Below are 112456 nucleotides of genomic sequence, written 5' to 3' on the forward strand. Positions count from 1 at the left end.
AATCGTTTGTCTTCCGCCTTTATTGTCGCTTCTTCTGCACATTTGTGGGAGACCTGTTTGAAATTATATTCATTGACAAACCTTTGCCGTTCCCTTCGGTCCCTCTTTTGTTGAGTCATGTCTTGAAGATGCTCTTCTGACTCTTTGAGCAGGCGCTTGGTTTCTTGGTAAGACAACTGCTTACTTCTTTCCCTTTCCTTAGCTTTCCTTTCAATTTCGGAATGATTTATTTTTTTTACTGACCAAACTGCAGCCATTTGTTTTTCCCTGAGGTCATTTTCTAATTTCAGTTGCTTGGCCTCATCCTCCTTAGCCTTTTGAAGAATCCGCTCATTTTCTTTGCGTTCCCTCTCTTGAGCTATTCTCATGTTGCCTGCAACGTATTGACCAACTGATTCGAGGTGACGTATGCGATTTTCCATCCTTTTTTTCTTTTCCCTTTCCATTTGATCAGCCAGTTGCTGTTTTTCTTTGCTGATCTGTTTCGCTTCCAATTCAGTCAACTCGTTCAATCTGAGCCTCATTTCTCTGGCTTCTCTTTTTTCTTGGATGCCATCAAGTTGACTTTTTCGAAGCTCTATTTTGTGGATGGCTTGTCTCTCCCTCTCATCACACAAGTCTTGCTTGTACTGTTCATGGAGGTCGTCTAAGTGTTGCTTAAATCTTATGTCCTCCACTTTAGCTCTTCTTTTCCTTTCCTGTTTTGCTGTGATCATTTCATCATTCACTTGATTCACAGAAAGAGCTTTTTCCCGTTTTCTCCTCACTAGACAAGCCATCTCTTTTTTGTAAAGGCGGAGATTTTGGTCGTCACGTTCCCCCTCCAAAACTTTCTGGTGTCTCTGCAGCTCTTTCTTTTCCGCTTTGGCTTCAATCATTGCATTGATGGATGGCAAAATTTCTTTTTGATGCCATGCTTGCCTAAAGCGGCTTCTTTGAATTAAAGAACTGTCCCAGTCCATCTTTACTGAAAATTTCACTAACACCTCAAGACGCTTGAGCTGAGTTACGAGGGTATATTTATAAACTTTTTCTTTTGCAGTTGAAGATGTCATATGAAGTCATGTGAAAATATTTTCCATCAAATGACAGCTTTTGATGTCATATTGAATCACAATACATTATGCATGACTAAATATGACATCATCCTATGTGGAGAACAGCAGCTTGAGATGATGTCATATTTATTCTAGCAAAATGTGTGCTGACTACACAGTTAATTGCTTTGATGTATTTATTTATTATTTTTTATTTTTGGTTGGTTGTTAGAGATGTGGGGTTGCAAACTTTGCTCAACTCTCCTATCAAGTAAGTCTAAATTATTGGGACAAAGGTTTATGTAATTGCCACCTCTGGACCTGGCAAATTTTCTTTTCTGAAAAGGATTTCCCCTTTTTTAGGTTTTTCAGGTTCTCATCAGTGTGTCTCCAAGCCTGAGCACTTCTCATAGTCCAGGCTCTGCTTTAATGGCTTCAACAACATCTGTCCAGGGCTAAACATCCTCATCACAAAATGTATGTAAAGACAGCTTGCCACTAAAAAGTGACAGCATAAATTCCTGATGGAAGTGGCACTAAATCAAAAGAATTTTAAGCCCATTTGGAGTTTAAAAGCCTTGTTAACTTTTGTTTAGCAGGAAAAAAGCCTATTGCAATTTGTTGGTACATTGTTGACAACTTTTTTTTTTTTTCTGTTTTACACCCAGTCTTTTTTCTATATTCAACAAACACCTGGAATCTTTTCAACCTTAAAGACCCACTCCAATGAAAATCATGTTTTTGATGTTTTTATGTGTTTGTTTGGCATTTTTCTCACAATATAGATCAACATAGATAAAATAATTTGAGATTAAACCTGCATATGAGTATTTGTTTATTCAAATTATTCAAATGAATTCGCTTGTGATGTAGAAACTGCAAAAGGGGGGCCATGAGCTCCATTCTGATGTTGACTTACTGTCAGATAGAGACTTTCATGTCTCTTTATTTTCTTCGTCTGAGCTGGCATCTGGCTCAAGTGTCAGAATCTAAGCCTGGATTCTGACACTCCAAAAATATGGCTGCTCTTCCACACCTTTCCTTTCATTCTTGCAGACACTTTTTATGTCCCACATCACAACTGAAACCTTCCTCCACCCTTTCAAGCTATCCTACATCTTTTCACCACTGATGGAAAGCTGTCAATACGGCACAAGTAGTAGAATAATGACAATCCACTTCAGTCAGTGATTGCATTTGAGTTTGATGTAAATGTTGAGACTCAAAGATCAAACAAAGAACTAAAAGCAAAAGGCCATAAGAAGGATCCATAGAGATGTTGACCATATAGCTTGAAATTACTTTGTTCTTGTCAGACTCATCATTGACCCTCAGAGTCATCATTTCAGCCTGTTGCATTAGTTTTTAAAAACATACTACCTGTATTAGTTCAGGAGAGAACTTCTTAAACCCTGCTTTCACATGGAACTTTTAATTGAGCCAATCAGATTTAAGGTCTAAATTTAACATTAAATGTATTCACCTGTCCTTAAACAGACAACAGAACCATCATTCCATCAGTAAAAGCCATTACACTCTCATGAAATTTAGGTAGCAAAGTATCAAAGTATTTACCAATCCCACAATGTTGCTGAATTATGCCAGGCAGCTACTTAAAGGACTTTAACGGCTTGAAAATCTGTCCCCAGCTCCCATCTGTGTCAACTTAAATTTTCCAACTTTCCCCGCTTTCCATGTAATGCACAAAATATATACATGGAAACTGTGTGCATCTCTGTTTGTGCTCATCAAATAAGGCAGGAATCTCATCAAATGCTTCAGCAGTCTAACAGCAGAAGTTAATGAGATGTGTGAGGGGCTGCATTGGTTTGGGAAGGCGAGTATATGAGAACACGACGAGGTGTAAAGTTTATGACAGTCTGGGGCTCCTGCATTATTCATGCGGCCGAGCGCCAGCATCTGTATTTCAAGAGACTTTTATTATGCACTGCTGAGATGGACAGGTCGTAGATGAAAGGAATCTGCATGATCTCCACAACTTTAAGATGCAGATGAATTAATCGGCCTCATAAGGTTCAAAAGTTCCCTGATGCACAGATCCGTGATGACGTTGATGACATGTGGAGTACACACCACGGTGCACTAAATGATAAACATACATTCCTTTTAAAACTTTGTCTGTTTACCAACTAGAGACACAGCATTGAACACAAAGATTTTCGCTACATTTTCCCAAAACCCAGGAACGAAAAGATTTATAGTTTCATTTTTGAAATTCTAAATCAGATGTTGGGATGCTGAACTTTCTTTTGCAAAAACAAAAACACTCACTAATATTTATTTAATTTGCAGGTTATCAAGTGGCCAATGGTGGCGGTGGGGTCATGGTATGGGCAGGCAAATGAAGGAAGAACACAGGTGAGTTTTATAGATGCCATTTTGAATCCACAGAGATGCAATGATCCTGTGACCCATTAATGTCCCATACATTCAAGAACATTACCTCATGTTGAAGCATGATAATACACAGCTCCATGTTGCATCTGCACACAATTCTTGGAAACTGAAAAAAATTTAGTTCTTGCATGGCCAGCATTATCAGCCAGCATGTTTGGTATGTTCTGGATCTGCGTATACAACAGCATGTTCCAATATCCAGCAACTGTGCACAGCTGTTGATGAGGGGTGGCCCAACATTCCACAGGCCACAATCCACAACCTCATCAACTCTGTGGGCTTTTATTGTCACCAGTCTAAGGCACACCTGTGCTATAATCATGTTGTCTATTCAGCACCTGTGGTATTATCTCAAAGAAGAAGTGCTCACAATCTCAGATTTGTGAACAATATTTGAGAGAAATGGTTATTTAGTGTATGTAGAAAAAGTTTCATATCTTTGAGTTCATCTCATGACAAATGAGAGCAAAACAAAAGTGTTGCGTTTATATTTGTGTTCAGTGTGTGTTTCTTCTACTTTTAGAGAGTTCTTTATCGCTGTAACACAAGGTTTTCTGTGGTTGTCCTGACCGTTTTCTGGACCAAATCATGTGGGCAATGGCTAAATCAGTGAGGCTTAGGATTGAACCAACAACCCACTTCTTGGCATAGAGAGACATTTTGTAACTTAGCACCTGTTGACCCCTTTCTTGTTGCTGATAATATCAACCACTGCCAAGATAGGGGAAGTTGTGTTCCTCCACTTCGTCAGTGCAATCTTGAACATTGTTTGTGTGATTACCTCTTTTTAACCCTTGTGCTATCTTAGATGACCCCACCTTTACATTGATGTGTTCTCCCTACCATGACAAAGGTGGAAAGATGTCATGTAATCCATGGACACCAGTGAAGATCACAAATCATTAATGAAAAAAGGTTCAGCGCACTGTCTAGTGGGTCTAGATGACCCACTCCCAATGTTAAAGTGCCTAGGATAGCACAAGGGTTAAAAAAACAAAAAGTCATATATCATATTATTCTATTTGAGAAATGGCTTTGATCTACAATTGGCCATCAGTCCTAGTTGGAATGTGTCCACACATTCCGCTTTACAGTTAGTTATGTGCAGAGGATTAATCCAATAGAGGGAAAAGCTCAACTAAGACTGTGACTGGAAGAGGTGTGTGTGTGTACACGCATCCTTGTGTGTGTTTGTTTGTGCGAGATGGTATTCTGTTTGAGACAAGTCAAGCATAACTTTGTCAAGACTCTGAATATGAATGAGCAGGCTTCAGTCCCACATCAAACAAATGTTTCTGCTGCTGCTTGAGACACAAACGGCCACACGTATGCAAACATAACTAAAACAAGAGAGAGCACATACAGACCTCCTGAGCATATCAGAGTATAAGAGCCCAAACAAAACTTTAAATTGACTTTTGTCATCAGTGGCCACAGCGCCTCCACTGCTTTCACTTGGCTGCACTGACATGTTAGTTGGTGCCACATGTGATTTGATGTGAAATCAGAAATGCTGCAACCCTGAGGAGACATGCTGCCAGGTCAAACTAATGTACAAGTTGGCTTCACTCCAGTTACTATGCTTGAATTAGACCAGCAAGTGAAGTTACTGTGTTCTTAACCCTTGTGCTATCCTAAGAACCCACCTTTACATTGATGTGTTCTCCCTACCATGACAAAGGTGGAAAAATTTCATGTAAACCCATGGACACCAGTGAAGATCACAAATCATTGAAGAAAAAAGGTTCAGAGCACTGTCTAGTGGGTCTAGATGACCCAACTCCCAATGTTAAAGTGCCTAGGATAGCACCAGGGTTAAATTCAACAATTTTTCCTTGACTGCCAAGTCAAAAAGTCAGATTTCATATCAAAATAATTGTGTCAAAAATGTTCTTCATATTTTTGGCATTTTTTTTTTTTTAGTTGGCCCCTGTCAGTCCCTCCAGGTCCATGTTAATTATCATCCATACATCTTCTACCGTTTTATCCCTTTCGGGGTCACGAAAGGCAGGGGACACCCTGGACAGTTCCTGGGTATAGGGGCGAAAGACTAATCGAACCATCTAGTAGCTGGTTCCCTCCCTCAGGATAGCTGGCGCTCGAAGTCTCACAGTTTTATCTGGTAAAGCAAATGATTAGAGGCCTTGGGGGGAAACGATCTCAACCTATTCTCAAACTTTAAATGGGTATGAAAGTTTGCAATCAGGGTTGCCAATTGAAACCAGAGACTGGATGGGGAGAACATGCAAAGTCCACACAGAAAGGTCCCCCATTGATGTTCTGTTTCAGGTCCCCCAGCTGGAACTTGAACCGGGGTCCTTCTTGCTGTGAGGCAAGAGTGCTAACCACTGCCCCACTGTGCAGCCATCCACAGCTGGCTAACATGTCAGTGCAGCCAAGTTTCACTTCTGCTAATTGTCTTGTGATCAGTTCTTCAATGTCAGGCCATCTGCTCTGTCACGCTTGTTGCTCTCTTGGTTTCATCATGTTTAAGTTTATTTATTCAATCTTTAAGTCTCTGCTACCAAGCCCGGTCTCCCACATATTGGGTCCTACTCCGCCACCAGTTCCTGACAGCTCACTGCTTTATTATTGACAATTCTGGTGGAGGAAGGTGGATTCTTTTTTATTCATTAGTTTATGTTATCCTTCCACTCCCTTTCAAGTAATCTTTGATTTAATGTCTACTTATCCTAAGTTTGATACGTCTTTGTACAAATGTATAACTGATGATTGAATTGTTTTGTGCATTGTCTTTGCTTTGATTGCTTGAAATAAACCATTTCAAATAAAATCAAAATAAAATTAATTTATTTTGACTTCATAAGAGTTCAAATTTGTGCACGTTATGAGCCCAGTTGTTTGATTACCTCCTTCCCACTTTAACCCTTGTGCTATCTTAGATGACCCTACCCTTACATTGACGTGTTCTCCCTACCATGACAAAGGTGGATAAAGGTGGAAAGATTTCATGTAATCCATGGACACCAGTGAAGATCACAAATCATTGGAGAAAAAAGGTTCAGCGCACTGTCTAGTGGGTCTAGATGACCCAACTCCTAATGTTAAAGTGCCTAGGAGAGCACAAGGGTTAAAGTTAACAATCCAACAGCTTCCGTCGGAGATCAGTTGTCCGGTGTAAACATGTCTACCTTCAATACCAACAAAGAAGTAGTACTACTAACAAAAATCCTGCAGAGTGTTATTTGAAATAAGTTATTTATTTTTTTACAAATCTGTTTAAACTATTTTTCAAATATGCACAACCTGTAAAATGAAAGTGATACTTATTCCACTTCTTACAACCCATTGCAAAAAACAAAAGCTAAAAATGACAGGGCCCTGCAACAGTTTGGGGACCTGTCCAGAACGTCCCCTGCCTTTGCCCACAAGTTGCCTGTAACTGTGATGAAAGCGTGCATCAGTTCATCAGCTCATCCAAAATCTGTATCTAGCTAAATCAAATGGAGCTGCTTTTTTAAAATTTGAGTTCTGCTGACCCTGAAGACCATGTGCTTTGTTTTAAAACTGGTAGAAGTTACAGTTTTTAGAAATAGTTCCTGCAATCTGTCATTGTGTTGCCCTCAGCAGTCATCTCAGAGGTTAGTCTGCTGTGGAGAGTTGTAGGAATCTGAACTTTAACATTGGGTTTAGCTTACATGTGCAACAAAAATCTGAAACATGTGTGCCAGTGAAAAAACTTCACAAACTAAAGAACCAACTCGGGATACATGGGATGCAGCTTTTGTTGTTTGATGTTAAAAGATTTGGACCAGTGACTGAGATACTAGCAGTGCAACAACCTTTAGCAGAAAAATCTTAACATAAAGAGCTTTAAAAGGACTTGGTAACACTAAAATGCTGCCTTGGAGAAAAGAATAATAAAACCCAAATTCAAATTATTAGTTGAACTTTTGCTTTATTACCAAAAAAATTAGGACACCTTAGGCCTGATTTCCACTGGTCTGTCTGCTGTGCGTCTCTGTTGCGTTGACAAAAAAAAGAGCGTTCTTTAATCAATCAGAATGTTTAAATCGCCTCCATCACGTCTTTGCTGGAGTTCGTCTCTCTGCAACAAAAGCTTTGTGCAGGCATTCCATTTCCTATTTACACTTCGTCGACAGTTCGTCGATTTTGAGGCTTCAAGCCAGAGAAATGGGAAGCAGGTCCAGGTTTTAAAATGAAAACGTCCGTGGTACTTTCAAAATACTATTTTTTCAATTTTAATACACGTTAACACTGCAATTAACACCAACATCCATTTTTGGCATGGACAAAAGAGGTTTAATTCTAAAGGTGCAAAAGCTAAACATGCGTTTTACAAGCACTCAGTGAGGGAGGATAGGGCATGAGGACCACAAGCAAAGAAAGCGGGACAAACAAAGGGGGGTGAAGAGACAACAGAGACAATGTAAACTAACTGACAGTCGTGAGACAGACTCCCCACACAACACAAGAGAGACGCACTGCAGACAGACCAGGGGAAATCAGCGGTTAGCCCCTCTTTACAGACATTTGTGAGATGGTTGGTGTGGGTATCAGGCAAACTTTAGGCATGTACACAAATTCCAGAGATAAATTAGATTACAGCAGATGATCTAGAAACAGAGAAGAAGGATGGCTCCATCAGCCAGAGGCTCCAAGTGTTTCTTCGTTTTAATAAGCGCCTGAGTCATTTTTGAAATCTGCTCTGATTTTCAAAGTGTGAATAACTTCCCCGATCATTTCTCCAGCTCACGCATTTCTTGCACTCTCTTTATTCTGTATTATTTAAGAGATGACAAAAGGAATACCCTGGCAGAGGATCAGGGAAATCTTTCCTCCAAGCCTTCTCTGTCTCTGCAGTTCTTGCCCACAATGAGAAGAATGTGTTTGGAAGAGTTTAGACTGATTTGAGAAAAAAGTTACAGCACAGAGAATTTAAACTTCCCTCCATCAGCTTTCAGTTATGTTTTCTGTTTATGGATCTAAATTCTATTCCACTAAAAATGTTTCTACACACAATACCTCATGTTTTCATGTATCGGTATACACTAAAGCAGTGTTTTTAACCTTTTTTGAGCCACGGCACACTTTGACCTTGACAAAAATCCCGCGGCACACCAGCATCAAAAAATAAAAAGAGGAGAAACTCATAGTTTGAATTGATCTACAGTCCCTCCACAATCTCACATACGTTTTTATGATAATTGTGGCAGAAAAAGCTGGAAGTTGAAGCTGTTTTCTCTAAAAGATGTAATAATTTTGATGTGTGTTCATTGTGGTTTCAAGACGTTTAACAACGAAGACTTATTGTGCGCTGAGACGCTGTCACTTTAACCCAGTGCATCATGGGAAATGTGCAAACAGCCGCCGAACGTTGACAAATTAGCAAATTAGCATCTCTGAGCTTCATTGTTTTGTTCACTTTTTCCACGGTCTGATACCGGATTTTGTGGAAAGCTACACCGCTAAAGACGAGCTTTAGCTGGTATTTTTCTTAGAACTGAGAGACTTAATGAGCTAAACGGAACAAGGAAGTGAATACTTTAACCACTTCTGATTGGTCAGACTGATGACATGTGATTAAGACTCCAAGAATGATTGGTGGAGACAGTTAAAGGGGCGGCGGGACTTTTGGCTGCAGCTAAATCGCTGTACCGTCGTTCTAATCAAAATGTCTTTAATAGAATCAAATAAACACAAAGAAAAAAGTATTTTACGATCTTTCATATTCCTAACTACTCAGTGTTCTATCAGGGCCTGTTTGGATGAACAAAGAGCTGATATCCTGGAGATGGAAAATGTTTTTAGATCAGTTAATGAGGGCAATTTCCCACGGCACATGACCCTCTCCCACGGCACACGAGTGTGCCGCGGCACACTGGTTGAAAAACACTGCACTAGAGACACCAATATTCTCAATTTAAAATCGAACAATATGTTAAAAATCTTGGGAAAACTGAATTGTTGCATTTCTATTGCAATCCCAGAATGGTTACATTGAAAGTGTCAAACAATTGTGCTAAATTTAAGAAGCATTTAGTATTTATTGTTTTATTACACAACACCAAGTGTAGTATTAGCCAATTAAAAGCTTTTTTCTCCGTTGTTCCTCGCTTATCAGCAAATTAAAAAAAGAAATGAAAAATGTCTAGTTTTTAGTTGTTTTTTAATACACAAATCATCACCCAAAAATTGAGGTTGTAACCAAGTTCTGAGGAAAGTGATTGTTGCATCCCTAGTATAGAATATACATAACTGAAACTGCTTATTGTGTCGATTAAAAAATAAAACCTCAACAAAATAATGACCAGAGTATGTTTTTCCTTCTCCGTGTCCTTCCTCTGCATCATTCCTGTCATGTTTGCATCTTCATTAGTGTATTGGTGAGTCTTGGGTCACTGGGTTCATGTACAATATACCATCAACAAAATGCATTCATCCCAAAGGCACCGAAATACTCTGCAAACACATTTAACTGGATCCTTTTGATCAGAACAGAGAAGTTAATTAAAAGAATCTCAGGACTCACATGTTCGAGATGTCTTTCTTTGAGTCATGATGGCGCTCACGTGGGAATTTCCATACTTTTTGAAGGAAAGGTTGCCCATTTCAAATACATTTGATTGTCTTTTTTTCCATTGATGTGGTTGTCAGTATGTTTTTTGAGAGCGTACATTTTATTTGAATTTATGTTGCCCTGTTGCAATCATGTCAGTGGTGGAGCCTGAAACAAACCATATGGAATAAACAAAAAAAACCCATTCTATTGTGAATAATAAAACACAGTCATATTTCCCAGTTTGCAATCATGAAATTGAAAAACCTTTAGAAAAAATATGATGACGAAGAATATTGTACTTATTCACAAAAGGTAGTTCAAAGCTGTTGTTAAACTGCATAATGATTTCCTTTTGGGGGTGGTATAAATATATAAAAATGTGATTTTCATCGTCATAAGAGTGCCCCAAGCACACCTGCAAAGTGTCTTCTTCTCTAAACTGTATTCATTGGACTTCCCTTTTTTTTCTGTGTATTTTTATGAAGGTTACTGAAATGAAATAATGATGCTCCTCAGCTCTAAACCAGGAAGTCTATAGCTCTCAGTGGGACGTACATATTTCCTGGACCGTTTGAGCTGCAGTAGGCAGGAAGACGGAATTGTGCAGTGCATCTGTGACACAGCTCTGTTCGGACCACAACGAGGACTTGGCGGAGGTAAAGAAACAGGAATTTTAAATAAGTGATAAAAGTCATCATGACACGATTTCCTTTCACTGCTGCTGATCTGTCGTCTCACTTCTCTTTACCTCTGACACACACCTCAGATGAACGTGGGTGTTTGGGCAGAAGTGAAATTGCAGGGACCCAATCACAGTCATCTCTTCATTAACTCTAACAAAACATGTAACATTACGATTTGTCACGGTTTGTTTTTAAAAGGTTTTGAGCAGGATTTATTCCAAAAGTTAGAATAAATATGATGGAAATTTCTGGCATACACTGTGGCGTCCTTGAAGTCATGGGAACATGACTGCTTTGCAAAAGAAAGAGTGCTGTAAGTCCGTGGCTGTGAGCCGCAGAGTTCAGCTCAGTGGGTGTGAAATGATGATGATGAGCACGTGCAAAGGGAGTATCCAAGAAATGCGCACACACATCCACGAAGACTGACACAAATCCATGAGGTTGTGATAGTAAAGCAAATGTAAACCCCCTGGAGCGTTCTGACTTGTTACGGTCCAGATGTCTGTTTGGCTTTGAGATGTTGGCAACCAGACACAGCAGGAGAGGACAGATAGGAACACACACATAAATTCAGCCTTCTAACTTAGCGAGGATGTTTAATGGCAAACAAATACATCACTAAACTTAGCCTTCATCCTAGAACTTAAACAGGAGTTTTTTGAACGCGCTGTGTACCAAGGGCCACAGGTTGACGACTCCCACATCTCCATTATCTTGACTTCATTTAAAATTTACAGCATTGCTTAGTTATCAGAGTTAAATTTTAAAAAATAAAGGTAAAAAAACTCAGGCAAGAGCTGATAGGCGGGCGCCTGTGTTTGGCAGCGGAGCGACCACCAGTGTGTGACTGTGTGTGTGAATGTGTGTGTGACTGGGTGAATGGGTCTGTGACTGTAAAGCGCTTTGTCCTTGTAGGAAGAAAGGCGCTATATAAGTATACGCCATTTACCATTTACCATCCACCCTCATTCCAGTCCAATGTGTGGAAACACTTTGAATTTAGCAAAGTCATGGGACCACACAGTGTGTTAGAAGGTTCTAAGAAGGTTCCCTTAGGATTATTTTGATGTGGAACAACAACAGTGGACTGTACTTCAGGAAACTAAAATGTGAAGAGATTTGCCAAAAAGAAAGGTTTGCCTGTTTGTTTCTACACATTTTTAATCTAAACTTGATTACCTTTTAAGAAACAGAAAGAATCTGTCTCTGAGTCACACTGGTTGGATTTTTGGCTAAAGTTGTCTTGGATCCATTTCAGGTCAGTGAATCGGATCGTTCAAAATGAACCAAAATCGACTATGAATTGTTACAGCAACCACAAATTATAAAATGAATCGAATCAATCTATTGTTTTGATGCTTCTCTCCAACAACAGGACCTGGGAGATTTCCACAGCCTGACCCAGGCCAGCTTTCATCCTGTGAAGACTGTGGCCCTTAATGACGCACATGAAGCCCTTAAAGCGCTGAAAACATGAAACTCAGCCCAAAACCAAATGTGACTCTTCTCATGACAACACAGGTCGGTTTACAACGGGCGTTTATTTGTACTTCTGCAGGTCATCACACTTCTTGTGGGACATTGCGTGCCTTCGCTTTCATTGCGCCTTCATTACGCCTTCATTACGCCGTGAAAACTATAACAAAACATTATACATGTTTGAGGAGAAAATAAACAATACAAAATAACACAAAACAAGCATAACAAATACCTCGTTTCCGCTTGTCAAGTAAAAGAGTCTCTTTGAGTCCAAGGTATTTCTTTTTGCAGCTCTTTCTCCCAGCTTGAACTCCTAATTGTTGCAACCTCGTGAGCAAAAGACGTGCTCACCTGCGGCCAACATAAAAGGCTCAAATTCTCGCGAGAATAATCCTATTCTTCTGAACAAAATCAAACAAAATTCACTGTACACTCCAAAGGAATAAAAATTAAATCACCAACTATTAAACGTTTCACAACCCATGAACTTCAATAAAATATATAAATTTCAGCTGCATTTACACCAAACATTCACAAAATGTTATTTTATTTCAGTGGCTGTTTCATACAGCATGTGTTAGTGTTATTTGTATCCTGTTATAATGTCAGGGCTTCCTTTTCTTACCCAGAAAATATTTAAAATAGTATTGTTTGCTGTCTGTAAATCATTAGTGTTTCATTATTTAGAGAGAAACAAAAACTTTTTTTTTCCATATATTATTGTGACACAATAATTTACTGTGACATCTCTGTTAATATCTCTCACTGTCTCAGACCAATTTCTCACGATGACGCCTTTATGCCCGTGTTTGTGGTATTTAACAAAGAAACACTGATTGGCTCAATGGGACTGTTGCAATTAAAAGGTCAAAATTTTAATTCCTGAATGGTATTAACGGCTACACCACGGGTTCAGTGTTGATGAAAATTGGAGAGATGATGCTTCTTGTTGCTAATTGGCCCAAGGGGGAGGGGGGGCAGCCTGAGGATTAAATGTGTGGCAGCCTCAGATGACGGCGTTGGTGTCTGCCTGATGCTGTGTGCACAGGCACAGAACATGCATGGATGCACTCTCACAAGAGCTCATGGGGTCAGAGAGCCGATGTGGCTGATTATACTGATTGGTTGGAAAATGCGTAATTACTGCATTTATTAGTAAAGCCTGGATTCTTTAGGCGGCACTGACATCTGAAAGGAAAAAAATAAAACAAAAAAATCACTTGAACGCTCAGACCAAGTGAACCTGAACCCCAGAGAACAAAAAGTGCTGCAAACATTGTATCTGCACAGAAACAAAACTGGATGACAGGAATGCTGCTGGTTAGGAAACGTGGCATGTTATGTGCATATTTGAGCCATGATTGTGGTTAGTTACACAGTTTATAAATAAAATCAAGATAAAGTTGAGTGAAACATGGGTGGAAATAGGCTGTGTGTGGGCGAAACAAGGGCAGACTTGTAGGGGACACACAGGTGGCGTGCATGAAAGCCCAAAGAGCGAGATGAAAAATGTCTACGGACACGCTGTGAGCAACATATTGTAGCGAACACTTATGCAACAGGGTAATCAAGGGTGACGTAGGTGAGACTCAAGTGTGTTGTGCAGATTTTTCATTTTTTCGATCCTGCTTACATGCATTTTTGCAGCCCGACTGTTACAAATGACCAATTTTATCGTCAGATTGCACAACAATGGTAGGTCCCATTTTTGACCTCCCTCAAGGTGACGGGATTCAGGGGTACTCCAAGACACACCATTGCACCCTTCTCTAAAACCCTCCACAGGCTCAGGTAAGCCTAAAGCCCACAGCAGCCAGACTGGTATACCCCATGTATTTTTCTTTTTCTGGTATTTCACAGCATCTTCATTTCAAATTTGACTCTCATTGCTTCTTTAAAGAAAAACATTCAGACAACAAAATAGCTTTATTTTCTAAGCTATGGACATTTTTGAAAAGTATGGCATTTCAATAGCTTAGGGCAGGGGTCACCAACCTTTTTGAGACTGAGGGCTATTTTATGGGCCAACATTAAACAATTTTTTTTAAAGCATGAACAAATTACACTTATTTATGAGCTTTGTATTAGGAGAATCGAGAGACATACTATGTTTAAACTGTAGCTTCTTTTTAAACAAAATGAATCCAAGATTGGTGCATTAATAAATCAGAAAGGCCTCCCACTTTTGTACCAGAAACTTCACTTAGTAGGAAATATTATATCTTTTCTGTCTTAATTGACACAAAAATTGAGTTTTTTGGAGGGCACTCCAGCTTTCTCCCACAGTCGAAAAACATACTTCATAAGGTTGTTTTTTTTCAGTTATATTCAACCTTACTTGTCATAAAACTTTATGTGGGTAAAAGTTAAACACCGACAATAAATACAATGCTGCACTTTGACAGATTAGCACTGCTCTTCACTGAAACAATCTCTGCTTTTTTTGCAGAGGTCCGGCTGTCCTCTTTGTTGTTGCTTCTCGGGTTCTTTGGAAAACGCATTTGTTCCCCTTGAAAATGATTTGGTTGCTATGAATGTCTTTCAGCTGCAATCCAAAGCATCATCACATGGTACAGCTTTACAGTTCTTTTAACTTAAGATTCAAAATATTTCATAGTCTTCTCATGTGATTTACTTGTTGGCTTCTTCCCCCTCTGCTTTGTGCTGCAGTAAACAACGCTACCGCTGCGTTGCCGTGGCAACCTTTCAGCAGTTTGAGCTTTGGCCCTGCCTGAGCCTGCTAGTGGATCACAGAGGAGGAAGACCTGCTGCTGACCTGCTACAGAGAAGAAATATCAAAACAACGAGAGCTTCCTCAAATGAATAATACCAGGAGAAACTGCAGATTTTTGTTTTTTCAACAGCTCAAAGATCTGCAGCTGAAGCTGCAACTGGACAGGAAAGACAATCCTCAGTTTTAAAGAGGAGGGCTGCACAGTGATGTAGTGGTCAGCACTCTGTCTTCACAGTGAGAAGGCAGTGGTTCAAATCCTGGCTGGAGTTTGCATCTTCTCTTCGTGCATGACTGGGTTGTTGTTGTTTTTTTTTACATTTTATCATTTGTTTTTTTCTGCATAGCACTTGCTGCTACTTTTTGAACAAAAACCATTTTGTAGATGGTTTGTTGGTGAGAGCTTGGTATAATCAGGACAAATCTATTGACCTCTATTCTTGTCTACACAGACTTTTGCGCAGCGCAGAATTCAGAGTGTGTCCATAGGTCATGGTCCTCTTCTCCTCCTCTGTGCCCTCCAGCAGGAGGAGACGACTGTTGAATGAAAGGAGGAGGTGCTGGCGCTCTTCTCTGAGAAACAGGAGCGTGTGGGTGTCCTCTTGCACCTTTGGAAACACACCAGCTACACGCTGCACACACAGCTGACTGGACACGTCCCACAGACACAGAACCTGGATTAAAAATGACATGAATCCACGAAGGGAGATCCAAATGATAGCTTAACCTAAATCACCAGATAACTTAAACAAAACAGTCAAACACAAATATCTTAACTCCAAAACAAATCATACAAGAAGGTTTTTTTGCAGCTGCTGCTATGCTAAATATTAGTGAAACTTAATTGCAAAAGCCCTGGCATATTGCTTCACTGCAGATAAGACACTGTTTGAGAAACTCCGTCAGAAAATTTTGAGGTAAAGCCTTGAGAGTTTTTTGCTTTGGCAGATGGTGTCTAAGCAGAGGACAGATGGAGCCAAAACCAGCATTCCAATATTTTTTTTTTTTTAAAGAGTCATGGAGAAGCATGCAGAGCATGAAAGCAGGGAGAAGAGTGGCGTTCTCTCTGCGACGAGACGACAAGCCAAGTCTGATAAAACAACAGCTCTTTTGACGGCAACAGAGTGAAACAGGTCACCACTTATCTGTCACCGTCCCTTCATTCATTTGTCAATTACAATCCAAAAAATGAAACATGAAAACCACATTTAGGGGTTCTTAATCTGTACAATGCTCAGGTGCATTACCTTGTCTTTGGAGAAGCTGAGCAGTTGATCCTTGGTCTGCATGAAGCGAACTGCAGTTACCTCATTCAAGTGTCCAGCGAGAGCGCACACCGGCTCAGAGGTCACATAAGGGTTCCACAGTAAGACCTGGTCATCCAAACCTGCTGTAGCTGCAACCAGCAAACAGATCTCAGGTCAACATTCATTTATTGGAAAAAGAGAAAGAGAACCAGGTCATTGGGATCCTTAAGTTGAACTTAAGTGGCACTGAGTTGATCTGGACTTTTAAAGTTAATTTTCTACATACAGTTTCACATGTGTTGAGCTGTTTTTGTTTGTTTTTTTCCATTGCAGTGGTCTCTCACTATATTGCAATACACCTTTTACAGTTTTACTGTTTTTTTTCACAGCAATTATGTTTTTTTCAAGAGCACTCTGTGTTCTGTGGCCTGATTGGCTGTAGACCTTGTCAATCAATCTCCTCTGTGCCTTTACTCTTACACGTGTTCAGTTGGCCAAATCTGCATAATTTTTGCGAACTGATCTTTGTTTTCCATTCTAAAATTCAAAACTTATTTTTTGAAGGTTTGAACTTTAAGGGTTCAAACAAGAGAGAAAAGTGTGAAAATGTCCATGTCTATCTGAGAAAAGTGTAGAAAGTGTGTAGTGAGGAGTTTTACAGGCTTAAAACATCTACCATCCTACCCGCAGATTTCACTTATCACAGGTTATTTTTCAGAACGTAACTCCCTTGATAAACAAGGGGACACTAGAATCTGTAAAGAACGCAGCCATTTGGTCCAGTTTCAACAGTTTTCTGTTCAATCTCTCAGGTATCTTAAGAATAGTCACTATCAAAAGTCCTTCTGAAGTGAAACCTCAGCAAATTTTATAAAAATATGTCCAAATTACAAACTTTTTTTTCTTTTTTTAATGTCTGTATTCAGTAAAATTTGATTGGAGAATTCTGCCCACCTATCAGATTCCATTGACGGTGGTAATCTATGTCCCAAACGCCTTTTCTTGTGACGTATGATGTAATTCGCATCTTTCCAGCGCCCTCGTCTCTCCAGCCAATCACCATGCTGCTCTGCGGCCTGGTGCTGCATGACGCAAAAGCTCTGAGCGATGACAGGTAAAGCACTGTGGGAGGCAGCAGAGTCAAAAAGGAGCTGAGAGAAAAGAGGCATGGGATGGAAAAAGGTAACGCTTGTTGCAAATCATGCAGCATTGATTTTGGGACTCAGCCAATCGTGTACAGTACAGACCAAAGGTTTGGACACACCTTCCCATTCAGTTGAATGGGAAGGTGTGTCAAACTTTTGGTCTGTACTGTATGTTGATGTTCTCATGGTTACCATAAATTCCATACTACATGGTGAACTTAAAAGCCTAGTTTTTTGTTTGTTTTAAAAAAAAAACAACAGTGCAACTTATAATTCAACGTGCCTTCTTCATAGATTATCCTGGTTGTGCTCACTGATGTCAAAGGAATTTTGAGACGAACACAACGCTCTGTCAAAATGTTTGGTTGGGGGTTATTGTGAATATGTTAATTTGGCTCACATGAAGCAGAATCTGACTATTTTTTTGCGTGTTTCTAATACGGTTGGGGGGTAACGTAGTCACAGTAATGTTTATTTTAGCAGTTATCAGGCTATAGGTTGAAAGATACTGGTATTGTGAATGTGGCCAACGCTTGTAATGTGGCTAAAACTTAAATGACAAAATGTAACCAACAAACCCCCTATTGATACACAATAATACACATATCTGGCTACTTTGACGCTTCAAGTAAAAACTATTGATGAAACATTTTAACACAAGAACAATTTTAACAAAAAGAAAAACTCAAAAAGATCTGACATTGACCCATATTTCTTTTTGTTTTTCTTGCATAAACAGAAGAGACTGGTCACTCAAATATGTTAAACTTTCTTTTTATTGAATCACACACAGCAGGAGTCAACTACAAATTAAACATTTTTCTGCCTTAAACTTTTAAGTGTTGGATTGTCCTAGTTTATGAGTCGACATCGAGAGGAACATACCAGACAAACACATAACGTTATAATCCCAAAACAATAAGCAAAAAGCTAAACATGTACATGTTAAAAATTAAATGCTTAAATTAAATGTTCCTGTTGGAGTAATCTGAAAGTTTTCTTTTTTTTCACAGTTATACTTCAAATATCTGGATCATCTGTGTGATGTCAGTCATTTTACGAGATGCTGCTGTTACTGTAGCATCTCTGAATCCTGTCCTTGTACCTCAGTAAAAGAAAATAACATCAATGAAAATACTGGGAAAATGTAAATATTTTTAACATCAAAATTCACAACAAATAATTAAAGATATTAACGTGAAGACATGTTGAAAATAATTGAATCGAATTACTGGAATTAATAAAAAGTATCACCATATTTATATTCATATATTTTATTTTCATTCTTTTAGTACTTACCGGTAAAAAGATAACAGAGGACTCCCAAAGAGCGTGTTAGAACAGTTTAGCAGCGTGCACTGATTTGTTTCCTACAGATTTCATTGAGCTGCATGCCACTTTATGTGGAGAAAAGTATTAAACAAAAACTATTTCAGTTATTATTTGTTATTGGTTTGGACTGAAATGTAACCCCATACTATGATAGTAGCACAAGAAATGAAAAGGGGTGTGATGACACAGTCGTTGAGGAAGGGCGAGCAGATATGCCTCGATCATCTGGAACTTCTTGCAGTCTGTCACAAGAACAGGCAGACGGCTGGATCCAAATGCAGCAGGTTTATTAGCTCAGCTAAAAGTCCACAAAGCTAAATCAGGGTCAGGCAGACAGGCTTCAATGACAGGCATGGGAGCATCAGCGGAGAGACAGGGGTAGTCAGAATCCAGGTGAGAGTCAGGGCAGGCGGTATAGGCGGCAGGAAACAGAAGATCAGGTCCAACTACAACACTCGGTGAGGAAGGCAGAATGGCACAAACAATATTTCTGCTTTAGTGCTTAAGTATGCTGTGGTTGATTGAGGGAATGAGAGTCAGGGGGGTGGCATCCAGGATGTGTGTTCTGGGGATGCCGGGAGCTGCAGTGTGGCTGGAACTCAGGACGAGGGGGTGGTTAGTGGCTCAGGTGGTTGAGCATGTTGCCCAATGATTGAAGGGGTTGGCGGTTTGATCCCCGCTGCCCCCAGTCATCTGTTGTTGTGTCCTTGGGCAAGACACTTCACCCTCCCTGCCTCCAGTGTGCCTCCACTGGTGTGTGAATGTGCATGAATGATCCTGGTGATGGTCAGAGGGGCTGTAGGTGCGTACTGGCAGCTCTATCAGTCTGCCCCAGGGTAGCTGTGGCCACATCAGTAGCTTACCATCACCAAGTATTAAGGAGGAGTGAATGAAGAATGGACACACATTGTAAGCGCTTTGAGGGTCTGGAAAAGTGCAGTTAAATCCAATCCTTTTTTTTATTTATTTTTTTAAAGAACTCAGGACACAGTTCCTGCCAGTGACCACAGGGGGAGACAGAGCTTACTTCTTACTTCTTACTAATTCTGACACAGACAGGTATGGTAGGTCAACCATTTAGTTACAGGTGTTGATTAGTAAGTAAGGTAATGTGGCCAAAAACAGAAAAAAACCTTTACTTTGTATCAATCTGTAATAGCATAATATCCCAAACTACTTTAAAAAATACTTTTAATGTTTTACAAGTTTCATTCAGGGTATATTTGAAATAAGTTCAGTAAGGTACTAACATGCTAAAATGTATTTAATAGTGAGTACATATATACATGTTGATCTTGTACATGTCTTTTGTTATTGTCATCCTAATCAGCGGAAAGCTACTTTGATGAATGAACAGTATAATTTTCCTTATGTATATTTGGTCTTATTTGTAAAGGTGAATTTTTGTGACATTGTTTTGCTACCAAATTAGTAGTAAAATCCAATTCATATGTATAATTAAGCAAAATAAAAATTCAGTGTTATAAACTCAATGTCAAAAGAATTTGGACTCTGATGAGACTACATTTCCTCCATAGTGTCGCCATATTTGTGCTTTACAATGAAGATGGAAGGATGTCAGGTTTGTATGTAACCTAATTGAATATGTAAATGTATTTTATCTTGGAGTTATTCTTACACGGATTACTAAATGTTTCCATGCAGGCATAATAAATATGTTTGTAAAAACAATTCAATTCAATTCAATTTTATTTGTATAGCCCAAAATCACAACAACAGTCGTCTCGATGGGCTTCGAAGTAAAACATGAAATCAAAAGGATCATGAATACAAAGAGTTCAATAGAAAAATACTAAAATGAACTAACAAACTAACTAAGCTATACTGGCATCCCTGCCCTTAGACCCCCCTTCGCGGTAAGGAAAAACTCCCAAAAAAAACGGATTCCGGAAAAAACGAAGAAACCTCAGGGGTGCCCACATGAAGGAGGGATCCTCCCCCAGGACGGACAGGCGATTTACCAGAACTCTTAGAGAAGAATTAACTTATCTAAATCTACAACTACATATATAAAAGTCTAGCAGACGAGCTTCATCCAGCCGTGGTTGTGGGGACAGTCAAAGGCGCGAGTCGAGCCGGAGAAAGGAACCACATCCAGGTGTAGGAGCAGGAGCAGAGACGAGGTACTCGGTCAGGTACAGAGCAGAGACGAGCCAGAGATGAGCCAGAGGCAGGATCCACAGCCAGGCATTTGTGTTTTTCCATCACTAGTTGTTACCTGTTTGAATTTATTCGTCATTTACATGACACCAAAGTGAATAAAATGGGCAACAATTTGCTTCAGTTCATCAAAAGGAGCTTCATGAGAAGAGTTTCTGAAAACAAGCAAAGTCTGTTTTTTTGTTGTGAAAAAGATTGCAACACCTTGCTTTTTTGTTGCTTTGTAGATAATCAGGTGTAGAAGGATGTGGAAAATCTATTTGAAGATCTAAAAACTGGAAAACCTTTTTTACACTCAGTTTATAAAACTTAGTGAAAATGTAGAAATTTAAATGAAATAAAAGCCCACTTTGAAGAAAGTACACAGCAGAAATGACTGGAAACAAACTTGAACTTCTTTCCGATTGAAACATGTCTATCCGTTTTGACACGGCATTGTTTCCACATTCGCTTCTTTTGATTAAAAATCCTTAATCCCTGCCGAGGCTAAAATCAAAGCATTAAAGGAAGGAAGGGTAGTGACTGCAGCGCTGCTGCAGAATGAAGCAGCCATTTCACAGGCGCTCAGCACAGCATAGAATTAGTATGTTTTCATTTGCTCACTGGCATTACAGAAAACGTAATAGATCTTGCATCACCATCTATCTCAATTAACAAGCTGATTGAGGAGAGCTAAGTTGGATGGCACGTGTCTCCATTAGAAGCTGCTTAACCTTCAAAGACTGCACAAATAGGGGCTGCATGTGAGCTGGCATGTGACAGTCACAGGTCAAAGATCAGCCGCAAAGCCAGGGAAAATAATTACATGTGATTACACTTCATACACCCCATTTTTTCCCCCTCTCCTCCAATCAAAAGATGGCGGTTTTTCAGACACAGTCAGTAATGAGATTTTCCTTGTCTCACTCAAGTACACAAATCAGACTGTTTATAATGCAGAGACAGATACAGAACATCTGCTCAAGCCACTTTCAGGCAGTTTTGAGGTTAATCAGGCTTTTAGTTAAAACAGGAGCTGCAGAAGACTCCGGATCTTCTCTGATTCCGCGGCACTTTCTTTTTCTACATATTTAGTTGTCCATTGGTGTCAAAAACATGTTCACAGACACTTTTCCACACGTCCCCGTGCATGTCCTTCCACGCTCTTCCTGATTTCCTCTCAATTTCCTTCAGTTTTTTTCCTCTCTAACCCCTCCCCTCCCCTCTCTGGTGGCCTGAGAGCCCCAAGGTTTGGCGGTCTGCATTACCAGCCATGTCTAATGGCGCGCAGCACATTCATACTACAGGGTAAGAAACTTCAAAGGAGCAGCACCAGCACCCCGGAGGTATGCAAACACACATCCTTTTCCTCCTCACACTAACAAAACCCCGCACAGAAAACCTGAACGATAACATTTTACATCCACACACAGCGTATAGGATTTTATTCACCCCATGTCTCCCGCCGTCTCCTCCCCGGTAACGTATTTTTCTTGTTCCCGCATTTGTTGTGGTTATTTTACAGACTGTGCGCTTTTTGAATTAGTATTGTTTTCCCTTTTGAGCCGAGCCGACTCTGCTGAGTCATTATCAAACAGCCCGATAACTCTTCAGAGACACTGCTTGAATGATGCAATCGAGATAAAACTAAGTGTCCTTTTTGTTACCCTCGCTGAGCTGAAGTGGAAAATCTCGGCGGGCCAGGCATCGGACCTCTGATGTTCCGCCGGCAGTCAAAAATCTGGCTGTAAAGCAAACGACTCAGGACTTGCGCCAGTGACACACCCCCCCACCCCCCCCCCCCAACACATTTACAGCATGTTGCATAAGCAAACTTGGTGCTCATTGCAGGTGTCAAGGTGAAAAGTGTGTGGGTGTCATCTTAGCCGCTCCTTTTGTGTCATTTGCTTTCACTTTGTTCCAGAGATCAAAACCCACTTTGGACCCCAGGCTCTGGGGGAATACATTCATGTGAAGGAAGCTGCACCCATTAGCCAATCAGAAAGTCTGGCGGCTCTTCAGCCTCTGATTACCAGAATGATTACCGATGTTAACTCATCCTGCTGGGTCTCTCAGCTCTACACATCATCATCCTCAGCTGCCATTATAAGATGTATTCAAATGATGACAACAAATATTCCTCCACTGATCTGAGCTATGAACACATTTTCGGTGTGATTTAAATATTCTCAATCATTTTTATCATCAAAATTGCTGAATTTTGCATATTTCCTATTCAAATATAGTGTAGTTGCGATCGACACATCCCGGTTTTGTTCAGTCTACCTAGGGCTGAGTTTAACAAAAAATAAATAAATAATTCTGCCCACTTTTAAACCATGTGGGGCCCACTTGGGCTTGCTGGCTGGGATGTAGCTGCTTTGTGTCTTGAACGGAGGCTAATTGAGATTTAAAGCACAATCGGTAGTTGGAAAACATTGGAAGTATATATTTGCAAAACTAACTCTGTAAAGCCCATGACCCCAAAAGGGACAAAACGGGTTTAGAAGATGAATGAATGAACTCTGAAAGGGTCAGTGCCTCACCAGACACAAACTTCACCGCACATCACTTGAACACATGTGTGAGCATTGAAAATTGCAGAGGGACTTGACCACAAGGAAGGAGTCAGGATATCTAAAAAGTGCATTCAAGCTTATGAGAGCATTATGCAGTCATCGGGGATTCACCAAATGGCAGGTTTGTGGCTGTTGTTGTGTGTGAAGCACCTTTTCTGACCCAGGCGGGGGCGTGGGCTTTGTGAGTCTCCATGCGGCAGCAGGAATGTCTGCCTTTGACAAGCTGATCCCAGGAAACCACTTTTGCTGAGTCAGAGTCCAGCTGCAGACAGCGGCTCTCAAACAAGGAGGTTTGAGCCGAGGTGAAATGCAATGCACTGACCTGATAAAAAGAGGCGAGTAAAGTTGAATTCATTGTTGCATACATAATTTTTTTAAAAGAATGATGTGAATCACCTGTCCTCCAGTGTCCCCTATGGTCAGGACAGCCTGGTCAGCATCACAGGGATCCATCCAGTAGTCCAGACACCAGGGAGCAAACCTCAAACCCTGCACACATTCACAAAGGGATGCAGAAATGTATGAGAGGCCGCCTGAGAGATAATTCAAACTTCATACTCACAGATACCATCATACTCTCACACACATACCACTATAGTCTTACTCACACAACAGTATACTTTCATATGCACAATCATACTCTCATACAAACACTACTATACTCTCATACAGAGGGTAGTGTTTGAGCTGCAAATCAAATTCATGCATGCGCACAACTATTCTTTGTTACAAATACAATTGTTTTTACTTACAAATTATATTATACTCTTGTGCATATTCCATAGTTTTCTAAATAGAGCTAGGGTGTTTAAAAGACTATAATTGTCTCAATAAAATACAATGATTTACAAAAGTTTGGTGTATGTTGTTGGTGTATATGTGAGGGGATAGTACTATATGTGGGAGAGCATGACTGAAAAGGAAGTTGCTTTGATCAAACAGGAAGGAATCTTAAATGCTCATTACCTTATTGGTTAATATGTTTAAAAACAACTTCTCCACTATCTAACTTTACAGCTTTATCCGACCAGTGATAAACAACTATGGCATACTTACTTCTTTTTCTTCTTTTTCTTCTTCACGGGCAGGTTTTTTTGGGGGTAATGAAGCTGACATTACTATATTTTTTACTCATGCACTAAGATGTGTTCAGGAAATTATGAGAGAAACTGACAATGTTGGACATAACAGCATGCTAATGAACAGATTATTCTTCGAGCTTACTGGATATGCACGGACAATTTCTATATTTCTCTCAATTAGTCCGCAACTTGAAGGGGGTAACAATCCAAGTTTATGTGTTCTGGATGAGCTGCTTGAATGTTTTTCTTCCATAATAAATTCCTATGAAAGTTTTATTTCATAGTTTTGTTTTATTGATTTTTTTTATTTAAGTTTTATTTTATTTTGATTTCGAGGTCCATCTCCCGAAATGCTGATACCGTGGTGAGGTCACATGGTTGACGCGGAGTCCAGCTTCGGAGGACATGCTGCTGGCGCTCCCTGATGCACCTGCTCTAAAAATCCGCCGCATTTCTTGCTGAACTGCCTCATTAGAAAAAGCCCCTGTGGATGGCGGCTGCCGACTTTGTTCCAACATTTCAGACATTGTAGAGGCAACAGTTGTGGTGTTTAGGATATTATTTAGCAGTCCTATAGCCTCACTAAGACGTTCCCGATCCGCCATTCTCCAATTTTTCAAAGAAGGGTGTGTCAGGTCCATCATTTCGCGCCGCTTGAAAAATAACCAATAGCAAGCTGAGAATTTAGTTCTATGTCCGTTTTAATCAAAATAACTTCGGTTTCAATCAAACTCTCTTACATGTTCTTCTTGTCATACCATATCATGTTGTTTTGCATTCACATTTATTTTGTCACTTTGTTACACAAGTATGTTTGTATGTGCAAAATGATACTGTGGAACATGTCAAAGTATTGAAGTCTCTGTGAGCATGTATGAATGTAAATACAAGAAGATATGACTGTGCTTATAAGACAGTATATAAATACTTATGAGAGAGTACACCAATATTTATATAAGAGTATGATTAGGCGAGCAAGAGAGTATGGAAGTATATGAGAGAGAGTATACTGTTGTGTGAGTAAGACTGTAGTGGTATGTGTGTGAGAGTATGATGGTATATGTGAGTATGAAGTTTGAATTATCTCTCAGGCGGCCTCTCATAGAAATGAATGCATATGGAAACTCCTCATTGCATGGAGTGCTTTTGATAAATGCTTAAAATACAGAGTAATAATTAAAAACATTCTAATAAACTCAAAATATATATATATATTTTTTAAAAGTACTGTGCAGACTTCAGCAGAGTATTCTGAGGTGCAAACATGTTACCTGAAGTTTATACTTGCATGGAAAGTCTTGTTTGGATCTCAAATCATAGAAGCAAACCTCCTCACATGTGAAAGACACAGCAATCTGAGAATGACAGACAAGTTCAGTGAAAACAGCTCGCTCCATGAAGGGATTTGAAGATTATCTAGTAATTTACAGGCCTTGTAATTAAAGTGTAATGTGTTTGAGTTTCCTGGTGTCTGCTGTTTAAGAGAAAATGAAAAGAGATCACAGAGCTGCAGATCAGAAAGCTTCCAATTAAGGACAATTTATAGTAAAACTGGAAGCAAAACACAACGGCTTCAAGTCTTCAGTGCAATCAAGCAGATCCCATGATCAATAATTAATTAACTAGGGAGGGGGGGCTGTGAGGGTATCCCTCTGAGAATCCCAATATCTGCTCTAAAAACTTTTTTTTTTTTTTTTTTCCAAATTTGATTTTTCAGTAGAAATTCAACATATTATCGAATGACAGCAGGTAAATGGGCATAAATGTGTCAAAACACTCATGCACTGCAGCAATAACAGATATGAAAAGTCAGCTTGGGCAAAATTCCGAAGGAAACCTTTTGCACGTTTTGCAGGAGAACCACATCTGTGACCCATAGGTCCCTGGATGCAACTGTGCTGTTTTGCAGACGACAGGTGGAAAGAACGGACAGGTCCACTTCTTGCCACAGGACCACCTTTCCTCCTTTGCTAACAGTCAGATACTGATCTGAACTCTGCAGGTACAACACCTGAGGAGAATAACACAGAGGAGAAATAAGGATTGAAGTTTTTACAAGCCTGGGACGTTTTTCCAACATGCTTCTTTTAACTTTTTATTTTAAACTGTGTTTTCTATTGTTGCTGGTAACATTGTACTAATAAAACCAAAGTCCATTAAACAAGAGTTTCTCTCTAAATCTTTGGCTTATTGGCTGCAAGTGAGTAAAATGGAGCAGACCGCATTATGTGCTGCAGCCAATAAAACAAGTAGGAATCAATGACTTGCAGAATTTTATTAGCTGAACTGCAGGAACAAAACTGGGATCTGGAAAACAGTGATGCATCTGCATACATGATGAAAGAGAGGCTGTCATTGGCATCAAGGTCAGAATTGAAGCTCCTCCTGCCATGTGTTAAGTCGTCTTCTAAAACATTCAAATTTCCTGATTAAATAAAGCAGCTGAGTCACAGATCCAACATGTTTGCAGGAGGTATTTTAAAGACAAATAAAGCCCACCATGATTTAAAGAACCCTGATACCAAATCGGTGTTCTCAGCAACTTTTCTCTGTTTACAATGAAGCACGATGGACAGTTTCATGCAGCTTAACTTCTAATAGATCCACATGAGCTTTATCAAATGGTCAACTTCTTAAAGCAGACAAAGAAGTGTGCGACCATAAGCCACATGTGGGCTGTTTGTTTCAATGGAGCTAAGACTGCAACTCCATGATTGCCATGATTGATTTGGAATGTCTACGAGTGAAAAATAGGGCAATCTTGTATGGGGCATGCAGGTGGCCCGCACTGAATAGCAAGATTGTAGCCAGTAAAGCAAACATTTCTTCTACAGGCATGCTGCGGGATGTCGCAGCGAAGACTTGAACAACACGGACGGGTAGTGTGAAGTAGGTGCGTTGCAGGCGTCCTGTGGACTGCCCAATAAGCCTTTTAGTGCTGTACATGTGATAAGTATGCGCTTCTTGTAGCCTTTTGTTAAAAATGAGGAAAATGATAGTACAGAAGTTTGTATTGGCATCCTAGGGGTGTCCTTTGGACAGCTACGAATCCCCTGCACATCCCCTGCGTGCGTCATTTGTGGACGGTCAGTAAGGAGCCAGCACTCACCCCTAACTATCGAATAAAATGGGCACAGTACGACAGCATCCCCCATACATCATTAGTGTGTGCAACTTGTAGTAACCTCCTGAATACTTGAAGATTCAACTACCACACACGATAATTGCACATTCCATTGTCATGGCGTCACTTGAAGTGGCCACAAGAGCCAAAAAGACACTAAAAGAAACCTGCGCTTTGCTTAAGATTCGGCCATTCCTGTCAACAATGTGACTAAGGCTTAGCTGCGTTGCATGCGATCACTGTCAGATGCTTTGGCGAATCACAGCTGTTGTAGCAGGTGAAGGCACAGCAGTGGTCACAACATCCTGGTTCTTTAGGGTTTGTGCAATGCCAGAGTGGAAGGAACGGATCGGAAGATGTAAGCTATTGCTTAACCCATTAAAACCCACTGTGACACCAGTGTAAAGATCAGAAATATGTGGTATACCACTTGGTCTGTGGGACGTTTCAAAGAAGCGCTCGGATCTTAAAAAGTTAAAGAAAATTGGGTTCTTATGGGTTAAGGTTTTGACAACATTGCTGGTAGATCATTAACCAGTTAATGGTGTCATCAAAATACAAAAAGTGATCATCTGTATTTTTGTGTGCTATTTCCAATTAAATTTCAATAAATAAAACCTTTTTTTTAAATAAGCGGCGTTGGCTATTGTGTCCCCGATTGAGTTTATCTCCTTTCAAAGGTCAAAACCTTCTAGCCATGAGCAAAACAACTGACAAAACATTCTAACACTTGGACATTCTTTGAGTTGAAAGATTAAAGCGGAGAGTTTTCCATTTATCCGTAGCAGTCGGCACTTTACGGTAACTCCTGCATTTGCATATTAATTGATAGATGTTAAAGCGGTCCAGAGTCATTTATCTGGAAGGAGGTGCGCCATTTTGATGACCGAGACTCTAATACTTTTCAGCGTTTTGCAGTGTGTTTAATAACACCGATTTGCCTTCAGTCAGCAGAGTTTTTGGATCTTCAGTCGGTGAATGTGAGAAAGCTTTCAGATAAAATGCTGCTGTGGGTCACAGGTTTAAAATGAGAAACGTGTCCAGACCACCAAGTCCCTGCAAGGTCACAGATCTTTTACCTTCTGCACAGAGTCTCGGTGTGGACAGGTCAGGGTGCGCCGCGGTTTCCATAGAGGCACGTTAAAGTCTTTGGTTTGGTTAAGTTTCCTCCAAGTCTCCTCCAGCAGAAAAGAGCACAGTGCTCCCCAGTCGACGTGGCCCTCTTTCTTCACCTCATCACTGCTGTGGAGGAGGCTGCTGCTCTTCTGAGTGACCACAACGCTGTCGAACAGGAGGCCATACTCCTGTTTGGATCCACGGTCTGCTGATCTCCAAGCAAGATGGATGAATTCCGTTCTGGACAAGGAGCGGGGTTTTCCTGAACAGTCCTGCATGTGAGATAATCAGGAGTAAGTCAAAGCACAGGCTTTTGTTAAATGCAACTCTTCCCAGCAGGAGTGTTTAATTGCACTATTAGAAGTGCAAATGAAAGCACTTCTATCTAACAGTGTCTCTTTAAAGCAAAGTGTTCAATAAAGATTTAAAACATTGTGGTAAAAATTTGACTTACAACAAAAATGCTCTGCAAATGCATATAATCCTTAGCGTTCATGCGGCTTTCAAGCTGCCCCACCTCCACCGCCGTTCCCATGGTTACAGCTCAGGCCTGCCTGCCAATCAATCATCAACAGACCAGACAAAGTCAGAGACATGAAGTACGCTTGCCGTTTCTTCTGGAAATCCCCGTCATGTAAAAAGTCTCTTACATTTCCTGTTGTTAGATTTCAAAACAGCATGTTCTTGGCTTGAGCGATCCCTTAGTAACCTTTAAAATCTATTTCACGACGGGTTGTCATGGCACAGTGGTCATAAAGCCAGATCACAACGGTAGAGGGTTGTTGTTATTTTTGTTGGCTCTTTCACTCAATCCAAACGGGCTTGTGTGGAACAGCATGCAAAGGTCTTTCATTTGCACCCGGCTCGATGGCTTTTGAAGGTGAGTGAATAGGCCTCTATAAATCAGGCCTCGGGAATGGTTCAAGCACGCCGCGGGTTGCCAAGGCCTCGCCAGTCTCCTCTTTTTGTCAGCCTGCGTCATAGAAAAGCAGTCAGAACGTTGACAAGCAGCGTGAACAAAAGCTGGGATTTGGTAAATTAGGCTGTGCTGCAATTAAGATGACAATTGAAGTCTGTGAGAGAGATGTGCAGCGATGAGATTTCTTTTCAACATTGTTAGACACTTCAAAAAGCAGCAGAGCGAGCCTGATACCCAACGTTTATGAGACAAACTCATCGAGTGAGGCTGGAGATGTAGATGAAAGGCGTGTAATGAAAGCAGAAATCAATGCTTTGCTGCAGTTAATATTGTTTTTTTTACGAGCCTGATTAACCACACTGTGATATTGACATGATACTTTAGGCCACCTCTGATTTGCATCCTGCACAACGATGTGTCTCTGCAGCTCCAGGAAACAGGGGGAATGGTGGGATTTGCTGCACTGTTTGTCCACGTTTTGTTTATGAGTGTGATCACTTTTAATCAACCACATCCTGGCTGTTTCCAAGCAAACTACTGGCACCAGTCTGGGATGTGACGAGACAGATGCAGTCGTAAAGGGGTGCTACGTCCTGTTTGACTAAAAATAAGACCTTTATCATCATGAAGAAAGAAAAAAACATCATAAATTAGCACAAACCTGCATGTTAGTCAGGAATCTCATATATTGAAGCTGATGCAGTTTAAGAAAAGGTGATTTTAGCTCAAGGTTATAAAAAAATTGCTTCTACCCACACAATCTCACACGATTATGCCAACATTTCTAAACATAAAGGTAAGATAGAGTTGAAATAAAGGTTCTTCGCTAATAGGAAATCCAAACCTTCCAAAATGGGTCGTTTCATCTTCTCAGCTCCGAGCAAACTGTCCCTGAGTCGTCGTGCTCTGAGGTGCTGATGCACACGTGTGACATTTCAAATAAATCCTAATCCTCCGGTTGGTCCATCTTTGTCTTGTCAGAAAGAAATTCAGCCGATTACAGCCTGAGCTTTGTGTCCACAAAGACGTTCATGCGAGAGGCAATCAACGGTCGCCCCGTCTGCCGCGCTCACACACCGACAGTGTTAACCAGCTGAAGCCCAGACAGTATCGAGGGCCGCACACACAGTCCTCACTCTGAAAGACTCTGCTGAAGTTTCCAGGCAACCAAGTATTCAGAAAGAGTTGATTTCGCGAGCTATTGTCTGCATGGAGCATTAAGAAGCATGCAGGTTTATTATTGTGGTCTTTCTGCTCCCATTCTGGGCTCAAAAGGGAACACACACTGTTTTACATAAGGCTCAATAGTAGCCAACGGTGTCTTCCTTTCACAAACCTTTCTTTGGAAAACAATAAAGAAAAAAACGACTTCCTAAACTTGAAACAAATAAACCGTCCGCTTGGATGCCCACAAACTATGCATTCAACGTGGATTTTCACGTTTCCTTCCCATCATTCCTGCCTCAGTGACCATATCCAATCCGCGTGAGCCTTAATGGTCTGGAATAACTTGAATGGGACGATTATGGCAGTCGTCAACAGTGACAGGATCAGAAAATTAGGTCTCAGCAATTTCAATAATAAAGCTTTAAAAATTAACACTATCACAATTGGATTACAGCAACATAGGAGCCAGTGCAGAACTCAAAATAGCTCAGCACAAATCCACCATGGAAAATCCACTATTATACAGGGAGAAGAATGAAGTTGCTGGAATGGGGAAAAATTGGTACAGATCGGAGCGCTAGAGGAGGTGCCATCGAAGAAAAAGAAGGCAAGGGCAACTGAGCGGAAATGAAGCACTTTGGCTCAACAATGCAAATCTGACGGGAGACCCACTTTTGGAAATCCCTCTCAGAACTCCTTCATTTATAGTTTAAAAAAAAAAAAGAAAAAAGAAACGGCTTTTCGTCTTTGTGACTCTGGAAGTTTCAAGGAATTCCAACACTTTATTTATTTATCTGTCGTCTTTAGTAAGTATCAGAAAAAGTTGAATGCATTATGGAAACACTAGTACAATAACATATTAATAGGTAGAAATTGCACTTTCGGTTGAAAAGAAGTCTTTATTATAGCTGTTTATTGTTCACATTTTATTGAATTAGTGTATTTCAAACGAGAAAGATAAAAAATACACAAGTATAATGTTGAACAACAACATTCACAGTTCAAAAAGGCCTTTAAATGAAGTTCTTGATCTTTTTTCTTTTTCTATTTTAACTTCATCCAAACTCAAAATTAAATTGAAATAGAATGCAAAAAACCTGGGTTTACTTTATAGCAAAACAATCAGGGGACACATCCACCTACTTTGATTTAGTATCTGGTCTGAACAGAGTGTGCATCATTTTGTATCCAAACATTGATGCTTTTTCTGAGCCAGAAATACTTTGTTGTTATGCTGTTAATATAATAGATGGAGCAATATTTCTAAAAATAAAAAAACAAAAAATGTCCTACATTTCTTAAAAAAAACCTTAAAAACTAAATCATTCCCAATTTTGAATAGACTACAAACAAATAAGCAAACTAAATAATGTGATTTCTTTCTAAAAACATCAGAAAGATTGATCAGAACTCCAAATGTCTTTGGCAGTTTTTGATGCTCATGGTATGACCTTTTAGGGGCTTTTACATCTGTTAGACCAGAGGGTCCCGGCCTACATTTTTTTTTCTCATTTATCATCTAAAATTTAATTTTTTGGAAAACTACTGGATTTTGTCCACCACATCCGACTCATTCTTGACACACGTTTTCTGCTACTTTCTTAAAGCGGCAGCGTCGACCGCTAGATTGAAGCCTCCAAACTAGCAAAGTTAACAAAAAAGAAAGTTTATTTTTGCAGAAAATAGTCAGTGAGGTAACAGAAGAAGAGTCTTTGACTTCAAAATAGAAGAAATCTGCATCTAACAGACAAACAATTATGGATTTATGACAATAGTTCTTCCCACACACCATAATAATAATGCATAATATTCAGCAGCCAGCTGTCTAATGTTACAAGGATGCTGCTAATAAAGCTGTTGTAATGGTGGATACACGTTTATTTAGAAAAGACCAGTTTGTCTGTTTTCATCTGTTGTACCTTATTAGTCGGACGAGGTCGAAGATGGCCTCTGAATTTTTTTGCTTCCAGTTTGACAGTTATGGGTCAAGGGAAAAATCTTTATCACATTTTTAATTGGTGCCTACACGAACCTTTAAAATTTTAAAGCAGCTACAGATATTTTACGGAGAATGAAGCTGAACTTTACCTCCGAAAGTTGAAGGGAAATTTGAAGCTTTAAAAAAAAATTTTTAAATGTATGCGGACGCCCCTCTAAAAACTGCAGCAAAAAAAGAAACTTTAAAATAAAGATTGACTGTCAGCATGACATTTTCTGGATTTTCACCAACTTGATCTTTCCAGAAAATATGCAGCCTCAGAAAATCCTTGTTTTCCGGTTTCTCCTCTTAGAAGGGCTCGCGCTGGTTTCAGGGAGAGACTGCACGATCGCAGGCTGCTGCAGCCTTGACGCCTTGCAGTCTCACGTTGGTCTGTTGGGCGAGCCGAGGTTGGCAAAAACATTTATCACTTTGGAAACAAGCGTGACAGAGAGAAAAGGACACGCGTGTCTATCACACAGCAACCAATCCATGGCAACAATATTAGGATTGATCCAGGAAACACTTTGATCTGGCTGGAATGGAGAATGTCAGGCTTCAGAGAATACAAGCCAGCATGAATTCACAGGAAATGGGTCAAGGGAATTATTCGGCGCTGGTGGATTTGATGGAAGTGGGACTGTGATCAAACAAACGCCATTTACATGGTGCTGACGCTCAGCGTGTGTGTGGGTGTACAACCATTAAGTGTGTGGGTGGATACAGAAAAAGAGAAGGCCGAGACGGAAGAAACAACTAAAATAGGGGAATTGTACAGTTTTCGACTATGAAGTGGGTATTGAGGGCATCCCTGAACTTTTTTGAGTATTTCACAAACTGTTGCAGCCCAGCCAATAAATGCAGACAGATTTTCAGCTCCGTTCATTTCCTTCTTTTTTCCTCCTAATGTATTTGCTCGCGTGTCTGCTCTTATCCTGGAATTTCTTGAAGACTGTGTTAAGTGTGCAGCAGCTCTGTGATGGCTCCAGCAGTGTGTCTGTGGAAACGCAAACTTGTGACAGCGAGAGCAAGATCTCACAGTCTGTCTGTTTGTATCTGCGGTCTTCTGAAACAACGCTCCTTTGATCGCACCAGTTGTCTCCGTTCATTTCAGACTTTTTACAGACTCACCTTCAACTTCCTTCGTCTTCGTGTGAGCTGGAAATCTCTGGTTTTCTAACTTTCATTTCCTTCCGTGGCGCTCGTTTTATTTCTAAGCCCTTTGCTGAGTAAGTAACTCAAGCAGTGGCTCGCCAGAAGTATTGAATTCAATCTAAATAATGGCAAAGTGGGCCAAGTCTCACATTTTTCCGGATGTGCACTCCTGTGCGCATGGACAGGAATTCGCCCAAATGTCTGCTGCCATTCACAAACTATTCAATCATGCAAGTGTGGTTAAGGTGCATATTTTAGTGTTTAAATTCCCTCTTTGGTCATCTTTTGATCTATTGTAAAATAGCTCCTAGTGGTCTTTTAGTTTATAAATATGCAGTTTTTAGCCAAAATGAGAGAGTGTAGTTTTCCAGGACATCATTTCTGCAGAGTAGCAGTAGTTCTGATCTGAACTTCTTCATCCACTAAATCGTCTTCAAATGGACACGCCATGCTGCTTCACCTCTCTGAAAACCAATTAAGCTTCATCTAAACTTGCTCCAGACCAGGTTATGTTCAGAGCATGAGTTGCCATGGCAACTTGACCTACCCTGAAACATACGTCTCTTTCTGGAACCGAAAGCTGAGGCTATCAACTTCCTTAGCCTCAAACTTATCGTGGGAGCTAGCATAACCTGCTTCCTGGAATACCCCCCAGCTCTTACGGTGTGACCATGACTGTGGAGTAAATAAATGGGTTGGAATACCCCATCATAGTCCATCAGTTACTATCATTGAGTCCATCGTCTGAATCAAGTCCAGCTGGAATGCATGCAAACTTTTGGTTGACAGTCAAATAAATTATTATTAAATTATTGTTGTTTCAACAATGTCAGGACCTTTACTACTGCAAACAAATCTCAGCAGCTATGAGGCAAAATCCACAACAAAATGAAATGAACTAATGTTCACAGAGCAGACTGCTTAGATAAAAACATTGTGTTTAAAAAGGGCAATTTTTTGGGCTCAAGAGGAAATGAATCGCTCCTGGGGTAGCTCATGGGGTAGCTAGAAAGGCAACCCCACCCCCACCCCCCTCGGCTTCGATTACAAATGACCTAAAGGAAGAATTGCAGACGCTGAAATGTGATTAATATTAATTAAAAACGTATTACAGTACACTAAATGCTTTATTTTTACCCGAATCCAACTCAAGCAGATTAATATTTTCGTTAATAATGGAATAAAAGCTTTCACGTTTGAAATACGAGCAGGACAAACAATAACAACAAAAGTTTCAACTCTATTTAAGCCCATTTTTGACATAAATTTAAGTGTCTGCTGCAGATTTTAACGTAGCTTGGAAAAGTCATCCTTTCTTTTCAGAACAATTGGAAGACACACACCCTTGGAGATTATAGTTGCGTCCGAAATTGAGTAGTTGGAATCCACAATTCCAAAAGCCAGTGCCCTGGACATTCTCCAAAAGTCTGCACGTGCATCAATGCTCACTAGATCAGCGAATACACACCACATTGCATTGAGGGGTGCATTCAGATATATAGCCTACATGTGAGTTCCTGGAGTTTTGGAAATTAGCCTCCTTTTAGCACAATAGGCAGATGCGGCCATCTTCATGTTTATTCTTTATAAATGAAGAGCCTGGTCTCCAGGCCAAATCAACAACCGGACTCTCCCAGAAAAAGCTAGACTGTTTGCATTATCCTCACAGCAAACATTCTAAACCTCACCAAATGCATGTGTCTGAATATGATTCAAACCTTCTCCGTATATTTAATTAAAGCTGTGATGGGTTTACAGATCATATCTCAAAATAATAATAATAATAATAATGGTAGAAAATACACAGTTTCAATAAGCCCAGAAAATTAGCAGATGAAACTGGAGTATAGAAAAACATTTCTGCCAGCCAAACATTTGGAAAATCCCATTAAATACACAAGGCTTTCCCTGAAACAGACATTATCCAGAGGGGAACATGTACTCTAAAACTATAGTTTTCTGTATTTACAGATCTTTGGAGACAATGCAAGCTGTCTTTCTTTTGCAGCCTCACAGACCTCCATACCATCAAAAATACTTTTGAACTCCATTCTGGCAACACCCCATAAGTTGTCCCTTCTCTGCAGTCTGGACACATTTGAAACAGTTTATTTTCCTGACATTTGCAAGGTCTTTGTGATTTGATGATGAGAGAATGGGTTTCTACAGTTTCACACATTTCTTTTCGCATATTTTACAGGTTGGAGAACCTCTACCCATCTCAAAGCCTGAAAGACATTAATTTTATGGCTAATCATATTACAGACCAGAATGCATCAACTCCAGCAATCATTTCACATTTTTATGGGGTTTTTTTTAGGCATCTTTCCCCTTTTGTCAATTTCTTTGGGTTCTGTAGCTGACATAACATTTTTTACAGAACTTTTGGGCAGTTTAATTTGGAGTATTTTAGTTTTTATACTTCAAAACTGAACAAGTTTCACATCAGAAAGTTGCAGGTAAACAGTTAAATGTGTTTTACTAATTTCATGAAAAATATGTTGTAATAAGTTCTCTATTTGAATCTTTAGATTATTTGAGTTTTTTTTTTTTTTTTTTTTTTAGCTTTTATTTCCGTTTCCAGCCAGTGGCTTTCAGCTATACCTCCTGCAGAGCCGTCCTAAAACCGTACTGACAGCTAAATGGCTTGTAACTGAGCTAATTGACAACAGCATGCGCTGCTGCTGTTGCTGCTAGAAAAGTATGTAACTCCGGAGAAAAATGAAGGCAGTATTTTAGGGAAGAGAGCTTTTTTCAAACTGTTAACCACACTGGTGGATCTCATGTTTCAGGCTCATGCCACAGGCAGCCTTTTTTCACCACGTTGATGATCAATCCTGCAGCTTTTGGAACCAAAACAGTCTCTGTGAATCTCAGTCTCTGTGAAAAGAAAGAAGGCTACATCATCTACTGCAAACTTTCTTCTTTATATTGCTTTAAAGTGGTGGCTGACTAATTTCTCTATAAGTAATCTACAACAGAAAGCATGTTGCTGTCATAAACACCCAGGAGAAATTTTAAACGGGATCCATGGCAGATACAAAACAGTCATACCATTTCTTACTTCTTGGTCTCCAGCAGGCCTGTCTTGTCATTGATCTCATCTGCTATCGGGCTGATGATGAGTTTCAGAGCTGAGGGTAACTCAGCGCCTCATCTGTCAGTCACAAGCGCTGAAAGAACCAAGAGGAAGCCAATAATACTTCTCTGAAACTCCTTGGAGATGAGCTCGTCAGCGCACATGCAAATGGCTCTGTGGGATGCTGAAACAGAAGCAATCAATATCTGTGGCAGAAAAACAAAAGTCCTCATCACAAATGTAAAAACTGCACAAAAGATCAAGGAAAGAAGGAGTGTGTGTGTTTGTGTGTGTGAGCATGCACACTTTAAAGTAGGTGTTGAGTTTGTTAAGGGAAAGTAAGATTAAGGTAAAACTCGGGATTTGCCGCGTTAGAGATATATTTAAAATTCACCCAAACTGTGTGTGTGTGTGTGTGTGTGCGTGCATGTGTGTGAATTCATTACTGCCATCAATCACTGTACTGGCCAAATGGAATTCAATTACTGACAGAAACGGGGGACTGGATGAAAAAAAAATAAAGAAAAAGCACCTAGTTAATTTGTGGAGAAACATCTCCCCCTGGTGGACAATCACGTTTGTGCAACACAAAGCCCTGCAAGACCAGAATGCTGGTCTACACTTCTACAGGTTTCTTTCTGATGTTCATTAATGCCGTTGTTGATGTTTGTTATTCAGACTCTATATTCCTCTCTCTTGCTTTTGAATTCACTCAGCTTCCACCTTATTTGCTGCCTTAAAAAGCACGTTCAGACTTTGGATTTTTCCCCATTCAGAACAACTTTGCTTCTCCCTCCCTTCCTTGCGATAAACAAACACACAGCCTTGTTGAAGGATTGCCGTCAGATTTTGGCATTTTATGGCACCTCGTACCACTGCTGCAACCCACTGAGCTGCTTCTGTCGATAATTCAAGAAAGTAGAAAGGTGAGAGCAGAGTTATTACACCAGAGATGGCAGCTTACACAAAATCGAAACAAACAGACAAAAAGAAATCAGCCCCTCACAAAGGCTGTTCTCCAGGTGTGTGCTACAGATAAATTCAATCTGCCCAGCCGCAAAGCTCTGACACAAAGACACACAAGCATGCGGCAGTAGAGCGAGCAGCACAGCTTACCTTGTCATGCTCTTTAATCTCACTGCAAAAGATCAGAGAAACCAAACTTTGCTCACCAACATACTGGAAAAGTTGTGAAGTGTACATGTGACGTACAAGTTATGAGTTTCTAAGAGTAAATGCTGCAAATGAGGGGTTATAGCAAACATTTATGCAACCGCCCAAGGGTAACTTAAGGCAGTGTTTTTCAACCAGTGTGCCGCGGCACACTAGTGTGCCGTGGGAGATGGTCAAGTGTGCCGTGAGAAATTGCCCTCATTAACTGATCTAAAAGCAATTACCATCTCCAGGAAATCAGCTCTTTGTTCATCCAAACAGGCCCTGATAAAACACTGAGAAGTTAAGAATATGAAATATCATAAAATTATTTTTTCTTTGTGTTTATATGATTCTATTAAAGACATTTTGATAAGAATAACGGGATACCGCGATTTAGCTGCAGCTATAACTGTGCAAGGAAAAGTCCCGCCCCTTTAACCGTCTCCACCAATCATTCTTGAAGGCTTAATCACATGTCATCAGTCTGACCAATCAGAAGTGGTTAAAGTATTCACTTCCTTGTTACGATTTAGCGCAAAAAAGTCTCTCTGTTCTAACAAAAATACCAGCTAAAGCTCGTCTTTAGCGGTGTAGCTTTACACAGAATCTGGAATCAGACTGGAACAAGTGAACAAAACGATGAAGCTCAAAGACGCTGGTCTTTCTGCTGTCGGCGGATTACGGGCACTACATCTCCCATGATGCCGTAAAGTGACTGTCTTAGCGCACAATGAGTCTCTTCTCTTAACGTCTTAAAACTACGAACGCACATCAAACAGTTTTTGAATCTTTTGACTTAATTTTTAATACATCTTTTAGAAAAAACAGCTGCAGCTTCCAGCTTTTTCTGCAACAATTATCACAAAAATGCATGTGAGATTGCAGAGCGGCTGTAGATCAATACAGACTGAGCTTTTTCTTTTTTTTAATTTATCTATTTTTTTGGATGCTGGTGTGCCGCGGGATTTTTGTCAAGGTTAAAGTGTGCCGTGGCTCAAAAAAGGTTGAAAAACACTGACTTAAGGGTGCAGTATGTAAAACACAGGCATGTCACGCAGATTCCCAATTCTTTTAACTCTTCCCTCCAAATCTCGTCATGAGGAAATCAAACAATCAGTGTGTAGTTTTTTGTCAGTATCCTATGGGCATTTATGAATCACGTGCACACTCTGTGCATGCAGTCATTAAGGGGCCACATCGCACCTTACTGTATATTACAGAGGGGCGTAAGGGCAGCGTACCATAGGATCACCCATACGTCAGAAGTGCATGGAACTTACATCATAGTTACTTCAAGATGCAATTACCACATGCACAACAATGGTGTGTTCCATATCCATGGCCATACGAGCCATAACCATTGTGCTATCCTAGGCACTTTACCATTGGGAGTTGGGTCATCTAGACCCACTAGACAGTGCTCTGAACCTTTTTTCTTCAATGATTTGTGATCTTCACTGGTGTCCATGGATGACATGAAATCTTTCCACCTTTATCCACCTTTGTCATGGTAGGGAGAACACGTCAATGTAAGGGTGGGGTCATCTAAGATAACTCAAGGGTTAAGGGAACTGCAAGACACCTGAACTCCCCTTAAGATGTAGCCGCTCCTATCTATGACCCTCCTTGGGCAAAGAAACACAAAAATCTGCAGCATCCGTATGAGAGGTCTACAGGTTTATGTGACTAGGTTTAAGGTAGTACTTCACAAGTACGTTCAAAAGTCTAGAGCAAGACAGGGACAAGATGTGAACAAGAGAGGATCCTGGAGACGCTGACAGCTGAAGACACAGACAGATGCTTCGGCGCTCTTTGAAAGCAAACTCTTCAGCAAGGCCAGTTCCAAAACTGCATAGCTGCATGCCTCAACTAAAGCTGAATAGGATTTAAAGGGAACTAAAAAAGCTGAGAGCTGCACTGCATCAGAAACAGACACGATTCTCAATGGAAATCAGTGGACAGAATATTTCTGAGAACCAATGTCGGTGAAAACAGTTAGCGGCTGCAACCGCAAATGAAAGTTATAACTGGGATATGTAAAAAACATATAAATGAGCTCCCTAAGTGCTGCTGCCGTCTCCAGGTCCAAAAGTAATTTAAAATAGACCGAGGCAAAAACAAAACCGACGTTGGTTCTGATGAATAACAATATGAACTCTTTGTAGAAATGATGAACACTGACCCCCTGTGGGTAAAGAGGTGTGGATCTATCTTTTACGACAACGTGTGGTGTATGAGTCATGCATGACAAGTGCACGTGGGAAAGCATGATCATGACCCTTTGACATTTGACACATCCTTTTTTAGGAAACTAATAACTTATGTTCTAAAAGGTCAGTGTACCATGTTACAGTGTTAAAATATGATTGAAAAGCAAACAAAGTAGATGTTTATAGTTCCAATGAACGTTGTTTGTGGTGTTTTTAACATGTTTTTGTGGCATTTTTCTGATGATGGAGGACATTTGTAAAGAAAGTTGAGCTTATATTTAGATTTCTGAGTATTTCTTTATTTGAATTGTTGTGAATTAGGAAAAAAATCTGTTTTAAAAAAAGAGCGTATACGTTGGGCGGATCCAAGCTCCCTGCTCTGCTCTATTCTGATGCATTCACTTGCAGACAAATAGATCCATGTATGTCTTTGTTTTCCTTGTCTGAGCTGGAATCTGGATCAAAACTGGACGGCTGGATAGCTGCAATATTGCACGCCATTTTTGTTGCACCGGTAATGTTAGGTTGGGGGGTATGAGGGGCTGGAAGCTAACAGGAGAGTGTGTAAACAGAGAGCTCTCAGCAACAGGGAGGAGAAGAGAGGGTGGGACTGGTCTGCGCCAACGGTCGAATCCACAATTCAGAGGCACACTTTAATGAACTACTGCTGCTCTGCAGAAGCTATGTCCTAGAATACAAGACAGATTTTTTGCTTTTGTCTAAAAACTTTAAAACATACCGTAATTAAAAGACCACTGGGAACGCTTTGAGAATGTATCAAAAGATGATCAGAGTGGGACTTTAAGGAAATGTCAAGGACACCAAAAGATTGAGGACTCCACAAAAAGGCTTCTGAGGGTTAAACCAATAATAACTCTAATTAAAGACCTCAAAAATAGGAAATTCAGTAAAATTGTAGTTTGAATAAAGAATAAATAAATAATGAAGTATTTCAACAATATAGAACAGGACAGGTTCTGAGAAACAGTATTGCAACATATATGGTTTTTCTACAACTGGAATTGAGTTTTCTAAATGCAGTGACATTGTTCGTGGTATGATGTAAATCTGTGCGTTTGTCATTCAAGGATTGCAATTCAGCCTTAATAAAAGTATTTTGTCCACCCGACAAAACATTTTTAATTTTTATCACTCATTTGAAAAAGTACGCCCAGGAGTAAACACACCACTGATTTGTTGCAAGTAAAAAAACAAAATCAAATGCAAGTCCTTCAAACAAAGCAAAGAAATACATTATTGAACATTCTATTAAAAGGAAACAAAGACTTGGCAAAAGAAGCAGTAGAGCAAACCCATCCCCCTTCCCCTTCCCCTTCCCCTACCTGTTGCTGAGAGCTCTCTGTTTACATAATCTCCCGCTAGCCTACAGCCCCTTATAACCCCAAGCTAACATCACCAGTGTAACAAAAATGGTGTGCAATATTGGAGCTATCCAGCTGTACAGTTTTAATCCAGATTCCAGCTCAGACGAGGAAAACAAAGACGTCCATGGATCTATTTGTCTACATGTGGAAGCATTGGAATGGAGGGCAGCAGGGAGCTTGTGGCCTGCAGTAGTAACTTGTATGTCACACTGAAAACTTTCTCCAACGGCAGTGTGTGTTCGTCCTATTATACAGATTTTATCACACCAAATAACTCATAAGGAATGACAGAATCACAGAGGAAGATCGGGAAAAGACAGATCAACACTAGAAAGCAAGCAGGGTGAACCCACAGAAGAAGGGATTCTCTAAAAAGTAAAACAATCTAATGCAGTAGATTTACATGGGAATGCTGCCAACTCATTAAATATTCTTATTTTGAAAATGGTCAGAAGTTCTTTCTGCTTGTTTTATGAAAATGTTAAATAAAAACGCTGTTTTTTCCCGGACATAATTTACTCGAATCTAATCTAATCAAACTAGATTTATAAAACACTTTTATAATAAAGGAAGTGCTTTACAGAGTTCAAACTTATTTCAGACTTAATTTCAAAAAAGAAAACCAAAAACCTTTACCTTAAAAAAGCATAAAGACAATATTTCTTTCCATTATAGAACAGCCACACTAGCATCAAATTTGTGTTCACTGCTACTCTCCGAGACAAAAAACTACCAAACTATAAATCTATAAAACTGCAGCTCAAATGAAGCTTTCAGGCCGATAAACAGAGAACACAAACCTTAATGTGTGTCTGCTTTTAAAGCCCAGCCTTTTCAAGGTAAAACACTCAATATGGGCTAAAACAAAAAAGATACAGTTAAGTAACTTTTAAAAGACGTTTTTTTTTAATCTGTTTATGTTAGAAGTCAGCCAGTAGAAAAAAAATATATGCCTCCCTGTTACACCACTGTTTGGTGTGGCTTCAATGATCTTTTTCTATGGTAAGGTCATCGATGCTTTTATGATGTCCTAGCACCGGGGACCAGCTTGTTCCTGCTTGTTTCACCCTTTGGGGAAATTTAATACTGCTTTTTATTTATTGTACTGTTACTTGTATACAAAAAAATATGAATTATATTTCTTTTCTGGCATGAATAAAAAAAAATTGAAAGAAAAAGTAGCATTTTTCCAAATATGTATTCTTTTTTTTTTTTTTTTTTAAAGAGGCCTATAAGACTTCTCTTTAAAATAAAATACTTTACACATGAAATGTCCAATGAAATGTTGAAAACTCCAGGAGACTAATTCTACAGATTATGTGGCAGATGTTTTAAAAAAAATGTTTTCAAGTAACTGAATAAGGTATGGGATAATCAATGATTGAATGATGATGTTTGTCAATCACATCATCCAATCAACGATGTCCTTTAGTGCCTACCTCTTTTGTTTGTTTGTTTTTATTGTGTTTCATTGTTTTCCATTTCATTTTGATTTCTGGAAATTCCTTTTGTTTTCTGTAACGTTTTATTTTTATTTTGTTTCTTTTGTATGTATTTTTTATTTTATTTTTTGCAATTGTGTTTTGTTTATTGGTGTTTTGATTTCAAAAATGTAACTTTTTTTCTATTAGTATTAATATTATTATTTGTTTTGCTTTTTTTAATTGGCCTTGTGATTTTTATGTTTTGCGTTCAGTGGTGGGATTTGCCTTTTAGGGCCACCATACTCTTGAGGTCAGCAGAGATGAATGCCATACATTTATAAACTTAACTAATTTAAACTAAATCAATGCTAATTAAGGAGCCCTTACTTCTAAAAACTATTATCATTGTATTTTTCTCTTTAGCCAGAGCGCCACTATGGAGGGGGAAAAGAGCCTCATGTGACTCTCGAACCTCAGATCACAGAACCATTGCTAGCGTAAAGTGCAACCAGGACAACACAAACTGTTCCTACCTCTAAAATAGGATTCCAATCGTTACAAAAATCTTCCTTTGCCGCGTTTCCTCGTGTGTCACATCTAACTTGGTTTCTTGAAAGTGGCATTAAACTGTAAACTCTGGGTGGAGGTAAACCGAACAGGAGCAAAACGAAGCGGGGTGACGCAGCAGTGAGACATCTCATCCCACGTCTTCCCTCTTTGATCCCCTTCGTTTTGACCAATCACAGTGAGGAGGGCGTGGCCTGCGGTAAATTAAGCAGTAAACTGCGGATGGGAGAAGCAGAGAGAAACCGCACTTCTTCATCCATCCGTGCAGCTTTACCTTTCGCCTTCATCAGTAAGAAACCTTTGATACATTTATATGATTAAGAATGTCTCTTTTGATTCATACAGTGAGAGAGAAATAAAATACATTTTTTCCTGTAGAATTCTGAGAAACTGAATTTTAGGAAGGTATAACGTGAGTAGGTGATAGGGCTTTTAATGAATTACAATTAAGAGATTACGATATTGTAATCAGCATGTGTGGGCTGCGATTGGGGTAACAAGTGGGGATGCAGAGCAGCAGTCACGTTAATCAGAGCCCATGTGTTCTCAGCAGCCACCGCCGATGGATTCTGATGATCGGGGATTGATGATGATGATGATGCTTCTGTTGTTTTTCACCGAGTCCTGTCCTTGACATGATGAAGGCATTAAGGGAATGTGCGGGCCGCTTTAATCCTTAACCTTCCTTACATCATAATGACAGGAGTTTAGTGCTCAGATATCCAGACAAACACCTTTGCAGACCAACAGACTAGTATTTGTTGAGGAGTTTTTCATGATGAAACATGCTTTTCTGATTTATTGACATGTCTCAAACAGGTGTTTGTATGTTAAAAGAAATCATTTTCGAATCACATATTAATTACATTTTTTAATATCATTTATTTATTTATTTTATCTAAAAAAAATCTCATGATCTCAGTTTGCTTCTCATCTGTTCATCTTTGCCACCAAAACGATAATCTCCTAAATCCTCATTTAGGTTTATGGTTGCTGTTAGAGTTGGCTCAACCTTTTAAATCCTAATCCCAATGAATTAATCCCATATGCAGCCAAATCTCTTCATCTCTGTTGATAGCTTGTTCTTTCTGGTGCCTTCAGGTTGAGAGCATGTTTATGTGTGAGTGTGTGAGTGTGTGTGTGTGTGTGTGAGCTTTCTCCAGGGACCGGCAATCATTGCATTCAGTAATTAGTTAGTAGATCATGCACTTGAGCACTGGATACGTTTTTATTTTTTACTGATTTGACCGAAGAAGAAAAAAACAGGGATTAGCACAGGTATGGATCCTAAATAAGCTTTTCACACAACGCAGAGATGCTAAAAGGGATAATCTTAGCCCCAATATTTAACACATGAAATACTGATATTTTATTCTGAACAAACCAAATCCTTTTTACTCACCTGCTCCACAGTCAAGCTACTTGTTTTTTTTCACATTTTACTCCAATGCTGCAATATTACACCTTTTTTTTATATCTAAAAAAGGATCATGGAGAAAACCATAAAATAAGGTTGTAGAAAGAAAAGGAAAAAAACTCAACAGTTGGGGAGAAAAAAGTCGGATCTGGAATTAAAAAAAACTAAGTGCAAACAAACTTATAAGTGTTCATAGTTCCTAGAATGGGATCATTTCTATATTTCGATAGCCAAAATGCAAAACCTCCGATCAGCACATTTTTTGATTTTGAATTTTTATGTTAAATTGTAAGAACAAGGCTAACTCCTCATTTTAAGTAAATATACAACATAAAAAACTGCCCTTTTAATGGCAAAGGTCACAAGATGAAAACCTCCATGAACTGGAATATTTGAAACCTTTTTCTTGTTTCCTGAATAGGGATTTTTTTCTTTTAAGATGGGAAGTTTTGTATTTTGCAGCTCCTCCCTGTGCAGCTAAAGGGAGGAGTTTTGTTGCCTGCTGGGATAATTTGCACCTCCATGAGGTACTAATCAGGAAAAAAGGAAACATTTTATTTAGAAAGCTCCAATGGGAATATAGTGAGTACACAAAAGTTTTTTTTTTTCAAACAATGCAGGCAAATGCAAATTAGCATTTTATCCAGAGAAAAAGCAGAGTGACTTTTCTCTGCATGACCTCTGGCTTTAACAACTTCCATTCTTTCCCTGCTTCCTATAAAGTCCTCATGATGGTCATTTTTCTTTCAGCTCCATCCTGCGTTCCAGTTTGCTTCCTACTGGTGTCTGTGTTTTGTCTGAAAGGGGAAAATACTTATTTTTTAAATTTATTTTCAAAAAGTAGTGATAGAGCCAGTTTTGAGTCAATTTTTAGGTCTGGATGAATGAAGAAATTAACGTTTTTTTTGTCAGATTGATTGTTTTAAAATAGAAATTAAATACGTTACCTTAAAGGACCTATATCATGCTTCTACTTAAACTTTTCAGAATAAACTATATTTATATGTATGATGGCATATTCCTTTGGCACACTAAAGAAAGATTTTTTTTAACATAAAATGAGTTGTTTTCGCAGCTCATTTTCCTACTTCGATCTCTGAGGCATCGGCTTTCGCTCCATGTGGGTGCCGCCCATTTCATGACATCATCCTAGAACCGGCCTCGGCAACACGAAAACAAACAACATACGGACATATGCAAAGATGGATGTTCATATACTGTGCACATTAAAGGAAAGCGTTTTTCTGATCACTGCTAGGTCTGTGGAGAAAGTGTGTGCGTGTGTGTTAGCCTAGGGGCGCTGCTGGCAGTGCAGACTCTTCCTAGAAGGAGCTGTTCTCACTTATCTACGTCACAATGTGAGAAGCCGCTCGTTTTTCGTGAATAGGGAGGGGCTTTTATATACTCAGAATACTCTGAAACATGGGAACGGATCAAAATACCACTTTTGGGATGTTTTTATTGAGGAATGAACATAGTGGGCGGCCGTGGTGCAGCGGTAGGGCGGTCAACCCATGATCGTAAGATTGCAGGTTCGATTCCCGCCTTGCACGCCCATGTGTCAAAGTGTCTTTGGGCAAGACACTGAACCCCACCTTGCCTCTGGTGGGAGGTTGGCGCCAGTGTTTGGCAGCGGAGCCGCCATCAGTGTGTGGATGTGTGTGTGGATGTGTGTGTGTGCATGGGTGAATGGGACTGTGACTGTAAAGCGCTTTGGGCCTTCGAAAGAAGGTAGAAAGTGCTATATAAGTATACGCCATTTACCATTTATAATACACTTAAAAGTTTAAAAAGGATAGCATAGAAACTTTAAGAATAACTTGTGAGTAAATGATGGAACTCAGACTATTACAGAGGCTTAAACTGCTTACTGCTCCATTTTTTTTTTATTTCTTCATTTCGGACAAACTTCAATCCTGACCGAGACGTTAAACACTTGTTTCAATGCTTAAAATGTACCCTGGATTTGTATCTTTATGGCCACATTTCTTTGTTTTTTTTGGATACAACTGTAAAAAAATGGAAGTTGTGTGCCACAAGAAATACTTTGTAAGTCACCAATGAAAACTCTAAGTTAGGTTAGCTCAATAAATCGCAAAGTTATTGTCATCGCAATATGTATATTGCAAAAGCGAGTGCAAATTTCAATAAATGGTTACCTGAAATGTCCTCAGCCAATCTTATGGCACATTGAAGTATTTAACAAATCAAATAAATCAATGTATGCATTTGACCAATCAGATGGACCCTTTTATGTCAGATGTTCGCCTATTAGGGAGACAAAGGTCATTTGTAGTCTAACTTAAGTTCTGTTGACTCTTATTTAAATTAAACTGTTGTAGTGTAATATAAATTATGCATTTAATTGTTTTGCTATTTTTTCATGTATCGCAAGTTATATCCTCAACGCAATATTGATCACTAATATCGCAAATTGCGAGTCTTGATACCATCACCAACAATATTTTAATACATTTTAATATGAAAATAACATAATCATCAAACAAATTAAACCAATATATATGGAGAGAAATTAGACTCAGTCGGATTTGTGCGTGCGCAATTCTTCATTTGTGCGTAAATTAGGATTTGTGTATGCATATTCTTGCTTTGTGCGTGCGTAAATTTTTCCTTCCGGAAAAATCAAAGGCAGTCAGACTGAGAGAGTCACGGGAAGAATGGCGGCCCATCTCGGTGGTCATCGCCCCGAAGTAAGTAGCCTCTATGTTCAACACTAACATTTACTGTCTTCATGTATTGATTGAGTCATTGTCTGGATACGTTTAGAAGGGAAGGCTGATAGCGAAAATTCTAATGACCGAGCATTCCTTTGGTATTTAAACGCAGCACTTACGGACAAATTTGTGAGACGAGAAAACAGTCTCACGGTAGTTCTGTGCGTAACTTTGGCTTCGTGTGTGCGTAACAAGGGATTCGTGCGTGTTTTTTAAAGATGTGTGTGTGTAAGTAGTTTCAAACTGTTGTAATCTTAATTTGTGCATACGTAAATTGCATTTTGTATTTTTTCATTTTATATTTTTCTAATTTATACACAAAACGTATTATGTGAGTAACAAATCACGCACAAATCCAAATTTATCACAAATCCTAATTTACGCTCGCACAAAGCAAGAATATGCATACACAAATCCTAATTTACGCACAAATCAAGAATTACGCACGCACAAATCCGACTGAGTCTAATTTCTCTCCATAAATATAGCATACAGTAAGTTAGCTTGATTTATTTATAGAAAGTGAAAGAATTACATCCATTTTATTGCGCTCTGTTGGAAAAATTTCCAGCCACCACAGGGGCTCACCTCTTCCTTTTTTGCCTGTTTTGCAATGCTATTAAAGTTTGATATAGAAATATATATTTGACTGTATCTGTATTGGCGTGCAAACAGAAAGCTGCAAATTGTTCACTGCTACAACATAACTTGTGAACAGAAGTCTTTAATGGGGGAAGACTTAAAAGCTTATGAAAATAAAAAGGTGCTGCTAATCACCGTGCATCACCCGGATCCTTGCAAAAGACGAGTACGACTGCAGAGGGCTTTAACCGCACTCAGAGACAGGAGGGATTTAAGGCCGATAATGTAGGTTTTATGCAAGTTTAATCATCTTCAGTAGGGATGTGCGTGTGTTCCTTTCATATTTGACTCAGTTCAAATCCAAATTAAGAATGGCCTCTATGGTTCTTCTAAGGGAAAACTCATGAATGATAATCAGAATCCATTATCCCTGTGCCGCAAAGCCCCTGGTAAGTCAAACGCATTCACAGTCATGCCGAGATTCCCTTCCTTCTGTAAGAGCACCCGTTTGCAAAAAAAGAAAAAAACACATCCGAGGCCAGATATTATCATGAGCATCAGTCCCTGGAGGTTTTTCTTAGAGGGAAAAAACCATGGCGAAGTAGCATTTTCACAGAATTTTTCGAACTTTAGGAAGTGCTCAAGAGTGTAAGAGGGGCAGTGAGGGAGTTTGCTTTTGGCCTGGAAGCATTCTTTCATCTGCCTGTTTTTCCATAGAGATTAAAGCGTTTTGACTCGTCGTGAGATACCCGCCTGCACGATATGAGGGAAACCTGCAATGTGTGATTTTAGTGATCAATATGACTTGCGATTCATGAAAAAAATGGCAAAACAAAAAATAATCATCAGGCAAAAGTAGGCGATCACCTGGGGCCCCGAGCTGAACACTGAATAAAAATGTCTAAAATAAAATTTACTCCACTCATTATTTAACTCTGTCATGAAATTTTATCTTTAAAAGCTTAGAGGTAATTTCCTGAAAGTATTGGGGTATGTTTTGATGGGTACAAAGTATCATTGCTGCCACAGTAACACTGCTTTTGTACACCTGTATAGAACATGAAAGAGTTTGCTCTTGGTGCGTAAATGAAGGGGGCTTCTAATGCCGGCCGTCTCAAGGTGTCCAGTTTAAATGGCAGTAAGGATTAGCTGTGTGTAGCGGCATTGGATGACATCATGTTTTGACTATCAAAATGTCAACTGCTAATCTGCTGCGTTTCGCAATCAAGGCTATGAAAGGCTGCCTTTTGAGGCCAATGAGTTTAAAGTAATCAAACTGTCAGGATTAAAAATGACGTGACTTCAACAACAGGAGATCTTCTGACAAGTTCTGTCCTTTTGGGGCATTTCATAGTTGGGTTTTGGGTTCCTTGGGTACCTGCAAGGTATTCTGGGAGGAATTCTGAGCAGACCTCAGGTTTTTCGCATAGTTATTAACCGGCCCCTTGCTGACGTTGCACCACAAATACAAATACAAAGGAAAAGCCAGCCGGCCATGATGCTGCAGTCTGTCTACACCTGCTTGCACACATGGAAATGTGGAACTCTGCTCACTGGGTCTTTTCTTACAGAAAACAGGGCTGGCTGTCTTTAAAAAGTTCAGCTCCCACAAAAAGGTCAGAAACATTACCTGTGTTTACATGGCTGCAAGGCGCCTTCTTCTTTCTCTTGGCTGTGTTGTCTTTCCCTCTTTATCCCACATCTGACCAGCAGCTTGACATATAAGGACATCCAGGCATGTCTGACTACATGTAGATGGTTACTGATGCACCCGCTTTTATAAAACCTGTAAAAAGTAGTTCAGGTTTTTTGCCACATTTTGATCTGGTATGTTTGGTATATCCGTGAAACCCGGGTTCGACTCCGGGCTGCTCCCTGTTCCCTTCTCTACCTCTGCCGGTTCCAAGCCCGGTTTGAGAAGGTTGCGTCAGGAAGGGCATCCGGCGTAAAACATTGCCAAATTTACCATGCGACTTGTTCGCTGTGGCGACCCCTGATGGGAGAAGCCGAAAGTGGAAGAAGATGTTTGGTATATCCAACATAACTATGTGCATATTCATTTTTCTACTAAAACCCTTAAAAGGCCCACTCCAATGAAATGGTGTTTGATACGTGTTCTTGTGGCATTTTTCTGACGATAGAGGACAGGTATGAAGAAAATCAAGCATAAAATTGCATTTCTGAGTACTTCTTATTCAAATTGCTAGCAAGAGAATGCATAACATATTGACATGTTTTTATTTTCTGCTTTGTTTGATTTTTTTTTTCCACTACTAAAAATGTCATTGTCCAAGTGGGCAAGGAAAATAAAGGCATATCCATCAATCAACCAATTCATCAATGAATCTAATTTATTCTCTAGAGCAGTGTTTTTCAACCAGTGTGCCGCGGCACACTAGTGTGCCGTGGGAGATGGTCAAGTGTGCCGTGAGAAATTGCCCTCATTAACTGATCTAAAAGCAATTACCATCTCCAGAAAATCAGCTCTTTGTTCATCCAAACAGGCCCTGATAAAACACTGAGAAGTTAAGAATATGAAATATCATAAAATTATTTTTTCTTTGTGTTTATATGATTCTATTTAAGACATTTTGATAAGAATAACGGGATACCGCGATTTAGCTGCAGCTATAACTGTGTAAGGAAAAGTCCCGCCCCTTTAACTTTCTCCACCAATCATTCTTGAAGGCTTAATCACATGTCATCAGTCTGACCAATCAGAAGTGGTTAAAGTATTCACTTCCTTGTTTCGATTTAGCGCAAAAAAGTCTCTCTGTTCCAACAGAAATACCAGCTAAAGCTCGTCTTTAGCGGTGTAGCTTTACACAGAATCTGGTATCAGACTGGAACAAGTAAACAAAACCATGAAGCTCAAAGACGCTGGTCTTTCTGCTGTCGGCGGATTACGGGCACTACATCTCCCATGATGCAGTAAAGTGACTGTCTTAGCGCACAATGAGTCTCTTCTCTTAACGTCTTAAAACAACGAACACACATCAAACAGTTTTTTGAATCTTTTGACTTAATTTTTAATACATATACTGTCATTTACATATACTGTCACAAATACTTTTAGAAAAAACAGCCACAGCTTCCAGCGTTTTCTGCAACAATTATCACAAAAATGCATGTGAGATTGCAGAGCGGCTGTAGATCAATACAGACTGAGCTTTTTCTTTTTTTTTATTTATCAATTTTTTTGGATGCTGGTGTGCCGCGGGATTTTTGTCAACGTTAAAGTGTGCCGTGGCTCAAAAAAGGTTGAAAAACACTGCTCTAGAGTGACAGCAAAGGGAAGGGGGAGGCGGGCTTACTCAGTCCAGCCCACAACTCAGAAACAAATTGTAATTTAAAACTGGAATAACTTGAAAAAAGGTCTAAAGAGGATCAAAGTGGGTCTTTAAGGTTTGAATCAAATCGGAGCTTTTGCAGACAATGTTCTTCTCTGGCATGCTTGCAGTCATTGGATCTTCAGTCACATACTACTGGATTTCTTGGATCCTAAAATGTATTCAAAATACTTTAATTTTTGAAACAAACTAACAACAAACACCATATGTATGAGTGGTGATTGTGCTTACTGACCTGGAATTTGCCGTGGTTCACAGCACTCAAGAATCTGTGAAAACATTTTAGTACAACTATGGTAAACTATGAAGCTGCACCACTTGATGGATTATTGTAGTGTTATGGGTACCGTAGTAGTCAGCAGCCTGCCAGAATAATACATACTGTGCTGTTACTTCATGAATGGAAAAAGTAGAAGTATGGTTACAGTGTGGTTAACTAGCAAAACTTCCCATTAGCCGCTCTGACCAATCACCTGCCCCTTGACTCCTCTAGGTATTATGGGTAGTGTGGTCATACCATATTTTATGACTGTGTTGTTTCCTTAATTCTGCCCTATAACCCAATGTGCCTTATGGTCAGATAAATATACTATTGATTGCAACATATTTGCAGTGGATTCCAAGTGCAGCACCAATGCACTGTAAACCACTGATGGGTTTTTAATCCAGGGGGGGTCTGAAGCTCACAGGACTAATCTGTACCAGGCATTGAAAACACTCGCAATGGATCTTAATAAAAAGCCTTTGCATGGGACATATTGACAATAAGGGAAATGATGCATCATTTTTAGAAATGACACGTCCCCTGAAATGCACCGAGCTGAGCCCGTTCTGTGTGGGAAGAGATTTTGTTCTCCACACAACAGAGAAAATGACAGCACGCTGATTTTTCTGGCCGCTGCCCATTGTTGTCCACAGTACAGTCACCTGCCATCTCACACATCCCATTAGCCAGCAGATTCCAGCGCGCTGTGGGACTGATAATTGGATCATTTTACAGGCTTTAATGCCAGCAGCGCAGTGGCAAAAAACAAACAAATGTGTTGGGTTACTCATTCATCAACATCTTTCTCTGTATTTGTATCATATATCACTGTTTTTTCTTTTCTTTATGATTATCATCCCCCCCCTCCCCCATAACAATGTTGCAGCAGTCACAGGTTTCGAAGGGTTGCAGGTTCATTGTTAGGTAAGAATGAGGCGTCTAACACATAGACAACAAGGAAAAGTTAATGACAAGAACATTTGAAATATTATCAGTTTTTTGATCATCTTTCTTGTTTGTTTTTTAATATTAGAATGCCTGAATGGCAAAAGGAAACTTTCTGAAACATTTTGAGAGATGACCAAGTCAGTATTTGTAGGGTGTAGAAGATTCTTCTCAAAACCCATTTCTCTTGGTGCAGAGAGGTCAAAGGTTGAAACAAACTTTTGAAAAGCTGTTTATGAGAAACTCCTTCATGTTAACATGCAGTCATGCCCTTCCGTTTTATCCTTAAGAACTGAATCTGTAAGACCATTAATAATTTTATGCAACGTTCTTTTCATCTGTATTCCTACTTTCTCACTTTCTTTTTTGTTTAGCCTCTTTGTTCTTATTTTCTTCTTCTCTCTACACATCTTTTCCTTTCATTTGGCCTGCTCTTCATCCATCTGTTTTCCTGCCCGTCCCCCGCTCACATTATCCACTTTCCTGAAGCCTCCACCTCATCTATCCATCTTTCCAACTTTTATCTTTTCCCTGTTCTCTTTATATATATATTTCTTTTACATTTCAGCTCTTCTAAAATGTTGAGGTTGGACGTTCTGGCCCCGCTTCTCCTCCTCTCCATCCTGTTGCCGGGCTACGGTTGCCGGGCGGCGGACATTCCAGAGGACACTACATCAGAGTTCTCCTTCAGACTGTACCACCAACTGCAGGCGGAGGGGGGTCAGGAAAACATCATTTTTTCGCCTCTGAGTGTGGCGCTTTCCCTGGGCATGGTGGAGCTGGGAGCCAGAGGGGCCTCACTGGAAGAGATACGACAGACTGTGGGATTCAGCAGCCTGCTTCCTGGTAGGAAGAACATATAGATTTGCAAACATCAGAGAGAAGTGTCTGAAGAAGGAAGCAACAACAACAGCAGCATGATACTTGATTATAGCTGCATTGAGCTATGTAGCTCAGACTTCCAATTTTTCCTTCATATCACTTTTCTTGCCCTTTTTCTTGTTTAAAAATGTGTGAAAACTATTTTTAAATCTATTTTGTTCATAATTTTTTTCACACAATATTCAAGAAATGACCATCAAGCAGATGTCATTTTAATGAATTAGCTGATGTATTTTTGTTCTTACTTTTGTTGGTGTTGTTTACATTGATCTAATGGTAAATAGATAAAAAAAATCTTCATATTTTATTGGAAAAGTAAAGAAATGCAAACGTTGCAGTTGTTTACTTAAGGGTTATCAGTGAATGTTGTGCTGTTCTCCAGGCGTGGAGTTCTCTCTGCTCCAGAACCTCACAGCAGCTCTTCTGGATGACGACACCCACCACGTGATCCGATGCGCAAACAGCCTCTTCCTGCAGGAAGGCGTCTCCTTTAACCCGGAGTTCCTGCACCTGGTGAAGAAATACTTCCGAGCCGAGGCGGAGACGGTGGACTTCAGCGACTCCACGGCAGTTGCCGATCAGATCAACAGCTGGGTGGAAAACCACACAGAGAGTGAGTCAGAGAGGTGGGCAAATGGGAGGAGAGCAGGGAATGAACAAACTCACCAGCAGTCTCGCCTTCCAGGTAAAATCAGGTCTCTGCTGTCAGCCGAGGACTTCAGCAGCGTGACGCGCCTGACGCTGGTGAACGCCATTTACTTTCGGGGCTCCTGGAAGAACCAGTTCAGACCAGAGAACACCAGGACCTTCTCCTTCAGCAGAGATGACGGCTCTGAAGTTCAGACCCTCATGATGTATCAGCAGGGAGATTTCTACTACGGTCAGTCTGTGAATGAAGGCTCTTTTATCTGAAAATACTTCTCAAAGTTATTCTGGTTTTATTTGTTAACTTTTAACACAAAATGTTCAGATTTAATCATTTTTTAATGTGTTCATTTCAAATCTATTTTTAATTCTTTGTGTAAAGGTTTTTGTTAAGTTAAGTTGTAAACAGCTTTTTGAACTAAATTAAGTTACTTTCCCACCAAACAGGATTCACCCATCAGTCCATTTTCAATATTGAGTCAATGTACAGACGTGATCGAAGGTTCTGTGGCAGGTTTTGAGGGTGGGGCGCGCACTGCTGTCTGGCAGCAGCCTGTTTTGAGTGTTGTGGTGCGATGTTTTCAGAGTTCAAATATGTAAATTTTGGCAAAGATGTGACGTCAACCAATCAGGGACTCAGCTTTGGCGCATAGCGTGTTGATGACAGGATCAACGGATGGAGTCCAAAACCAACATGGACGAGAAACTGATGTTTCTCCTCCTAAACTTAGGAGGAGAAATAATAAAACGACGATAATAAAACGTTCTCTAATTTTATTTTTTTATTTTTTTCTTCCTCGGTTGACAGCAAGTCATCAAACTGGGTCTCAGAAAGAAGGAAGTAGCGCTGAAAGTGACCATCATTCAGATGCAGCTCCTGCAGTAGACAGTGAAGCTCACCATACTGGGAGAATCTCAAAATGATCCAATGAACCCAGACATGGAGACGTGGTTACAAATGCTTTTATAGAACTCTTTATAATAAATAAGCAGCATCTCCACAGCATCATCCATGACTTCTATGCTTTGTAAATGGGATACAGATATACAGTCACTGCTTCCATGTAGAGATGAGGCTAAAAGCGTTTGACAATAGCTCCTCCCACACGCATCAGCATTGTCAATTTTGTAAACACATTTTTGGACGAGCATGACATTTGACGCACATCAGATGAAAGATGGAGAACACGGATTTAACGCTTGAATTGAGTTTGGTGTGAACTTAGCAATAAACCTATAGCAAAAATACTTTTAAAGTTAGTTACGCTGCACGTCTACACCGTCTGTGAAGTCAATATGAATTCCCCCTGTGCTCGGTCGGTCTTTGTTTACGTGTGTGTGTGTGTTCTGCAGCTGCAACACACAGCTTATGTGTGTTTTTCCCTGGTCACTCTTTCATATTCCTGCCTGCGATCAAGGACTGAGACATGTGTACATGTGTGCGTTTGTGCGGCGAGCACAGCCGGTGCATGTGTGGACCTTTGTGGTAGAGAACTGCGAAACGGGGACAGGTCCGTTGGGGTTGGGGGGGGGGGTTCCTCTCTGATTCCTGAAGCACAGTCATGCTTTGCTAAAAGGCAGCTTGTGGAGCTTCATCAGCTCTTTTTTGATGGAGCTGCTACAGTTCCCACTAAATGCTCCATCTTTTCCTGCTAACTTATCTTTCATTAGCCGCTATTACAGAACAATCCAATGCTGTGTGATCCTTAAGATGTCTTCTTTGTTCTGGTAAAGCATTGTCATTCATTCATCTTTTCATGGATTATTTCTATATCTTAAAATATAGCAGTAAAAACAGCGAACAATATTTTTTTACATTTTAAAAAAAAATAAAAGGTCAGTTTACAACTGACATTGTCTTAATCACCGAAACACATCAGTCAGAGCTGCATGAATTAGGATGGTCACAGGGGGTGGCACAGTGGTGTATCGGTTAGCACTTTACATGAAGAAGGGCTGGGTTTGAATCCAAGTTGAGATTTTTCTGTGTGGAGTTTTCATGTTCTCCTGGTGTTTCTTGGGTTTTCTCCTGGCACTGCGGTTACCTCCCGCAAAAACATGGTTCACAGGTCAATTGGTGACTCCATTCTCTTCCATAAAGGAGTTTGTGTTAGAATAGAAGTTGGATCGATGTTGTAATCCAAATAAATCCTGATAATTCCAGTAAAACCAGATTATCGACTATGACTATTATTGACTACTAATGACCTAGTATATAATTGATCAACACAATTAAATGACTCTTTTTCTGCATGTATGTTTAATGCTTGAGGTATTAAATAAAAAAATCGTAACTGGCCACAATGCATGATGAAAATAGTGTTTTAAGCATTTTTTGTGGCATTTTTCTGATGTTGGAGGACACATATGAACAACATTTAGCTCAAAATTGCATTTCTGCGTATTTCTTTATTCAAATTGTGAATAGGGAACAGATGAAAAATTGCAGTTTGTAAAAGAGATCTTATTTGGGATGTAGAAAATACTTGGGGGCGGACCACAAGCTCCCTGCCCCATGCTCTCAGCAACAGGGAGGGGAAGGGGGGGGGGGGGTGTCTCCGTGCCAACTGTCCAGCCTACAACCCAGAGATACATTTCTAATGAACTGTGTCCCTAGACAAACTACACATTTTTTTATTTGGGCAAAAAACGGCATAATCACGACCACCACTGGGAACGCTTTTACAACAGATCAAAAGTGGATCGGAGTGGGACTTTAAAGCCTTTTTGGCAGCAGAAAGTTGCCAAGTTAAAAAGGCTAATGAGTTATGTTGTTGTAGCCATGCTCTTTAATCCATTTAACAAGGATACATTTGTGCACATTGAAAACTTTAAGAGGAAATAAAGCAGGACTTCCTGCAGACAGGAGAAACTATTAAACGTGGCTGCTGCCACCAAGGGGACAGGAGGTGCAAAACGCATGAAAAACATGAGACATTTGGGGGGTTTTGTAAGTCAAAATGCAGGCACAATCTTTACAAAACTAAAAAATAAACTCCAAATCACCATAAAGATAAATCTAAAAGGGACAGGTTTTCTGCTGTAACACGTTCTTGTCTACCAGCAAAAAACAGTCAGTTGTTCTTGACTGTTCAACAAAAATCAAAACCAAAAAAAAAACAGATGGGTAAGGCAACAACCAAAATAATTCGTAGTTGCAGATCTCAAAGAAATGCAAGTAAACATCCAAAGTGGTGAAGAAAGTATCTGAAGAAATAAAATATCTGAAGGATTCAGATAGTTCAATCATTCCTGTTTCTTGCAGCTCATGAGTTTGTGTTGCTCCCTGAATAAAATATAATTACATTCATGAATAGATGCTGCAGTTGTCAGTCTTCTTTTTAATTGAACTCTTTTCAAGTTGCTGATGGATCTTGTCGCGCGAAAACATCAAATAACGGCAGTTTTGCTTGTTAAGCTTTTGGTGAACTCCGCCAGAGCGCAGTGAGGATGAGGAGGCATAAGGGCAGGAATCAGTCACAGAGCACACTGTGTTCCTCTGTCAGTGATGAGAAATGTAAAAAAAAAAAGCGATGTTTCAGTTCATATGAGTAAAGAATTAAAGGATGGAAAAATATTGAATATTTATGATCATCTGGGGTTTAAGTGTAGTTACATGTTTTCATTTGTTTAGACAGAAGCTTGTTAAAGATCCAGCTAAAGGTTGTAGACAGCATAGCGTGCCAAAACCTAGAACCAAAATGTGGATTTTACACAGAGTAAATTCTTTTTTTTTTGCTCTACTTCTAACCAAATCCTTTAATGTTAAACCAAGTGATGTTTAACTGAGGCCCCAGGTTAGTGGTTCATCAATAGATAAACCAAAACCCCCATCCTCACCCATTTGAGCACGTTTCTCCTCACCTTTTAATGCAGCGGTGCGCGTGTGATCTCTCTCAGGTGAGTTCAGCGATGGCTCGCAGGAAGCTGGTGGTGTGTACCAAGTCTTGGAAATGCCCTATGAAGGAGAGGACATGTCCATGATGATTGTGCTGCCACGCCAGGAGGTGCCACTGGCCTCGCTGGAGCCCATCATCAAGGCTCCTCTGCTGGAGGAATGGGCTAACAATGTCAAGCCACAGAAGGTGGAAATCTACTTACCCAGGTGGGAGGACACATTAAAACAGGTGGTCTGCTTTGCCCCATGCTTTATTTTTACCATGAAAAAAATAGAAATACACTTTATCTTATATCCTTTATCTGGTAGAAAAAGAAAAAGAAACCTTCCGTGCATGATTTATCTGCATTAGATCATTTACTGTCAGTTTCTGCATCTCAAATGCTTCTAAAATGTTACGGTTTTTGGTTTTTTGCATTACTTAAGATGATGGAAGCAAAAATAGGTTTTTGGATATTTCTGGCAGGAATGTGTCTCCCGTGCTTTTGTTTAACAAGCACCATAAGTTGATCGTAAAACCGCTAATCACACTTAAAACACAGCAGCTATTGAACAGAATTGCCTTGATTGTCGATGCAACGAATCTGAGTACAATGAAATTGCTCTTCTTTAAGGATTGTAGGCAACATATGCAGGACTACATGTCATAGTTACCGACCTTGGATCATTTAACTTGCTTCCTGCAACTACAACGTTCTCTCAATATACCAATTGTCTCTCAATTGGTACATTAGAAACCCTCCCCACACTCACCCCGAGATGTTCATGTCAATCAAAAATACAGCTTACTGTTTATAGGTTGCCCGTTTTAGGTCATATGCCAAACCTTTTAAATTTTAGACTGTTCCAAAAACGGTAGAAAGCATCAGCCTCACAGCGTTTGAGCTGTCTTTACACGTTCTCCAAAATGCACTGTTGCATGAGAAGCAGTTTTCATTCCAGAGGGGTTACTGCGCTGGAAAGTTTATAATTCATTTTTTTTTCTTCCTGTCTTTTAGTTTATCCTTTAAAAAGCTCTCTTAGCAAGATCTTACTGTAGACATTCAAACATTTCCGGGCTTTGAAATAGTGTCATGCTTAATCTAGCCTTGCGTCTGCTGAGAGTTTGTGTAATTTAATCACGAGGTGCTTTAGAAACGACAGTTGTGTGTCATTTAGTCTAAAGCTAAGTTCACACCGCCCCGGCAACACGCGTTCATGCGGCCACTTCTAATGAAAACTCTATGTAAACACACGTAAATGCGAGATTACGGCTTCCGCATTCAAAACTCTCCCGTTTGAAAGAAAAAGCCTGGAGCAAGATTCACCAGATCCCAACTGTAGGTGGCTGACATGCGCTAGTCAGTAGAAAAAGAAGCCCCTCCCTGCTTGTCCACTGTGAACACCACGGCCTTCATGTATGTTCAAGGGCCTGCTTTTAGCGCGTGCTTGAACATGCATCGCATGTCCAGTGTGTCTGTAGCCTAGCAGCCAGTAAACGGGGAGACTTTGATGGAGATGCAGGGAAAATGCAGGACCGGATGAATCCTTGACGCTAAAACAGAGTTAGCAAAGCAGTGCAAGCTGACTTTAAGATGAACTAGCAGTTAAAGAACTTTGAGGCAAATTAAAGATGTAGAGGTTTTTGGTTTATTGCAGTAGATGTGGACAGATTTGCGGAAAGCTTTCAGATGGCCTGATAATTCATTGATGACGGGTTGGCATGCAGCAGCAGCAGCCAGGTGCAACCCATCTTCAATCATGAACACAAACACCCAGCAGCTCACTCCATGGAGAAATGCATGCAGGAGGAAGGAAGTTCACTAAATCAGTCCAAAAGCAGATATTTTTGCTTCCAGCTTTTAGAATGAACTGCTCATTTTTTAGGAGATTAGCTCTTTCAGATTCAGGGACATTTGGCAAGCTGGGGGAGCAACGCATTTACGAGACAGGCCTCTTTTTCCCCAGTTGGTTTCTTAAAAGACAGAAAGGAAAAGATTAGTTCAAACATAAAAAAGGCAACTTTTTCAGTGATGCAGTCCTTTTTGAGTTAACTGTAGGGAAAGTAGCAAAAGAGATTAAATGTTGTTTAGCTTTCCACATTCCTATACATCTAAATTTAGTTGGATTTTTTTTTGCATTTTACTTTAAACATTTGTGGCATCATTTAGCTTCAGGAGATTTTCGTGTGACTGCCTGTGCAATGCCTTAACGCTGTCTACGTTAATGTTGGTGATGACCTTTGATTGATCGGAGTTCACCGAAGTTAAATGTTTGTTATGATCGAAAATCGTGATCTGCTACATGATCTTTGCTTTGTCTCAACTACACGATCCTCCTTAAGGTTTAAGGTGGACCAGAAGATGGATCTGAGGGACACTCTGCAGGAGCTGGGAATCAAGAGTATTTTCACCACTGATGCTGATCTCTCCGCCATGACAGGTGAGACGGATCCCTACAGGTCCTAACACAAGTGGGAACGCTTGACGTTTGCCAGATAATAGACCAATATAAGCATGTATAAATAGAAAAGAAAAACCTGTACAGCACTTAATTCTCTTCTTGGCAGCAAGCAGTAGCTTTCAGTACCTTCTGAGGTAACCAAGGTAACTGGCACTGTGTGGGCAGGTCGGAGCTGTCACATCATCCTTTAAAAATAGTTCCAGAGAAAGACACCTGAGAACTGTGAAAATACAGTGCGACCAAAATAAAATGGAATAATTAAGATCCAAAGCAAGAAGTGTGTACAAAAAAAAATTAAACATTAACAAGAATTATTTCAGTGAAATGACCCTCTACAAGTAGAAAAAATGCCGATTTAAGATGGTTCTCTCTATGAAAAGATTGTGTAAACAGATATGTCCGAACAATGTCCTGTTGAGGACATCAGTGTTTGGTTTGGGGAGCACTTTTGCAGTCTGACATTTGTTAATCCATTTAAATCAATCCTCTCACTCTGGGGCAGATCTAATCTTGTACATGGCTATAACAGACAGAGTGAAGTAATGGGGGTCTTTAATTCCCATGTGGAGGATTGATGTAGTACGTGTTGTAGTAGTACAGCGGAAAGCATGTTTCAACCTACTGTGATGGCGCTGTAGCAGGAAATCAAAACGTCGCAATTTCTGGAAGGCACACTCGGCAGTGTTTTACAGGTTACTCATAGGGCGGTTCAGTCAATTAACTCACCTGCTCAGCGTCCTATTTAAGCCCAGGTGCGCAGTTGTTCATTCTCTTTCTTACCTTCAGCGCTCATTCGTCGCCCCTCCCTCCTCCCCGGCTTCCACCTGTGGGCTCCGTTAAGGGGGTTTTGTTACCCGAAAGTTTTATGGAAAATTATATTATGGAATTGAACGGAGCCTTATGCCAAAACGAAAGATGTCAATGCCAACTTAAAGAATGTGAATATTAAGTATGTGGAAATAAATATTTCTTACTGCAAGAGTTGTCTGACAGAAATACAACTATTTCTGTCAAGACACCAAAAGCCATTTCTTTGTATCTACCAAATATTCAAATGAAATGTTTTTTTTTAAATAAAAAGTGACAGTATAGTGTTCATTTCCAGATGGGAAGGACCTGTACATCGGAAAGGCTGTGCAGAAAGCTTATCTGGAGGTGACCGAGGAGGGGGCAGAGGGAGCTGTTGGCTCAGGTGCTTCACTTTTCCTAAAAAATAAAAATAAAACTCTGATTTTTCTCTTTTCATGAGAACTTATCAGAATTGTCTTTTGCATTTTCTATGACCAGGAATGATTGCCCTGACCAGGACTTTGGTGTTATACCCACAAGTCATGGCCGATCACCCGTTCTTCTTTGTCATCAGGAACAGAAGGACAGGTAAGCCAGTTTTGGTTCCTGGAAAAAAACAGATTTAACCCTTGTGCTATCTTAGATGACCCCACCCTTACATTGACGTGTTCTCCCTACCATGACAAAGGTGGATAAAGGTGGAAAGATTTCATGTAATCCATGGACACCAGTGAAGATCACAAATCATTGAAGAAAAAAGGTTCAGCCCACTGTCTAGTGGTTCCAGATGACCCAACTCCCAATGCTAGAATGCCTAGGATAGCACAAGGGTTAAGTGTCTCACCTGACTGTGCCTCTTACCCTGTGTGTCACCTTCAATGTGTAAACGTGTCTGTGCATGTCTCTCCAGGCTCGGTCCTCTTCATGGGCAGAGTGATGACCCCTGAGGTCGTGGAGCCCTATGACAGCTACTTTGACTCCATTTAACCCAATGACCAGGGCGCTCCCTGTCAGCCAATTAGATCCTGGCATCACAAAAGCTACCTATTCTCTACCACCATCTCTAACTGTGTTTTATACTCTTGACAAGATGATATAACCAAATATTATATGATGAATTAAATATAAACATCTTTGTAATTACAATATATTGCCAAAGGTGTTCGATCCTCCATCCAGGTGTTTGATTCAGGTGTTCCAATCACTTCACAGGTGCACAAAATCATGGAAATTTCCACTATGACAATGTTCTACAATCAACCATCAGCCAGAATATAACCAAGTGATGTTAACCCACAGAGCAGTAGATTCTGAGCCACGTTGCAAGCAGAGGTTGCCATTCTTTCTATCCGAGTCGATTCCTGCAGAGCTTTTTGTCTGCAGGCGCCTGGAGAGCTTGGTGGAATTGGTGATCACCAAATTAAGGCGATGTGTTCTGATATGCAAAGCATGTCACCCCTGAACTCTAGAGCTTTGGAGAGGCTTTCTCTGCCCAAATCTAGTCCTCAAGGTCTACCACCCTGCCTGCACACCTTTCTGCTGATTACGTGGATCAGGTGTTAAATCAGTCAGAATTTTGGAGGACTGCAACCCCTCCAAAAGTGTCACTTAATCAGTACAGTTTTACAATTTTTCTCAGTCACTTTAGTACAATTCTCAGATCAGAATTGAAGTTTGCAAATATGTGTGTGCATTTCTCATAACAATTTGTACAAACAGCAAAACACTATGGATTTCTTGCAAAAGCCTGTAACTTGCTCAAAATCTTTAGTTCATCTCTGAAAACTAAGTCTTTATGTCATTGAACATGTCAGTGCCATCAGAATGTCAAGTCCTTGTGTCATTGTCTACGAACAAGACAGTCAAATGACTTAGTCATGTTGTCAAAATAACTGTACTTTAGCGGGAGGTTCTGATGTAAACTATAGCTAAAGTTTTGATGACAATTATTGTAAAATATAAGTTACACCTTTTTTGTTTGATTGCAATAGACTGGACAAGATTCACATTTACACTTTTATTGTTCATATTGTAATTTGTTGACAGATCATGTCATACCAACATAGAAAAAACCCACTGCAAACAGTAACACAAAGGGAAAAAAAAGGACAATATTCTGTACAACAGTCCAGGCAGTGCAGTAGGAATTGGTGTGGTCTTCCTACACCTCTTGTCGTTCCTGTATGTTAGGACACAAATTCTCATCCACATCACAGCGAATATCCTCTCTTGAAATGCAGCGAAATATGTTTGTCACATTATGACAACTTGGTCAACTAATTTGCCGTTAATGACTTATACGATGAACTAATGACTAGGAGTTTTGAGGAGTAAGACTATTGCACAGTGAACTATATAATACATTTTGATCAACATGACATAAACAATTGATAATGTAGCAAAGAGCAGAGAATTGTACATAATCATTTGCATGGATGTACCAAAGCAATTGCAACTTGTTCAAAGAAGTGAGAAACTGCTTATATGATGTGCACAAGTGACATCATGACGTGAAGAATGAACAAATAGTTTTGAGAATTTCATTCTGATCTGAGAATTGTACTAAAGCGACTGAGAAAAACTGTAATTTTGGTTAGAGTGTATACATTTATGACTGAGGTACTTGTATAACAGTAAAATAAGCGGTGTAAAGTTTTATACACCACTGCTGGCATTACACTAAACCAATGGGCTTTCTGCAAACAACCAGCAGATTTCTGTAGAATGAAAGGTAGAATGTTCGATCTTCTGTAAGCTTTGTTTAGGATTGGAAAAAGCTGACCACACATATTCAGGTTAGCAGTGGTAGAACGAGGATAAAGATACATCAAGGAAACGAAAGGTATAACAAGAGAAAAGGACATTTTAGGCTTGTGAAAGGGATGCTTAATTTGAAAAATAATTAATATGGCCCTTTTTCAAAGTAAAGTATTTCACTTTTAGCAAAAATATACATTTTTTTAGAGGGTAGGTAAGACTGTGGGGCTCAGGTTGGGTTTTGGTGAGGAACAAATAGTCCCAAATGGCTCTTTTGGTGTTGAGTCTGCTAATCAGTAGAAAGCAGCGAAAGCAAGCAGGGTGGTAGATTTCAAGGACCGGGATTGGGCAGCCCTGCTCTAGAAGGTCCAGTTTTCTACTTCATTATCCGGCAATCTGATGGATAAGTGTTGGGTTTGGCAGCTAGACAGTCTGACGTTGAGGGTATGGATTTAATGTTAAAAAGGCTTCACATAGGGGACGGTCCCTTCCTGTTCCAACGTGACTTCATTCTGGTGTACAGTCCATGAAAAGGCATGGAGCAAGACTGCGATCCAAACCTTTTCATCTAATATTAGTCAGCGCAACCCAAGACCATGGAAGTCAGGAAAGTTCATATGTGTGTAGAGTAAACAAACACTTTTGGCAACATAGCCTTTGTGTGTGTATAAGTTTCAGTTTTTTTATACTGTAAGCTTTAAATTCTTGGATACAGATGCCCACAGAGAAAGTTGTAAATATTCTCTAGTAAATGCTTTGAATTAGCAAAAGGGACCTGAGGTTCCAAATCCACACACTGCACCTTTCTGTTCAGCTGCTTTACTGTTGTGAAAACGAAGCCTCTTTTTTTTTTCTTTTCTCAAAGGAGTTACTGTTTCTCCTGCAAACACAGTTTCTTTCTTTCGTCTGGTGCAATTGCAGTTTACGGTCGCACTCTTATTATATATGCTCACTATTTTATTGCAGAAAAACACACACCTTTCCTACATGGAATAAATCTTAGTAAGACATCTCATCGAGACAGTATTGAGACATTTTTACACACACATAGAATTTATTCACTGCAGATGAATTGTTATGCCTTATCATATTTGGCTGGTTGATTAAGCTCCATCTGGGACTTTTACAGGTGAGCAGAGGGGGATGATGTAACTAGGGCAAGTTACCATAGCTATAGACGTGGAGCATAAAGGAGCGCTAAAAAAGATCTGCAGCACTGTTGTGAATGTACATACGAGGAGAAGCAGTAACACCATCTGTATGGATTCTTTCAACATAAAAGCCTTTCCATTAAAATATATATATTCTGTGTGTTTGTTAAAGGTATCTTTGCTTTTTTTTTTAGACATTGCAGCTTTAATACAACAGGATTATTAAAGGGAATTTTTAAGGTTTTGGGATGATGTCAGCCATGTAGCACAGGAGCATGGCAGGAAATGTCTTTTCAGTTACAGCTTGTTTTTGTTTTTTTGTTTTTTTTTTCCTGTGCTGATAGTGTCCTGCCAAAGATTCTTGGAACAAATTCAGGCTAGCTTCCGCATGCGCTCACATTCAAATTCCCACAAACCAAAAGAATTTCTTCCCGGGTTCATGGCAGGACAGCCTGCCAGTATTTTTAAACTGTATTTTCTTTTGACTCAGTAAGTGTAAAGAAACTGTTAACAAAGTGTTAATTGGATTGCAATATTTCTGCAAATTGGTGTAAGATGATGCAGATTGCTTCAAATAACACACTCTACACAATAAATCAACCGAGAACACATCAAAAGGAGACATTTCAGTTTTTCCATTTATATTTACTAAATATTTTCTATTTTTTTTCTCTTAGACAAACTTAGAAAAGCTCCAGCACATCCAAAACTGCGCTGCTAGGGTCCTGACGCAAATATGACCACATCACTCCTGTCCTTCAGTCACTTCACTGGTTACCCATTCGTTCCAGAATTCAATAGAAACTCTGTCTCCTCACCTACCAATGTGTCCATGGAACTGCCCCTGCCTACCTAGGTGAGCTCCTTTTCCCGCAAGCCACTTCACGACTCCTCCGTTCCAATTTCACACACTGCTTTCATCAGCCAAGGACCAGGCTAACCACTATGGGAGACATAGCCTTTCAGGCTGCTGCCCCTCGACTCTGGTACAATCTTCCACAATCCCTCAGAGCCCCACAAAGCCTTGGCACATTTAAAAAAGGCCTAAAAACTTTCCTTTTTAATAATGCTTTTTAGTACTTTCATTGTTGTTTTTATTTTTGTCTGACTTTGTTCTTATTGTAAACCATTTTTATTTCTGCCTCCATTGTAGCGCTTTGAGATTTTAACTATTATGTAAAGCGCATTCTAAATAAAATTTATTATTATTATTATTATTATTATCTAAATAACTGTTGACCGGGAGGAATTGTAGAATTTATTGTTCTCATTTTTTAACAACCTTTTCTTGTGAGATGAAAACATTTTAGAAGTTTAATTTAGAACTAAAATGACCTTGTGAAAAATGTAAAACATTATCAACCAAATGCGTTCCGCTTTATAAAATCCAAAAATTAGAAATGTTTACGGTTTACTTTATTTTATTTATTTATTTATTTATTTTCGGGTCCCTTCTCTACTTCTGTGCCGGTCCCAAGCCCGGTTGCTTTGAAAGGGTTGCGTCAGGAAGGGCATCCGGCGTAAAACATTGCCAAGTTTACCATCCGACTCGTTCGCTGTGGCGACCCCTGATGGGAAAAGCCGAAAGAGAAACAAATGTATTTATTTTCGGGGTTCGTGCAGGGCAAATCTGTACGTGCATTACTAACTTGCATTAGTCTGGAGGTAAAAACAGCCTTTTTGGATGAGGGAAAGTGTTGTTCTGCACAAAAATTCACAAACTTTAAATACAGTTTTTCACATTTGGAAGATCTGATTCTGAGCTGATAGCATAACAAAGTTGACATATTTAAGTTATCTATGCTGAAAAAGAATATTAATTCTATCATAAAAGAAGAAAATATTGCTAGGATTCGGATTATCTGGTAAAATCCCTTACATGAAACAATTTACACTTTATGTCTTCATGAAAACGTTTCAGCTCTTAAAAAGGGCTGTTCCTTATAATCTCATTCATTCATCATCTAAACTCATTTTGTCCCCTTTGGGGTCACGGGGCCGCCGGAGTCTATCCTGGTCACTCGTGGGCGAAGGCACAAATCACACACCCACGCACACTCACATTCACACCTAGAGACAATTTAGAGTAACCAATGATCTTATGAAGCATGTTTTTGGATGGTGAGTCCGGCTTTCTCCCTTTAGTCTATTATGTTTAAAATAAAGAGGCATGGGTGTTACTGAGGATTTTAAAAGTAAAAAAATAGAATAGAATAGAACTTTATTGTGATTTATTTATCACAAAGGGGAAATTGTTACCTTGTAGAAAAATTCTAGATCTTTTAAATCTGCACCAATTTTGTTAAAATGCAAATAATTTCATTTAACTGAGATTAAATTTTAAAAAGTTATTTGATCATTTGTATTTTATTTATTTGTTTGTTTGTTTTTTAATATACTGTAGTAAAACTTTGTATAATGTTAAAAGTCGGTCGTGCAGGAAACTCGTAAAGCGGTAACTGTACACCCGGACGGCGTTGCTAGGCAACCAGCGTCCCTCAGACGGCCTATATCATGCAGCCCCGTCTGGTGAGGCTCTGCAGCCCTCTCCACCAGCGGCCCGCGGCGGAGTCCATACCGCGGGATACAGCTGCAGGACGACAGAGCTACAGCGAGCCGTTCACAATGTGTTGATGACCGGGAGAACCGGTCACGACGCTTTGAGGACATGTCAGAAAGGTGAGCTGAAACTTCTTCAGCTGTTTCTTATTTTCCTCATCACTTTGTATACTGGACCTGTCACGGTCCAAATTCTCTATTTTCCAGTGACTTTTAATGACCATTAGTGGCTGATCAAGTGTCCGCTGTTGCCACGGCAACGTTTCCTAATCCGCCACGTCAGACCCAGTTTGCTGTAACGCAAACCCCCCGGTCGCTGGTCATGGTGTCAGCACGCGGACAGGGTTTAGGTTTCGAAACCGGCAGGTCCAGGCAGGGGCGTGGCTCAGCGCCGCGCGCTCACCTCCTCATTCCTCCGTCTCAGCTCCTCAGGTGTGAACAGCGGCAGTTTCCCCAAATCCCACTCCTCCCCGGATTCAGAGCTCGGAGTGACCGCCACACCCCTCTCCGTGGACCACAGTCCCGACTCTGGGCTGGTATCTACGCCTGTGAGTGCCACACATTCACACAGGCACATGGGTCAGGTCCATTCACTGTATAGGAGAACTGGACTGAGGGTCCCCTCCCCTCTGTTGTTTTAAACCGGAAGTACCCTCTGGCTCCAAGAAGCTAAAATCTCACAGACTACTATAGAGAAATAAACAGCTATTCCTCAGTCTTGCCAAAGGTCAGAATTACCATTCTTGCTCTGAATTTTTTTTACATATGTTCTTGATACTCATTTTTCCCCATGACAGTATTCATGTTGTAAAACTGGCCAATCAGATGCCTTAATAAAAGCATTTGGTGTCTGCTGGCCCCCACTTTTTAATGTTTAGAATGTGTGATTGACAGACTCTCCTGAGCTCACTCATAAACGGCTACAGTAGTTGCCATAAAAATGTTGATTCAGACCAATCCCTGCTTAGCAACGTCATCTGGCTCCAAATGTCGACATCCGTATCGCAGAAAAATGGCGACTGAATTTGCTTCATTCCGCTGGAGCCAGCATCAATAATTCAATCAATTCTTTAAGGGTGCCGTCACACGTGTTCGGTCCAGTTCTCCTATAGATTCAATGATACGTTCATTGATGCTGTTCACCATAATGGTTGCTTCTTGTTCTGGCTTCATCTCTCAATTATTTCATTTATTTCACAGATGCTAAGCTAAATTTCAAATTAAGCATAAACCCAGGTTCCTACATTTATGCGACAAATGTTGGAACTTGGATTGTTGTTATAATAATAGAACAAAACCCAAAGTTCTTACATTTGCCTGTAACACATGTAAGATCTCGGGTTTATGTTTTATTTTGAAACTTGCATATGTGATATAAGTAGAAACTTTATTTTTGTTTTATTTTGAAATTTAGCTCATGTAAGAACAAAAAAATCAGCTTCCTATTTTTATCAGATGAATGTAGGAACTTGAGTTTATGTTTTATTTTGAAATTAGGCTCAAACTAATACAAAAAAACATCTTTCTGCATTTGTTACATATAATTATGAATTTGTACTTGAACTTTTTTTTCTTTTTCTTTTTTGTGGAAATTTAGTTTAAAAAACTTTCTAGATTTGTGACATAAATGTAGAAACTTAGGTTTTGGTTTCAAAATAAATCAAAAGCCTAAGTTCCATTTTCCATACAAATTTAAGAACTTACCTTAAGTTAATGCTATATTTTGACATTTAGCTCAGAATACAAAATAAAAACTACATAAATAAATACATAAATATAAGAGCTTTAGATTTTGTTTTTATTTTGAAACCTCCAAATGTAGAAACTTGGATTTATATTTTATTTTGAAATTTAGTTAAAAAAAACAACTTCTTACATTTGTGGCATATATAGGAACTTAGAATTTTGGTTTTTCTTTCAGCCAAATTTCGAAATAAAACAAAAACCAGAGTTTCTACATTTATCACGTGAAGAGAAAGATTTATATTTTTTACAATAGAAGCTAGTTTAAAAAACATAAGTGCAGGATGAAATTGACTTTCAACTCCTAGTTTGTGTCCTGCTGAGCATTCTTTTTTCATCCTCCTTACTCTCAGAACTAGTACAGAGGAATAAAGGTCTCTCACTTGGTCTTTGATCCTTCCTCAGCTGTCACTCAAAGAAGAAAAATGTTGGGTGGTGGGCTTGAAGTGCCGTTCCACATCTGTAAACCTGACAGATGACAGCCAAATACGGCTGCTAACATCCTAATTCCTCCCGTAAATGGTAGATTTGGAGTGCTGTGCTGTGATGGAACAGTAGTGGACAGCTGGTGGGTGTGGAGTGACTCAGGCAGAGGAAGGAGAACAGACTGACTGGGTTCAAAAGGTCAAGGACAAAGAACCCAATCCTGCTTTTTTAAGACGAGAAATATCTCAAAATTAAACTTTAATTTGCAGCTGTTTTATTTTTTAGTAGCATAGTTTACTTATTTACAGTAGACCTGCAGTTTGGTCAATAAAGGACCACCAAACTAGGGTAAGGAAAGGAGCTCAGTGCTCTAAAGATTCTTTGCTAAGAAAACCTCTTTGCGTTGACTTTGATGCATTTGTAAACAAAAGCTTTCCTCTTCCTCTTAGGTTCCATCGAGTCGCTTCAGGTTTTTGTCATGGCATCGTCTGGAGCAGTGTGACGTCACAGGTGACCAGCTGGCCTGTCCTCGTGTTAGAGAAGGTGGAAAACCCCACATTCCTATGTGCTTCACTTTAAGTGCAAACTGTAGGATTGTTAAATGTTTCCTTTTGGACAACCTGCAAAGGGCCGTCACAAGAGGAGCTACATCTAGCAGAGGATGTCGATGTCTTACTGGAGAGAGGGAGGAGGAGGAGGAGGAGGAAGGAAGAAGGACAGAGGTGGGAGGAGAGGCTGCAGGAGAACTGGGAAAACTGCCTCGTAAGTCAACTTTTTGTGTGTTTTATGTTGGTGGACTGGGCAGAAAAAGAGAATTGGTTCGCTTCCCCAGGAGTTAAACTTGTCCTACCAAGACTTGGGAGACCCCTACCAGCTGGAGAACTTTTTGCGGATCCTCCGTCGGTTGATCCGTGTGGAAAAACTACAACTGATCGACAATTCTCTCATGAACCTGAGTTCTGTGCGTCTGCCAAGGTAGAAGCTTATTGTTACATTATTATGACATTTTGCTCTTTCTTCAGGTATTTTTTGATGGTTGTTTTTCTATTGCAGGTGCCGAATGCTAAACCTGCACCGTAACCACCTGGTGTATCTACATCAGCTGCCAAAGCTCCCGGCGGTAGAGCACCTTTGTCTGTCGGAGAACGCCATCGCCTCCCTGGGTGGACTGGGATCTCTGGGGCACAGCCGGCTTCGCTCCCTCAACCTGACCCGCAACCCAGTGGCCTTTACTCAGGACTACCGCGCACGGTGACGGCATTCACGTTGCAGAGACGTTTTGCCAGCGTTTGCGGCCGTTGGTTGGCATCGCCTTCATTCCCCTTTTCTTTGTGTACAGGGTTTTCTCCTGTTTGCCAAACCTGGAGGTGTTGGACGGGATTCCAAAGCTGCCAGCAGACGCGCTGCCTTTCAGAATAAGAGCCCCTGAAACCACAAGGATCTGTAACATTTTGTGACACTCCTAAAGTTGGATACTTAGAGACTCAACAGAAAGTTCTGCTTAGATGACACTAATATATTTTATTTAAGGGCACAGGGACTTGAAATAATTTTTTTTATACTTTAACATTGTATAACTTGACACCAATATTTTAATAAGTCTTTTGTAAAATTCTTTCAAAGGTATTTTTATAATAAAACAAAAGTGTTCAACTTGTTTTCGCCTCCCTTCCCTGCACACAGCTTTTTGAATGGATTCTGGAGAAACTTGATCCACATTCAATGGCTGAGATGAACTTGTGCTCCCGGCATCTCACAGGTGGGAGGTAATTCCCCTTCGTCTGCTGCAGAAATGCGATGTTCACGCTTGAGTCTTTTATGGGGATCGCTCAACCACAGAGCAGTTTCATAGGAGAGTTTGTCCCCCCACCCCCCAGCTGTTTCACAGCGAACACTCACAGCTGCATCTGCTGTGTATGAGAAAAGTAACAGGACGTCCGCTTTGAACTCATCAAATATTTACCGTCCACACTCTTTTGTGTCCTCCCACTGACTGGGTAATGATCCGCTGAGCTTCATGCAGAGTCATCCAAAGCAATCACACTTTTAGAATCTAGGAGAGATGTGCACATTCTGTGTGAAAGTAAACACACTTCACCTGGTTCATCAGAAGCTTCACTCTGTGCACTAAAGATGAGTTATTTTCATATTTGGAGGGGTTATGCAACCTGCTTCCGTCCTGATTTATTCATATGCTGCAGCGCAGTACTCTTCTTTAATAATGGTTTCACTTTCCCCATTCACCTGCAGCAAAAACACACAAGGCCACTTGACACTTTAAAGTGAGCCTACAAGTAATTGTCGGCACACACATGTAAATACAGTGTAGCATACGTGCACAGCACTCCTGTTTTTCCCCACATTATTGCAGAGAAGAACCCAATTTAAGCAGCAGTGAGAAAGCGCATCCTGTCTGTTAGATGCTTCTTTGGGGACTTGGTTTCCTGTCTAGTTGATAAATGAGCGAAGCTGCATAGACAGGATAATGAGCTCAGCGGCTCTTTGTGCTGCCAGCAGGATCCGGGTCAAACGGGGCGCACGGTTGTGGTATGTGGCGGCGTGTGTGGCGTTTTATGCGGTTCTGTGGATGCAAACACAAACATGGTGTTTTGTAAACAAGCTTTACATTGATCTTGTGCCGGTGCTACATGGAGAGCTTGATAAGACAGTTTTTATCAAGATAGATTTAGACTCTCAGCCACTAAAAGAGTTAATTGATCAGCCCATGGGGTAATTCAACGACCGATGGGGGTTTTCAGGATGTCAGGGGTTAAGGGGAGTCATCATCTGAGCAATTGCTCAGTCTCTGAAAACACACGTGTTTTCTCAGGGATGAGACACCGGTTGGTTTCACATTCCTCCTGGGACAAGATTGTCAGCAAATCTCGTGAAAGCCCAAGGGCAGGAAAAATTTTAGAGAGGGGGGTGTAAATACAGGAATGACAGAACGAGCAGTGTTGAAGCGAACGAGCCCTTTATTAGCCCTTGTTCTATCTTAGATGACCCCACCCTTGCATTGACGTTTTCTCCCTACCATGACAAAGGTGGATAAAGGTAGGAAGAGTTTATGTAATCTATGGACACCAGTAAAGATCACAAATCATTGAAGAAAAAAGATTCAGAGCACTGTCTAGTGGGTCTAGACTCCCAATGTTAAAGTGCCTAGGATAGCACAAGGGTTAAAAATTCCTTTTTATAAGCCTTTTATTTTTTCTCGTTTCATGCTAAAATCTAAAATAAATGTATACACGAAGCGTGAAAGTGTTGGTTAACTACTTTTTCCTTTTTTATTTGAAATGGTAAAGAAAAGGGGAGAAAGTATACATCTTCAACACTGATAATTAATGTAAGAGGAGTATATCCATGTTTGTCTGAAATGTAGAAATGATATTTATAATACCCAGAAACCCATAATACACCCGTAAGGGGGGGGGGGGGGTATAAAAATAAAGGGTTACATTTATGCTGTTTTTATAAATACCAAGTTACAAGAATAAAGATACCAGTAATATTAAATCAAATCTGCTCTTGACAGGGAATTAATAAAAAGTATTTGTGCCAAATTTGTTTTTTTGAGTTCTTAATTGCTAAGTTAATTTTTCGCTTCTGAATATTTCTAATACAATTCCAAACCAATTGTCCAAAGTGGGCTCAATTTTCTTTTTTTGTGTTTAGTAAAATCTGGAATGAACTCCCACAAACCATCAGGACTCTGACATCACTAAGACTATTTAAAGGAGCATCTATACTTAATTTAAAAGACAGATAAAGCAGCACAGATGACGTTGCTTCTAACTTCCTCTCATGCTGTTTCTCCATGAATGGTATATGATTGCATAATTGTTCTGTTTTATCTTGGTATGTACTATGGTTCAAGGTTGTTACAACCGGGGGTGGTAGTGGGGATAAGCTCCCACTCCCTATAAAAAGCTCCCATCGTGTGCGTCTCATATAGCCTCTGACAACCCAGTCCAGCTCCTGGCCTTCTCGTGTGGCTTTGCTACTAAGCCCGGCGAAACCGTTTTTACTGACAGGAGAAGGGGCAAAGGCGGCCTGTTGGCGCCTCAAAACCAGCTGCTTCGGGCAGGTGGGGCTCGTAAACCTTGGACGGTAGCTCACCTAGGAGAAGGAAACTCTGATTACAAACCTCCGCTGCCTTGCGGTATACCCTCTCAGGGAAGGCTAAGGGAGTAAACCCTGACAGAAAATCCGGAGCCGGAGTCCCAAAGGCGGTGTGACATCGTATCGTCAATACCGGCAACTCCTGCGGCGCAGCTGGAGCCAAGCTGTACTGACTCTGTCTTTCCCTTGGACCCTTCAGTTTCACGGAGAGGGGAGGACTGCTGCATGTGTAACCGGCAGGTCTGCCTGTGACAGGTGTAGGCTTGCTGATTGGGGATTTGGTACAGCTGTGTCTGTCCCTATATAAGAAACGGGGAGTGAGTGGACAGACAGTGGCTGCCTCTTTGCGTGGTGGTATGTATGGCTGAAGCTCCTCTTGTTGGGGGGGGACGTAGATCACATTTTACTCATATTCTACTCTTTTTTTTAACTAGATGCTGTAAGCGGCTGGACGTATTGCAGATGTCTTGAGCCACTGCGTGTTCTTTACCCACCCCTTTTATACATTTTAATGTGCTTTTAGAGTGATGTTGTACTTATTGTGTGGTTGACTCTGATTTATTTTATTGGTTTACAGGTCTGAGTCGGGCGCCGGTGCGTGTGGTGTCGGTGAGGGGGCCTCTGGTGGCAGCGTCTTCCTCACTCCAGTTCCCTCACTGTATTTGTTTATTATTTTTCCCTTTTAGTGTGTAGTGGAAGTTTCTTTGGCATGTTTTTTTCTTATCTTGTGTGGGGTTGTTTTAGTTGTTTTCAGCACGGAGTGGAGTGAGGTGCGCTGCCTCTTACTGGCTTAGTCCACGGCCTCTCTCTTTCCCTCCCCTCCTGCACGGGCGGTCGGCTCGGCCTTCCTGTTTTTATTCCTGGATCTCCCTTTTATTGTTTATTCTGTGTACTGTTAATCAGAGTGAAACTGCATTTTTAGAGCAGGAGTTTTCCCATGCTTTGTGTTGCATTATGGAGAAGGTTGAACGGTGTTCACAGGGGCGGACGTTGGATTCCTCTAGGTTGCTTCGAGACCAGTTCGTGGAGAATGTGTTAGATCCCAACCTACGCCGGGAACTGAAACGGTTGGTGAGACAGGATCCAAGAAGCTCATTGTTGGAAATCAGAGCAGAGGCTATTCGTTGGGAACAGGAGGGGCGCTGTGGGGAGCCACGGGGGCGAGTTTATTCAGTCCCTTCTTTTTCCTCAGTGCAATATTTGAATGCTAGAGCCCCCACCCCTACAAACACAGAGGTGTCAGCCTTGCGGAAGCTGTTAGAAAAACAGCAAGAGCAGCTGGATAAACTGACACAGGGTTTTCTGGCTCTACAGGCAGCCTCTCAACCCCCAACTAGCCGTACACGGTCCAGTGTGGTGTGTCGGCGTTGTCAAAAACCCGGTCACTATGCTCGTGAGTGTGAGAATGAACGTGTCCCAACCCAGCCAGGAGCCTCACTTTCTGTGGCAGCTCAGGAGGCGGGAAACGTCCACCATCTGATGTGAGGGGCCAAACATCAGGTGGAGAGAGTGCTGGCTCCCAGGGTCGGGGTCCATTCGTGACCTCAGGCACATCCAACCTTGTGGCACAATGCCCTACAGTAGCTGTTAAATTAGGAGGGGTGGTCGCTAACCTTCTCCTTGACACAGGCTCGATGGTAACCACCATATCTGAAAGCTTCTTTAATCAATCTTTGCAGCAGGTTATTAGACCTTGCAATTGGCTCGCGTTAACGGCTGCAAATGGGTTGGAAATCCCATACCTCGGCTATGTTGAACTAGACGTTGTTGTTTTTGGTCAGCTTATGGCACAGCGGGGTGTCTTGGTTGTTAAGGACCTTGCACGACCTAATAGGTCTTCAGATGTTGTGGGTGTGTTGGGGATGAATGTTATTAAAGAGTGTTACCAGCAGCTGTTTAATCAACATGGGCCTGATCTCTTTGCTCTCCCTGAAGTACAGCAGACGCCCCAGGACTGGCAACAGGCATTACAGTGCCACCATCAGATGACGTCTAAAGCTCAGGTGTTGAAGAAAGGGATGGCCCGGGTTAGAGGCAAGCGCTCGGTTATCATACCAGGAGGCACTGTTAAATGGGTTGCAGCCACATGTTGCTCCCAGTTCACACAGTTAACAGGTGCTGCACTAATTGAGCCCTTGGAAGATGGCTACACCCTTCCTGAGAACCTTTTGTTATCTCCAGCCATGGTCGTTGGTCAGGAGGGCACAGTTTATATCCCTATTGTGAATGTAGGGAAGCTGGACATAACCCTCCGACCCCACCAGCCGATTGGCCTACTCAGCCAGGCAGATGTGGTCAGTTTCCCAGATGGCGTTTCATTTGTAAAACAAAGCAGTAGATCGACTGCTATGGTTGCGTCTCATACAACTGTGGAGATGAACACTGTCCAAAAACAGGTCCAGTCGGTTGACCTATCGGCATTATCGGACTTGGATCAGCAGAAGGTGAGAGCATTGTTGTTATGCCACGAGGGTGCTTTTGCCACCTCAGAGTTTGACCTGGGTTGTAGCAATTTGATAACCCATGACATACCTCTGCTTGATGAGACCCCTGTGAGGCAGCGACATAGGCGAATCCCACCGTCTGATTATGATGAGGTTAGGGCTCATGTACGCAAACTGCTGGACAGTCAGGTCGTACGGGAGAGCTGTAGCCCCTTCGCCTCCCCAATAGTCCTGGTTCGGAAGAAGGATGGGACTTTGAGGTTGTGTGTCGACTACAGACTTTTGAACAGCAAGACAAGGAAGGATGCTTTCCCTCTACCAAGGATCGAGGAATCACTGGACGCCCTATCAGGTGCCAGATGGTTTTCAACACTTGACTTGGCCAGTGGCTACCATCAGGTGGCAGTAACGGAGAAGGATAAGATGAAGACTGCTTTCTGTACACCCTTCGGCCTGTTTGAGTTTCAGAGAATGCCTTTTGGCTTATGTAATGCCCCCAGTACTTTCCAGCGGCTTATGGAAAGGATGTTTGGGGACCAGAACTGTCACACTCTGTTACTGTACTTGGACGATGTGATTGTCTTTTCCTCCACTGTTGATGAGCACCTGACTAGATTGGAGCTGGTCCTCAGCCGTTTTGAAAAGGAGTCCCTGAAAATTAAGCTGGAAAAGTGTCATTTCCTTAAACAGCAGGTGGACTACCTGGGTCATGTTGTGTCTGCAGCTGGTGTGGCAACTGATCCAAAGAAGATTGCGGCTGTCGCCGAATGGGCCCCTCCCCAGACTGTATCTGAATTAAGAACATTCTTGGGATTTGCAAGCTATTATAGGCGCTTTGTGGAAGGCTTTGCCCAGTTGGCTGCCCCTCTTCATCAGGCTATTGCTGAGTTGTCCGGGAAGAGGCGTCGTCAGCGGAGGGAGTCCTTGAATGAAGCATGGACCCTCCAGTGTGAGGGTGCTTTCCAAAGACTGAAAGAAAAACTAATCTCCTCACCTGTTTTGGCATATGCTAACTTTGATCTGCCTTTCATTTTAGAAGTGGATGCAAGTCACGAGGGTCTGGGCGCAGTGCTGTCTCAAGAGCAGGAGGGCAAAATCAGGCCCATAGCCTACGCCAGTCGTAGTCTTCACCAAGCAGAGAAGAACTACAGCTCTATGAAACTTGAGTTCCTGGCAATGAAGTGGGCCATGACACAGAAGTTCCGGGACTATTTGGTGGGCCATAAGTGTGTAGTGTGGACTGACAATAATCCCCTTAGTCATTTGCAGACAGCAAAGCTGGGAGCTACAGAGCAGCGTTGGGTAGCAGAGCTGGCTGTGTTTGATTATTCAGTGAGATACCGCTCTGGCCGCACCAATCAAAATGCTGATGCTCTTTCTCGACAACCTCAAACCAAGGCCTGTACCATCATGACGCCAGTTTGTCCAGGGTCTGTGTTACCAGAAGGACTTCAAGAGGTGGAATGTGCTCCCATTTCAGCCACTCAGTCCAGTGTTTCCACGGTACCGCAACGGACTACAGATGATCTGGTGGTTTTGCAGCAGGCAGATGCAACCATTGCACCGATTATGCACCTGGTTGGGCAGCAGCGAATGCCTGGCCGGCTGGAGAAGCAAGCACTGGAGGTCGGGGCACAGAGACTGCTTCGCCAGTGGGGTCGGCTTAGCATTAAAGATGGACTGTTGCATCGTACCTACCAGCGACCAGACGGGGGTGAGCCAGTCCTCCAGCTAGTACTGCCAGAGAGCCTACAGGAAGAGGTGTTTCAGCAATTGCATACCCACCATGGCCATCAAGGCATTGAACGTACTCTGGAGTTGATCCAGCAAAGGTGTTACTGGCCACGTATGGGTGCCATTATTCGGGATTGGTGCCTGAAGTGTGAACGGTGTTGTCTGGCCAAAATCACCCGACCCCAGGTACGAGCACCTTTGGGTCATCTCTTGGCTTCTAGGCCGAATGAAATTCTGGCTATTGACTTTTCCATGTTGGAGCCAGCGAGGGATGGGAGAGAGCAAGTACTAGTTATGACCGATGTCTTTTCCAAGTTTACACAGGTTGTGCCAACCCGAGACCAGAGGGCTTCTACTGTGGCAGACATCCTCATCAAGGAGTGGTTTTACAAGTTTGGGGTCCCTACACGGCTTCACTCGGATCAGGGCCGCTGCTTTGAAAATAACATCATATACCAGCTTTGTGAGTTGTATGGCGTTGAGAAGTCCCGCACAACACCCTACCATCCTCAAGGAAATGGCCAATGTGAGCGGTTTAATCGCACGCTTCATGATCTGCTGCGAACCATCCCAGTTGACCAAAAGCACCGCTGGCCCGAGTATTTGCCCCAAGTGTTGTTTAGTTACAACACCACTCCACACCAGTCAACAGGACACTCTCCATTCCTTCTCATGTTTGGTCGTGAACCTCAGTTGCCTGTTGACTTTCTTCTGGGTCGCATTGAGGAGCCTGTTGCCGGCGAGGCCCGTCATTGGGTCAGTGAACACAAGAGGAGGCTACAAGTGGCTATAGTAGGTGCCAGAGAACGAATGCGCCTAGCTGCTGCGGGGAGGAAGGAAAGGGCAGACAAACATGTTACAGAGGAGGTGTTGCCAGCTGGACAGAGGGTGTACCTGAGGGACTTCTCACACAGAGGGCGCAACAAGATCCAGGACAAGTGGGCTCCTGAAGTGTTTGTGGTCACAAGACATCCTGAGCCTGGAGGGGCCGTCTATACAGTTGCCCCACAGGATCAGCCTGAAAAGGTACGGCAAGTAAATCGTAGCATGATTAAGCCTATACCTTTGGAACCACCCGTTTTGCCAGATAGACCCAGTTCTAGAGCAAGGAGCCCTGACGTTGAAGAGAATGGCTTCTGGATTTCAAGACCTTCATCAGGACAAAAACGAACTGGGGTCCTGGCCGTACCTACAGTGGAGGCTGCTCCTGCTGCCTGTCCGAATACAGTCGACCCTCCTGTATTACGAAGGACTACTCGCCAAACGGCTGGACAGCATACAAACCCCCATCATCTACCAGTGGGTGTTGGGACTAGGTTAGAGGGGGCTGCAGGGTCTCAGGTGCGGGTGTCCAGCAGTATGCTTGAAGGGTTGTTTCGCCCGTGGCAGTGAGTTGTCGGGACGCCAACAAAAAAAAACGGGGGAAGAATGTAACCGGCAGGTCTGCCTGTGACAGGTGTAGGCTTGCTGATTGGGGATTTGGTACAGCTGTGTCTGTCCCTATATAAGAAACGGGGAGTGAGTGGACAGACAGTGGCTGCCTCTTTGCGTGGTGGTATGTATGGCTGAAGCTCCTCTTGTTGGGGGGGGACGTAGATCACATTTTACTCATATTCTACTCTTTTTTTTAACTAGATGCTGTAAGCGGCTGGACGTATTGCAGATGTCTTGAGCCACTGCGTGTTCTTTACCCACCCTTTTTATACATTTTAATGTGCTTTTAGAGTGATGTTGTACTTATTGTGTGGTTGACTCTGATTTATTTTATTGGTTTACAGGTCTGAGTCGGGCGCCGGTGCGTGTGGTGTCGGTGAGGGGGCCTCTGGTGGCAGCGTCTTCCTCACTCCAGTTCCCTCACTGTATTTGTTTATTATTTTTCCCTTTTAGTGTGTAGTGGAAGTTTCTTTGGCATGTTTTTTTCTTATCTTGTGTGGGGTTGTTTTAGTTGTTTTCAGCACGGAGTGGAGTGAGGTGCGCTGCCTCTTACTGGCTTAGTCCACGGCCTCTCTCTTTCCCTCCCCTCCTGCACGGGCGGTCGGCTCGGCCTTCCTGTTTTTATTCCTGGATCTCCCTTTTATTGTTTATTCTGTGTACTGTTAATCAGAGTGAAACTGCATTTTTAGAGTTTGAGTTTTTAATTAAATTACATGTTTTACAAGCTTTTATTGTCTCAGCCATTTTTTGTGTTGGTGGTCCCACTCTGCACTGACGGTACCTTGGTCACACATGGGCAACAGCTATCCCTCCATTTCACCCTGCCCAGGCTCAGTAGCTCCACTGGAGAGGACACTCCAGCGCCATCGAAAGATGGCGACACAACATGGGAGGGGACAGATACCCGTTATAAGCTCGTCCGATTGGCGAAGGAAACGAACGCCAGGGGTCTCCTTTGATGGTGGGAGAGGTCATTGTGCCTCATTGGACAGCTACCGCCCGCCTCAAGCTGGGCAGCCCCCAGCCAGTTAGGTGCTGTCTCGCCATGGCCTACCTGCCCCACTGGGTGCGTGGGGATTAGAGAGGTGCCTCTCGAAAAGTGGGCCAATAAACACTTGCACCAGGCAATCCCAAAGCACTAAGAAAAAAGCCTCCAGCTCTTCGTTTTGCTAGTTGGAACGTCAGGACCATGTGTCCCGGACTCACTGCAGACCTCCAGCAGATCAATGATGCAAGGAAGACAGCTGTCATCGATAGAGAACTCTTGCGACTAAACATCGACATTGCTGCCTTACAGGAGACACGGTTGGCTGGCAACGGCACCATCAGAGAAGCAAACTACACCTTCTACTGGCAGGGGAAAGCTCCAGACCAAGAGGTTGCACCACTCAAAGAAGAGAGGTCGGCCGCGCATCAACACCAGTTGCTCCAGCAACCTTGCGAAAACTCAGCAAGTCAACAGCAGGCTGGAAAACACCCTCAGCGAGGGAGTGGCAACAGATGGCACCATTGATTCCAGGTGGCTCCACCTCCGCGATGCTGTATACAACTCTGCCATCACTGCCTAAGGGAAGAAAGAGAGGAAAAACGCTGACTGGTACGAGGCCCACTGGGAGGAAATGGAGCTTGTGACCGAGGCAAAGAGAAAAGCCCTTCTGGCTTACAAGGCCAAGCCCAGCCCAAGTACACTACAAGCCCTACAGAATGCCAGGAACAAAGCCCAGCAGACTGCCCGCCAGTGCGCCAACACCTACTGGCTGAACCTCTGCAGCAGTATACAGTCAGCTGCAGACTCAGGCAATGCAAGAGGAATGTACGAGGGCATTAAGAAGGCAATAGGCCCAACCCTCTACAAGACCGCCCCCCTCAAGTCCAAAACGGGCCAGGTGATCATCGACCAGGAGAAGCAGATGGAGCGATGGATAGAGCACTATCTTGAGCTGTATGAAACACAAAACATAGTAACTGATGCAGCTCTCAATTCCATCCCAGACCTGCCAGCCATGGAGGAGCTAGACACCCCACCTACTTTGGAAGAACTCAGCAAAGCCATCGACAGCCTTCCCTGTGGGAAGGGACCTGGGAGCGACGGAATCCCCCCAGAGGTCCTAAAGAGTGGGAAATCAGCCCTGCTTCATCCACTCTATGACCTCCTCTGCCTCTGCTGGGATCAGGGCTACATCCCCCAGGACATGCGAGACGCCAATGTCATTACTTTGTACAAAAACAAAGGGGACAGGAGCGACTGCAACAACTACCGGGGCATTTCTCTCCTCAGCATTGTCTGCAAAGTGTTCGCCCGTGTCGCCCTAGTCCGCCTGCAGGCCCTTGCCTCCCGTGTTTACCCAGAGTCCCAGTGTGGCTTCAGGACTGGCCGATCAACTTTAGACATGATCTTCTCTCTACGCCAGCTGCAGTAGAAATGCCAGGAGCAGAACATGCCACTCTACATCGCCTTCATCGACCTCACAAAGGCATTCGATTTGGTCAGTCGAAGCGGACTCTTCAGTTTGCTGCGAAAGATCGGATGCCCCCCACACCTGCTTGCAGTGGTCATGTCCTTCCATGAGAACATGCACAGTACGGTCTGCTACAATGGTGCAACATCTGAGGCCTTCCCCATTAGGAGTGGAGTAGAGCAGGGCTGTGTCCTTGCGCCTACACTCTTCGGCATCTTCTTCTCCATGCTCCTTCAATATGCCTTCAGGGACTGTTGTGAGGGTGTCTACATCCACACCAGGTCGGATGGCAAGCTCTATAGCTTAGCCCGTCTTCGTGTCAAGACTAAAGTCACAGAAGTACTCATCCGTGAGTTGCTCTTTGCTGATGACGCAGCCTTGACATCACACACTGAAGGTGGCCTTCATCAGCTCGTCAGTTGCCTCTCCCACGCCTGCAAGGAGTTTGGATTACCATCAGTCTGAACAAAACCAACGTCATGGCCCAGGGCACTGAAACCCCTCCAACAATCGCCATTGACGGACACATCCTGGACGTTGTGGAGAACTTCACCTATCTCGGGTCCATGATCTCCAGTTCGCTGTCCATCGACTCGGAGATCAACAGCAGAATCGCAAAGGCAGCTGCAGTCATGGCCAAACTGATCCAGCGAGTGTGGAATAATTCCAGCCTCACTGAGAAGACCAGATTGCACGTCTACCAAGCCTGCGTGCTCAGTACTCTCCTCTATGGCAGCGAAACGTGGACCACCTACGCAAGGCATGAGAAGAGGGTCAACACCTTTCACTTGAGGTGCTTGCGGCGTGTGCTGCGGATCAAGTGGCAGGACAATGTCCCAAACACCGAGGTGCTGGAACGAGCCAACATGAACAGCATGCACGCAGCACTTGGTGAGAGACGTCTGAGGTGGCTTGGCCATGTCATGAAAATGGACTCAGGCCGCATTCCTAAAGACCTCTTCTACGGCGAGCTAGCCATAGGCTGTAGAACAAGAAGGCGTCCAAAGCTGCGCTTCAAAGACGTCTGCAAGAAGGATATGAGGTGGTGCTCCATTGACCCCAACACATGGGAAAGTCAAGCAGACGATCGCCACATTTGGAGACTTGCAGTTAGGCAGGGTACAACAGATGCAGAGGCCAAGCGGAACGAGAATGCTGTACAGAAAAGAACCAGGAGGAAGCAGCGGCAGCAGCAGCTGCAAGAGCCATCATCCTTCACCTGTACAAAGTGTGGCAGGGACTGCCATTCCAAAATCGAACTGCACAGCCACTCTCGGTGGTGCAGGTAGATTCAACAAGGAGCTACACCATCGTCTCTCGAGACGGACGACTATGGATGTCTTGAGTTAATTGTTCTGCAGAGCAGGAACCTGCTGCTGAAAATGTTTTTAATCTTTTCTGTTTAATGAATGATCTAAATAATTAGTCAGGACTTGAACCAGGGCCTTCTTACTGTGAGGCAAGAGCACTAACCACCGTGCAGCCAAATATGTTCTTTAAAGCAAAATAACTGAATTTGATCATCCCTCAGGCATAGTTCACGAATATGCTGGTCTTCTATGCACTGTTCTAGCATTTGATTGTGTTCTAAGCACAGTTTCCTCACAGCAAGAAGGCCCCTGGTTCAAGTCCCGGCTGGGGGACCTGAAGCAGAACATCAATGGGGGACTTTTCTGTGTGGAGTTTGCATGTTCTCCCCGTGCATGCATGGGTTCTCTCCGGGGACTCCGGCCTTCCCGAACGGTCCAAAAACATGCTTCATAGGTTACTCTAAATTGTCACTAGGTGTGAATGTGAGTGTGCGACCCTGTGACAGACTGGCGACCTCTCCAGGATGTCCCCTCACTTCGCCTGGAAGTGGCCGGGATAGGCTCCAGCAGCCCCTTGACCCCGAAAGGGATTAAACGGACTAGAAGATGGATGGAGAGAAGGCAAGGCAGATTATTTTTAGACCACAAGTCATGACAGAAGACGGAAAGTTCTAGAAGATGTTCACTAAAAAACCCAAAGTTTTAGAATAAGGCGGTCTCCAGAAGATTACAGGGTCATTCAAAGACTGAAAGCAATAGATTGTTATGAAAAAAAGGCAACAATGAACCCAGATAGGGAACTTAAGACTGAGTGGTCTTGTCAAAAGAATTTTCTGATTTCTACAAAAAAGGCTTCAAAACAGACACAGTGTTAAGACTGTCACAATTCTCTTCAAACCATTCAATCTTTTTATTCCATTTCATCCACAAATGCATGATTCAATACACTCAAAATCCCTCATTTTGTATTAAATATAGCTGGTGTACAAATTTTACAAATATTTTACTTTACATTGGACAGTAGACTGTAGAGGAAGCCGCTTTACATTATAGTCTTCAAGCCAACACTGAACTTGAAATCTTCACCTTTTTGCCAGCTCAAAGCTCTTCAGCTGAAAATGCTTTTCTGAAGTGTAGATTGACCAAAAAGCAGATCTCCAAAAGTGGAAAGGCATAAGTCACTGCGATACTGGGCATCGAAGAACCGTCACCAGAAGTATCTTTAGTTGGGATTTGCAGAAATATCCGTTTTCCTGCCCGTCAACCATCAGAAAGTGGCAAAAGCTGCTTCTGTCAGGGACGAGAACGGATAACGGCCACAGCTTTCTGATTGTCAAAGCCGTCATCAGCAATAAATTACTAAACGTCACCATTGGAGTTTGAATTCCTGCTCAAAAACATGCATGAAAAATAACAGAAGTCTGAACAAGTAAACAAACTGATAATATAATATATCTCTGCTGTTGTTTCACTAAAATGTCCCAATGATAAAACATACGCTGTGAGGCACTTAAACAATCAGGCAGATGTGTGAACAGGTAAAAAATAGCAGATAAACAGCTAAGACTAAAAATATACAGTATAAAAGCAGGCTCTGCACTGCAAATCCAGTCCTTCTCACAGAGTACAGTGTTTACATTTTATTCTCCCAGTTTTCCAAAGAGGAACTCTGAATGATTCTTCTGGAAACGAGTGGAAGAGTGAGGCGGGCGGCGGTCAGAAAGGCACTGCAGCTGACGGTTCTGCTCCTCCTACATCTCTGCTCTCCGGTTGGTTCCTTTGTTTGGAGCGGCACCGTCTTCCTCCACTCCCTCGTCCTCCTCCTCGTAATGCTCCTCCTCATTCTCTTTTGCGCCGTTTGGGGGTTTTTCCTCTTTTCTGGGCCCTTCTTGGCGCTTTTCTTCATCCTGAAAACAAACCAACAGAATTTCAATTCCAAAGAGAGGAGAGAGGTTATTGCTTCAAGCTTCAGGAGTCAGGAAGGATTTCTACATCAATCTAAGAACATGACATTCAGTATCCCTTCAAATGGAACTCAGTAAAGCTGAAGAGCAAAGCAAAGAGGATGATCAGAACCTGGTTACGGTGAAAGGTCATTGAAAACAATCACATGTAGTCAAAAAGGAAACAAATGCAAAACCTCTGATCCAGACTGGGAACTACAGATAAAGTTGCTGTTCTGCAAGGAGCAAGGAGTCAAACAACTTTTTCAAGATCCACTTGTGACTTCAAGTCCCATTCCGATCATCTTTTAAAATGTTTTTAAGGTGCTCCTAGTGGTCTTTGAATTGTGATTATGCTGTTTTTAGCCAAAATAAACAGAAACTAGCGTTTTCTAGGACACAGTTTCTCCGGAGTGGCAGCATTTCATTAGAAATGTTGTTGTGGGCGGCGCTGTTGACATGTAGCAACCCCAACCCTTCCCCATTCAGCTCAGACGAGGAAAACAAAGACGGACATGAACCTATTTGTCTGCAGGTGGATGATCACAATAAAGCTACTTCATCTACATAACAAACACCACCTTTTTCCAAAGAGATCTTTTTGGCCTGCTCATGATTGCTCCACAAGGTCTCAGAAAAGCAGTTTAAATGTGTCTTCAATGGTCAGAAAAACGCTACAAGAACATGTTAAAGACATGTCAGAGTGGTTCTGTCTGTGTGAACCTCATTCCCCCAGAATTTATAAAAATAAAACCAAATAATCCCAGAAGTAGTGCCGACAAACGCGATTATGACTCCTCTTAACCTCGAAAAATGCTGTGCAATGTTAGCATGACAGCACAGGAAGAGAAATGTTGTCTATGGCCTTACAAATGACGGAAAATCAGAATGGCAACAACAAATCAAAGTGAAAATGCTGTATTTTATTTCCCTTGATGTCAGTCCCTTTTTCTGATCCAGTCTGTATGAAAAGGTTTGGCCGCAGTTCCACTAATTGCCACTAGATGCTGGATTGAGTGAGTGTGGCGAGTCTCAAGGGACGTTTTGGTCCAGGTGTATCTTTTAGAAAAGAATGTACCCAGAACCCACCTGTTCTATGTTTTCTTCATTATAAGGATCCTCCCCTTCATCTTCAACCCCATCCTCCACCTCTTCTCTTTTTTTCTCTGCAGCTGTGTCTTGCTGGGCCTGAAAGACAACAAAAAGTAAAATCATGCAGATGAATGTTCTTTATCAGTGTTTTCATTTATTTAGTCACATTATTCTCATGGTTTACGTCAGCTAAAAATAAGCAGAGCTTTTTTGATCTCATGCAGTACGAAGCGGGTAGTGTTTGTGTCCATGTTACCTCATCTTCTACTTCTTCCTGGTACTGATCATCTAGTGCATCTTCCTGCTGATCTGGGTTTCCAGCAATCTGCAAACGCATGGTCAGGCTCAACTTTTATGAAGTGACAGGTTTCTTTCCTTCAGCTCTTACTCTGTCCTCACATTTCTGTTTCTCTTTTGCACTGTGATGCGATTCTATTAAGTCTCTGTGGGGTATCGTTTGCTTTGTTCTCATCTCCTTAAAGTTAAAACTGAGTCCCACTAGCTGTGACGCACCGAGGTGTGTGAAAATAGTTCTCTGCATTTGACCCATTCCCTATGGAGGGATTGGGTCCCATTTTTAGACTGTCTGGATTTGAACTCACAACCTTCCAGTCTCAGGGTGGACACTCTACCACAAGGCCACTGAGATGGTTCCTGTCAACTCACCACCAGTTCTTCGTCTGCAGCAGGTTGTTCAGGTCGCAGGGGGCTGTGCTGAGCGGGCGCTGCCGGCTCCTCTTCCTCTTCTACCCCCTCCTCTTCCTCCTCAGCCGCCCTGTGCGGCCTCCGCTCGTCCTCTGCCTCCTCAAACTCGTCTTCTCCCTGGTTGTTGGGGTCGTCCTCCGGGTCCACCTCACCATCAGCAGCACCCTGGAGAAGAGGCCATCACAAAGAATTATGATTGTGCTGATCAGAAGATAAGACTGGTGTGAGGAAAAAGAAAAGGGACGAACGTTTCATTTAAAATAAAATAATAAACTACATGTGTTGTAGTTTTTAGGACTAATTGCTACATTTACTCCAACAATATAATTTTAAACAGCATCCATTATGATGGGAAAATAATAGCATCAAGATTCAGCGCTGATCGTTTTCATCCATGATGAAGAGCCTCTGGTTGTTTGTTTTGATGATTTGTTATTATTAGATGCTTTTTGAGACTTTATAGACATAAGGTGGGGTCAGAGGTTACCTGATGTGGTTGCACCCTGTGATCCACTTCCTGTTTCTCCTCTTCCTCGTTTAGCACAATGTCCCTCTCTGTGAAGAAGAACGCAGAAACCAGTTACACGTAGAGAAACCTTCGGGTGGCTTTAACCCCTTCACGCCTGACTTTATTTCCAGGAATATAAAAAAAATATCCTTCTTCGTTTTTTTTCAATCCAATCCAATCCACTTTATTTATATAGCACATTTCTCAAACAGGCAGTTTCTAAAGTGCTGCACAGTGACCAAAAAACCAGACAAAAGATTGCCAGACAAAATAAAAACAAAGTACACCAGTAAAATGGATAAAAATAAAATAAAAATAAAAACAAGGTAAAAACAAGATATAAATACAGATAAAAACACAGAGGACCACACAACTCATGCGGTGTTAAAAGCTAGAGAATAAAAACTTTAAAACACTCCACAGAGGGCGCTGCTCTGACATGCAATGGCAGAGCGTTCCACAGCTTGGGGCCGACAACAGAGAACGCTCTGTCTCCCCTAGTTTTGAGCGTCGTCATGGGCTCCACAAGCTGGAGCTGGCCCTCTGACCTCAGAGCACGAGCCGGTTTGTAAATCTGAATGAGGTCAGAGATGTATTTTGGAGCCAGTCCATGTAGAGCTTTAAAAACAAGCAATACAATTTTAAAATTAATCCTAAAATTAACAGGATTAATAACATTTTCCTTTCCTTTCCTAAATTCAGTGGAGATCTGGATTGAATGGTGCGTTGCAGATTAGTGACAGAGTGTGAAGGGGTTAAACCTGACTATAAAAAAGACTTAAAACCAATGAAACCTATATTTGATGCAGCAGTTTAGTTGTTATACATTTTAAATAACTGTGGTTTAACCACTGACTGTATGTGAGACCTGGACCGAGTTAGTGTGACGTCACTCGTACAAAATGGCTTAATTCTGGCTTCAACAAAATGAAGTTATTTAGTCGCCATTTTTTTGGGATACAGACGCCGACATGTTGGAGCAGCGATTGGTTCAAGTCAGTGTGAGGCGTCGTTTCTAGGGCAACCACCCGTCACTCCCACTCTCACCCCTACCACATGAAATCTGTCAAACCTTTTAAACATCGGACAGCAGGCAGTGCCTAAATTTATTCAGGCACCTGATTGGTCAGTTTATAACTTTCAAAACTTAATTTACGGAAAAAAAAGAAAAGAAAATGAGCAAGAACATGTTAAAAAAAGGGTAGAGTAAGAATTGTTCTTCTGACCAATAGAATGGGTAATAGCTGTTTATTTCTCTATTGAAGTCTGTGAGATTTTCAGGTACTTCATGTTTAGAGCGCCGGGGGGGGGGGGAGGGGTCAGTCAGTCCAGATCTCGCATAAAGACAATGGGTTCAACACTGCATTATGTATTAATAAACATTAGACGACTGGATCACGCGAAGAAAAAGGTGTTTGTTTTGTGGAAAAAATCATTTCTAAACAGATCTTCATCACTTCTCTCTAAATCCTAATAAATTACACTTCTTGTTGTATAAAAAAGGTTTAAGAGGATTTTTATGGCTCACCTTCCACATCGTTGATCTTATGGTCGTCTTCTCCCTGAACAATGTCATTGTCCAAATTTTCATACTCTGTCCTCCTCCTAACAGGGACCATGAGAAGTGGCTTGTTAAAGACAAAGACTTATTTTGAATTGTCATTAGGTGTGATTTGGGATCCAACCTTTGCTGCTCCTCCTTCAGCAGCTGCTCCCGTCTGTCAGCCTCCCTGTGGTGCTGCTCCTCTCTTTCTTTCTCCTCCTTCAGCTGCTGCTCTCTTTCTCTCAGCACCTGTTCTCTTTGGGCCTGCAGGGCCTGCTGTCGCATCTGGATCTGCCGGCGCTCCTCCGCCTTCAGCGCCTCGATGCGCTGCTGCTCCTGCTGCTGCTCGTAGGGGGACTTGGCATTCCCAACCTGAGGTTCATTGAATTTAACAAAAAAAAACTATCATAATTGTAAATAAGGAATACTCTCAATATGATCCTGTTAAATGCATATTTGCTGAAACAATTTAAATGTCATCAAATGCATTGTAAATGCAAAAATCGGACCAGCTGTGGATGACGTTTCTGTCGATCCAGGGCATTCTCGTCTGGCTTCTCCCCCACCACCTCCTCCTCCTCCTCCTCCTCCTCTTCCAGTTGCTCCACTTGTGGTTGGTCCAGGTCTTCCTCCAGCTTCTCGGGCTTTCCTGCTTGAGCCATCTCCTCCTCTGCCAGCTCCCTCCTCCGCTCCGCCTCTCCTTCGCCGTCCTCCTCCCTCTCTGAAATGGCGTGCTGGGGGATGACCTCAGAATCCTGACGGTCCAGCTGAGAGGAAACCACATAAATGCCACCCAGCATTTGTCAAAGTTTGCCTAATCTTCTCCAGATTGATGTGAGAGACAATTCCCCGATAACGCCACACTACCTGTGACTCAGCGTCTCTTTGAGCATGGGGGTGTTGCTGAACACCCTCCTCCTTGTGTGCCTGTTCCAACATGGCTGGCGGCTGGTCTTCATGGACGTAAGGCTTTGGTGTAGCGGTGACCGCTTGTGCCTGTTGATGGGCCGGGTTTGGACCAGCCTGAGCTATGACGGACCCCCTGTCCAAAGACTCCTTCAGCTGCCTGTATTCATTTACCTGTGCCTGCCAGGTTCAAGAAAACGACAAGTTGAAATTCCGAAGGCACCAATTCACAACTTGATGTTCTCCTTCAGTGAACATCCTTAAACTTATTTCTGTCTTTTATTCATTTCTTGTGATGTTTAAAATTATTTCAGACATTTTTTTTCATTTTACAATCTAAAATAACCAGAAGACATTTTTGCAAAACCCCCCTTTTTTTGTCTTTGTCTTTAAAAGTGATGTTTGTTCTTACCAATAGTAGCTTTTTCAATTATCAACCCACACACAGCACAGGGATCACATTACGTCATCACATCTTCGGCATCCAGAAAACATATACAACTTGATGGTTTCTTCTTTTTTACAAGGTAAACACAGTTTCCTGAAACGTCAGCGCTGCGATTTACTGTGGATGTTTTTCTTCTCCATCTGAACGCTTCTGGGCTTCTTTCAGCAAACAGGATGAGAGTAAAGCATGGGAACCATTGTGAGCACAGACAGCTGGAGCCGGAGCCTGTTGGACCATATTTTAGTAATAAACTTACTTTTTATAAATATGAATATGTGAGGGGACTGCATGAGAACTGGTAAACTTAAAGACTCACTCCAATCATCCTTTGATCTGTTTTGAAAGCGCTGCCAATCTTTTAATTATAATTATGCCGTTTTTAGCCAAAATCTAAACACCTGTGTTGTTTTCTGGGACAAAGTTTCTCCAGATTGGCGGTAGATCTTTAGAAATTCGCATCCAAGTTGTGGGTGGGACCGTTGGCGCAGGACAACCCCATTCCCTGTCCCTCCCCATTGCTGAGGGATCTCGTTTTGTGCATTCACCCGCTAGCTTGCAGCCCCTCACTCCCCCTACCTAACACTGCAGGTGTAACAAAAATGGCGAGCTATTGCAGCTATGCAGCCGTACAGTTTTAATCCAGATTCCAACTCAGACGAGGAAAACAAAGACGTTCATGGATCTATTTGTCTACATGTGGAGGCATCAGAATGGAGCTTGTGGCCCACCCAGCATATTTCCTACGTAACAATAGGCTGTTTTTTTCAAATGATATCTTCTGACTGCTCATAATTCTCATGGATTTGAATGCTTAGATGTTCAGAAATGTAATTTTGAGCCTAATTTTCTTAATATGTATCATCAGAAAAATGCCACAACAACATGTTAAAAACACCAAAAAACTATTTTTATTGAAGTAGGTCTTTCAGTAATCCACTTCGTTGACTTTCCGCTGCTCCCTTTAGGGTGCGCCAAAGCACACCTAGATTTAACCCCAAGTTATCCCAGCTGTAACGTTCAGTCGGTTAAGTGGAGCATGGGAAATCAAGGTTTGATTCCCAGGGGGTGCAATGAGCCTCATCCAGTGTGGGTCCTTGGGCAAGACCCTTTGTGCTGCTGTCTAATTACGTAGCCAGAAGGGAGCACAAGTCTGGGCCTCCCAGATAAAATACAGGACTGTGTCAGAAAGGGCATTTGGCGTAAAACTCTCTGCCAAACCACCGGTGCCAATCAGTGAAAGCTGACTCGCTGTGGCGACCCCTGAAAGGATGTGCCAAAAGGTGAACAACTGTATCCTCCTGGCTTACACCAACCAGCCTCATGTCCTCCTTTGAAAACATCCACGAAGCTCCTCTTTGGTCTTCCTCTTTCCTGGTATCTCCAACCTCAACATTCTTTTACCAACATCATGGGTTTCTCCTCTCAGTGTGTCCAGACCATCTTAAGGCCCGTACACACCGGGACGAATATTCACCAGGCGTTATTCGCCAGCGTTTTTCACCACGTTTTTTGTGTTCACACCCAGGCGATTTTCGCTGACGATGAGCGGAGCGAACATGCAATTTCATTCCCTGACATTAGATGGCGCTTAATGTAAACAGAAATACTCCTGTACACAAGGTGGCGCTGCGCAACTTTACGATTCTTAAAGTCGCTTTTCACTCAGAAGAAGAGAGCAAGTATTTACACGCTTGTCAGAATAATACAAAGAAAACATGAATATTTCAAGCACCAGTAGCTCCAACTGGTGCTTGGTTCGGGGATATTTTAGAATGTCCGTCATTATTTCTTCGCGGCAGTGTAGACGCTACTTGGCGTCTATCTTCTTCGCTGGTATGTGTGCTCAGCAAGGCAGTTTTGTGTTTGAGCGCCCCCAAGTTGTGTTTTACTGTAACTTCAGAAGCTCCAGACACGTGTGCAAAAGCGCCGTTCTCATTGGTCGAATAGATTTCGACGCAACGCGTCGAAAAAAAAAAACGAAACCGAGGCGTTTATTTTTTTGACGCTTTGGCGCCTGGCGTTTTTTCGCGTCGGTGTGCACACTCTCATTGGTGCCCTTTGTTTAGTCACGAGGCGTTAAACGTCGGCGAAAATCGCCGGCGAAATTCGTCCCGGTGTGAACAGGCCTTTAGTCTGCTTCCCTGCATTCAACTCCAACAAATCTTACATGAGCTGTTCCTCTGATGGATTCCTTTCTATCCATCCATCATTCCTACAGAGAACCTCAACATCTTCACCTCTGATACCTCCAGCTCTGCCTCCCGTCTCTTACTCAGAGTCTCTGTCTCTAATCCAACAGGGCCATCACAGTCTTCTGCACCTGTCATTTCTTTCTGGCTGACTCGTCTTTGTCACAAATCACGTCTGCTCCTGTCTAACCTCCTCCTCTGTCACACCTATCACTACTGTCACCACAGTCTTCCAGCTCTCAAACATGTCCATGAACAATTCCAATGTTCTTTTCTACAATTTCAGACGTCCTCTTCCAAACCACAGCTCCTCTCTGTGTATCTTGTCATAGACTTTCTCTAGATCCACAAAGACTCGATGCAGCTCTGTTCTTCCCCAGAAGCTTCCTCAAAGCTAATATTGCATCTGTGGTTCCCTTATAATTCAAATTTGAAATGTTAAAACTGTGAAATCGAGCAAATATTTATCTAGGCTCTAAGCAAGTCAACTAATGCTGATAAATACAAACATACAGTGCAAACAAAGAGAATGGGCAGAGAAAAAAATGTCAGAGTTAAGTAAACAGGAGGAAAAGAAAGAAAAGGAGCTGCTGAAATGACAGAAACAGACACAAATAAGCTAAAAAGCACATGAAGACTGACGTTTAAAAAGCCATGCGTATCAATTAATCAAACTGTTAAACATCTGTATGTGTCCTTATGAACCACATTTAGTCCCACTTCAAAGGGCTTTCCTGGACCATAGCTTTTTAGCTCCTTTTCGGGTTTGGTATCTGCTATAAAGGCCGGTAAATCAAACAGAAGCAGTGGGCGGGGTTTGAAAGGCCACAGGTGAACTGCCGTCATCACAACGCGGCTGACATGGTAAACTTTTTAAATGCATCATCACTCTTCCAGTGATGACGTGGAAAAAAATACTTGACATCAGTTCATTTTTATGGATTTATCTGCTGGTATAGATATATACAGATGATGTGCAAATATTATTGAGGATTCCAAATTTAAACTTTTTCTGTCTTTGTTTTAGAATTAAAAAAATCTGTCTGTGCTCTTGATAAATTACAGACTCCTAATCAACTAATCTAACTAACAACTAATTTGTATAAATCATGGGCATTATTAGTGAAAACACTATTCAACCCTCTTCATTTGCAAAGGTAATCTGACCTTTTAAACTCATCTTTGCATTTGGCCAGTACCAATGCACAGGCATGCAGAGATCTTGAATCAGTCAGACAGAAGAATTTTCTTTTTTTTAAACTTTTCTTCCTTCCTGTTTAATTAAATTTTTCTCCGCAGTAATTTCATGACCGATTTTGATCTGACAAGGAAATTAAAGCTCTTTTATGCGGTAAAGGGAGCCAATAGTCACCCAGGGGCAGCGATTGAAGACAGCAGGCAGAGAGAAAATAAATAAATAAATAACCAAGAGTGAGCACATTTACTTTATTGCTGGAGCTCCAAAGGAAACCAGTGGAGCGCTTTAAATTCAATAAACCGTTTGAGCATTTTAAAGGTTTCCCTCAAGAAACAACAGCAACGTTAGTTTCATTAACTGAAAGCCAAGAAACACATCTGGGACGTCTTCCTCCTTTTAACTGAGGATTGAAAGTTTTTTCTTTAATTCTTTAAGTTTTTTCTTTAATTCTGTCTGATAAAAACTGGGAAGCGGATATTGATAAATCATGTAATAAAATGGTTATAGTATAACGGGGTGGGATTATATAAATTCGCTTCCTTCCACTCCCTTTCAAGCAATATTTATTAATATGTCTAATTATCATACATTTGATTAGTTACTTTATGAATGTACACCTGATGATTATATTGCTTTGGTGTATTATTTCTACTTAATTGCTTGAAATAAACCATTTCAAATCAAAATCAAAAAATCAAAGTTTTTCCCTTTAATGAGAAGAAATTTGGACTAAAGATGAAATTTGTTTAACATGAAGATTTTACCCAAACAAAATTAGGTTCGTTTTTATTCATCTTTAAAAAGAATATAAAATAACCTCCTTGTAAAAAAATACTGCGTCTTTACCATGAACATACATGACAATAGACATTCAAAATCAGCTGGAATTATGCAGAAAAACAACAAAAACAAGCTTCTGTTCACCACCTGAGCTGCAGACAGAGCACTTTTGTGATCCTCCAGAGTCATCCTGAGCTGCTCGTGCGCCGCCTTCAGGTCCTGATGCTGGACCTGCAAATAAAAAGCAGCTTTGAATCAGTCACTGCCGTGAGAGACCTTTGGACATCAAACCAAACTATTTCAGAAAAGCAAAAGGAGATCCTGCCAGTCTCCTCCTCACCTGCGTCTCCTGGAGCTGGGTGTGAATGTCATGGTGAGCTTTCCTCAGCTGTTTATTCTCTTCTCTTAAGTTATACACACTCTCTGTAAAACAGCAAACCATTTCATTGTTTTAAGTTCATTTGTTTTTAATTTCTTGTTTTAATGACCAAATGATGCACTTTTTATTTATTAGTTAAAGTGCTATACTTTTGTTTTTTTAATGAATGATGCACTGACCTAAGACCCCTTTAAATGTCATTTATACATGTGACAATGATGAATAAAGGATCCATCCATCAGCTTTGCAAGAGAGACTATAAAGAAACTGTGTAAACTCAACATCCAGATCTGTCAGAATAACGCAAATGATGAATATCACAGCACAATAAATTGATAGAATGGGATTGAAATTGTGTGCATCCCTAATTACAACCTTGGCCGCTAGATGTCACTATTTTTATTGTTGTTATCAATTCAGATGCCAGGGTGAGTATTTCTTAGTGGTGTCAAAAACAAGATCATTTGTCTGTTTAGGTTGTTTTAGTAGCAACCTCGTCAATGCATCTTTAAACAGTTGACTTAAGAAGTTCTGGGACAAAGCAGAGCACGAGCACCTTTGAGCTGCGAGACTTCCACTTCTTTGGCTTTCTGCAGTTTATCGAAGCGCTCCTTATGCTCATCCAGCAGCCGACTGTGGTCCTCGCCCTGCTGCTGGTGCTGCTCGTGCAGTTCATAGTACTGCCGTTTCAGCTCCTCGTGCTGATTCTGACAAAACAAATTATTCTCGTCATGCGTTTGAAAAACACACCGTCATTTCATAGGGCTTGAACAGGAAGGATGTGGTATGACGGGGCAGTTTGCAAGAGTGTCGGACGAGAAGACGGAGAAGGGCCGTTTGTGCTGTGACTTAGTGAACTTTATTGAGATGACAAATCATCCTACCTTCAACATTTGATGTTGTCCTTGTAAAGAGTTTAACTTGCTGTTGGCTTCTTGCTGTAGAAGATGGGAACAAAAATTACACAAGTAATTAAAAAAATGAAGAAAAAAACCAAAGGTTTCTCTGTCCTTCGTTTGGTGAGGTATTAAAAAAACATTTGAAAAAGAAAAAAAAAGCTTCATGAGTTCCATTGAAATAACAGGACAATAAAAAATACATTTACTTAAAGCTGGCCTTTTAGTATAAAAAAAGAATTAAAAAGGTGACCGTTTTCAAGACTTACTTTCTCCTTGTTAAGTGATTGTTGAGCCTCAACCTTATAAACCAGAAAATCTGAAATAAAAACAAACCAAAAAAGTTATTAGAATTTAATTTTAGCTGTTGGGAGTGGTAATTTCCCATCATTATACCAGTACAAACCTTTTTATTTTATACAACTGTTATATTTCTGCACCGCAGTTCATATTATATCAGACTCAAAGATTTTCCAAAAAGCTTTTTTTATAGAGAGGTCCTAAGTGACCTGAAATGAACTTCATTTAATCCCACTGAACTGTGCCACACAACCGTAAAATTCTGTTTTTGGTGTTTTTAACATGTTTTTGTTGTATTTTTTTCATAATGGACGACATTTATAAAGAAAATTAAGCTCATTGTTTAATTTCTTTATTTAAATTATTGTGAATCAGCAGTAGACAAAAAAAAATGTTGTTTGAAAAAGAGCTTATTTGGGACACAGAAAATACACTGGGCGGGCCACAAGCTCCCAGTAACAGCAGGGGCAGGGGGGCGGGGTTTCCTGTGCCAATGGTCCCGCCCATAACTCACAGGTGAATTTCTAATGGTTACTGCTGCTCTGCAGAAACTATGTCCAAGAAAACAACACTTTTTTCCCGTTTTGCTAAAATGAGCATAATCATAATTACTTAAAAAGTTTGAATAAGTTGTTTTTGCCCCCCATGTTTTACTACAAATGCAGCTTAACTTGTATATACCGTATTTTCCGGACTATAAGTCGCTGCGGAGTATAAGTCGCACCAGCCCAAAAATGCATTATAAAGTAGAAACAAAACACAGATAAGTCGCACTGGACTATAAGTCGCATTGTGACGGGAAATTTATTTGACAAAATCTGAGACCAAGAACTAATAACTTTCACAAACTCATATGACAATCATAGCAGACTGTTTATCTCATAGTTTCACAGTAATTCTTTCTCATATTTATTTATTCCTTTCATGAAGCATCATTGGCCAACTAATACTCTGTTTTCATCCTGTATTTGTAGAAACAGTTGTCATTTTTATTGCATTTCTGAATCTATGAAATCATTGGAAAATAGAATATTATGTTGTTAGCCTTCAAGATCTTACTGTAAAAAAAGGTTTGCTGATTCTCTGAGTCACTTAACATACTCTTAACACTTAACATACCTCATACATCAAATTGACCCAGGAACATCATCTCTGTTCCTCACAAATGAACATAACAGGAGGGTTAACAATGTATTTATTTCAATTTATTTCTAATATAAGTCGCTGCGGAGTATAAGTCGCACCCCTTGCCAAACTATGAAAAAAAGGGCGACTTATAGTCCGGAAAATACGGTAATATAGATTTTTAGGATTCAGCAATCTTGAGTTTTTCTTAAAGACATAAGAACAAACTATGCTGAAGGCTTTCTTTGCTGAAACTTTTCAAGCTAAAACTTAGAATCCACTAATTCTTAAGCAAACACATAAAACAATGTGCTGCAGTAAATGCTTCTACCTGTCCAGAGGTCATCTGTGACACCAAGAACATTTTGCTCATGAAGACCACGCTTGTAAACATTAGACTATTGGAGGAAGCCTCATTGATCTGATAAAAAAAATGTATTGAAGAATCCGAATGACCTTTTGACAGCCATCAGTTTGGAACTTTACAGTCAGATGTGGAAGACAAAGAAGAGTTTTATTTCTCCTACCACTAAATGGTCTAAGTGGCCTAGTGGTGGCGTCTGCCCCAAGCCTGGGAGGTTGTGGGTTCTAATGATACCAACATACCAAAGACTAAAAGAGGAACCCAATGCCTCCCTGCTTGATACTCAGAATTAAGAGGTTAGATTGGGGGTTCAGGTGTAACTGCGGTCAAACATAGAGAACACATTTTGCACGACTTGGTGTGTGACATGTAATGGGACTTTTGACTGTCAGCAGTACGTAAAGCGAGTGGCATTTCCTCACCTTCTTTGGCCTTTTTGTGCTCTAACCTTTCCTTTTGAAGAGACTTCTCCAAGCGAGAGCGATGCTCGTACACCACTGAACCACAAACACAGACAGGAAAGAGAGATTAAATGAAGGTGAAAACAGAGGATTTCGTGACTACTTTGAGTTTAGTTTGAAACATTTAGGAAAAACCTAAAAACATGATGAAACAGTTGAAAAACAAATAAGAACATTCGTTGGTTGGTAGGGTAGCAAGCTACAACAATTTACACCCCAAATCTCATCCCAAACGATGATCGCAGACTTTCAGAAGAATGTCTAGTACAAAGACATTAACAAAACGAAAAGTTAGTTTAGTCTTTAACTTGAGTTTCTTCCTTACAAAAGACAACAATATGCACATTGTTGTGAGGGAATCTGCTTAAACATAAATCCCTGACTGCAGTTTGGGAGTAAAGAAAACACCTGACCTATATGTTAATATCCTAACCCCCACAACACTGAAGATTTCTTTATTTCATCTTATGCAACCTTTGTTTTGACACATACAAAGTAAGACGACTCAAAACCCAACAAATGCACGGAAATCCTGTTAAAGGTCAATTCTATGTGTTGCTGTCAAAAAGTTGCAGACTGAAAAGTTCACAATTTGTGACCTTATGAACAACAACAATGTTTTCCATGGTTAATGGTCTTGAAAAAAGGGTGACTGTGCCCCGTTTCCTGATGACTTTGCAAAGATTCAAACCTCTGCTCCGATGGAAGCTTGTTGAACAGCTTTGCACAAAGTGATCGTCTGGCAGTAACCCTTGTGCTATCCTAGGCATTTTAACATTGGGAGTTGGGTCATCTAGACCCACTAGACAGTGAGCTGAACCTTTTTTCTTCAATGATTTGTGATCTTCACTGGTGTCCATGGATTACATGAAATCTTTCCACCTTTATCATGGTAGGAAGAACACGTCAATGTAAGGGTGGGGTCATCTAAGATAGCACTAAGGTTTTAATATGAGCCGGAAGTGTTTGTTGGAGTTAAAATTAAGCAATGGCATCTGGCCAACTTTTTTCCAAAATAAATGGACAGGGAACTTGTAGAAGGATGCAAATAGTAAAACACCAATGATAGAAACTTTATATAAAGATCCTAAATTCAAATATTTAGTTTCTAACTAACGGTGTGTAAACTCATGAGAACTTACAAATACATAAATAGCAAGTAGCACAAATAATTTTCAAATATCATGTAGAGAAGAGGTGTTTTTTTACTTTACATTACAGACTTTCCACTGATTTCTTGTACAGTTCTTATCAGTCTGTCACATCACATGTGTTTATAGAAAGAAAACAGGCCTATTTCAAGTAATCCCTTCGACACCTGCCTTTTTGGCAGAGGATTTTCCTCCAACACCTATGAAACTCATTCCCCACACTGTGGTTTAAGAGCATGTGTGGTGTGAGAACAAGGAAGCTTTCTGCAGAGGGAGACCTCTTCCCGCTTACTGCTTTGAGATGTGGAAAAGGTTGTTTTGAACAGATTTGGCCAAAGATGCTGAATTGGAAGTGGAGTCTGAGGTGCATTTTTTGTTTTAAAAAAGGTCCAAATTCCCTGCTCACATCTACAGAGATCCACACAAGTGCTGTTCAGAAAAAGAAATGAAACTGTGTTAAATTGTAAGATCACAAGGTTAACAAATGTTTAGATAAAAAACTTGAGCACACAACCAATCCTAGTTTATCTGCAGGAACTACATACAAGCATTTTATTTCAATTTTTTTCCTATAAAGTGAAAGCAGTGGAAACTCCCGAAAATACTTGACTTATTTTAAATTCTGTTATGGCAACAGCAGAAGCTTGTTTATTGGAAGGCATAATAGGGCTGTGGATCATTACTAGGTTGTCATCTGATTCAATTCACAAATCAAGGTCAACGGTACACAGATCTTTAGTCGAAATATTTAAAAAAAAAAAAAAAATTTAAACTTTAAATGAAATTTTTGCTAATGTGTTCCTGAGAGGCTTCTCCACCAATGCTTGCAGAAGTCGGATGACGTCACATATTTGAACACAAATTTTCGTAACCATCTTCTTTTCATATTCAATATATTTTTATTCATACTCTTGACCATGTTTAAAAAAAAAATTATTTTCCAGAACTAAAAAACAAAAAACACTAAAAGCCTTACTTTGAGGATTTATTTACTTCTAGTGACAGAAATGCCTACAGTTTGTTTGGTACGTAAAATCCAACATTATTCTGCAATTTTAGAGCAATTACTACATTACCGGAAATGTATTTCTACTATGCTTTGCTATATTTATAAAGTTTCAAATCAGCAAACTGGGACATTACAGATTTTCATAGTCAATTTTTAGGGAACAAATCGAAGATGTCCTTGTATCTGGATACTCATTAAAGCCCTGCAACATAAGCATAACCCACACATTGTAAAAAGCTTTAAAAAGGCAGAAAAATACGTATTTTTTATAACAATTTAGCTCAAATATTTAAAGAAAGTATGGTGGGGAAACATACAGTAAATTCCTGAAAATCAGTACAGTAAAATGATGGCAGTGGCTCTTTTTCTCTTTCTCTAAATAAGTACAAACTACAAATAGATTTGATGGTGACATTTAGGTAAAAGAATCAGATATGCTAATAATTAATCAGTTATTAATTAGTTGTTGATTATTGAGACACCTCTTTTTAATGTTTAGATTTCCTGTACCATTGCGTTGTGTCTGTTATCAGTTATCAGTCTGAGAGTGATGTCCTGAGGTCACACTGGGTTCATGTGAAGCAAAAAGACCACCCAAAAAAATTTCCACCATCTTCCTTTTAACCATCCATTCAAAAAGAAACAGAAAGATCATCGGAAGATCATATGAAGATCGGAGGAATTTGACCCAATTTCTCGAGCAGGTACATTAATGACGCCATACTGGATGGTCTCTCCACAACTTGACGTAAAAATATATAAAAAGATGGACTACAAAAAAAGTAAATACCGTAAATTCCGGACTACAAAGCGCACCCGATTACAAGCCGCACCCACCCATTTTCACGTGTTTAATTACTTTTATACATACACAAGCCGCGTCAGAGTACAAGCCGCGTATGTGTTAGGCGACAATGTCATCCTGACAGATCACGTCCTGAATCCCAGAGTGAGATTCATTAGCACACTGTGGGTGGAGTCAGCTTTGCCTCAGTCTCATGTATTTGAGTGTATCAACATCTGTCAAACAGCACGGACCTCTATTCTGTTCACAAGTTCCTCAGTTATGGTGTTTTTATTTCATTTTTTTTTTTACATATTGACAATCTAGGTATCATACATAAAATTACAAACAGTAACCATATAATCAACATTACATCCCTCAGTTATGATGAGGAAATTTACATCCGCGATTCCCCATTTCCCATGAGTCTTAGGGGCTAAAGGCGGGGCCAACGCCCGGCTCGCCATACTGTTGTACGTGTTTAAGAATGAGCAAGTATCAGCAGTGCATGGAGGGGTGAACGGGAACAGCTCTCCTTCCGCTTGTGTCGCAGCAGCGTTATGGGAGTAACAGGACTGGTTAAAAAAACACACCGGTAAAATCAGCGCAATGCCCGATACGCGCGCCTCAGTGCGGCGCGTGCGTCAGAAGTCTCTGCGCTCGCCCCGCGCGCTCCTTGTCTCCCCTTCCTATCTACTCCGACACCTCTGGCCAGGGCGGCTTCAAGGAGGAGCACTTCGTCCCCATTGCGCCGGGGGAAGGAGCAAATCGTGTCTGTGCAAAGCAATCGGACTTAATACTGTACGCTTTGTGTATGAGGGGCGGATGCGTTGTTACGTGTGGGAGCCATCAGACTGCCATCGGCCCCGCAGCTCTATACGAGCAGCAGGAGAAGATGTCTCCAGCTCACACGGAGGCTGTGAGCTTTTCAAAGCAAAATTCCGCTCAGTCCTTAGAAACCGTAAAAACGACCACGTCGATTTGTGTTTCCAGTCGTGTCCCGACAAAATAAAGGCTGATGTTATTCCAACATATTTACGTGCAGCCAGCCGAGTCACTGTGACTCAGAGGTAAATTCACTCCGGAGCATGGGCTGTTCTCTCCGTCACGCAGCTGACCGGCTTTTCCAAACCCGTTGGTGATGGTGGATTTTTTTACGCTGCTTTTAACGATTGCTTTTAACTTGAAAGCTTCATCATATTGTAGCGGCGATCACGTGCACGTTGGGTCTAATGGCCCCAAAGGATTCTGGGATGCAGCCGGGCATGCGTGTTTCGTTTTGTTGAACCATGACTGAAGTGTCTAAGACCTGAAGTCAAGTCCATGCTGTTTGGCTGCTAAGAGGTGTGTTGAAAAATAAATGCCTTGTGCTTAGTGTTAGATAGAGAATTCAACCATTCACTGAGATCGAAAGTACGTACATGGCGGCCGCCAATTAAATCCATAAATTAGCCGAGTCACTGAATAAGCCGCAGGGCTGTAAGCGCAGGAAAAAAGTAGCGGCTTATAGTCCAGAAATTACGGTACATTTAAAAAATGCACTGATGAGAAGCACAGGAACAGCAAAACTAAATAGATAAATCCAAAATGGTTGAAAAGAAAGTCTAAAATCTTGGTTAAGATCCGTCTGGTAATTTCAATTTAACTGAACGTCCTTAAAAAACAATGAATCCCAGAAGCTCCAGAGTTCATCCACACTAGTGGATTTTAGAACAAACTTTTAGAGCAGAAAGTTGATTAAAAAGCTGATCAGTGTTCCGTTGATGCTTTCCTGCTTTTCAGCTTGAACAATTTTAAAAATGGTCAGTTATCTATGTAATGTTGTGACTGCAAAGAATTGTGGGATTGGATCCTCCTCTCTTCTTTCAGATGGGAAGGCCCAGTGATTCCCATGTTAAAGAAAATAAAAGTGACATCTGATCTCGTTTCCTCTTCAATTCAGTGAATTCAAATATCCTTTTCAGAGTAGATACTTAATTATCATTCAGCAAGAATTCTTACCATATGAGCAGAAAGAATTCAGAAAGACCCAGCATCTGGCTTGACATTCATTTGATCAAAAACAACCAGCCTGCAGGAACGCTAAAAGAAAAACAATGCTAAAAAAAATAGTCAAATGGCTCAGACATTTGACAAATGCCCACACTACTTCCTTTTCAATATTTGAAGGGTAAGCCTAGAAAACTATTTTTAAAAAAGTTTAAATAAAAAATTACAAAAGTCGATGTTTTATTTTATTCCTGTAAGCTTACGTATTAGAGTAAAGAATACTAGTTATTCTTTAAAATCTTTTTTAAATGTGTTTTTGTGCTTGTTATGGCACTGATGCAGATGCAGCAGTTAAACAGTTTTCTTTTAATCGTAGCCTTCATGTTTAAATGAACAGTAATAAACTAAATGAGTAAAAACAAAAATATAAACAAAAAAATTTAAAAAAAAAAAGTAATCTGTTGTGAACAAAGTGCGTTTTTTTCATGTCAGATAATCAAAAAGTGTAAAAAAAATTCTGGCTTTCTGAAAAAAGTCATCTAATAGCTGATTTATTGATCAACCAATTATGTATAGCAAATAAATCCTTTTATTATTCATTTATATTATATTATAGTCCTGCAGAGGGTAAATGAGTGTCATTCAGAAAAATGTTTGTCAGAGACAAATCATGAACAGTCAGCTGGAACACTATATTCAACCCATTTTTTCTTTTTCTTTACAGAGAATAAGCTGCAGAATAAGCAGCAGCATCAATCTCCCCGGCTTTGACCAACTTCCAGATAGAGTGAAACTGTAGCCAACGTTAGGATTTAAGAACAAGGCCAGGGAGTGGGTTTGTCAAAACGATCCATTGCTTTACAGCCAACTAAAATGGGTGTGGTTTTTAGGTTGAGCAACATGAAGTCAAGAAATACCGCTGCATTCAAAGGGTGACATTATTCTGTCACCACAGCTGCTTCAAGCCCACAGCGATAGGAAGGCTGGATAGATAGTGTTTAACAAAGAGCTCAAGCTAAGCAGTGGAAGTAAAATGAACTGAAATGCAGTTTCATCAATGCTAAATTATATTATGTCTTGATGATAGAAAAAAACACTACATTCATCTACGCATACTTAAAGATAAACAAAGATTAGCTTGATTAGCTAGCAAACAGCTGGGGGGAAAAAAGGACTACTGGTTAGGAAGGTGAAAGACCAGGTAAACTAATTCTCTTCAGAGTTTGAATTTTAACACAAACATACACAAAAAACCCTGCCCTGGAAAGCAGTATGTCACAACACTCCCCACCCAGTAATTCAAGCTGAATGCATTAGGACATTCTGCAAAACCTCATGTCATGTAAGCAGAGTAAAGCATGTTTACCTAAAGGAAGTAAGTGATTGAGGTTACTGCTGCACAACGTTCTTTGAACTCCTGACAGAGCAGTTGTGGTAGAAAAGTTCCTCAAGATGTGATACTACTCTACCAAGTTACACTAGATTACCACCATGGTAACGGATTGAGAAGTACTCATCCATTAAGTTTCCAGTTTTCCCTGGGACTTACAATGGCGGCAAAAGGGTATTCGGATGTAACAGAGTTAGAAAATTGTGCCAAATAAAAGAAAGTTCTTTAATGTTCATCATAGGTACACTTCAACTGTGAGAGACAGTAATTTTTAAGGGCCTACTCACTCCACACCATTTCTTTCAGCTGTGTTGACAACGCGACAGCAACACGATACCCAGTTCCACTAAAAAAACTCCTCCCATCCATGCTCACACCAATACAGGGTGGTGGTGTTTACTACTCCTGTCAGCTTCAAATCATGGTGCGTCTACATCAACAGGAGGCAGTTTTTTTTGTCTTGACCGACATTGTTCAGGGGGATGTAAATGATATCACAATGTTCTCCGTCACGTTTTGTGTTTGCAACACACCAATGTTGTTTTTGGGTCAGTGGAGCGTTGAATTGGTGCAGGCGTAGTAGGTCTTTGACCCAAAAAACTGAATCAGAGCAAACACAACAAAAAATATTCTCAGCTGGGTTTTTCTTTTTTCGGAAAATTGATTTGTAATTCAGTTTTAAATAAATTTGGGATTCAAATTTATTTGGGCGTATCGTCCAATTCTATATGTAAACATGCAGCTTTAAGGCTAAAAGGAAGTGCAAAAAAGACTATTTTTTCCACACTCCATCTCCTCCGACTCTTCACAGAAAACCAATACACACTCATGTTTAACAGAGCTATAACTCTGTATTCTTAAGGCCTTAGCCTGACAAATGTTGTTCAGCAAAAGCTACCCCCTAATAACACCAAATTATAGACATTTCCAACAGAGTCCTGGGGTGGGGGACTAGAGAACAATTAATTGGGTATTGGATTTACCCAGATCTCTTCAATGCAGGACCATTCCCATCAACAGTGTGGAGAAGGACCCAAACACCCCCAAAGCTAGCTATAAGACATTGATATGACTTTTCACCATAGGTGAAAGCAAAGTGTGTGAAGCAAATATTTTTTCATTATTATAATACGTTAAAAAAAAGTCTTTATGTTTTTGTGAAGTTACAATCTGCACATAAACAGATTCTTTCTATTTAGAAAAATTTTATCAAGTTGCTGAATTTAAAAAAGGAAGGGAGTAACATCTGCTGGGAAAATTGCCTCACACTTGAAATACAAAATAATGTCAAAAGGTTTAACAAAACCAAACAAGACTATCTGCTTCGTCATGCTGGGTTTTGGGCATAGGATATTTTCTTTAAAGCAATAATTTCACGCTAACACATGACACCACTTCCAACAGGAACCACCTTAACTGGGAGTAAACAAAGCTGTGCTTACACTAAGCCTTATTAGGTAGCTGTGACAGCTTGGAAAATGAAGCAACTGTGCTGTCCTGCCAGCTGTGCATGGTGGCAGCAGATGTTCCAGCATCTGACCTAATGACTGTTAATATTTGCTGATAAGGTGAGTTGAAGCATGATGATGATTAGGTGTCTGGATGGATTTAAATTACAATAAACCATAGTTCCAGGAAGCAATGTGCATATACCACTTTACTGAAAGAACAAGCAAAATACCACAAGTTCAATCAAGAGTGTATTTGATTATATATTTGTGTGCTTTCATAAAGACTTAAAACTGTGTTTGTTGGGCTTTTTTGAATGTTTTTATTTTACTTTTTTTCAAAATGTGTCTATGCATAAGTGTGTGAAGGTATGTGGGTGAATGAGACTGAGCACTTTGGATCTTCAAGGAAGCTAGAATGCACTATTCAGTTTTACATTGTCGTTTGACCGCTTTGCCTATATTTTTGTTGTTCACTGCAAAATGCACCAATTTTGCATTTACCCAAATGTGCTACATATTCAGAGATGCTTATTGGTGATCAACCTAGAATGCCAAGATTAAAAAGCCATGACAGGTAAAATACAAGTTGACTTGTTACAGTCCAATTAGAACAGCAAGAAGCCTTTCTCAGAAAACTGACCCAGTTGGTTGCTTATGGTGTTTTGGTCTTTTAAATCAGATAATGAAGTTGTTCAGACAATTCCTGACACCAGAAGGGTTAAGGCACATGAGGACATTGCTAAAGAAACTGGTTGTTCCCGTAATGGTGTATCCAAGCAAATTAATGCAAAGTTGAATGGAAAGAACTGGGGCAGAAAAATGTATCCAAACACCACCAAAAAGGCAGCCCTATGATTCTTAAAAAGTATGTTAACACTTTTGAAGAAAATTGACAAGAAACAAACAGAACAAACTCGGGGATAATTTTTCTCACGATGAAAGCGACAATGAGAACGAAAACAAAAGAAACATCAAGAAGGTTCATGACTGTTGAACTCTGTCAGCGAAGTAGGGAACTTCTCTGCTTTCAGTGCAAAGAGGGGGAAATGAAAACGGCAATCAAAGAATATTGTTTAATCTGTTATTATACTGCTTGAGCTACTGTTATGTTTCAGCAGTTAAAAGGGATGCAAATAAATATTTAAATAATCTTTATGTTTACCATACTTCTTTCATTCATTCTTCCATTCTTCAAATACCTCATTGGAAACATTTGGTTTGTGCAAATTATTTTTAAGTGCACTCTATAGTCTGGAAAATATTTTAAGTGTACTTTAGAAGTTAGGCAATTAGATTCAAGTGACAATATCTTGACTTAATTAAAAATGACTTGTTGAATTAGAAATTGTACTTGGTAAGCTTTTATCACAATTTATTACCGATCATCAAAAAGCTGTTTTAATTTTTCTAAGGAGCCTCTTGTTCTCCATATCAAATAACAGTAAAAGCAGAGACAACATCAGAAGCATAGTATCTGAGTAAAAGAGAATATTGGCATGTTTTAGTGATACAATGGGCTCCATTCAAGGTAAAATAAACATATTTAAATTGGTAATCTAGGTCCCATGGCTAGAAAGAAAGGAGGTGGGGCAAAATCACAGAAAGTTTTCTGAGTTCCAGCATAAAGTTTTTCCAGTCAGAGGTGGTTTAGAAAACTATGTCATCTGCTGGTGTTGGTCCACTGTGTTTTCTTGAGGTCTAAGGCAGGGGCAGCCTTCTACCAGGAAGTTAAAACACAACACATTCTTCCAACTGCTGAGAATATTTAAATTTAAAAAAAGTTATTTCCCGTTCCAGCAAGACTTGGCACCTGCCTTTTGGCACCATTTTTTTCTCTTTTACCTTTTGTAAGCTGCCTCCTGAAGCAGGTGGTCCTAAAGACGGTGTTGTCTGGAGCTAATACGACTGGTAGGGTCTACCTTGACAGACAAGTTTGAGGTGACAGACAAGTCTTAAGCTGCAGACACACCAAGCATGGGAAGAAAAAATCAAGAACGAGCTACATGCGGGTTCTTGAACGCGCATTTAGCCCATGATATTCACAGTGGACAAGCTAGAAGGGGCAAGTTCTTTTTCCATTTTTCTACTGCTTACTGGTGCATGTCTGACAGTTGGAAAAGGCTTGGAGTGAAATGGTAAAGTGGAGCAAATCCAGTGAATCTTGCTCCAGACTTTTTCTTTTAGCTCCTTTCCGATAATGTGAAAGCCTCTGTGTCAAATCTAGCTGGGCACAACCCGCCATTAAAAGGTTGCCGCTTCCCTGAATTAAAGGGGATGTCATCCATTTGTCACTAACAAATCCAAGTCCCTGATTGGTCAAAGTTTGGCCTGGTTTACCCTGCAACACGCGTGTAATGGCATTAACATAGACTTTTCATTGGAACTGGCTTGACTGGCCATTGTTGAGGGCATTGCGAATGGTGCATTATTTACACTAATTAATCTAATTCTACTTATTTTTCTGTGTGTGTGTTTTTTTTACTATACTATTTCACAGAGAGGGAAATGCTTTGGAGCTTGATTGACCTAAAGATCTATTTTGTGTGGAGCCAATTCTCCAGGTAGTAGGGGTATAACAATACAAGTAGTTGAACCGAACCTTTCAGGGATGGCAGTTTCAGTTCAGGACACTGCTGTGCCGTTTCGGTATGTTTTTTCTCTTTATTTTTCCGCATATGCATTGTAAAAACACACACAAATAGCGTAACAACATGAATGTCACTTCTCTTCACAGCTCTCTCACTTATATTGAAGGATTCAACACACAAGATTTCACACTTCCCATGAGTCTTAGTGGCTATAGATAACCCCCGGGTCGCCACTGAGTTAACTTTGCGCAGAGGCGGACCTTATGTTAGCCGTGAGTTTCCTTCGAGACGCTAGTAGGTGACAGTAAGCATGTCAACATATGGCTAACGCAGACGCGAGGCCAAAGATGAGGACACCCGCCCATCTATGTACGCTATCCTGTGTGGGATAACTTTGGCTTTGTTGTCAGCATCCATGAAGGAAAAAGACAATTGGATAAGTCGAATGCTGTTTGTTGAGATTGTTACACAAATATAGCGTATGCCACAGATAACACATTTAATCTGTTAACGAACTTAAAACGGCATCACCCGACTGTAACAAAATGTACAAGTTAAAAAAAAACATTTTCGAGCCAAATGTTAAGTATCCACAGTTTTTTGTTCCTGGCAGCTAATAGTTTTTCTTATTTTATAAAGTAGTTCATCTACATAGGTCGCTTTGATTTATTATGTAAAACCAATAAATTTCAAGTGATTTTTTTCTGCCTTTTTTGTACCATAAAAAAAGGACAGTGGGACGGACGGACAGACAGAAACTTTATTAATCTAAAAACTTTATTAATCTCCTAAAGGAGAAATTCAGGTGTGCGGAGCACACAATAAATAACAATAAAATAATAGTTCATAATAGCAGTTCATATCAGGCAAATTTCTTAAACAGCAGTACCGAACCAAAGTGTACCGAACCGAGCACTATGAAATTCTGAACCGAACCGAATAGAGACTTAACGTATCGTTACACCCTACTAGGTAGGTAAGTGAAAGCACTTAAAGTTCAGTTAAAAACAACAACAACAACAACAACAACAACAACAACAACAACAAAAAAGACTGAACTCCAAACAACACAACAGCCTGGTTTTGGGAGCCTGAACGAAGCGCACCTTTCTGGTGTGTTTTAGTGGAACAGAAGTACTTTTAATGTCAATGCCTTCCGTCAGAGCGAGTTTTTCTGTCAGCGGTGTGATCAACTTTCAATCACTTCGTCGTTGCTGTGTACCTTGGAGCTGAGCCGAGAGAGACTCCTGATGCTGCTGATACTTCACTGCCATGACTTCGGTCCTCTTCAGCTGCTTGTGCATCTCGAACGACATCATCCCTCCGTACATCATCCCGCCGACCACCGTGACCAGGACGAGGCACTGGAAGATCCTCCGCTGCCTCCGGGAGCACACCCCGTTTCCCATGTCGGACCCTCGCACCCCCCCACCGTCTGCGCCAGAGAGTCCCGTCGCTGCCGCTGGAAACTTCCACCTCAACTGTAAACCCCCCCTCCACCCAGCCCCTCACTTCCCAACCATTTTTGCTAGGACGGAACGACTAAGGCGCGAGGAACTGTTCGCATGTGCATTATTTTGACTTCAAAGCCGCCGCTCAGATTTTCGCCCGACTTCAATTTAAAGTCGGTCTCTGTCTCGTAGTTTAAACACAAAAAACACCCGAACGCCTTTCTAGCTTCCCGCCCGGAACCGAATGCTTTCGACGAATTCGAGCTCGTTCAAAAGTTATGAACTCCAGTCAGGACGAGGCCTCCATTGCACCTTTAATCTTAGTTACGTGTCAGCCGAGTAACTTCAGCCTGCCATCCAATCACAACCGACGAGGAAGTCCCGCCTACAAAAAGTCAATTATTTTTCCACTCCCGCTCCCAATCCACGTCACTGATTGGACGCTGGAGCAATCAGTTAAGAACAACAGGAAAAAACTTGTCACCGAGGAACAGCAGGATTTGTAGTTTTTAAAGATCTAGACATTCTCTTACAGTAAAAACGTCCAAGTCTGTAAAGAAATTAACTTCGTGAAAATATATATTTAGTGTCGTTTTTCAGAAAGATTCTTCAACAATTTATGTCAGGATTTAGGATTTATTTCCATAGCTTCATGAACAAATTTGCTACTAAAATATGATTTCCTATTTTTTCTTGTTCTATTTTTTTTACACTAATAATAACTTTAGATAGAAATGTTCTCTTTTGACTGAACAAAGTATCCCTCATTAACAGAAACTGCTAATATTTGCTTGTATAAAGTTGAAATCGCTTTAGGACTACTTTATTTATTAAAAGCAAGACTTTACTGCTTTCCTAATTTTTGTTTTAAGATAAGGGTAAGTGAACTACAGTGGATGATGTAAAGAAATTCTCATATTTTTTAATCTCCATCTTTATAATATTATCTTAACAGTTTTATTGACTATAGTCAAGAAGAATCTAAGTCAGAAAAAACTGACATTAGCAATAGGCTATAACCGTAATATTGTAAAATTGTAAATTTTCCTTTATCATAATTTAATTGTTTGCTTTTGAACTTAAAAACTTCATTTGGTTGACATCTAATAAATTAGTACAGTATTTAAAAAAATGCAGTTATTTTTTTAAAACAATGAACCATGAACCACTTTTAAAAAGAAATGGAGGAGCTATAGTTTGTAGTTTTGAACACTTTTCAGGAGAACCTTTAAATTCTACTTTGACCTGACTTAATAAGCTGGTCCGTGCTCTAAAAATGCTTTAAAACACTTGAAGAACCTGTTTTGTAACAGAACAGATAAGGTCTTGTTTTTTTGGTGACTCACCTCTGTCATAGTTTTACAACCTCTGAGATCTCACATCTCATAAACAGGCAGTCACTCCCCATTGAGCGTTGCATGGGGAGTGACTGCTCTTTCTCCTCAAACAGAAGAGGCTTGGTCTCCAAGACATTCACAAGTGTACTGTTTCTGGAGGAGACATCCTTCCGGATGTCTGGACAGATGCATGATGAAAGTCTCATCCCAATTTTTTGCAACACCAAATTAGTTGAGTCATACAACCAATAGAAGCGTTAGACCTCCTGAACATTTCCTTCCTTCTTTAGATCATTGCTCAAAGTACAATAACAGTTTTATTCAATGTGCTTCTGTGCATTTACTCTCTTATTCTATTTATTCTAACTTAGCTTTTGACTCTGGAAAAAATTATTATTTGTCAAATTCAGCTCATGTTTAAGGATGAAATAAAAATGACTCAGTAGTTTTAGACCAGTGTTGGGTTTGAAGGTTTTCACATTTTTGTGGTTTCTACCACTGTGTTTCGCTTACATCACTTTGCTCTGAACATGACAAAGATGCCAAGTTAATTATTATTGGTTGTTACATTGTAGTACTTTCATGCAATAAAACCTCAGAGGAGCTGACCACCAGGAACTTACTGCTTTAAATAACTGATAAACAACTCTGAAACGTAATCAAT

At 40.9% G+C, this 112456-nt stretch overlaps 4 protein-coding genes and 1 long non-coding RNA gene across 8 annotated transcripts; 2 read left to right on the forward strand and 3 right to left on the reverse strand.

The window, feature by feature from the left end:
- Window positions 1–12204: 12204 nt before the first annotated feature.
- On the reverse strand, window positions 12205–30911 carry LOC101165086 (WD repeat-containing protein 64). 3 transcript variants are annotated; one of them, XR_002874493.1, is made up of 12 exons: window positions 30441–30911; window positions 29328–29650; window positions 29132–29231; window positions 28641–28949; window positions 26275–26448; window positions 25709–25792; window positions 23752–23844; window positions 23506–23677; window positions 17094–17261; window positions 16140–16288; window positions 12394–15566; window positions 12205–12318 (listed from the first exon to the last, which is right to left on the reverse strand). XR_002874493.1 is itself a non-coding variant. In XM_020708424.2 (11 exons), exons 3-11 carry the CDS (start codon window positions 29210–29212, stop codon window positions 15327–15329), a joined length of 1470 nt encoding a protein of 489 aa, XP_020564083.1. In that variant the 5' UTR covers window positions 29213–29231; window positions 29328–29650; window positions 30441–30911; the 3' UTR covers window positions 12205–15326. The 3 variants fall into 3 exon arrangements, 2 of the variants coding, with proteins under 2 accessions (XP_020564083.1, XP_004075929.2); XM_020708424.2 differs by having other exon boundaries at window positions 12205–15566; XM_004075881.4 differs by lacking the exon at window positions 29328–29650 and having other exon boundaries at window positions 12205–15566.
- A 4691-nt stretch (window positions 30912–35602) lies between these two features.
- Window positions 35603–43881, reverse strand: LOC111948485. The gene is made up of 3 exons (XR_002874497.1): window positions 43683–43881; window positions 36951–37159; window positions 35603–36776 (listed from the first exon to the last, which is right to left on the reverse strand). It is a non-coding gene; the product is annotated as an uncharacterized LOC111948485 (long non-coding RNA).
- An 11-nt stretch (window positions 43882–43892) lies between these two features.
- On the forward strand, window positions 43893–62840 carry serpini1 (serpin family I member 1). The gene is made up of 9 exons (XM_011482849.2): window positions 43893–44005; window positions 53579–53856; window positions 54275–54505; window positions 54578–54772; window positions 58438–58642; window positions 60759–60856; window positions 61983–62069; window positions 62165–62254; window positions 62577–62840. The coding sequence occupies exons 2-9, from the start codon at window positions 53589–53591 to the stop codon at window positions 62651–62653; spliced, it is 1251 nt and encodes a 416-aa protein (XP_011481151.1). The 5' UTR covers window positions 43893–44005; window positions 53579–53588; the 3' UTR covers window positions 62654–62840.
- Window positions 62841–68108: 5268 nt separating this feature from the next.
- Window positions 68109–71904, forward strand: LOC105355514. The gene is made up of 7 exons (XM_020708425.2): window positions 68109–68253; window positions 68558–68681; window positions 70752–70845; window positions 70931–71064; window positions 71135–71277; window positions 71356–71553; window positions 71642–71904. Exons 1-7 carry the CDS (start codon window positions 68243–68245, stop codon window positions 71757–71759), a joined length of 822 nt encoding a protein of 273 aa, XP_020564084.1. The 5' UTR covers window positions 68109–68242; the 3' UTR covers window positions 71760–71904.
- Window positions 71905–84691: 12787 nt separating this feature from the next.
- On the reverse strand, window positions 84692–110799 carry golim4 (golgi integral membrane protein 4). Of its 2 annotated transcripts, XM_004075882.4 has the most exons (16): window positions 110227–110799; window positions 98604–98678; window positions 96662–96711; window positions 96381–96434; window positions 96053–96203; window positions 95458–95540; window positions 95265–95348; window positions 90464–90682; window positions 90106–90363; window positions 89739–89968; window positions 89582–89658; window positions 88033–88100; window positions 87507–87710; window positions 87097–87165; window positions 86838–86936; window positions 84692–85712 (listed from the first exon to the last, which is right to left on the reverse strand). In XM_004075882.4, exons 1-16 carry the CDS (start codon window positions 110411–110413, stop codon window positions 85557–85559), a joined length of 2064 nt encoding a protein of 687 aa, XP_004075930.1. In that variant the 5' UTR covers window positions 110414–110799; the 3' UTR covers window positions 84692–85556. The 2 variants fall into 2 exon arrangements, with proteins under 2 accessions (XP_004075930.1, XP_011481153.1); XM_011482851.3 differs by lacking the exon at window positions 87097–87165.
- Between the last annotated feature and the right edge of the window lie 1657 nt (window positions 110800–112456).

The sequence above is a fragment of the Oryzias latipes genome, chromosome 13 (genome assembly GCF_002234675.1).
Source record: "Oryzias latipes chromosome 13, ASM223467v1".
Classification (NCBI taxonomy): domain Eukaryota; kingdom Metazoa; phylum Chordata; class Actinopteri; order Beloniformes; family Adrianichthyidae; genus Oryzias; species Oryzias latipes.

Excerpts from the sequence above, each read along its gene's own strand:
- LOC101165086 (XM_004075881.4), bottom strand. The coding sequence starts at position 29,212 with ATGGGAACGGCGGTGGAGGTGGGGCAGCTTGAAAGCCGCATGAACGCT. Across the intron at positions 23,678-23,751 it reads TAGGGGACACTGGAGGACAG|GTCAGTGCATTGCATTTCAC; the intron begins GTGATTCACATC and ends TCTTTTTATCAG. Across the intron at positions 15,567-16,139 it reads TCAGCTTCTCCAAAGACAAG|GTTCTGTGTCTGTGGGACGT; the intron begins GTAATGCACCTG and ends TTTTTAATCCAG.
- serpini1 (XM_011482849.2), top strand. The coding sequence starts at position 53,589 with ATGTTGAGGTTGGACGTTCTGGCCCCGCTTCTCCTCCTCTCCATCCTG. Across the intron at positions 53,857-54,274 it reads ATTCAGCAGCCTGCTTCCTG|GCGTGGAGTTCTCTCTGCTC; the intron begins GTAGGAAGAACA and ends GCTGTTCTCCAG. Across the intron at positions 54,506-54,577 it reads GGTGGAAAACCACACAGAGA|GTAAAATCAGGTCTCTGCTG; the intron begins GTGAGTCAGAGA and ends CTCGCCTTCCAG.
- LOC105355514 (XM_020708425.2), top strand. Across the intron at positions 68,682-70,751 it reads CTGGGCTGGTATCTACGCCT|GTTCCATCGAGTCGCTTCAG; the intron begins GTGAGTGCCACA and ends TCTTCCTCTTAG. Across the intron at positions 70,846-70,930 it reads CTGTCCTCGTGTTAGAGAAG|GGCCGTCACAAGAGGAGCTA; the intron begins GTGGAAAACCCC and ends CAACCTGCAAAG.
- golim4 (XM_004075882.4), bottom strand. The coding sequence starts at position 110,413 with ATGGGAAACGGGGTGTGCTCCCGGAGGCAGCGGAGGATCTTCCAGTGC. Across the intron at positions 95,541-96,052 it reads GGAAGTCTCGCAGCTCAAAG|AGAGTGTGTATAACTTAAGA; the intron begins GTGCTCGTGCTC and ends GCTGTTTTACAG. Across the intron at positions 95,349-95,457 it reads CCCAGCTCCAGGAGACGCAG|GTCCAGCATCAGGACCTGAA; the intron begins GTGAGGAGGAGA and ends TTTTATTTGCAG.